Here is a 144,179-nt window from a genome sequence, read left to right on the forward strand (position 1 = left end):
TGTCTGTTGTTCTTTGTATGGTGTTTACGCATGCAATAATTTCCTTCTTCCCTGTGAATAAATTCATTGGTTTTTCCACTGTTCCTGTTCTTGTTATTGAGCAATTTCTAGCAGAGATGGTTTCATAGCAGACTTCCTGGTATTCTTCTGGTTATTACAATCATTCCACCTATTCTTATATGATGTTTGTTGAGTAACAGATACAGGGATTGTAATATAGATGAATCTGCTAAGAATGTGTCTCCCAAATCTCAGCATTCTGTCCAGTTTTGGTATTCTGTAATGGTCTCATTTGCTGTAAAAATGGGAGGGTGTTTTATAAGGAGTGGTAGCTACATTTATCTGTGGGTACAAGGATAAGATTTCAGCACAGAATAAGAAATTATGTTAGTTTACCAACATCATGGGAGTAGATTCATTGAAGTTTGGTGACCTCACAGTGAATTGGCTAAGTTCCCAGTCTCAGGCAGATTTCAGTCTCATTGAGTGGTCCTTAAACCACTCAGTTAGACAGCTGTTGCTTGAAACCAACTTATGAGTGGTTGCAATTTTTTTACTACACATGTATCAGAATCAATTTGATCTTGGACACTATATAACATTCGAAAAGACAAACTTCTTAGAAAGAATGGACATTTTATTCACTGAGTACAGCATGTTACTAGGCATATGTATGAAGTTAAGATGGATAATCCATACTATTTATCAGAGATTCAAAATGTGACTATCAGAGTATATAAAAAGATTAATAAACAGCTTCATATACTCTTTAATAAAAGTTATTAAATTTCCATTTTCCATGTTTTTAAACTTTAGCTGCAACATAATCTTGAACCTCATCTTATATGAACATTAGAAAACCCAAACATGAACTGCATGGATACTGCCTTTAATTTATCCATAAGGGTCTCTTAGAAACATTTTTTCATTTGTGGTATGAACCAATCCTCAAAACTAGTATTATTCTTGAACATATTAAAATTTAAAAGTATAAACTTATTGGCAAAATGTTTGTGTATTTAGAGAAATGTTTAAAATATTTTATGATCTTAAGATCATAGATAAATTGAGACCAAATGTATTTGTTTAAGTAATCCCCTAATTTCTGATATTATTAAAACTGAGAAAGCATTTCTAATTTATCTTCTTTGCTTTCAAATAAAGGGCTTTCAAATAGCTTGAATGAAGACTAAATGTGAAATTAGAATGAACCAAATTTCATAAGTATTAGCAAACATGGTAACAATTTCATTTCTTTTAATTGAAAATAGATTTTTATCTCACACAATATATCCTGATTAGTGTTTCCCTTCCCTCTACTACTCCAGGTTCCTCCTCAATTCCTTTCCATCTGGGTCCACCCCTACCTATCTTTCATTAGAAAGCTTAGAGGATTCTAAAGGATTGATATGATATATTATATGATATACTATATGATATGATATGAAAAGACAAAATCTAACAAGTTGAAATAGTTAAAACAAACAAACAGAAGGAAAGAGTGTGATGAAATCACAAAAACCAGAGACATATTACTTTGCACACTCAGGAATCCCACAAAACCATTTGTGTGTGTGTGTGTGTGTGTGTGTGTATGTGTGTAGGATCAAAACAGAGAAGAACAATATGAATGAAATAAAATAAATTATATTAAAAATTAAATGCAAAAAATCTCTATTATGATATTATAAGAGAAAAAAAAAAACCAAAGATACCATGAGTTCTTTTTCTCTTGGATATCAACTGCTAGACATGCAGCCTACCTTTCTGAGCAGTTTGTTTCCAAAGTAAGAGTACCTTGGAGGAAACTAAATTTTCATTTCCATTTCAGCATCTGAGTTAGGGATGAGCTATTAATCCAGTTCTCCTTTCAACTCTAGCACCCCATCTGATACAAACCATATAGATTCTGTGCACCCTGCCTTGGTCTCAGTAAATTCATGTGTGCATAGATCCTGCTGATTTACAGGAATTTATTTCCTTGTTGTCCTCAATCCTCTCTGGTTCTTAGAATCTCTCTGCATCCTTTCCTGATTTGTTCCTATTTTCTGCAGTTGGAAGCTTCTCTGTCCTTATTTTTAATAAGGACAATTGGAATATGGCCAGGAAGTAAATTACTTAACTGAATCCATAATCTTATGTAATTTTGATCCATTGTAAAAAGTTGCTACCATCATGGACAACATAGCCTCTAGTGTGAACAAAGGAGAGCTCTTCTTTAGTCACACCATTTTTCATGCTAAGTGATAGGTGCTTCAAACCGAGCAAACCTTTATTTTGACATGTCCAGCATTCTGCTGTTTAACTCATCTTCTATACTTCTCATTTTCTATATCATTTTTAAGTGCTCCCTGGATTTGGTATGTTTGAAAAGTTTCAATCTGAAGAAATGAAGAATGACAAGAATTGTAAATGAGTGAATTTGCAATAGATCAAGAAAGCTTAATATGTTCTTGGTGTTATATTTCCTAATCAAAGTGCTCAATATCTTTATCAGACTATATCTAGAGCCTGTCTACATGATGTACAGAATTAATCCAAAAATTTGTTCTATAATCCAAAATATATTTGCATTTTTAAATTCTTAGTGATGATTTGCCATTGTTGGTAACAAGTGAGAAGTCCTTTTTGAGACTTCTTACCAAGCCTTGCAACTGAGATGCAATTCCTCTTAGTCCTATAGAGAGACATGTTCTCTTACCTGGGTTCCACTTCATTCCTCTTTTATTTATATTCTTGATATACCTCAATATATATTAGAAAACATCTGGCTTGAAAACCTCTGTAATATTTTTTATCCAATTTACTCATTTCTTTCTTTGAATCCTGTATAATTTAACTGTCACAAATGACAATCTCTCAATGAATATGGTGTTTAAATGATTAATAATTTTGATCTTCCTGTGCTGATGGTTATGTGCACTCTCAAATAAAACATTTTTCCCTTTACCATCTGTTCTAGAATAGATTTTTTTCAGTTTTTTTTCTGTTATTTTGTTTTGTTTCTTTGTTTGTTTAAAACAAGTCTCGTTATGTAATTCTGGCTGACCTGAAACTGTCTACGTAGACTATACTGGCCTTAAATTTACAGAGATACACTGTGTCTGCCTCAGAAGTGCTAGGATTAAAGGTATATGACAGCATACTTCCCTAGACAGCATTCTCTTAAATCAGAAAGCTACATTCCTTATCAACCTTTCATCCAGTGTCCAATTTCTGTTAAAATTTCTTCAACTCAGAGTCAGTTTGCAAGGTGAAATGATTAGCTAACCTTGAAATAATGTACAAGCTAGTCAGCCACTGGCTTTTGTCTGTATCCCAGTTTTGTCAAGACTGACTCTTACAGATATTTTATTTACTACTGCAGCACATTCTTCTTTCTAGCTGTAATATTTAGATGTTCAAAGCAATATGGTTTAAATTCTGTATAAATAATTGTCACCAATAGAATAGAGCCTCAATCAAGACAAACCATTTTATTTCAGTGCTTTTCTGTTCTATACAATTACTTGTCGAAAAACACTTTCGAGTTTCAAGTTTACATACACATGAATTATAGAAAAAAAAATGCTTTCTTTGTAGTGAACTCTGGCCCAATCTTAGATTCACCTTTGTCTAAAAATCACCAGGAAAGGATTGGATAAGTAGCTAAGAAAGTCTTCTCTTTGTGCTATATTCATAGTAACATTTTCCACTCTATTTGGGAGAATGCTATTTTTACAAAATGGTTTTATTTGTAAAATTGAATGAATCTTATAGGACAGTTTTATTTGGAGCTTAGCTCTGAATAAATAAGAATTGAGTATTTCACTACCTCCCCTCAAACCTCAAATCAATTTTGTAATAAAACATACTTACTTCTTTTTTTAAACATTTTAGTAATATTGTTTTTATTATACTTTCAGATGAAGTATAGCTTTCCTGAAGATTAACCAACAAGAAAATGATACATTTTATGGGAATCAATAGAAAAAAAAACTTAAAATGAAAAAAAGAGGTCACCCATGTTAACTCATAATTATACTATGGATTTTCCTTTCAATAAATTACTCTATGATCACATCAAGCAAAAAAATATAAATTATCCATAAGGGATTTTACAGATGATCAGTGATGGCGATAATGTATTGCTCAACTGAAATGTATTATGCTAAAATGGTAGCTCAGCTCCCAAAGGTTAGAAATCTAATCAATAACTTGCTGAAAGAAAATTTATTAGAGCAGATCTGCAGTAACTTTATTGAGAAATAAACCAGGCAAATATTAAACAAGGCAGCTAAAATTAATGTTTGATTTCTGCTCTATGAAAACATTAAACTGGTCTTAGTGAAATTCTATACCAGTTTCTGAATGCTTGCTTTCTAGAGCCAACCCAGAGCATGAACAACTCATTGGGTAAGGGGTGACCTGGTTTTAAAAAACTGTGTGTAGGATAAACAGGATGATTTATTTCACAAAACAGACATTAAGCAGTTTCTGCTCTGCTCCCATAAAGGAGATTAATGGTGAAATTTGAGGACTAAATATGAAAGGTGACTGAGTATAGGATTTTTTGTTTGTTTGTTTGATTGATTGATTGATTTTCTTCTTTGATTGTCAGGAGATGATTCTCATTTGAATTTACATATACACACTTTTATAATTTGGTCCTTATCAACAAATAATGCAGAAATTCAATAAAGAAACCAAAGTGTCCTACTTTGGTCGTTTTTTTTCTGTAATGTTTCTTTTTTTCGCTGTAATGTTTCTGTATGTAACTTAAGCAAAACACACAAATTAAAAAAATTTAGGTAAAACTTCTGTATTTATTCTTACAGTAAATAGTTATTAATGATGGTTGCAGTGAGAATTACATTTATAGAAGAAAAGTCAAATTATTGTCATTAAATATTTAGTGTTTTCCAGCATAAAATAATCCACTGAAATGTGTGCTTTTTATATTGCAATGACAAGCTAGTTCTATTGCCCAGAATACCACATTTTTATAAGTTCCATTTCTTTGACTTTGGGCACAAGGATATGTTTGGTTTTACAACATTCTGCTTAATATAGCCACAGGAAGTGTTGGATCTCTGGTCTCACTTTTGTGTCTCACAGGTTTATGCTACACTTGCCTCATTGATGAGAAAAATAAAACAAATGAAATGTGGGGCCCATCACAGTTGGAGCTTGAGTCCTCACTTTCAGTTAAGAACTCATAATTAGGTTGTATCCTCTCAAGCACATAAAGGTATGGGTTCTGCCACAGACAAGCCTGTTCTAAAGCAATTTCATTTCTAATTATGGATTCTGATAGAAAATGGTTGTACCTAGTCTATGGTAGAATGAGTTCCTCTGGGAAATAAAAGAACCAAGATATTAAAGTCATATTTTATTAAATTAGAAGTTAGGGTTCACTCCTATTTGAAAACATGTTTATAAAAATGAAAAAAGTATCTTCAGAAAGACAAAAATAGACTTTCTAGGATCCTAGATAATAGAGAAACATAGTATGTAATGATAGTTATGTGCTTGTGGATAGTGCAGAGGTATACATTACATTGATGAAGAAAAGACAGAACTATAGACTATAATTGAGGTACAGAAAGCTATATTCAAAGATGCCTGTCAATATGAGCAACATCATACATCCCTTCCTAAACAAAGTCACTCAATTTTCAAACAACAAAAATATCTTTATGCCAGTTGAAAGTTGCTTTTTATTAGATGCGAGTGAAATCCCACAGACACCACTATAGACAATAGAGACGATTTCCATTGCAGTTAGTTACTCTGTAGATCTAGAAGGCAAGATTCTCTTAATAAAATAATAGATGCCTGAGTCAGAGGACATGGAGAAACCACGCTGTTAGTGACCTGGAAGCTTTATTCCAACCAAGTAGCTTTTAGGTGCTGGAGGTCCTATGCAAAAAAATGGGATCAATAGTACCAGGTTGTGATCTCTGTAAATTATGATACCAATTAGCCTACCCAGACATACCCATTATTATAATAATGAAAGGAATGTTTGGGGGTAACCAACTGTTTTTTTATTGTCCTTAAGTCCTGCTTCACAAGATGGAACTCATGGCTCATACTATAAGCTGTGGCAATAACCCACGGGTAGATCAGGCATAAGCCCTATAGGAGAACCTTTTATGATTATTCTGCTAAATGGACACAGTACTAAAATGATCCCTAAATGCTTACATTTGTGATCTCATCAGAAGCTTCTCTTCGCTGTAGATGATGATTAATACTGAGAGTTATGACTTGTCAAGTTGCATAGAATGAGTAACTATTGACTCCTCAGCCCTAAGTGGCATATCCGTATAATATTCCTTTTCTACAAGGATCAGAAATCATCAAGGGAGAAAATCTGCAAGAACCAAAGATGACTCCGGCAAAACAGCTTTACTAATAGCAGGGTCATTGCATGCATGGCTTCTCAAACCTTGTGACTGTACACAGATAATCACTACTAGTTAATTAAAACAATGTACAGATTTTATCCTCACACACAAGTCTACCAACCTGAGACATAAAGATTTAGTAAACTCTGGAATGTTGTATGTTACAATATGGGCACACACAGTTCTCAAAAGTTTGAAATAATTGTAGAGCCCAGGATAAAAGCCTTAAGAGTCCCATGTCTAATAGTGCTAAAAGAAATGTCAAATTGCAGAAAAATTTAAATATATGTTAGTATAGTGATTAGGAACGAAAATATTGAAGAAAATAGTCACAATTTTTTAATTTAAATGTTACAAACAGAAATCATTTGTAGCCAAGTATTGAACAAAACAGCAGCCAACACATCACTTTGTAGCTTCTGTAACAACATTGGCTTCTGTTTCAAACTAACCTTTATATTGTCATTGAGTTGCCACAGTTTCTTTGCTGTGGCTAATTCTCTTCCACTACATTACAGCAAATACTACACACACTTTACTACTAAATTTTTCAAAATGCCTTTCCCCAGTTGAGATTCAGAGACTGTAAGCTTTCTATAAGAAAAGGTACTTTTAAACTTTAGTAAGAAACATGATTATGTTCAGTGTTATTTTAGTTCTTAGAGAAATTAATAAAAATTACACTGTGCAGATACCTTAGTGGTCACTGTGCTCATTGCATAAGCCTGAAGAGCTGACTTTCGAGCGCCAGAATAAATAGAAGAGTCAGACTTAGCAATGAGATTTTGAAACCCATGTCATAGGCAGGGTAGAAAGGGATTGATCTCTGAGTCCTTCCGGCCAGCCTGGTTAGCTAACGTGATGACCATCAGGTTCCGTGAGCTATTCTGATGCAAAACAAAACAAAACAAAAACAACAACAACAAAAAGAAACCAAGGTGACATGATTAAGAAGTACACCTGACATCTACCCCTGACCTTCCACAGATATGCATGCCTGTACAAACACAATCCACTCCATACACACACAAACCAATTTGATAAAAATAAAAACACTTGAAAAATCTTGCCTAAAATATAAGGTAACACTATTTTAAAAAAATGCACCATGCATTCTGTCTTTAAAACTTCTACTGGAAGAATTAGCTGCTTCTTATATTCCAAATTGACTGCAACATTCATTACTTATTACTGTCTTCCTTTCTCTTGTTGAGACTGTGAAAGGAGAAAAACCACTCAATAGAGTCATAATGATTATTTGTCTTTTATATACTTATTTATTTATTTGTTTACACTCCAGATTTTATTCCACTCCTCCCACCCTCTGACTCTTCCATATCCCTTACCTCTTCCACACCTCTGGTGTCAAGAAGGATGTCTCCATCTCTCACCCACACCATCCAACTAGACCTCTAAACTCCATGGAGTCTCCAGTCTCATGAAGGTTAGGTGCATCATTTCTGATTGAACACAGACCCAGCAGTACTATGTTGTATATATGTTGGGGGCCTCATATCAGCTAGTGTATGCTGCCTGGTTGGTGGTCTAGTGTTTGAGAGATCTTGGGGTCCAGGTTAATTGAGACTGCTTGTCTTCCTTGTCTTGCCCCTCCTCCTCAGCTTCTTCCAGCCATTCCCAATTTTAACCACTGGGCTCAGCAGCTTCTGTCCATTGGTTGCTTCTTGGGTCTTCTGGAGTGAGGTCATGATGGGTCCCATTTTGCGAACACTCCATAGCCTCAGTAGTAGTGTCAGGTCTTGGGAATTCCTGTTGAGCCAGATCCCACTTTGGGCCTGTTACTGGACCTTCTTTTCCTCATACTCCTCTCCCTTTCCATCCCTGCAGTTCTTTCAGATAGGAACAATCATGGGTCAGAGTTTTGAGAGTGGGATGGTATGCTCCTCCCTCACTTGGTGTCCTGTCCTCTGGCTGGAGGTGGGCCCTATAAGGTCCCTCTCCCTACTGTTTGTCAGGTATGCAGTATTCTATTGTTTCTTATGAGAAAAAGGCAAGTTTCTTGTCAGTTCCAAATAGCATGATCAACAGATCTATTTAGTTATTTGTAACTCATTCTAAAATCCCCTGTTCATTTTCTCATAGTCCAAATCTTGTTGTACTATGAGAAGTAGTTAGTCTTTTTTGGTAAAAAATAAACTGCCACTCTTTTTGCAAATACAAAACCATATTTTTAGAATTTTATAAACTTAACAAATATGAAAGATGATTTAAAACCTTAACATAACTAAAAATTTTAGACTATGGCCTTAGTTACTAACAAAAATCTATCTTATCTAGTTCTCTAATAATGACCCTAGAATGTTACAATATATAAAGGATACAGAGTGATTTATTTCCTTATGTATAGTATCCCAAGAACCAGAAAATCTCTGTAAGATCTCTGTAAACCTAGTTTATTCACATGCAAGCACATGTATAAAGACATGTACTAGAGTTTGCATTTTATTTAATCCAATTTAAAAATATGAACACTAAAACCCCAAACAGTTCCTTTCTAACTTAAGTTACAAGTCATTAGTAATGGCCTATCAAATTGCAATTGATACTCAAAGTTTTATTACTGAAAAGTTAATTCACAGTAAATAAAACTCCAACTCTTTCCTGTTCTGTCGGTTACTTCTCAAATATTGTTAACATAAACAGCGTGCTGCATAAAGCACAGCATTGGTGCTCAACATACAGTCATTAGAAGACTATCTTAGAGTGGTGATCTTTATGACAGTTAAGGCATGTTGGACTTTAAGAGTAAGTGTGGCCAGTCTGTATTACATCAAACTGGAAAGATTCTAAACAGTAAAAATAAAGAAAACATCTCTATGAAGAGACAGCCTACATAAGAAGACATGATGCCTGCATCTTACACATTTACAAAGGTCAATAACAATATTAAATAATTCATCAAATCATAAGTAAGGGACTTAAGTTGACATTTCTCAAAAGAGGACATATAAGTAGACCAGAGTTATATAGAAATATGTACATCACTGACCATCAATGAAGTATAAACTACAACCAGAAAGTAGCAGCTCATTAAATGATGTCAGAAAACAGAGAAAAATAACACTGAGGATATGGTGGAAATTAAAACTTTAACCATTTGCTATGAATAAAAATCATACAGCTATTACAGAAAATGATGAACATTTCTGAAAAATTAAAAATTAGGAGATGAGAGAGATGCCTAAGCAGTAAAGAGCTGTTATTTTTCCAGGGAACCACAAGTAGATTTTCCATAACCATGTTAGGAGCTTCACAGTATCCTGCAGGTGGCACCTGTGGATCCAATGCCCTCTTCAGCCTCCACAGGCACCTGCACACAAGAATCCATATACACAAGTTTTTAAAAGATTTAAATTAAAATTTTTTTAGTATGTCCTTCAACACTTAACTATTGAATATATATTCAAATGAAAATAAATCTGTCATACAGACGTCTGCACATCCATGCTCTTTGAGCAACGTTCACAATAGCTAACAAACTGAAACAATTAACTAAAAGCAAAACAAAGGCTTGCAGAGAAATTTTTATCCAGCAGCATGGCTTCTCTGGCCAGAGATGACATTCAAAGACCTTCTAGGTCTATGTTATCTAGCTGGAATACAAACACATTCTTAACATAAACCTTTAATTCATAACAATGGAAGTAAGCATCAGACATGACAATGACTTTGGGCTAGGACAAGGAAGTAGGCTCAGATATTTTGGTCATCCTTATAAGCCCTTAGAAAGAGTGATCATGGGTGTGTTCTTGAATCTTTGCTTATTGCCTTGTTTGTTCTTTGATTATTTATGTTTATTGATTTTCTTGTTCCTTGACTATTTACCTCTATTGTATTGCTAGTTCCTCAACCTTAATTAATCCTCAAGTATTAATTGACCTTAATACTTGCATGTAATTAAAATGGTATAAAATTAAAAAGGAGGAGGACGGGTGGGATAGGGGGTCCTAGGGAGGGGAAATTGGGAAAGGGGATGGCATCTGAAATGTAAGTAAATAAAATAACCAATAATAAAAATGAAGAACTCCATTTCCGACCCCTTAAGAGCAAGGTTAAGACTTGAGGGCATAGAAACGTCTTTTGTAAAAGACATCACTGTACTTATTGCAGCTGTGAACATCAGAGTAAGCCCTTTCCTGCTTTCATTTGCAATATTTACATACTTCCTTTCAAAAATGATTGAAAAAAGTTGGGGGTTCAGGAATTATGACTCAAACCAAAACCAAATAAAAAAGCCCACCTATTTCAGTTAAACAAGAATAGTTTATTGAATACACACTTTAATACTGGGTGTTCAGGACCACATAAAGGATTCAGAAGCCTAATTGTGGTACTAGTCTGCTCTCAGTAGACTTTTTATAAAAAAAAAAAAAAAAAATCAACTTGAAAAGTTTAAAGGGCAAGGAGGGAGGCAGTTGGCTTACTAGTCAAAATATTTTTTTTATCTTATTAGATATTTTATGTATTTACATATCAAATGTTATCCCCTTTCTAGGTTTCCTTTCTGAAATCCCTCTAACCCATTCCCCTACCCCTGCTTCTATGAAGGTGCAACCCCGTCCACCCACCCACCCACTAGTCAAAGTATTATCAGGTAATCTTTACGCTGATTGGTCCTGAGTAAGGTAAGGAAGGTGGTGTACGGGTGGTGAACAGGAGAATTTTAGAACATTAAGATAACAGAGCATGAGTATTATAATCATAACTTTTGGATTTATTGGCTGCATTCTTCAGTGTCAGCCATGAAAACCATAGTGAGCTCATACATAGGTGCAGAAAGGGCTTCCCACTCATCAGCTCTGACTCAAACCATCTTAGACATAGAAGTTCATATTGACCTTTGATTTGATGAGCCCTACATAAAGCTTTGTCGGTATTTTTAAGATTAGCAAACCTCATACAGAACATACAGAACAAAACATAGTATTTGGTTAGTATGTCATTGAGCTGAGTCACTTCTCTGTGTCAGTCACTGGCAGGCATATTACAGCAATAATATGAAGTAGCTGTCAGTCATGGAACAAAATGACTAAAGCTACTTTGGGGGTGAATGTCAGACAATAACAAAAATAACTGTACAACAACTACAAAAATAGCTATGATAGTACAAAGTCTTGAGAGACAAAGGACAGAGGAAGTAAGAAAACAGAAAGTCCTTAATTGTGAACCTATTGTACCTAATTAAATAGAAGATCAATATAGACAGCCCCTTGAAGATCTAATTTTACTTTAATAAACAGATAAGAGGAATAAAATCTCCCAAAAATAAACTGAATAAGGTTTTATTAAGTTTAAATTTTTTGAGTGCCAACAAGGCAAAATCAACAGCTGCTAAAAGACTCTGAATTATAGAGAAAAAATAAAATTAGATCAACCTATATCCATTAAAGATACTTTAACATCAAAATGGAAGTCAGGGAATGCATTACATTGGAGAAGAGGTTTTGTCTATATTTCCAAAAGTGATAAAGGACTATAGGTTCCATCAAAATTGATGAAGATTAGATCTGAATAAGAGAAGCTTCCACATGAAAGGCATAACTCAAGGAGGGAAGGGATGCCAAAAGACAGACATGAGACAGAAATGCATAAAATGTAGAAAGCTAAACCCCTGCATAGAAGCAACTCAATAGGACTGGCGAAAAAATGATAGACCATTAACCAGGCTGGCAACCTGAAAAACCTTGCTGCTTAAATGAATATTTGCCAAAGCACAGATGATCAGTATTACAGGTATGAAGGACCATCATATCAATGGGTCTTCATCAGGACACTCAAACTGTAATGTTTGTGAGATTCATATTTGTATCAGTTGTAAAAATAAAACTGTATACAATGTTTAGCTCAAACACAAAGAGAGATGATATAGAAAAGTTTTAATCCAACAACATGGCTACATTCGCAAACGATCAGATCTAAAGACATTCTAGGTCTCCGATAAAGCTGGAATGAAGACATATTCTGGATTATAGTATGATTTTCAATATAAGGGCACAACCTTATATTGAATTATGGGTAAGCCAAGAGTTCTGCTAATATAACAGGTAGATATATGGACACAGACAGTATAATAGCTAGGATAAAATTGTGAAGACAGATTGATGATGGTGATGGTGATGATGATGAGGAAGATAGTAGATAGATAGATAGATAGATAGATAGATAGATAGATAGATAGATAGATAGATGTGATATGATATATAGTTAGAGATGGTAGATAGTTAGATTGGCCAGAAATAACCAAAACAATAGTCCCTTTGATAATAGAAATATCATCTCTAATATTTCCTTTAAACAGATTTGTCTCAGCAACTGTGCTATCCACATTCACTTAAGTGTTTGTTTGACCAATTCAGTCTCCCCTTGATATAGTCGCTATGTTAAACATTAAACATCTACCAGAGAGAAATTAAATTAGTATCCATTTAATATCAATTAAGATATATAAATCTTGGTGTGAAATAGAATTTCCTGCAGTTAAATATTATAGAGCCAATAAAACCAATGATCAGTTAGATATTCAGTAGAATAGTCTAAACATAATCCTACAAAAAGCTATTTTATAACTAACTTGCATATATGTAAAATTCTTTTTTACATTTTATTAAACACAGATTCTTTCCTCATACAATATAATCTGAATACACTTTCTCCTCCTTCTACTCTTTCCACATCCTCTCTATCTTCCCTCCCCATTGATCCACACTCTTTCTATTTGTAACTAGAAAAGATATAGCTTCTACAACACCCAAACTTAACAAAAAAACAATATAATATAAAACAAACAAACAAATTATACTGAAATTGGAGAGGACAAAACACAGAAAAATAAAAGAACCCCAAGGTAAGATACAAAAACCGGGGAACCACTTGTTCATATAATCAGGAGTCCCATAAAAGTACTAAGCTCAAAGCTGTAGTACATACTCAGAGGATCTGGTGCAGACCTGTGTAGGGCCAATGCTTGCTGCTTCAGTCTCTGTCCATTCATATGATTTTTTTCAGTTATTTTAAAGGATGTTGTTCTTCTTGGTGTCCTCAACCTTCTCAGTCTCCACCCCTCTTCTGCTTCCTCTTCTGCAGGGTTCCCTGAGGTCTGAATGGAGAGAGAGATAAGATGGATGTAGCCCACTTAGAGCTCTGCATCCCAAGTTCTCTTTGGTAGTGGGAACTCTGGTTTTTCCCTGGCCATGTAAAGCAGTGCACATTCTAAACACATCTTCCAGTCAGTCTTAAAGAAAATTAGCTAAGTCTGTAGTTCTCAGAGACTTATCCACTAAGAACAAATGAGCACAAAAAGACATGATATATAATAACTTACGTCATTTGCCATTAGAAGGTTATCTTCAGAATCAGAAAAAAACTGATTAAATCTAATCATAAAAATTAATAAGCAGAGTAAAATTCACAAGCAACTTGGGGATACTTGTTATAGAATACCCTTAAATGTAGGGTCATCTTATATCAGATGCGCATGTAGCTCCAATTACAAGCTGGTAGTGACAAGTTCAGATGGCATTACTCTTTGAATAAAGAGAAAGCCGGAAGGATGGAGATATGAAGACAGTGCACAGGATGAGCAGTTACAGAAGGCACAGCATAAGACACACAATTTCTTTTTTCATCTACTATTAATTGTATTTCATTACAACCACAAGCATAATTAATAGCCACAAATACTTTGAAATGTAATACTACTGCAATATAGAACCTAACACATTTTAGTTTGATGACAGTTATAAAACTTATCAGCAAAGTGACAATGCCACTTCTATTTAAAAATTTCTTCCATTACTAGCTATTAATGAGAACCAATTAGTACAAGTAATTTTCTCGATAAACAGGTCTCTAAATTTTCACTTCACCAGATGTAAAAATATCCTTGGTTTACCTTCATTGCTGATTCAAACACGCACATTTTAACTGATTTATTCAAATAAATCAGTTAAAACATGATTCTAAGCTTTGTAAGCGTCGATGTTTTTCAAACTCATAACTATATTGTTGTCTGAGTGGGGAATGGAGAAAGAGTAAAGGCATTAAGTATACTAGTTTAACAAAATACGCAGTCTGAATTACTCCCTGTGTTTTAATTTCTCCGAAAGGTAGGATATACTATGAGTAAAGAGATGGACCAATTTTAAGAATTCTAATATTGGTGGACAAATTTTTCTAGAGTTTTCCAGCTTTAGTCAATATTGTATATATTATGAATCAGGGGTGGGAGATGCAAACTCTTTGACTCCAACTTTCGTATGTTATCATCCAGTATTCAGCTTGATACCGTGTCAACCTGGTTACCTGTGTCTTGATTTTCTGGTAGGCTAGAACAAATCTGTGTTCCATCCTTGCAATTTTGGGGTTAGCTAAGGCTGGGATAGTATCTAACTCTTTTTCCTGGGCTTTCAATTTATTGTCTTTTAGTTAGATTTATTTAATAGATTTTTTAAAAGATTATTTTTAAAGAGGCATAGTGGTCACAGATAACAGTAAAATATTGTAAGCGCTCATGCATTTTAAGTTATTTTGAGAATACAATACTTTTCTATGAGATAATCTAGGACAATTTTAGAGTAGTAAATTCTATACTATTTTTATTAATCTGTAAATGGTCATTGAGTACTAAATGACTACAAGCTGACTCATTCGTCCCTCTAAGTTGGCTTCGCATGTACACAGAAATTTGAAATGTGTTTTATTTTGCAGAAAGGATCTCAGATTTTAAATGTATATGTCTACTTGTCATGTACCCAATTATGTCTTTCCTGTTAGAAAAAAAATAACATGTTTTATTTCTTGGTAAGCACCAAAGAGAGAAGAGAAGAAAAGAAGGGAACATATAATAGAGCACTGCAGTTTAAAATCAGCTCCATTTGTTAGTGAAATAAGTCCTGTGCTGTGTGGGATCTAAGATGACAAAGAAGAAAATTCAGCTGCTTGTAATGATGAGCAGCTCATTGTAATGGGATGATTCAATAGGAAAGTAATAGCAGAGGAGAGAACCCTGGGTCTGGGAACAGCCTTCCACTGAGGAATTGAGGCAACACAAATAAACAGCAATCACTACCATGGCACTTCTCTCATTTGGTGCTAGAGGCATAGGGTGGCTTGATAATGTTAAAGGAAGTCATAAAACCTACTGAAGCAGCTAAATTATCTGTTAAAGGACTGGACACTCTCTAAAGCAGCAGTGCTATAAGAAGGAAATGCAATTCCAATTTCCTTGAAGCAGTTGGAAATAAACATTATCCTACAGTTTGTCTATGTTGTCAATGTCATGATTTTCAGTAAACTCTTCCTGAGATCCTGAGGCTAAAATCTGGCACTCCTGTACTCTTGGTTTTTCACATAAATTTATTTTGAAAAATGATGGGGTCTGTTCCATTTACGATATTAAGGCAGATTCTGTGCAGTGGGTCATATTAAATTTAAAGTTAGTGCTTTGATAATATGGTGACCCTGTCTAGTTGTCTGAAAGTTGTAATTATGTTATTATGTAAGTGTACCTGTGCTACAAGTAATTTTTGTATTTATTAAAGAACAGGTAAGGTCCCTGATAAGTTGAATCCTGGCATATGAACTCTAAAGCACAGAGTTGAAGAGTGATCACATGGTAAATCCTTGGTGATAAGACAAAGAGAAAGATTTTTTTAAAAGACAGTGTGGCTAGCAGGAAATGCATCATTTTCTAAATATATGATTTATTTTAGAAATAAAGTTTTAATTTTGAACCAGTTTATATTTTCCTCAACCAATTAAGAGGAGGTAAAATTACATTTATTCAGTTATCTCTGTACCATGCTATGAGTTCACAATACTTTAACTAGTATTTTTAGAATCTAATGAAACATTTTAGGAACAAGTTAAATATCAGGTACTCTACCATGTCATCTTTCCTTTGAAAATGTTTCATTATTACCTAATTGGCAATACCCTAATGTTACTCAGCATTTTGAAGTTTAAATTACTTACAGCACCCTGTTGACAAACCTTTTCCACATTTGTATTTCTGCTGCTTTATCTAAATTTAGCATGTCACTCTTCACATCATTCCTCTTTTTTTTCTTTATTTTATTTTTGTTCCCCCCACCCCCAAGATATGTCTCAATGGTTCAGAGCACTTTCTACTCTTGCAGAGAACCAGGGTTCTGTTCCCACTACCTACAAGTCGGCCAAGAACGATTTGTAAATCCATGTCTAGGAATGCAGGTGGTCTAATCAGGTCTATGCAGACACCAGAAATGCAGTATTGTACATATACAAACCTACTGGCAAACACTCATACATATACCATAAATAAATCTTTAAAAAATTCAAAACCCACAGATATCATCTCTTGATGAGACTTAAAGTATCTCTGGTCTTCCTGGTCACTGTGGCTTATTCTTAGGAGACTTCTCCCACACTGAAAGGGAAGCCTGCTTAGTAACACTGCCCACATGTGTCCAAATATTGATGCCCACAGGAGCATCTGCTTTCAAATTGTTTGGAATCATTTTCTTAAATACCGTATTTACTCACATCCCAAGTGTTACAAATCTCTCCATTTTTAAATATTTAAGATTGTTACCATAATGGAAATAGAAATTAAAACTACTTTTAGATTTTCTCATACTCAAGTCTGAATTACAAACATCAATAAAACAAATGACAGCACATGATGATGCAGATGAGATGTGGGGAAAGAAGAAATGCTTATCTATTGCTGGTCAGAGTGCAAACTTGTACAGCCACTATGGAACTCAGTATGGAGATTCCTCAAAAAGGTGAAACTTGATCTACCCCAACTAGTTTCATTAACAGTATAAATTCCAGGGCCCCCACATATCTAAAGACATCTCACTTAACTATTCAGTAAGTCATATACGTAATTGACTTTAAAGACCTGATAGGCAAACTGCTCCCAAAATTTATTTGACAGCTTCTACAATTCTTTGGCATGAATTAGAAAGTCTTCATAGTGTGTGTGTGTGTGTGTGTGTGTGTGTGTGTGTGTGTTATCACAAGAAAAGGATAATCCTCTTTTTAACATCAGACCTCTCACAGCTACAGTGAAACACTGCACAGAAGAGCACACCTCACCTTACTCAGAGATTGTCTTCACTTGGTTTACCCACATTCTCTGAACCCTTTCCATATTCCTTATCTCTAATCTCCTATCTCTGCATTGGCCACTAAACCCAGGAAACATCCCTTCAGTGTCCAGTGATCTGCATTTCCTTTCTCAGGTCCCAAAAATGACAGTGGTGTGGCTACTTGACTGGGAGGCACAAGATGACACCGAGAAAGAAACATATTCATATGTGCTGGGAAATATGAGGAAGAGAACTCAGATAAAGGGTAAAAAAGACTGTTGCTCAAGCTTTGCCGACAGTCCTCTATTTAGTAGCTAGCTAAACACATATAAACAGCAGAGGAGAAATTAAAATTGCCTATTCATGGACTGAACACAGAGTTCTGTATCTCTGTCTACTGTTACTCTTCTTTCTAGTTCTCCATGTTGCCTGTGACATGCTGGTTGGTGACTCACAACCCAGGCTTTGGGTGTGGCATCTTCATATGTAATAAACAGGTTGTCTTTTTCATTTCTCCAAAGGCACTAACAGTTAACAAATCATCACTTTTATTCTATTTAATTGAGACCCAAGATATGAGAGCTTCATCTAAGGAATAGAGACAAGAACACTACCTCTTTCAGAAGGTGATTTTAGGGATTAAGATGACAGGTGTTTCTAAACGACTCAGAACATTGCTTAAGTACTAATACACATTATAGTGTTCTCAAATCTCAGTGCTCAAGTCTTTTATAATTCCCATGATACAAAATTATTTCCACAGTTGGTAAAACTAGCTCAAAATGAATTTTCAATTCTTGCTTACAAAATATTCAAGCTCATGTACATAGATAATCTGTGCCAATTTTTCTGCTATTCCATTTTACATAAACACATAAAACGTGTTGCTGAAAATTATAAGAAATATTTAATTATTTCCATAAATTCTATCATCTGAATCAATGATATTCTGATCAGTAAGACAATGTTTCAAAATAAAAAAATGGGTAAATTTATAAGAAATGCAGGAGTATGCTATAAAAGATTATAATATATAATAATAAAAATGTAAATATTTATTCATCTAGTGGCTCAGCAAGAGATGAGTGTTTAGTAATGGCCAATATATAATTTGTATACAAGACTTTACCAATGAATCTTTAATGCAATGCACCAATAAAAGGTGTTTATATTGTTAATTTATCACAGTTTATTTTTATGTCTAATATTTTAGAACTAGCTTGATCCTTCAAGATGGGCATTGTTCTCCCAAATTTATTAAAACACATTTTTCTGTATCTGATTCTTCTTTCCTGGAACTATATGGTTGAAAGATACTTTGGAGACAGACAAGGGAGGTGTTAAAAGTGAGACTTATGTTCCTGAAAGGAATAAACTAGGTAATTTCTTACATGTCTTAAAACTCATGCTTTCTTATCTCTCAAATGGTCTGAATTGAAATAGTCCTGAGGAATAGAAGCATAATTAAATAGTACATATGATTAGTTATTGCTCCATTGCACACACTGAAAAATTTATGAGTTATTTCATTAGATAATTTAGTTCTTGCAATAAAACTAAAAAGATCAGCTTAGCATAACTGTTCCCAATAAATAAGGAAGCCTATCTTTGCAAAGAAAGAGTACAGCGTGTAGTATAATTTTGAATAAACAAAGAATGCAAAATGCTAATGCCCATTAGACATGAAAATGTTATGTATATTAGAGCTCATTTAGAATTGTATTACTTTTGTATCCAAGGAAAATAAATTAAGAACGAAACAAATAGACAATGAAGAAACTAAGACAATTCTATTGTCTTAGGTGAAGGTGAAGACAGGTACATGCTGGCCCCGTTTCATTTCTGCACTGGGGTATACAAGCACCACCATGCACCTGCCGGACTGGAAAGAATAAAGCTTAGCTTCCAGGATCTTGGCCAGTGTTGAGTTAGCCTTCTCAGAGACGCTTTTCAGTGAAACTTCTGTCCTTTATTACGGGTAACAAGAGCTATATAAACGTTAAAAAGTGGGTAGAGATTTTCAGCGTGAGTGTACATCACTGGCTCAGACTGAGGTGCTTCATTTGCATGAAAAGGAATTTCAGCTGTTTTTTGGGCAGGTTCTTATAGGGAGAGAGGAAGTTAAACCTGTAATTTGGCCACCAAACTACATGACTCTATTAAGGGTTGTACAGGTGGTGGTTGTACAGACTGTGTCCCGAAAAATGCGAGCCCTGAGCAAGGAGAGAACAGTCGTTCTGCTTCTCTCAGGATGAGATTTTCGGGGTTTCGATGTTTCAACCTCACACTTGATCTGACCTGGCTTGCCAACTTGTAAGGCATTGTAGCCCGACAGGTGTGTGTTGGGCAAAACATCGACTAAAATAAATTATGCCAGAAAGCAATAGTGTAGAGCAAGAAAAAAAGACACACTTATATATTACCATACCGTTGGAAAGGAGGATGTTGTGGGACCTTAATTTGAGGTGATATAAACAAACATCCAGTCACTCTGAATAGAGAAACTACATACAATATGAACAAATACTCAGCCATGGTTATAGGAAATGTTTTTGTGTTTGTTTTTTTTATTTGTTTTGAAGCAGATCTCACAGATCCCAGTATGACTTTGAATTCACTATGAAGCCCAGATCTTCCACCATCTTCTCCCAAAAGGAGTTTTTTTGTTTTTTTTTTTTTTTTTGGAGGTGGGAGGAGAAATCCGTAAAAATACACCAGGACTAGGACTAGGTTTTTCAGTTACAATGCTTTGAGTAATTTGTGTTTGTTAACAAAAAGCAACTTAATAACTATGATCTTTTCTAAATAACTTAGCAATTTAATTTCTATCATTGTAAATTCAATAAGGTGATGCGTATTAATCATAAATTTTTACTTATATATTACCTTAATTGATAGTAAAGCAGCTAGTATTGGATCTAAACAGTGAATATGAATTAAATTTATATTCATATAAATGTAAATATATTTAAATATAAATGCAAATATATATTCATATAAATATATGGACCTGTCCAACAAACAGCTGGAATTTCTTTTCATGCAAATAAAGCTTATTTAATCACAGTTTATTACACAAACATTAACATAAGGCAACAAAATCATAATTCAACGAATAACAAGGGTACTGGCATTATTAAATTTTTAAGTATTTCTGTCTTTATTTACACTGTCATCACAATTCTCCTGAGATTACAGAAATACATTGCAGTAGACTGCCTAGTCACTTTGCTTTTGATAGTTACAATGGTATAGATAGAATTGTAAATTTAAATCATGTGCTTCGCAATTAATTATTCATCCACCTTTTTTCCACAACTCTTATTTATAGCTGTAAATTTCATTAACTTCCTCATTCTTTCATTCTCTTGTTTTTAGATTATAAGTTCATCATGTAAGGTTACACAATAGAAGACACACTACCCAGGGAAGTAGGAAAATAGGATTTCATTTCTAACGTGGCACTAATGAAAGTCTCAAGCTATGGAGTGTTGTTTCCATGTGTAACCTTCTACCATTCCTCATGTGAGGGTGTTAAAGTAAAATTAGTTCAGATTCTTTTAAAAGTTGCTTAAAAGAGCAATCTGTTTCTCTTAGAGGTTTAGTTATGTTTAACTGTATCCAAAGCAACTGAATCCCTGTTCATTTTCTTCACTTATAGACAAACCAAAGAACATTTGTCACTACTTCCTTTAAATACAGCCCTGTTACAAAATATAAGAAACATAAGAAAGAAAACTTTCCATCAGAAAGTGAAGCTTCTTAAGACACAGGATGATTACAGCAGTTGAAACAACAGGTTCTTCTAAGAGGAGGTGAAAACCCCATCCTACACAGAAACTCATTAAAATCAGAAACTAATAAACTCAATTAAAATCAGGAAATCTCTGAAGCAGATTCACTGGGGTTCTCCCTCTCTAAGAATATATAAACAGTAAAGTACACCTGAGAATCACTCCCAGTTAAAACAAGCTGTAAAAGGAACTCTTATTTGCCTGTTTTAATTGTCTCCTCCGAGGCTTACTGCCTCAGTCTCCTAACTACACCTAGTCCTGGAAGCTTCTAGCCTCAACACAATCTAATCTAGGCCTAGGATATTTTAGTCTCTGAGACTTAGTGCTGAATAAACTTACCCCTTCATAGTTCTTTCTAATTTCTGACTATCCGGTTCAACTCAACTCTTCTGGCTCAAATTCTCCAGGCTCCAGAGTCAATCAATTCAGTTTCTTACTGAATTGCTTTATTTAGCCTTATGCTAACTAATGCAATCTGTTCTAATAATCTGGTTCCTTCTCATTCTATCTTTCCCCTTGTCTGGGTTGTACTCTCTTCAACAAGTCTCTGTAAGGCTCTCCCAGTAAAACTGCCTTCTCCCCTTTCTGTGGCCTTTAGTAGCTACCCTCTCTGCTCTTTCTTTGCACTGCTTCCTCTTAAGCTTCCCTTCCCTCTCTCTTCTTGGGAGAGTTGGGCATAGCATATTCTGTCAGATCTTTCTCTGATTTGTCATTTTGCTATTCAATTAGACATCACTTTCAAGCATCGGTGCTTCATTCTACAAACTAACGTTACCTTCACTGCTTGGAATTTGTACTAAGGGCATGTCTGCCAGAAGGATCAAAGGTATCTGCTAGGTTGAGCCACACTACAACTAGAAATAATTTTTGTCAATAAAATAAAAAACTTAGTGTGTTCAGTGTGATCAAATATTCTTCAACAACAAGCTGCTACGAACTCTGAGACAAGTCAAATTATTTGTCAACTTAAAAATTCTTTATGAAACATAGTACATAAATATTATAACCAAAAAAAACCATAGTCCTGGTGTATATTTAGGATTTCTTCAAAAATATCTCTTTTTGGGAATGGATGACAGGAAGATCAAGAAATAAGGTCGTCTTCAGCTACATAGAAAATTCAGTCTTATGCTGGATTTCAAAAGGCTTGCCTCAAAACAAACAACAACAGCAAACCAAAAGCATTTCTTAAAACCATCGATGAATATCTGTTAATATTATATGTGAGAAAACATTTGTGTAAATTTATAAGGATACTCTGGCAAAAACCAGTCACTTATCTGGGCTGAGGAGCTGGCTCTGCAGTCAAGACTGTTACTGCCCTTGTAGAGGAACAGCATTCAGTTCCCAGAACCCACAGTGAGCAGCCAACGAGTGCCTGAAACTCCAACTATTGGAATTGTCAGTTCCTCCACCAGCACCTACATCCACATGTACATACTCCAAAAACATGCAGGCTGACACATTAAATTAAAAATAAAACAGTAAAATAAAAATAGATTGCCTATTAAGCACCTGTAGTTCTCAATGGCTCCACAATGAGGCAGCACCCTCCAAGAAATTAAAATTCAAACTCTGAACAGAATTCCTAATACTCTTCAAGTAATTACACTTTCACAATAATTTTCATGGGGTGGTGATGACGATATGAATTTTAAAAAAATAAGTAGAAATAACTGATTTGTAGTAGAATGGTTAAATTAGATAGCTAACAAGATGAGACAGCTGGAAGGGGTGCTAGACATCAAGTCTGAATTAGATCACCACCAAATTTCCATATAGTAGAAACAGAGAGCCAATCACCATGAGTTGCTCTCTGACTTAAACACATTCATCCTAACAACAACAACAACAACAACACACATGTTACCTTTTGTTTCCTCTGCCACCATTTCGAGTTTAACAATACATCTCACCATGTACCTTGACATTGATATGCATTAAGGTATGCTAGAAGGCTGGAGACATAGCTCAGTAGTTATGAATACTTCCAGAGGACCCAGATTTGGTTATCAATGTCAACCCTGGGAGATTCATAACTCTTTGCAACACTATATTTACTATCATATTTTATAGGAGTTAGGGACAAGCCCAAATAAACCTACTAAAAATATTAAAACACAATAAAGAATTTTTAAATATTTAAACCTACAATATAATTAAATTTATTGTGAATATTTTTCTTATTTTCTTTCATTTGAGACAGGGTGTTTCCCCATAGCCCCGTTTATCCTGGAACTTCTTATATAGACCAGGATGACCTAGAACTCAGAGGCCTGCCTGCCTCTGCCTCCTGAATGCTAGGATTAAAGGCCTGTACCACTACAAGCAGCTAATATGTTTCATATATATATATACTTTAAGTTATAAATTAGCACTATATTGTTTAAAAAATGACACGAAATTTGCAGACAAATGAATGGAGCTAGAAAAGATCATCCTGAATGAGGCAGACAAACATAGTATGTACTTACTTGTAAGTGGATTTTCGCAGTTAAGAATAACCATGTTACAATTACCTCATCCAATCTTGAGATGAGGGCTTGTGCCTAGTCTCATTGTAGCTTGTGATGCCATGTTATGTGGATATCCCTGTAGAACTGCTCTGTTTTATGCAAGGAAAAGGAAGAATGTTTCTCTTGGAGATGGAAGGTTCCAAGAGGGATTGGGAGGAATGAATGGAGAGGAAACTGTGGTAGGAATGAAATGTATGAAAAAAAAAAGTAAGAATAGTAATAATAATAAAAACCTCAGCATGGATGGAAGAGAGTGACAATTAGGCCTCACTTTTATTAGAGAAGCTAGAATAGTCTATAGCTGCTAAGGGAGCTAGAGTCAGTCTCCTTTGAGGAAGTGAACATATACACAACACTAACTGGATTCAGGGCATCAGTCGTGATCTAAAATAGAGGACATGAATTTGGGAGGGGAAAGGGACACTAAGGAGAGTTGGATGGACTGTGTGAATACATATGATTAATACACTTATATAAAGCTAAGAACCTTTCAAAGAACAAACATTTCTAAAATTATAATGAACAGTTTAAAACATGAAAAATAAATTTAAATTTTGACAATATTTATCAATAATAGTTTTAAATGATGGCAGCTGTGCTTCAAAATAATTTTGAGAAAATAATTTCTTAGATGTGTCTACCTGAGAAATTACACATTTTTGAATGTATTCATGTGATCCTTCTTCAAATAAAGGGTTGGCTTTCCTGCATCTTTTGCATCATGACTTTTAACTAATTCATGATAATCTCTATCACTGAGCAAACAATAGGTTTATTTTATTTATTTATTTATTTCTACAAAAATCAATCCATTACTGCTCTACTCTCCTCTGTAGTTTTTTTTTTTTTTTATTTTTTTTTTTTTTTATGGTGCATCTATTGTTTTCATATGAGTCCTTTTTTTTTTTTTGGTGTTTTGTTTTTATTTTTTTAATTTTCTTTGTTTTTTTATGTGTCTTCTTCTTATGGATAGTTTATTAAAATGGCAAGTAAAGAAAAGTGATTTCACAAATCATTGCAGTAAAGAGAGATATTAAGCAATACTGAAAGTTTTATAAAGGAAAAAATCAACAAATATTAAATTAGATGCCATTAAATATGTTTTACATATAGAAATGTAAAGTAAGTGATTGTCACAGAGTCATAAGTTATGAACAATAAATTAATGAAAATTTAGCAGTATTATTCACCACCAATTTATTGTATTACATCTTTTATATAATTTATTGAAAGGCTGAAAATGAATTCATCATTTCCACTTTCAATTCATTCTCATTTTGTCTCTATATAAACAAAATATCATCACACCCCAAATGATTACAAATTGTACATGTAGATTATGTTAATAAAAAAGCAATCTTTTAGTCACCATCCTGTAGACAAGCAAATGTTGCTTCTTTTATGTTAGTGTGTGTGTGAACAAGTGTGTGTCATAGTACTTGAGTGAGGTTCAAGGGCAAACCTCCTGTACCTTGTTTGAAATAGATTTCTCATTAGTCACTGAGTTTATCAGGCTAGCTGGCCTGGAAGATTCTATAGATTTTTCTGTCTCTACTTCCAATGTTTGCATTGAAACACTGGTATTATAGACTCGCACAACTCTATCTAGCTTTGTTCAGGAGATGTGAACTCATGTCTGTACACTTGCACAGCAAGACCTTCATCCATTGTGCAATGCCCCTAGCCCCTTTCTGAACTTTCATTCCTCTTTCTGAACTTCCCTTAAGATCTCTTGTCACCTCTTTTTATCGCCTTTCTAGTTGCATGATCTATATCATCTGCATGTCCATGGCATTTAGGTGAACCCCATTGCATGTCTGTTTCAAATAGTATAGCAATAAACATGTATGTTCAAGTGTCTCTCTGGTAGGACTGAGATTTATGGGAAGGAGTGGTATAAGTAGGTCACAGATTTATGTTTATGTTTATTTGTTTATTTGGTTGTTTGTTCATGACATGTAGCTTTCTGTGGTGGTTGAGTAAATTTTTAATCCCATCAGGTGTGATACAGGCTCTTCAGTCCCTGCATCCATGGCAACACTTGTTATTTGTTTTCCTAATGATAGCCATCTGACTGGGAAGAAAAGAATCTTAAAGCAACTTGCATTTGCAATTTCATTTGCATTCTCATTTTCCCAATGACTAATAATGCTGAAGACATTTTAATGAATTTATTCTACATAGTTAAACTCAAGGTTCCAGTATAGCCCCATTCTCTGGACCTTCAGCTTTGTCTCTGCCAGATCGTATGATTAGGGTTCTCCACATTTTCTTTATTGGCTGAAATTATCCATATATGCAATAGCTGTGTCCAATTTTATATTTATTATGAACTCATAGTAAATATTGGTATCCAATAAGCACCTCCATCTCTCTCATGTAAGTAATCTTTTTCAGAAAAAGAATACTGATATTTCTTGGCAATTGACCTTAAGTTTAAATAGGAAATTAATGTGGCACTGTCCAATAAAACTACGCTGCCATGTTGGTGAAAATACAGTAAATCTGGGACTAAATTGGGATATTTTGGATTTTGACTCACTTTATCCAATGAAGATGTCATTGTTTTGGGTATTTTAAAACTTCCTTTTTTATAGTTTTTCAATATATATTCTTATGTCATTCAACTTACGTTTTTTTTTTTTTAACTTGGATGTTTAGATTATACTGTTACTGTAATTGTAAAAAGAGCAAACATGTTGCTGTCATGGTAATAAAGTAATGTGATTGGTAACTAGGTACTGGCACTTTGTCCTCCAGTTTTGCTAGATATTCATATTAGTTCCAATAACTCAGTGTTCATCAATAATAATAATTTTTAAATCCCATCTTTCATTTTTAATAATTGTTTAATTTTTCTGATTTAATTGCATTCTTAAAGACTAAATGAAATATGAATTAAAAGAAAATAATGAACATTTTCTCTTTTGTTATAGTTCATGTTTTTAATATTTTATAAATGCCATAGTATGATCACCATTACTGTCATTATTAATACTGTTTCATGTAGAGATTTACACACAAAAAAGCTGCCTTCAATGTCTATATTCATGAGAGGATTATATTTTAAATATGACAAACATTCCAAGTCAGTATTTTTAACTGTATATTTTTATTCATATTACAGTTTAAAACTGGCAGCATAAATCACTCTTTCCAGTGTGTGTAACTTCAATGACACAGGACCTTTATACTTGATTCTACCACTCTATTTGATTTATATTTAGCTAGCAAACATCAAACTAAGCTAGAGAGAATATTATCCGTCACATAGAAACAATCAGGTTCAATCATAGAAGTCTTATCCTTAGCTTCCATGGATTAGGGTGTCACACACTTAGTGGTTTCTTTTACATGTAAGGTGTTTGCTCTTTAAGGAATCATCCATCATTCTGGTACAAATGTGTACTTTTTAAAACTACCACGCTATTAGTTCGAGACAAGTATGTATGCTGTAAGCACAATGTCAAGATGTGATTCAAAGAGTTCTGATTTAGAAACCTGAACTCTGCAATCTTATTCTCTTTCCTAGGACTCATCAGAAAACACAAGTTGAGATAAGTTCTATGTAAATACTGCCCAGTTTCTTGAGTTACTTATTTAGTGAATAGAATGAAGTTGTGTTGCATGGATGCCATTTGTTCTGCTCAGTCTGATGCAGGAGTTTTTTCTCCATGCATGAATACAGGGAGAACACTCACCTAAGTTAAGCGAAGAATAGCTTCACTCAACAGAGAGCAAAGCAAGTTGAACTGAAGGACGAATAGCATGCTGATTACTCCAGTCTCTGAACAGACTACTTTCCTTAGGAAAGTAGAATTTAGGTTGCATATGCTCGAGAATTTTTCTATTTTAACAAGTTCTCCATCACAGATTTTTATTAGGGTCTCTCAGAATTTAAGGTAAAGGCAAATACTCACTAAAATAAATAACTGATCATAATGTCATTTGTGATAATTTAGAAAAACTGCACAATTCCTTTATAGAAAGCATCTAGCATGACTTAAAAATCTTTCTAGAAACTAAGTTATGAAATGTCATGGTGATTTATTTCATGTCTTTTGAAAAACTTTCTCTTTAAAAGATCCATCCTATTTTATTAAATACCACAATTATAAGAACTCTAAATATAGTCATATATTATTCTAAGATATTAATTAAATTAAAAGTCCCAAGTTTCTGTAGTTAATGAGGACTTAATTAACTCTCTGTGCTCAACACTGCTGTGCTCATTATACACTAGAAAAACAAAACAAAAAATGTAGTCATGTTATGATGCGATATGTTTCAAAAGGAACGAACCAGGGTTTTATTGCAGAAGTTATTCAGTGTGATTCTGATAAGAAAGAATGAGAACCCACATAGAAAAACATGTGACAAGCACTTAATGAAGAGACTATTTAGAAATACTTTAGAGGTTTCTAGTAAACCACAAAAACAAACAAACAGACGATAATACTGAATGGCAGGGCTAGGGATATTGAGGATATAACCTACATCTAACCAGAAGGAACAAGAGAAGAGATGATTATTGGATTTTACATGAATAGTAGAATGAAGTTTTCATCTAAAATTGCTTTGTGTTTTGTTTGTTTGTTTGTTTGTTTGTTTAGGCCACATAGTCAACTCAATGTGGCAGAGAAGTAATCATTTTAATTATTGATCTTTTCTAGAAATTTTGCATTCTAAAATATGACTGTCTGCAGTGAAACTTTGTGTCAAAACTTTGGGATGAGTAAAATCAACATAAGTTTCAATACAAGTCAGGAATGGTGCATATTCTTGTTAGCCAAGATCTTGTGAGACTGAGGCAAGAAGAAGAGTTCAAGGTTACTGATGTCCACACCAAGAGGTCCTTTGATCAACAGCTTCAGTCTAAAGACATTGTTAGTGAGACTTCATAAAATGGAAGCCTTGGCTTTGATTTGTACTTCAAACTTATTCTATTCTTACTCTCTCATTTCTTGCTAGAACCTCACTTTGACCAAACCTTCCTGGTGCTTGGTGACAGTAACCCTGTAGGGTCTATCTTTTTCAACCTCTGGCAGTAACAGGATAGAGAATGTTGATAAGTTTGAACTGAAAGGCCAAAGCAAAGTTATCCACCAAAACCAGTGCAGTGCACAGTGGTTATCCACAACACTAAAACAGAGGCTTCAGTCTGATTTTTCTAGATATTGCTTATTCTACCTAAGGGCAACTGTTTAATTTCATAATATCTAGTTATTTCTGTTCAGCAGGTGTTGTTAACTATTATTGTTAACTATTAACTATCTTGTGAATTATATAAAAAAACCAGTGAGAGAGCACGTGCACGCACACACACATACACACACACACACACACACACACACAATTTGTACATGTATATCCCAGTTGTATATATAATGAGTGTCCTTGGTTTCACAATAGTGTGACCTGACTAATAGAGCTCCCAGAAATGGATATATCCAATGTACTACCCATCCTATTTACACCCTCCATAAGCCAATCTAAGAAATAGCCTTTGTTCTGTCTTGTACAGTACATATTACTTGCTTAGTCATAATACAGTTAAATTCCCTAACTAAATTATATTTTCCATATTCAAATTTCATCCTATTTTTATGAATGGTTAAAGAAGATCCATGCATAGCATTTATTGACATCATTACTATATGCATTTAAATATACATTTTTTAAATTTAAACCAAAGAAAAAGCATACCAGTTAGGAAATACCATTTGGAAACATAAGGAATAAGAAATGTTTAAGTATTTTATTTTTACTTATTAATAAATATATATTTACATATGTATATGCACATATTTACATGCATATTGTGTATGGGTACATACCATATATGTATGTGCTTCCAGTGTGGTCAGAATAGAGTATTGGATTCCCTGAAGCTGGAGTTACAGTTTGTTATTATCCATAGATGAATAATAAAACCCAAAGAGTGTCATCTGTAAAAGTAGCATGTCCTCCTAAGCTCTGAGCCATGCTCGCAGACACAAAGAACATGTTTATTGCATATTACTTATATACACCAACACATGAAGCTTATACTATTTAAGACTCCCTATACATACACTAATATATCCATTTATCATTCTATATAAATATCTTGAGTTCCTACCATTAAAAGAAGTATTGGTAGTTTCAATGTAAAATGATGAAATATAATGTCTATAATTAGGGAAAGACATGTTTATAAAAAATGTGAAGATAGATAGATAGATAGATAGATAGATAGATAGATAGATAGATGTAAAAAACTTAGATAAATGTGAATGCAAAGTGATATATCTTGTTCCTTGTTTGGATTAAGGATTTTGAATGCAGGACAACTGTCTCTAGAAGTTCAGCAATTTACACTATATCCTGTCCTTCTCATAACACAAAGTTAAACATAATTATAAAATATAAGCCAAAGATGAGACAAATGTAATGGGCCAATGAAGGTTACTACACAGTGAAATATGAAGCTTAAAATGTCAACATCAGATTTCAAGATGAAAACCTGCATCTAATTATCAACAACTTATTATTGTACTTTGGGCAAGTTTGTGTCATGACTAAAGACAAAAACACACAGGAAACATCCAAATAAATATCTTTGACTGTAGCACTTAAGTATGTTTTCTCACCCAGTCCTGTTTTTATTCTTGAATTTCTTTTAAGTTCTCTTTACATACCCAGTTGAAATCCTCCACAATGTGGAACAATGGAAACACTCTTTTGTTTACGATGGCTCTGAGCATTATTGTGTGGAAGACTTGAGCCAGGTTGCTCTTTCCTACTTGTAATTACAGGGGACGTTTATTTTCCTAGAAGTTTGTTGACTTATTTTCAGTCTTGAAATTTATTGATTTAGCAACAATACTACTAAAGTTTGAGTGTTGTCAAACAAGTACTTTCCTGAAGCATAATATTATTTTTCTTAATAGAAATTAAAGTCTCTCTTTTTATAATGGATGTTTTGAATGACATCCATTAGCCTGAAATCCCCTGCTTATAATTTCAAAGTCACTTTTACTCATCTATTACTATGTCCACTCACAAGTATCTCTCTTACCTTAAAATAATTAGGTTTTATTCTCAGTACTCCATTCTCTGGATTCCATCACCTAATGATCTCTTTTCCTTTCTATTTAAGTGACACTTGCTCAAGTACATAATAATGCCCAAATCTCAATAGGTTAAATTTCACTACTAATTCTTCTCACAGAATCCTTTCTTTGGCACTCTTATCACATATCATAGTCATAATGATTTAGTATTACATGCTTGATTTATTCCTCTGTGGACTGTATGATTAAAGAAAACAGACACTGTGTCCGTGTTATATATGCAGAATGCATAGCATTTACTACCATATAAATTTTTATTAAACACATGGATGGATTTATGAATAAACACACCTAATATGCTTGAATATTTATAAAACATTTCCAATTTTAAATGGCTGAAATCCTCTTTAATATCTCTGCTGCCTGTTTTAGTTTTTATTTCGTTACTTGTAAATTGTTATTTCTAACTTACAAGCATGACTACATAATTACTTTGATACTTAAAAAAAAAGTCAGTATATCGAGTCCCTGTCTGCTGGATCAAATGTGCAATGAAGCCAATCCTTCTATGCACTTCTGACCAGGTCCTCATTCTATGCCTTATTGCAGGTAAAGCAAATTCAGTTCTATTTATTCCAGACCTCACACTGTTCTAGCCTGTTCAGTTGTCTTACTAACTAGGAACAAAGAAGATGCACAACGCCATAACCTTAAGGAATTACTGAAAACACAGATAAAACTGATACCTTCATATCCAGGGATTCTTTTCATTTAGAAAAATCTATAAGCTCTATTTGCTTTTGTTGTGGAGTATGAATTTCTTTCCTTTTTATAGTTACTTTTCTTTATGAAACAATAATTTATTTTCTTAATGAAAATATAACACATAGTCATTTAGAAAACCCTGGGTGATTTTCTCTCATACAGTTTTAGACATTTCTATTAGATATATATATAAGATATGAGATCAAGGCAAATGCACAACTGTCATGTCAAGAAAGAAATGAAAACTTGTTTATATTTACATTCCAATTTAAAATAATTTTAAAAAGTTATGAGAATATTTCTGTAAAACCATCAGTTTATAATGATATTTTGATAACAAAAAATAGATACAGAATTATACATATTACATAAATTATATATTACAAATATATACTTTCTGGAAGAGTGCATACAATTATAAAATTTTCTTTAGTAGCTGCTTTCATTATAAGCCACAGGATGCCAACTGCATAACAATTTCATCTCATGTGTGAAATGTCCAATTTTAAAATATTTAATTACATTTACATTTAAGCCTGAACAACATATGATTATTATCTCCCTCATTACTTTTGAAAATGATTCTCCCTCACACTTCAAGGTTTTGATGTTTCCATCTCCTTAGCCTGTTGATTTTTGGCTACTTTACAAATAGAAGACCAAAGCTTCTGACTGGTGTAAACTTGTTACACAAACTTGTAAATGGCTTCAAAAACATGACAGTTATAATTTCATAAACTATAGCAATCAAGATCATGTATCCTGTTGAACACAATCTATGACCATGTATAATATAGTTTAAGGTAATCATTATGCATACCATAATTTCAAGAGAAGGCTCTGTAGTTAAACATACCTGAATCTACCTCTGACTGCACCTTGGCAGTTCTTTGCTCATAGGAAAGTAACAGTTAGTGTATATAGATTACTGGATTATGGTAATGGCAGTACAAACCCATGGTTTTTAGGAAAGATTAAGAATGGAATTAATTATGGACTACTTAATGAAAGATGCCTACTTTCTTGGTTTGGTATGTATGTAGGGTTGTCTTGATGTGGCCAAATTCACCACAAGAAAAATCAAAATATATAAACTATATCCATTATAGCTCTTTTTGTAGTTGCTTTTTAGGACAACAATAACTCAGAATAAAAAGAAAGACAGACAGACAGATGAACAAAAAAGTATAAAAATCAACATATCTGACACATTTTCTAATTCTACTCCTCTTAAAGAACATACAAGGGTCACAGGGAAATATGAAAATTTCTATCACATCCCCATAGTTTATTTAAGAACACAAAAAGATTAAAAATATATAAAGAAGTTAGTGGGCCATTGATATTTATTCTGGATGCAATTCATTTTCATGTCATATGACATTTTAATATTCAGTGTATAAAATATTCAGTGTAGAAAATGTAAAATTTGTAGGGAACTTTAACGTATAAAATTTTATAAGTACATAAAATAATATAAACCAATTTAGGCAATGCCAAGTCTCCATTGTAAAATAGGAATTGCATCACATCTAAGATGATATTGAAATGTTAAACCTTAAGCAAGAAATCAAATTAAGCCAGTAAATTTTAAATGTGAGCATTAATATCTTGAACAAAAGAATATTGATAGCTGGTACAGTTCTATGCAACTGTACTTCTAGTAAATGAGAGACAGATGCAAGAGGGTTGCTACAAGCTCAAGGCCTGCCTGGATTACATAGTAAGTGCCATGCCAGTCAAAGCTATAAAGTGAGATATAATCATTTTTTTATTAATTAAGTTACCTTCTAATTACAGCCTATATAAAATATATGAAAGAAAGAAGTCCTTGCTCGTTGCATGCCTGCATTTGCTGTCACTGGCAAATTAATTTTTTTTTCACTAGGATTAGAGCCTACTTCTTCAGGATTCTGGTATACACTGAGGACCAGCGGAGACATGCAGTTTTGTGCAGTGAACAACTTCTGAATATTTGGACTTTCTATTGAAAGACAGCCATTGTTGAATTCTCTGAACCACAGCCTGTCTGTAGGAGGAACAGAAAGGCCACTGCCAAGATGGTGGCCACTTCCACATAAATATCAGTAAACAGTGAGTGGGGCCGTGCAGCAGGGGAGGCAATTTCTAAATGACGGCCAAACTGAAGCCTCCTTAAGAGCTTAGATATTGGGGATGACAGCTGCTTGGAGGACAAACTTGCTAGGGACCAGTGACACGTGAGTGGAGGGTGTAAAGGGCACTCCCTGAGACTTAATAAATAAGTTTGCTGCTGCATTGTCACCACCAAAAAAATGAGATATTTTCTCAGAACAATAGCAAAACAATCAAACTTCTAGTAGTTTGTAAAATTTGACTAAGAATAATTGCTTTTCAAAACTCTTGTACCTATAAAAGATAAAGAAGGAGAGAGAGAGAGACAGAGAGACAGAGAGACAGAGAGACAGAGAGACAGAGAGACAGAGAGACAGAGAGACAGAGAGACAGAGAGACAGAGAGACAGACAGAGACAGAGACAGAGAGACAGAAACAGACAGACAGACAGACAAACAGACAGAGACAGAGAAAGAAGGGAGAGAGAACCTCTGTTATATAATGTAATTGGGAAAGACCACACTGAAAGCTAATGCTAGAAGCCAGAAACTGGTAGTTCAAGAAAGAAGGCAAGAATCATCCAGTGTTTTATCCTATAGAGCTGCCAGTTGTGACAGCCACACAACAGCTGCTGGGAAGAAGGTATGATCCCACGAAGTCCATCACAGGGTTATTGGCAGAGCCATTTCTCCAGCTGTGCTAGATGAGTAAAAAGGAGCAAGTCAGAAATACAATAGAAAACTGTAAAAATCAATAGTAATATTTCTGTTGTGCTTTGTCACCCCTTTGGCAAGTCCTGATAATGGTCTTCTGGCAGCTCAATACCATAGAAAGTATTCTAGTATCTAACACTGGTGTGTTTAGCATTTAGTAAAATACAATACAACCAGCCCAGAATTTAGAATTAGTTGTAATATGGGATTAACTCTGTTGTAATTTCAGTGCCGCTAAAATGTCTGTGAATGCATATTTGAGAAAGCTTTGTAATCTTTATAAGACTTGCTCCTTAATTGTAAAATGAAATGAGTTGCATGCAGCTTATGGGGACTTTAATTGGGACTTCTTTCAAAGGAAATGTACTGTTTCAAATTATAAAGTATTTTTCTGCGTAACACAGTCTAAGATAGTCCATATACAAGCAAACACATGAGCAAGGGTTACTATTCAGTACCTTACAACAATTCCTCAGCTTTAAACTATAGCTTTCAGGAGCCTAACTTACAGAAAGAGAGCAATTACAAAATCAAAATGTCCTCTCGAGATTGGTTTAGATTACCCAAAGATAAAGATCAATGAAATGACAAACCAAACCAGTTAGTTATGTTATGTTTCATGATTATAATTGTCACCTTGCCTAATTTGTATTAATGGAAAGCTAGAAAATAATGTTTGATCACTATAAACATTCAGAGAAAAATATAGCTGTATGCTTTCTTCCCATAGAATGAGACAGATTACATAGGAAGATACAGGTGGTGGGGAAAGAAAGCAACTAGATATTATTGCTGATGGTACCAAAGAGAAGTACAGATGTCTTTTAATACATTGTTATACATAATATGTATTACTGTACATATGCACATATATGTGAATTATACTAAATTATACTCCTTAGAATTATAGCAATAATAATAATCCCCCAATAGCCATGGACCATGTAACAGACAGCCACAAACTAGGCTTGAGATACCTCCTTTCAAGTTGTTGGTCAGGAGTGACTAAGAGAAACCAAAAATAACAAAGGTTATTGTTTTCCTTTGGTTGCTTTACAGAAGTTAAAGTTGAAGGTAAGTCCTTATTGCTGATAATGCCACCTGCTTTGGACATAGGATTTGGAGAATTTGAGTTGGAACTGACCTAAAATCAGCTTTTACAGTACCAGAATGTGATATGCAAGCTGCCAATGGAGATAATTAACCTTCAGTCATAACCCAGCTGTGAAACCTATGAACCACAAAAATAACCGTCAAGAGAAAATATCTCTAACGATGCAATAATGGTAGCATAAAGTCTGCAGGATAGTAGGTATGTATGGAAACAAATGAAACTACTGTATTGTCATTCCAAATTTCACATAGTTTTTACAAGTTACTTCTGAGTAACCTATCTTATTATTGGAAACTTAATTTTTTTATTCTAACAAATTTTCCTTGCCCTCTCCCATCAAGGTCCTTCCCTCTGTCTCCTGTGATTATTTTGTTCCCCTTCTAATAGGGACTGAAGCATCCACACTTGGGCCTTCCTTCTTGTTAAGTAAGGTTCACGTGGTCTGTGAGTTGTATCATGAGTATTCTGAACTTTTTGGCTAATACCTACTTATCAGTGAGTACATACCATGTATGTCCTTTTACAAACAATATAGTTAGCTTTTATTTATCAGTATTATATTCCTTAAAAGATTCTATCTTCTTTATCACATAGTTAACTGTAATAATATACCCTCTTTATTACTTGCATAGATATTTTAGTGAAATATAACCATATGTGTATGTGTATATGTGTGTGTGTGTATCTGATGTATTAGGAAGAATTTTTGATATGTTAAAAAAAATTAAGGAGAGAATTTGTAGCTTTTTTCCATTAAGTCTGTGCTATGGAGGGAGAAACACAGAACAGATGGAAAAATGGGATTTATCCAACAACTTAAGGAGATTAAGGTCTCTTCACAGTTTACAGACTGCTTTGCTTTTGATTTGCTCAGTCATCAATGAACTTGAACTTTCCCAACTGCTTTTCAACAGTGATTTACTGTTTTACGTAAGTTTTTCATTGAGGTAAGTGAACAAATGGGAGGCATACTTGCTTGAAACACATTGTGTGCATGTAAACAATTTTCAAATAACAGTAAAAATGTTTAAAGAAAGATTTGTGATGGCGACAAATAAATTTTTGTTTTCAAGTAAATACAATCTTTTAAATTTTTCTGAGACATCCATCCCTGAATTCCATTGTGAAATAAGTTTACAATTTTTTTTCATCCAGATTAGTATTAACTTAAAATATTCCTTTTAGTGTCTGTTCTTCTACCAGTGTTAAAGTACATTTAGTAAGGAAATTTCTGAATCTTCTACTTTACTACCTTGAGAGCTTACAATAAGCTACGGCTGTTAACTTTTTTTTTTACATAAGCTTGCCTATGAAGACAAAGTTTTAAAATTTTTGGAGAGGGATACTTTAAACACCTCAAGAATAGCTTTGGCCACTTTAATATTTTTAATTTAGCTTATAACTAATATAATATAATAATATAACTAATATTTTTAGGTTTAACTTCTATTTCTTCCAATTTATGCAAATTATATTAAAAAAATAAATCAGTATTTTTTTCCTTTTATTGAAATTATTTTTTCCTCAAATGACACCTCTTAATTATGATTTCCCTTTCATCTTCTCTTCTGAGTTACTCCTCTCCTTCTCCCACACTTTTTTATCTGAACCCACTACCTTTCTGTTTCTCATTAGAAAATAAACAGGCTTCTATGCAATAACAACATAGTAAAAACAAATAAATTAATAAACTAAGCAAAAGAAGGAAAAGACCCTAAGAGAAGGCACTAGAAACAGAGTCACCCATTTTCATGCTCAAGAATCACATAAAAACACTAAACTGAAGGATGTAATATATATTCAAAAGATCTGTTGTATAAAAAGAGAGATGAAAATAAATAAAATTCAACAAAAATTGGGAGTAGAACTGTCCCTGACTCTTCTGCCTACTTGTTAGATTCCTTTTCCCCTCCAGGGTTGCCTTGTTCAGCCTTCATTGATGGTATTCCCTGTATTGTAGCTTGTTATGCCATGTTTTTTTTTATGTCCCTGGGAGACCTATTCTTTTCTGAAAAAAGACAGAGTGGCAAAGATATGGACCTGGGATCTGGGAAGATGGAGGCGAGAAGCTAGGAGGAGGCATATTGCACCAAGGTATATGTAGTATATGAGAGAAGAGTAATAAAATTAAAATTAAAAATAGTAAGTTGAAAAACAAAAACAACAAAACAAACAAACAAACAAAAACAACAAAGTAAGAGCCCTGACAATTGACCTTCAAAGATTCAGTTGAGTTCATTTACTTTTGAGATTTATTGCTAGGCATGAAGCCTACCCTTGAAGAGTAGTGGTTTCTTCACTGAAACTCCTTTGGAGTAAACTAAATTTTCATTTGCAAGTGGTTACTATTAAAGATAGCTTCTTGTTTAGGCATGGAGGGATTGGTGCACTTCTTTCATCCCAGGAACACCAACTACTGCAACCTACTCACTCTGCTGTGACTTTATATGTGCTCTGATCGCGTTGATTTAGAGGCTCCTATTCTTGCTGTGCTCCATCTTCACTAGCTCTTAAACTCTTTCTGGCTTTTCTTCTATGAGGTTTTCTGAAATCTGAGGGGAATGATAAAGATACCCCTTTTAGGACTGAATGATCCAAGGTTTCCCACCATCTTTATGCTGTCTGTCTGCCTCTGGGTCTTCTGTTTGTTCCTATCTGCTTCAGAAGGAAGATTCTCAGTGCTTGAGCAAGGCACTTAGCTACACGATATAGCTTATAATTTTAAGAATTAATTATTTTATGTATGCATTCAGACTTTTAGACACATTTCGTATTTTAATGTTCCCATATATTTTTGGTTTATTTTGTAGTTCATATCCTTCTTATTCAGTGTTGTTTTCCAATGACTTTTCTTTAGTCTTAGTATTTAATTCAACAAGTTTATTCTACTGGTTCTTTAAAGAACTAAATTTTGTATTTGGTGATTTTGCACGATTGATGTTGTTTTGATTATTTTGTTACACTTATTTTTATTATCATTGTTTTTTTTCCCTGTGGGTACTTTTTTTCAAAGATCATTCTAAAATTATTCAATTTTATTTTCATTGGTTTTAGTTATGTGTATGCATATCTGTTTGTGTGTGGGTACATACACATGAGTAAAGAAGCTGTAAGGCCACAAAAACCAGGTCCTCATGAATCTGGAATGAAAGGAACTTGTTCACTACTCACTATGAGAGCTGGGAACTAAGTGTGAGTCCTCTGTAAGAGCAGTACTTGTTCTTGGAACTACTGATCCATTTCTCCAGCTTCAGTTTAGCACTTTTATAAAAGAAAAACAAGTTAGTTTGGCTAGGGGTTCATCTATCTTAGGAACTCAACGAGGTTAATAAACAGAAGGACCCAGTTGAGGATGCTTCAATTCCACTTGGCAGGAAGAAGAAAGCAATTACAATCACATCACATCACAGGAGGCAGATTACCTGCGCGGGAGACAGGAAGGGGATGGGAAAAGGAGAATATGATCTGAAAAGAAGGCCTGAGGGCCTGCAGAATGAATGGAAACATGAAATCCCTGTGGTGGAATTAAGGAAAGGCTGGAAGAAACTGAGGAGGAGGGAAACCCCATAGGAAGACCTGAGTTGCAACTATCCATAATCCTTTAGATCTCTCAGACACTGAGCCACCAACCAGACAGCAGACAGGAACAGATCCAAGGCCCCTCAACATGTATACAGTGGAAGACTGCCTAGTCTGGCCTCAGTAGAAGAAGAGGTTCCTAAACCTCCAGAGACTGGAGGCCCCAGAAAATGGGGAGAAGTCTGCCCAAGGGAGTTGGGCATCCCCTTAGAGACACAGGGAGGAGATGGGATGAGGAACTGTGGGAGGGGGACAACAGCTGGAATGTAAAAAAAAATAAAAAATAAAAGGAATTTTAAAAAAGAAAAGAAGAGGAAAAAGAAAAACAAAACGCGAAGAAGAAAAAAAGCACCACCTATCTTCATTATTAAAGGAGCAACATCTTGGTTAGAAAAGGCACTGCAAAGCATTTTTCCTGAAGCTGCCAGTGCACAGAAACTCATTTGGAGGTTTCAGCTCTGGAGGTTAAATGTACTGTGCATTTTCTCATTTGGAGTTTTGTGACGTGTGAGATTAAATGCACAAGGCAGTCTGTTAACCAAATTTTCATCATATTTTAGAAACTTAATATATATGTTTCTAACATTTTTTAGTGTTTCCATTAATGCGGAAAATATAACTGCACATCCACATAGCTTTGGTCTTCATTACCTAATTTTTCTGAAATTAATTTTTAAAATGGCACATGGCATAAATATGTAGCGACTTTATTGATGAAACTTTATTTGAGTAAAATGCATGATGCCAAATTTCTATTATAGTTTTATGTAATCTTTTAACCTTCAAGTACAAAAAATACTCTATGAAACACTAAAAAAATAATTTATGAAAAAAACAAAAAATATAGTTAATTTATTTTAGGATTTTTCTATGAAACATAATACATGCTAGAATATCAAAGTTCTGAGAAATCATGATTGTTAAAACAGAAAAATTCATATACTTGCCTTTTTTCTGAAAAAAATATGTTTTTCTTGAATGATAATAATAATAATAAACCAAATAGAATAACCTTTAGGAAACAATGGTTTTGTCAATGATCCAGGCTTTGTCTTGACTTCAGTGTTTCTGCAATGGACAAAACGACCAAATATGCAAATTCTGATCTTTCTACTCAGTGTTTGAATATTAAAGAAATAAAACAAATAGATAAATTAAGTGAGCCCTGGACTAAGTTAACAATATTTATGAATTAAAGGAAGTTGGCTTAGGGTTGATACCTGACCTGAAATAACTGACTTTTGGGAGTGGGTCCAAGTGACTCCATGGATTGGTTACATTCATTGCCTTTTTTGAATGGCTTTGTTAAAATTGATCTATCTACCGTTAGTCTGAAGTATTTATTTTGATTAATTCATAGTTTTTATGAAATAATTCAGTTAAGAAAGGTATTTGGCCCCAAACTGGTTTCTAATCAATGATCTATTTCAAAGGAAGATCAATGTGTATATTTACTTAAATTGTAAAATTGAACAAAATTTTCTGAATTTATATTTTGCATAAAATTGATCAACTGTCATATTACAAGCATAAGTACTTTAATCTTATACATATTTGAGCAGGTGCTAAGAGTCTCCCAGGATACAGAATTTGTAAGAGATTTAAAAATAACTCTCACATCCATAAACCATACTTTTTTAAAGGTACTTTTCTTAAAAGAGTACTATAAATGATGGCTAGGAGAAGATACATCCTGAAAATATACAAAATGCCTTCTTTATTGAAACATGAACTAGTGCTCTAGTAATTAAAACCTTTCATTTTCATTTTATAATTATAAAGACAGAAAAGTCACAACCTTGATATGTTGCTAGATCTTACGATTCTAAATTTATGTTCAGACAAATTTCAGCTCAGGAGATTTAAGCTGAGTGTGACTTTAAAGCCTCCTACTTAAGTTCTATCTTTCAAATTATTTGAAAGTGCTATGCATGCTAACAAGGTAAGAAGGCATTCGGTAATTTTACACAACCATGCTATGAATAGCAACAATGACCACTAAGGCATCTCCTTTTTGTATTATTGGTTATTTTTAATTTACATTTTAAATATTATCCCTCTTTTCAGGTAAACCTTTGCAACCCCATAGGAAGAATAACAATATCAACCAGAGACCCACCAGAGCTCCCAAGGACTAAATCGCCAACCAAAGATACACATGGAGAGACTCGTGGCTCCTGCTGCATATGTAGCAGAGGACTGCCTTATCTGGCATCAAGGGGAGGGAAGCTCCTTGGTCTGTTGGGTTGTAGTGTGTGCATGGAACCTGTTGGGTTGATGTGTGGGTTCCACCTCAGTCTCGCGGAGTGGCTTGGGCCTCTCGTGGGAACAGAGGTGTGGAAATTTGACTGTGTTCACTCCACGCTAATGCCGGGCAGCAGACATCAGGCTATGTGAAGCTGTGGGACTTCATTCTGGGGTGAGGGAGCAGTCTGAGGTCCAGAGCTCTTGGCTAGATTTGCCCGCAGCAGAAGGAGGGAGGGGGAGAAGCTGTGGCTGTGTCCTGCAGGGAAGAGTGTTCTTGGTCACAATGACTCCCTTGGCTGGGTCATGCATGGCTCAGCTTGCTTGTTTGGGTTGGTGGTCTTTGTGACTGAGAATGTAGAGAGGTCATCAGCAGAAGATTAGGCGGCTGCTTGGTAGTTGAAAACGTTCTCTATTGTTCCACATGGCAGAGCCCAAAGAAGAGAAATACCTTAAGATATTTATTTTCATGGAAGAAAATAAATGAAAACTATACCCTGGTATTTTTCAGGGTGGGCCTGAGGTTAAACACTTTTTGCAAGGAGGAGGGTCTAGGAAGGAATGTTTAATTGGCTATGCCCCTCTGGCCTTTAGATACCTCATTAATATGGAGATCTGTCTTGAGGCTCTGTGGCCTGTAGTCACACCCTCTTCCTGTGGAGGGGCTAGTGGGTGTTGTCCTATGTGACTGAAGGACTCCAGGTCTTCAGCCCCCTGTCAGGGGCCTGGAGTCTAGGAGCATGGCGAAATGTATGCTGTCCCTTAGCATCACCTGTGGTCTCCTGTGATTTCTAGCCAGTGCTGGAGCAGAAACCATGCTGCCCTTTCACAGTCCTCCATTGGTCCTGTGGAAGCTTGATGCCCCAGTGTAGGGGAGTGCTAGTGTAGTGAGGTGTGAGTGGGTGGGTGAAGGGGAGCACGCTCACAGAAGCAGAGGTGAGGGGAGATGGGATTGGAAGTTTGCAAAGGGGAAACCAAAACAGTGACACTCAGATCATGCTAATTATCAACGATACAGTTGAATTTAAGGCCAACTAAATAACAGTCAAAACATTTCTTTTTCTGTACACCTAACCAAGTAGTTGGGACTAGTCCTATAATGTACTTAAGAGGAGAGCCTACTGCCACAATTTTAATAAACCAGCACAATTGCTAACTATATTGTCTTCATTCCCATCATAAGTTTAGCTCTAACCTGTCATCAAAAAGGTTTCTCATCATAAAAGATGGATGCCATGGCAGAAAACCATTAACTCTATAAATGGACAGATCTAGCTCCATTGATTTTAGGTGCTGAGATCCATTTAATCTATCCTCAACACAAATCTAATGCCTGATTCAGAGAGCATCACATAAAAGAGTTAAAAATATTCTAAGCACCAGAAAAGCAAAAAGAGAATGCATCTCCTAGAAATAACAAACAAGCTTCAGCTACAACACCTCACCAACATATCTGACTAATGAAGACTTGAAGAATAACAACAATATTAGACACACTACCATGAAAGATGAAAATCTGAGAGGGATCCACTCTTAGACAGAGAACTATGGGGAACTAGTGGCTGTTGTGAAAATAATCACTCTTTCCCAGGGATCAGCAACTTACTTGGTTATCAAACATTCAGTCCTTGCCTGTGAAATGCTATATATACAAGTAATACTAAATATATTCAGCAGGATAGATGGATATGTGGATAAAAGGTAGATCTTAGATAGCGAGATAAATAGATCATAGATAGAAATATGACAGATAATAGATAGATGATAGATCATAGATGATAAATATCTATATATAAAAAGATAGAGATATATCTTCCCCCTATTCTACAGGCCCCTTCCATGCCATATGCAATCTCTCCAAAAAGTCAGATCATTCATATTCTTTTCTATGGTTTCATTCTTTGAATCTAGATGATCTTCCAGTCCATGTACCCACCTCAACCACAGGATCTTTCCTGGGACCCACATCCAGTTCTTCATCTTATTCTGATAATACTTGCCCAGACTGCAACCAATCTGTAGTCATCTGTGAGAATTCATCTTGCTTCCACTTCAACATACAGCCTTCAATATACCATATACTTTCTTTTCACACAGCCATATCTACCTCCACACTCCATGTTTGCACCAGGACCCACATCCAGTATACCAGCTCAGTTCCCTCCATCTACCTGAATTCATTTCAACTAAGTCATTTTCAAACTTTAGGCTCAATGCAATCACACAACACATCTGCCCTTCTGCCCTATAAACACAGGCTTTTCTACCTGTGCCCCAGTTCCCAGTTCTCGGAGGCTTATCATTTATTAACTAAATGCCTAGGCCATAAGCTAGGTCTATTCCCACCAGCTCACAACTTGTATTAACCTGTTTATACTATTCTATGTCTGTCACATAGCTAGTAAACATCTCTTCAGTTTTATATATCTAACTTCCTCTGAGTCTAGGCAGGAAATCTCCCACATTTAACTCTCTCTCTCTCTCTCTCTCTCTCTCTCTCTCTCTCTCTCTCTCTCTCTCTCTCTCTCTCCTCTACCTTCTAATCCTACCTCAACTTATTGGCCATCAGATTTTTATTGACATGTGATGCTTCCAAAGATTATCCCTATATCTCGCTCTTTTAAAAGGCTCTTTACCTGGATTTCTGATGGGGTTGAAAACATATAGCTATTGACCTTAAGAGAAAAGATTTGAGTGGATGGTCATCAGCTGGCATTCATCCTAAAACCAGGTTCAGAACTAAATGTTTTAGTTAGAATAGATGACAGAGGAGCTGGTTAGTCAACAAAAGAATGGACTGGGTATTAGGACTATCCTGTACCTCACTGGTACAAATTGGCATAATTATGCTCTAATTGTATTTTGAGAGAAAAGTTTCATTTTAACAGGAAGGGTGATGTGTAAGAGGAGCTAAGGTAGGAGGAGTACTGAGAGGAAGAAAAGGAGTAAGAAGAGGAGAAGAAGAAAGAGAGGAGAAGCTAGGTGATGAAAGAGAGAAAGAGGGGGGGAGACAGGGAGCCAGATGTTCAAGTATCTCCACCAGTTAAAGATAGTTGTTATATCTAGGTTGGTCAGTGGGTTACACCTCTGATTGAACAATTCCAAACTTATAAAGCCTATGATTAACATTATTTTTAAAAAATGTATAAATGCAAAAAGGAAAAAGGGGCATAGGATAGGGGTTTCCTAAGGGGGGTCAGGGGGGGAATGGGAAAAGGGGATGCCATCTGAAGTGTAAATAAAATATCTAATAAAAAAAGGCTCTTTACCTAATATCAATAAGCTATACATAATAAGAAAGATTATGAAAACAATCCAGTAAGAATTGCATAACTGCCATCACAATGTCTGATACACATGTATTTGGCAAACTTGGAGAAAGAACTTTACTATTTATTTTATTTTGAAGAGTCCAAAGTTCTATACCTAAATCATTTTGTATCATAACTTGAATTTATCAACCTAATAGTCTCTTCTTAGACCTCAAATTATTATCTTAAATACTAAATAACTAAAGCTTAATTGTGAGACAATAACTATCTAGTCTTCAACCCCATCAGAAACCTGAGAAGGAACAAATATTACATCAGAAAATAAATAGAAAGTGCAAAGCAAGCAGCTTCCAAAACAGCAGAGAGTTGCTGGCTACCTGGACACTTATCCAAGGTTCCTGTGCAATGTTGGAGCATCATCTTTGGCACCCTGGCCCAGAATATTTGAAAAAAAAATAACTTTTGTGATGGAGGAATTATCAACGACTATTTACCTTGTCTTGATACAGCTCAGCAATCAACTACCCTGCAGCTAGTTTATCTAGTTTGTATAACATTTTGTCTTCAGTTGAAACAAGAAAAGTTTTTTGCCCAGTGGTTATCTTGACACATAGAAGCAATCTCCATATGGAGGTTCTTTAATACTCATTATCTTTGAATTGGTGTGGGGGTGCTACCAGGAGCAGTTGTATCTCACTGTCATGAAAAGCTTTACATTAATACAAACCTCAATAAATGCCATATTCTGTAGATCTCTGGGGTTTTAAAAAATCACACATCAACCCAAAGTTTATCTATATTAGCAAATATTGATTGTTTCTCACTATTTACTATCTGTTCAACATAGGAATAATCTTTCAATAATTAACTAAACTAATACCTAACATGACTATCAGTTTGGTTGATTAACTATTAACTTGCATTTCTTAATTATCCTAAAGTGTTTGTGATAGCAGCTTTTAAAATGACTAGAATTCCACATGTTTCTTTAAATGAGTTCTGTTAGCACAATACCTTAAATAAGAGTTGAAGCATTTATACATAGTATGTTGTAGCAAAATGTAACCATACATCTCTACCAATATACAAAGTTCATATCAATTGTAAAATATTTGGTTTGTTAATATCCTGGCTGAATTATTTGATGTCCAGGTTCTGTGTGATGGTAAAGTGCAGGGCTTAAGTCCTGACTGGAACAGTCACTAAGGCTAGATGATCTAGCTACATATATAGATCTTCAGGAAGCTTTCCCCAATCAAAGACAGGCTTGCTACATGGATCAAGTAGCATGATCACCAAGGGGATACAAACTGGAAAGGAAGAAGTCAAAGTGTCACCAATTTTGGATGATATGATAGCATATATAAGCAATCACAATAATTCTACAAGAGAATTACTCAGATGATAACCACCTTCAGCAAAGTGGCCACATACAAAATTAACTCAAAGAAACAAGTATCCCTCCTTTATTTAAATAAAAAATGGGTCAAGAAAGAAATTAGGAAAATACCCTTTACAATAACGACAAATAATATAAAAGATCTTGGGGTAACTCTAACCAAGCAAATGAAAGATTTGTATGACAAGAACTTCAAGTCTCTGAAGAAATTGATGAAGATATCAGAAGATGGAGTGATCTCCCATGCTCATGGATATGTAGGATTAACATAGTGAAAATAGCTATCTTACCAAAATCTACAGATTCAATGCAATTCCCATCAGAATTAAAGAACAATGTTTTATAGACCTTTACAAAGCAATTCTCAACTTCATATGGAGAAAAAATACCCAAGATAGCCAAATCAATCCTGAGCAATAAAAGAACTTCTAGAAGAATCACCATCTCTGACATCAAGTTGTAATACAGAGCAATAGTGATAAAAAGCTGTCTGGTATTGGTTCAGAAACAGACAGGTGGATCAATGGAATTGAATCAACATTCCATAAATAAATCTGCACCCTTATGGACACTTGATTTTTGATGAAGAAGCCAAAACCATACAATGGAAAAGTGAAAGCATCTTCAACAAATAGTGATGTTCTAACTGGGTGTCTATATGTAAAAGAATAAAAATAGATCCATATCACTCTACACAAAACTCCAGTTCAAGTGGATTTGTGACCTCAAAATAAACTAGATACACTAAATATCATAGAAGAAAAAGTGGGAAATACCTTTGAATGCATTGGTAGAGGAGACAACTTCCCGAACAGAACACTAATGGCCCAGACACTAAGATCAACAATTGATAAATTAGACCTCACAAAACTGCAAAGCTTTTGTAATGCAAAGGACACTGTCAAAGAAAAAATCTGCAGCCCATTGTTTTGAAAATGTTTTTCACCAGCCCTACATCTTACAGAGGAATAATATCCAAAATTTACAAATAACTCAAGAAGTTAGATACCAACATCCCAAATAATCCAATTAAAAATGGGGTACAGAACTAAGCAGAGAATACTCAAGTGAGGAATCTTGAATGGCTAAAAAGCATTTAAAGTATTGTTCAAAGTACTTTTTTAGTCATCAACAAAATACCAATCAAAATAACTCTGTGGTTCCGTCTTACACCCATCAGAATGGATAAAATCAAAACTTGAAATATAGCATATACAGGCAAGGATGTAGAGAAAGGGGAACACTCCTCCATTGCTATTGGGAGTGCAAACTTGTACAACTATTTTGGAAATCAATTTGGTATTTTTCTCAAAAAAAAAAAACTAGCAATAGTTTTACCTCAGGACCCAGCTTTACCACTATTGGGCATATATCCAAAATATGCCCAAACATCTCAGAAAAGCATTTGCTCAACTGTGTACACAGAAGTTTTATTCATAATAGCCAGAAACTAGAAACAACTTGAATGTTCAACTAAGGATCAATATTGAAGTGTCACATCTACACAATCAAATACTATTCAGCTATTAAAAACCAGACATCATGAATTTTGCAGACAAATAGATGGAACTTGAGAATATCATCCTGAGTGAGGTAACCCTGTTCCAAAAGAACATTAATGGTATGTACTCACTTATAAGTATATATTAGCCATATAATACAGTTGCCAATTTACACTCCATAGACTCAAAGCTAAACAAGAGGGAAGGCACAAGCTAGAAAGCTGGAATCTCATTTACAAGGGGGAAAAAGTAGTCATAAGAGGCAGATGGATGAAGGGTACTGGAAGGGAGAAAGATGGGGAAAGAAAGGGAAGTTTCAGTACCAGGTGTGAGAAAGGACAGGAGAGATGGATAGATGCCCATAAAAATGAATGAAAATTTGCAATGAACAGGAAGTGGGGGCAGCTCCAGAATGAGACAGACAGACACCTGGGAAAAGGGATTTACTTGTTCAAGAATCAATGCGGGTGACCTTAGTTGTGACTCAGTACATTGAGGATACGGAACCTGAACAGGTCACTTCCTATAGCCAGTCAGGAACCCCAGTGGAGTGATAGAGACACCAAGCCACCCACAAAAATTTTAACCTAAAATTTATCCTGTCTACAAGTAATGCAGAGACAGGGGAAAGAGCAGAGACTGAGGGAATGGCCAACCAATCGCTGGCCAAACTTGAGACCCATCCCATGGGAAAGCACCAATTCCTAACACTACAAATGTTACTCTTGTTATGCTAGCAGACTGGAGCATATTGTCCTCTGAGAGGTTCCACACAGAAGCTGACTCAAACAGATACAGACACCCTCAGCCAAACAATGAGTAAAGCTTGGGAACTCTTATGGAAGAGTAGGGAAAAGGATTGAAGGGCATGAAGAGGATAAGAACTGCACAGGAGGAGCAACAGAGTCAACTAACCTGGACCTTTGGGGCTCTCAGAGTCTGAACCACAAACCAAGAACACACAAGGCTGGACTAGGCCTCCCCTCTCATATGTAACATATATGCAGCTTGGTCTTCATGTGGATTCTGAACAACTATAATGGGGGCTATCCCAAAAGCTGTTGCCTGTATGTGGGATATGCTCTATTAACTAGACTGTCTTGTCTGGCCTCAGTAAGAAAGTTAAGCACCTAGCCTCACAGAGAGTTAATGTTACAGGGTGAGGGGAATACCAAAGAGACACCCCTCTCAGAGGAAAAGGGGAAGGGTGAAGTATTGGGGGAGGAGATGACCAAAAGAGGACAGTGAATAGGATGTAAAATAATAAGAAAAAAAGGAGCATGACTATAGCAAGCCTCTAACCCATATACCACACTCTCTATTGATAGACCTGCCTCTATCAGATCCACATAGTTTTTAGACATCCTTTAATTAAAATATACCTAGTACTTGTGTTGAAAAATCAACAAACACACATGTATTCTATATTTTTTTCTCCAAGAAATAGTTAGCTTTTAGACTGATGGACAGATAGATATAAGAGTGACCTATGACACCATTCTTCCTTGGTGTTCTGGTTTAAGTAGATGTTACTACAACCCAGAAAATGGAGATGGAAGCTCAACATTGACTTCAAATTTACTAAGTCTCTTAAATTTCTAAGCCTTTGAAGGTCCCTAAATTCACATCTCCACATTTTAAAAGCAAGAGCAGGCGTTGTACTCCCATTTTCCTATTTCCATTTATTACTTTATTCAACTCATTTATTAATTATAACCTAGAGATTTATGAAGTAAATAAATGTCTAAAGTAGGTATATAAATATAGTTTATATTTCACTGTAGGGAGATAGAAAATAAGTTAAAAATAATATTTCAAAAATTTAATATAAGTGGCTGGATGTGGAAGGGTCTGACTGTGTATGCCTATAATTTCACAATTTTGAAAGCTGAGGTAAAAGGATTGAGAATGTGAAACGACACTGAGCCACATAGCATGATACAATATAGAAGGGCATGGGGAGAAGCTGAGTAAAGGGACTAGGAAGTAAGAAACTTCTAAATGTAAAGCAGTACCTACATTCTTCTTTCTCCCTTCAAGTTCCATGATTCACGAAACACTAGTCTCTCGGTAAAACTAAGGAGAAATTCACTTGTCTTGATCAATCATGAAAATCCCAATGGCAAAAGATCCCATGTGAAAACCAGGATGCGGATTCCATGCTACTACAGTGATGATGCATTGAGATTTGGCCAAGCTCATTGTCTACCTGGGATAAATCAATCTGATAAGTTTAAAACTTAATATCTGAGGCATTTTCAATCTAATACCATGTGAGAAATTTTCTTCCTTTTATTGTTAGATTTTTATCAGAGTATTGAGCTTCTGTAAGCAATCACCTTGTTTGTGCAGAAAAGAAATCGATTTAAAGCTATGATAAAAGTGAAAGAGAAAAGCAGCACACATTTATATCCCGGCCAGAGGTCACTTGATATTTACAATCTTTGTTAACTGACAGAACATGATCTTGTTGCTGAAGAGACTTGAATTTTGGATTTCTGTTACTAGTTACATTAGTGGAATAGGCTCTTAAATGTCAGTGAATATTCTGGTATATTTTCTATCAATTCTAGTACATTTATTTAATTTCAGTCTGTCATGACTGGAAAGCCAATATTAAAGAATGATTTTACTTTTTTTTTTCTTTTTTTATTGGATATTATATTTACATTTCAAATTTTATCCCCTTACCCCATCCCCCCACCACCACCCAGGAACCCCTTATACCACCCCCCTCCTCCTGCTTCTATGAGGGTGTGCCCCCACCTACCCCCCACTCCCACATCCCCACCCTCAAATTCCCCTCCCCCCCCACTCAGTGTTCAGCCTTCATGGGACCAAAGATATCTTCCCCCACCTATGCCCAACAAGGCCATCTTCCCCTACATATACAGCTGGAGTCATGGGTCCCTCCCTATGTGCTTCTAGGCAGGTGGTTTAGACCCTGGAGAACTCTGGTTGGTTGGTATTGTTGCTCTCCTCATGGGGCCACCAACCCTTTCAGCTCCTTCAGTGGTGTTATCTCTAACTTCTCCATTGGGAACCTTTGATCAGATTAATGGTTAGCTGCCTCTGGGTATGTCAGACTCTGGGGGACCTCTAAGGAGACAGCCTTATCAGGCTCCTGTCAGCATGCACTTCCTGACATCCATATCAACGTCTATCTTTGGTGACTGCACATGGGATGAATACCCAGGTGTAATGGTCTCCAGACAACTCCTCCTTCAGTTTCTGTCCCACACTTTGTCGCCATATTTGCTCCCTTGGTTATTTTATTACTCCTTCTAAGTAAGACCTAGGCATCCACACTTGTTCTTCCTTCTTCATGAGCTTCATGTGGTCTGTTAGTTGAATCTTTGTTGTTTCAAACTTTTGGGCTAATGTCTGCTTATCAGTGAGTAAATACCATGTGTGTTCATTTGTGATTGGGTTACCTCACTCAGGATGATATTTTCTAGTTCCATCCATTTACCTAATAATTTCTTGAATTCATTATTTTTAATAGCTGAGTAGTACTCCATTGTGTAAATGTACCACATTTTTGTATCTATTCTTCTGTTGAAGGACATCTGGGCTCTTTCCAGCTTCTGGCTATTATAAAGAAGGCTGCTATGAACATAGTGGAGCATATGTACTTGTTATATGTTGGAGCATTTTCTGGGTATATACCCAGGAGTGGTATAGCTGGGTCCTCAGGTAGTGCTACGTCCAATTTTCTGAGGAACCACCAGACTGACTTCCAGAGTGGTTGTGCCAGCTTGCAACCCCACCAACAACGAAGGAGTGTTCCTCTTTCTTCACATCCTCGCCAGCATCTACTATCACCTGAATTTTTGATCTTAGCCATTCTGACTGGTGTGAGGTGGTATCTCAGGGTTGTTTTGATTTGCATTTCCCTGTTGACTAAGGATGTTGAGCATTTCTTAAGGTGTTTCTAGGCCATTCGAGTTTTCTCAGTTGAGAATTCTTTGTTTAGCTCTGTACCCCATTTTTAATGGGGTTATTTGGTTGTCTGGAGTCTAATTTCTTGAGTTCTATGTATATATTGGATATTAGCCCTCTATCAGATGTAGGATTGGTAATGATCTTTTCCCAATCTGTTGGTTGCCATTTTGTCTTATTGACAGTGTCCTTTGCCTTACAGAAGCTTTGCAATTTTATCAGGTCATATTTGTCAATTCTTGATCTTAGAACATAAGCCATTGGTGTTCTGTTCAGGAACTTTTCCCCTGTGCCTAGGTATTCGAGGGTCTTCCACACCTTCTCTTCTATTAGTTTCAGTGTATCTGGTTTTATGTGGAGGTCCTTGATCCATTGCAGATGACATGATAGTATACTTAAGTGACCCTAAAACTTCCACCAGAGAACTCCTAAACCTGATAAACAACTTTAGCAAAGTGGCTGGATATAAAATCAACTCAAACCAGTAGCCTTCCTCTACTCAAAGGATAAACAAGCTGAGAAATAAAGTGGGGAAATGACACCCTTCACAATAGCCACAAATAATATAAAATATCTTGGAGTGAATCTAACCAAGCAAGTGAAAGAACTTCAAGTTTCTGAAGAAAGAAATCAAAGAAGATCTTAGGAGATGGAAAGATCTCCCATGCTCCTGGATTGGCAGGATTAACTTAGTAAAAATGGCCATCCTACCAAAAACAATCTACAGATTCAATGCAATTACCTTCAAAATTCCAAATCAATTCTTCATAGAGGTAGAAAGAGAAATTTGCAAATTCATTTGGAAAAACAAAAAAAAAACAGGATAGTGAGAACCATTCTCAACAATAAAAGAACTTCTGGGGGAATTACCGTCCCTGACCTCAAACTGTACTACAGAGCAGTAGTGATAAAAACTGCATGGTACAGAGATAGGCAGGAAGATCAGTGGGATAGAATTGAAGATCCAGAAATGAACCCACACACCTATGGTCACTTGATCTTTGACAAAGGAGCTAAAACCATCCAGTGGAAAAAGGTCAGCATTTTCAACAAATGGTGTGCTGGCTCAACTGGAGGTCAGCATGTAGAAGAATGCAAACTAATCCATTCTTATCCCCTTGTATAAAACTCAAGTCCAAGTGGATAAAAAGAATGATTTTTCTAAATAGTTGTTTCCATTAGCTGCTTCTCACCTTTGCATCTGTGGCACCACAATTTAAATGTGTCATTAATATTATATGTTTTTGTCAATTTTGTCAATGTTGTTATACCTAACTTGGAGATGCATGAATCATACTTAAAAGCTTCTGATTTTTAATGATTTGCTTAATTTATGCAATCACTATTTTTTTACAGTCCAGTCATTATCCACCTCCCAGTCTGCCATCCCATATTTCCTCATCCCATGTCTTCTCCCACTTGCCTCCAAGAGGATGTCTCCCCCAACACCTCACTCCCTGCCAGGCCTCCCCACTCCCTGGAACCTCAAGTCTCTCCAAGGTTAGGCACTCACTGAGGCCAGGCCACACACTCCTCTGCTGTATATGTGTAGGGGGCCTCAAATGTGCTAGTTTACACTGCCTGGTTGGTGGCTCAGAGTCTGAGAGATCCCAGGGGTCCTGGTTAGTTGAGACTGCTGGTCTTCCTATGGGATTTCTCTCCTCTTCAACTTCTTCCAGCCATTCACTAATTCAATGACAAGGGTCCCTGACTTCAGTCCATTGGTTGGGTGTAAATATATATAATAAATATAATATATAATAAACATAATATATATGAATATATCATATATATCAATATGAGAGAGGGACAGACAAATGCAGATATAGATGTAAATTAGCTATACATATATATTTCTTCCACTGTTACCAAGTGTGAGGCTCTACACATTTTTTCAGAGGAAACAGATCTGGAGATGTCTCTTCATCAAACTGTGTCATATGTTTAGTGATGCTTTCTTGTGCACCTATATTTTAAAATATTCATTGTACAATGAAGTCATCAGCCAAAGAAATAAACTAAAACTAAACTCCTGTCCTTTTTATAACAAAAAGTATTTTTTGTATAAACCTAAACCAATTTATTTATGTCTTTACTGTGTCCTCTCTTGTGCTGCAGTCATAGTGGAATAACACTGTAATACATCACACACACACACACACACACACCAATAAGAGTCCTTTTCATGCAAAATAAGAATTTTCTGATTCTTCATGAACTCCATTCTGGAATAGTTGCATGATTATTTTTATGATTACAAAATTAGTGCTATTTTATGTTTAGACATCTTACTGTAATAAAATTTTTTAACAGTGACAAGTATTGATTTTTCTGTGCACTTACCATTAGAATTTTTAGATTTCTAAGCATGTTACCTCCCCTAACTGCTAGAAATGAGCCTAACTAGGTAAAATTATTAGAACAAAACCTTCCTACAGATGAGTCAGAGTCCACCAGACTATGGGGTCCTCCAATTGCAATGATTTAATCATGGAAGAAAAGTCAGCTTTTTTGGAGAAGTGCTCTGGGGTTTTATGTTTTAGAATAAATGCATAGCTTCCTTTTCTCTCAATATAACTAGAGTATGCTGAGTAAATCAGGTTGCAAAACTGCAAAAGCTGTTCATTTAATCATGTCTGCTTTTAATTCCAGCTTACTGAAAATGCAATTCTGAGTTCAGTATCCTCTATAGCCCTCTCTCTGCTGCTCACCAACTTCCTTTCATCACCTATCATGCACTGCCATCAGCGTTTTACAGAAAAGTATAATCTATTTAATAGTCTACCAGTAGTCTACCCACTGGCCTCTATCCCATTGGATCTGCTCCAATTCAATGTGCCATCACATACTTGAGGGTGAAGACTGGCCTTTATCTTATTGTCTGATAACAAATGCCAATTTATTATTAAATTTGGTTACTAACAGCCTTATAATATTTAATGTGCAGTTTAGTATGCATATGCACAGTAAACAAAGACTAATAATTATGACAACCAAGGTAATCAACATACCAGGGTCTTCACATAGCCATCATTTTTTATTTTGGTTTACATACATAATAACTACCAAAATTTTATGTAAAAATTCAACATGGTTTATGGTAGCCATTACTTACGTTCTCTGAATACTTGTAACCTGTCTGAACTGTAAGATTGAAGCAGTAATCTATAAAGAGTACTTACGTATTTACAAATTAAGAACAGTATGTCCACCTAATGATTGTCTTGTCAATGGTATATGGAAGTTGAAAACAAAAGAAAAAAATCATCAGTGTTGGTCAGAAATTGGTTATAATATCTAATATGATGTTTGCATTCATGTTCATGGCTTACCAGTGTCATTGAAATATGTTGTATCATTATGAGACTACTTTCAGATCTCTATAATTTTGTGCTCAGTGTATATATGAGTCACCAACATGACATCTCCACCTTCTTTACATCATCAAAGCTCTTATAATATGACAGCCCCATTCAGGAAGATTCATCTATGGCCATCTGTCTAGTAAATATAGAATAGAAATGTCTGTTACTATCATTTTTAATGCTAGATAATATAAGACATTTATACATTTGCTCTTGAAGATTACTCACTTTCTTAAGAGTTATGTGTTAAAATGCAGTAATACTTTGTAGGGAGATACGATGCATCAGACCATTAAGAATTCTGTTGTTCTAAAATACTGTAATAAAACAAAAGAGTGTGGACAGGACTGAGATCCTAATCTTTAATATAGAACAGAAGAAAATTTATCAACCAGCCAAGAAACATTATTGTAATAGGTACAGTGCTTAGATCCAGTAATCAGCATAGGATCAATGATTGGCTCTGAACACATCAATCAGAAATTTGTAAAGAATAAGATTGGAACATAATAAAGTGAAGTGTCTGCCTTACACTGAATTAATTTCCTGCCCTAGTTATTTACAAAGGTTTGAAGCATTATCCTAAACTGAAACCTATCTCAGTAATTGTACAATTCTCTAACAAGTGTACCACTTATAAGTATTTCTCTATTTTAACCACTTAAGTTTTAAATGTGATTTTCTGAACATTAAGTTAGAATACTGATGCATTAATAAAATCAATACCAATCATCATAATTACTGAATAAAAGGAACACCAGGATGATAGACATATTTGCTTTTGATAAATGTTGGTGAGATGGAAGGAGCACATTTACTAATGGAACCACACAATCATAAAGCATTACATGCATAAATATCGAAAATAAAATTATCATTTTCCAGGAATGAAAACACTTCAAAATTATAGTGTACTCAGCTCTAAATTGATTCTATAAATGGATTCCAGAAAATCATTTACCAGATGGTTATATTTAAGGTGCCACTCAAGCCTCCTGAGTATTTTAAAGGTGGAATCAGCTATTCCCAAAACTATCAAAAAAAAAACCCACATAATTTTACAGAAGAAAAGATATTTAGTAAAATGATAAGTAAGGATTTTAAAAAGTATAAAGGCAGTTTCCAAGCCACTGAAACTAGTATGCAGAAAAAGGGAAATTAATATTTTAATCAGGCTTAATTTCTTAGAAGCAACTTTCAGTCATCATCATCTAAAAATTCTTTATGTGCTTCATGATTGCATTTGATTGTCATCTGAAATGTTTGCTCTACCTTCTTTTCTTTCTGAGAGGCAATCCAGAACAGGGTGCAAAGTATAGATACCTGAATAAAATTGCCTGTATTACAGCCTTTTGTTTGTAATTTTAGGTGACCTCTCTTAACTGTTAAATTTCAGGTTCTTTCTGAAACTATTGTGAACATTGGTAGTGTTTCTGAATTGAGTAAGATGATGTAGTGCTGGTGTTACAAGTTTAAAAACAAGAGAAATATGCTAAACAAAGCGAATTTGGTTTTAGAATAGCATTAGTGTGTATGTTGGTATATCTTTCCAGCTGTTACTGTGCAAATATGTCTATGCAAACTGGGTCTCAGATTATCTACCTACTTGTATATATAGAGAACAGTAGTGCATGCCTTCTAAATACACACTACTTCCAGAAGTGGTATTTCTGAAATATACAATGTATTTCTGAGTGTATACAAATATTTTACACTCTATGTAGGTTAGTATTCCAGTTAGAAGAAGAAGTATATACTAAAAATATCAAACTTAGAATAATTTAAACACAATGACATCATCTATCCAACCACCCCTAGTAGCAGAAAATGAGATCAACAGTTAGTTCAGAACTATTTTAAAAAGATAAGATTTTTATAAAATACAAAAAAAAAAAAAATAAAAAAACAAAAAAAACCATCAGTCAACTAATGAGAAACCGGTACTTGAAATTTGTAACAGCACACACTGTTGATCAGTGGCTCTCAGCTTGTGGGTCACAACCCCTTCGGCAATACTTTAGCTCCAAAAATATTTACATTATGATTTATAACATTATCAGAATTGCGGCTATGAATTAGTAACAAAAATAAAATTTATAGTTGTGGGCTGGTCATAGCAACATGAGTAACTGTATTAAAGAGTCACAGGATTGGGAAGGTTGAGAAACATTGCTTTATGTCCAAAAAAAAATGATTTTAAAATGTCACCATGTATTTCAAGAAATGCAGCACAGGACAAGCACTAAATGAGAAGTGCTATGATGCTGAAGTCCTATCTTCAACATCATACAATGAATGTACAACATGGAAACATCCCTTTGACTGGCTCATTTTCTCTCTCCTTGCATTCTCTATCTTTACACAGTGATCCCACCCCAGGATCTATTTATTAGTCCTCCTTTCTGCAGGATTTTTTCTTATATATAACTACTTTTCCAGGAAGCCAAAGGAAAGCTCAGAACTAACAGTACCTTGGTCTAAGCACCACAACCCTCTGCCTGACTCCATGTGGTCCAAGCTTGCATGTTTTATCATGCTATGAATTCATCACCTCTAATTTTTCACAAAGAATAATTTTTACTGGATAGTTTTTTTGTTTGTTTGTTTGAGACAGGGTTTCTCTGGTCAACAGGTTTGGCTTTTCTGGAACTCACTTTGTAGGCCGAGCTAGCCTGTACGTCACATAAACCAGCCTACCTCTGCTTCCTGAGTGCTGGGATTAAAGGGTATGCCACCACACCCTGCTGTCATAGATAATTTTATGTTAAGTATCTAGAAGTTAGAAATTAATGTCATCTAGGAAAAGGCAACCTCAATTTAAAAAAAAATCTTCCATAAAATGTGGCTGGAAGCTTGTCTGTAGGGCATTTTCTTATTAACTATTGATATGGGATGACTCAGTCCATTGTAGGTAGTGTCATCCCTGGGCTGCTATAAGAAAGCAGGCTGAGCAATCCACAGAGAGCAAGTAAGTAAGCTCAATGACCTCTTTATTAACTCCTGCCTCCAGGTTCCTGCCCATGTTTAAGTTGCTGTCCTAATGTACTCTGATGATGCACCGTGGTATTGAATTGTAAGATAAATTGCTTTAGTCATGGTGTTTCAGAACAGTAATTAAGAGTAACCCTTACTAAAATAAACTTCGAGTCAAAAACAACTGTATCTTTTCAACATTATACTAGAAGAATTTCTAGTTCAGTAAGCATCTGTCAGTGAAGAGAAGAACACCTGGATACAGTGGGTCATGCACTTAACACCAGAAGTCAACCTTGTTGTTTGTAGGATCATGAAAGGACAGCATGGTTTCTGATTGAGCACTGGATAGAGATGTCCAGAGACCCAGCATGTTGGAGACCTCACAGATTTCCCTGCAAGGGATGGCATGCATTTCACCATGTGCCCAGACTTCTGACATGAGTTCGAAGACCTCCATCAATCCACACCTGTCAGGCACATAGGACAACACCCCTACTACCCTCTCCACTGGTGGTAGATGGTGTGACTACAGGCCACAGAGCCTCAAGACATCTCCATATTCATGAGAAACCTAAAAGCCAGAGTTTATAGCCAATTAAGCATTCCTTCCCAGATCCTCCTTCATGCAAAAGGTATTTAACCTCAGGCCCTCCCTGAGAATACGGGGAGGGCTTTGTCTAATTTCCACCATAACAATAAAGATCTTAAGGCCATATTTTAATATCATGGACTGCCTCTAGTCTTTGGGGACCATCTTGAGGAATCATGAAGAAGCTCTTCAACTACTGAACTAATCTACTGCTGATGACCTTTCTACATTCAGCCACCAAAGCCGCCAACTCAACTGAGCTAGCCATTACCCAACCAAGTCGCCGTGGCCAAGAGTCTCTCTTCCCCGTGGGATGCCGCCAGAGATCATCACCCTTGCCCCTTTGACTGTGAGTCGATCCAGCCCATACACCCCATCTCGGCCCTTTCATGGCCTCTCAGCAGTGCCTGAGAGCACAAGGGCTGAGACCAGCTGGTCACCTGGCACAGGAATCCCCAACTCAAGAGCTCCTGCCCCTGTGCGGGTCTCAGACTGTGTTTTCCCCACACCCAGAGCAGAGCCCTATGGCTTCTCACAGCCTGGTGTCCACTCGGCATGATGTGGAGGACAAAGTCCAATTTCTGTGCTTCTTCCCCCCTGAACTGTGGCCCCAACCTCCTGGGGTGGTAGACACACAGGGCCCACAATTCAGCTCAATAGGACCTACGCTCACGTGCACCCTACAGCCCAACAGTTGCTTACATAGGAGAGTCATCATTAAGCACAAGGCCCAACCTGGGTCCAATTTTGGATAGTGAGTGAAATCCTGATTCAAAGTACAAGCTACCACCAAAACAATAAAAGTAAATAATTAATAAAAGCCAAGAGAAAAAGGGAGAGATCAAGATTAGAAACACATTTAAACAAAGAAGGCAGAGCCTCATGCATTTCAAAGATGCCTAAATTGCTAAGAAGTTCAATACACTAGCATGAGACTCCAGATTTAAGTGTGGCACAGAGCTGAAGGAATTTACCTATGCAGCTGCTCGAGAGAAGATCAAGTATCTCGCTGGAATTGCACTTTTGCATTTTTTTTTTTTAAAAAAGGAAAAACCAAGGGAAAGAAATTTCTCGGGCTAGTTAACTAAGTCAGTCACAATATTGGTAACCTTGGAGATGATAATATATTAAAAACAAATCCATCTAAAATCATGTGAAAATAACTGCCACGAGGAAGCAATTCAATAATAAATATTAAAGAAGCTTTCTATGCTATTTTGTGTCATATGAAACCATATTATTCCTGTAATTTCTCATGAAGAAATTAGTCCATGTTGAGTATGAGTGTGTGTGTGTGTGTGTGTGTGTGTGTGTGTGTGTGTGTGTTGGGGGCTGAGAGAGAGAGATGAGGGTTTTAGTAGACCTCATTTATCATGAACAACTCATTAATAATTGAATACACTGAACTAAAAGGTCCATAGAAATGACTCCATCAGAGAGAATTTGGAGCTCACTTGAGGATTGTAATTCAACTTTCACTTAAGAAGAATCAAAGAAATGCATTCAAATTTTCTTTGAAAACTTTATATTTTATAGAATAAATGGAATTATTTCATTATATTTAGACAGTAAGTATATAAATATACATTATAATATACTTTCATTATCTCCAGGACATGAACAATTATAAGTGGTAGCCAATTTTTTTTATACTTTCTATTATTTTATTAGTGAAATGAAAGGTTTTGAATTCTTGAAAATAATTATGAGATTTAAGATGTGGATGGAGAAATCTTTTCAGAAATAATAAGAGAAATCTGAGTAAAATATATAACAATTATATAACATAATTATATTATATGCTATATTACAATTTTATTTTTAGTTAATTTAATATGTAATTAATATAATTGATATATAAATATATAACATTGTATACTATATAGTATATAGTATATAAATATATAATTATATAGTATAATACTTTAGAGAAAAATTTTGTACCATATAGTACAAGATATGTATTCTGACACTAAATGACCAGCTTATTGTTTCTACTTCAAATTGCTGTGTTTCCTGACACTAAGTGCTCACTGTGGTCACTCACTCATTAGTGACACTTTCTCCTTCATATCTCTTTTCTATCCTGTGGTAACCCATAAAGGATGACCTGTGGGAACCATACTTATACTTTCTTATTCATTTGCTCTGCTCGATTGTTTTATTTAAAATATATTTTATGCAATATATTTTCATCATATTTTTTCCCACCACCACTCTTCCCACAATTTCAGCACTGTCTTACTAACCCAACTTCATTTTCATTCTTGTTCTCTAACAAAAATATAAAAGTATAACAAATTGAAGTCAAAACAATAAAAACAAAACAATGCCATAAACAAAACTCAAGAAAACATGAAGAATAAAATAATAATAATAATAATGCCCATGTGTAATGGCCAATTTCTCCTGAATATGAGGCCTGCACTGGAATGTTGGAAATATTCTCATTGTCACTCTATTGGAGAAAATTAATTTTCTCTTTTCCAGAAAATATCAATTATAACTAGCCTTGGTTGTGATGAGACTGCCTGCATCTTGTAACCTGTGCAGGCCCTGTGAATGCTGTCATAGCCTCTGTAAGTAAGTTCAGGTGTGCATCTGTATTCTTGTTAGTCATCTACCATCTATGACTCGTAAAGTCTTTTCCTCCTGTTCTTCCATGATGATCTCTGTGCTTTGAGAGGACAGTTTGATAATCACAACTCACTAAAGGCTGAATTGTAGCTACCTGAGGCCACAGACTAACTGTGTTCACCTGAAAGGAGGGCTGGAAATGACAAAAGGATGGAGAAGAAAGAGAATCATGAAGCCAAGACAAAGTTTTCTGTTGGGGGCCGACGTTTAGCAGAAAGCGGCTATCAGCTTTGCAGCCATCTTGAGCCATATACCCTGACATGTGACTTGGATTACAATAGCCTACAACAGCTGAGCACACTCTGATAATCTTGGTTTAGATACCTTGAGATTAAAGGTGTGTGAGATTAAAGGTGTGTAATTTAGAAGTGTAGAGATCAGAATTAAAGACAAGACCTAAGGGCATGATTATAGGTGTGACTTAGAGGCGTGGCTTAGAAGTGAGACATATAAAAGGCAGAGACAGAACAGATCAGAATTAGACACATCGGACATTAGGGAGACACAGAAGAGAGAAGGAGACACTTCAGAGAGTACAGCTTGGAGTACAACTTGGAGTAGGAATTAGGAATTAGGTAGCAGGCACTTGGAAGAAGTAACTTGGAACTTGGAGGCACTAGGGACTAGGAACTAGGGACTAGGAACTTAGGATTTAAGACACTTAGAGAAAGAGAGACTGAAGAATAAACAGGATTGAATTACACTCTGTCTGGTCTGCATTCTTTCAGTCCGTCTTCACTCTCGCTCTTGCTGAACCAAACGTGGGTAGGCCCAGGCCTCAACATTTTGCTTGGGCCGGCGACATTTTTTGGCCGCCCCAACGTGGGGCTAGTGTGGACCCCAACAGTTTTCTAATCAAGGCTCAAAATTTAATATTCAGCTCTTGTGTATAAAGGGAAAGCCCCACCAAACCCATCTTTTGTTTCAGCTGGATCATGTCACAAGGCAAGCTCAGAAGGAAGTTTATTCTTCTAAATAAACTGAAGGAAGTTGTACCTACAGGCCAAGGTAGATAACTCCACCTAGGTCCTATTACTAGGTCTATTGTGGTAAACAAGGTCTTTTAGGCATTTGAAGGTTGGGGGAGGGCACACTGAATGCTATAATTTCTCTCACTCTTACTGTGTTAAAGCAGCGAAGAACCCAGTGAGAGTTAAGAGAAAACAAAAAGATCAAAGTCTGAAAAGTTTGTGGTTTCTTCAACACTTTCAAAGTGATATCATATTGTGCTTCCTAATACTTGAATTACAAACTACCCCTAAAAAAGATCTTAAAGGAACATGGTAATTATTTTCAAGCTTCAGGTGCTACTGACACATGAAAATTGCTGCAAAACCAATATTTCTCTATCCCAAGATGTTTACCTACACTAAACATATCAAGAAATAGTTTATCGTCAATAATACACAGCTTTTCTGCCCTGACAAAACCCAATATAGGAAACAGATATGCTTCAACTACTTGTGTAAGTTTTTGTTGCATTTGCTTATTTATTCACATGTATATGTGAAATCACACATGTACACATAGCATGCATATACACAGGGACATAGGTAGCATGATTGTGGAGGTCAGAGGATGACTTTATTTTAAATATTTATCTTTAATCTTTTTTTACACTTCAGTCATTATCCCCCTCCTGCCCAACCCTCTGACAGTTTCTCATTCCATTCCTCCTGCCCCATCTCCAAGAGGATGTCCCCACACCACCACACCTCCACACCCCACCAGGCCACGCTATTCCCTGGGGCTTCAAGTCTCTCAAGGGTTAGGTGCATTGTCTCTCATTGAGGCCAGACAGGCAGTCCTCTGCTGTATATGTGTAGGGGGCCTTGGACGAGCTAGTGTATGCTGCCTGGTTGGTGGTTCAGTGTCTGAGAGATCCTGAAGGTCCAGGTTAGTTGAGACTACTGGTCTTCCTATGGGGTCACCCTCCTCCTCAGCTTCTTCCAGCCTTTTCCTAATTCAGCCACAGGGGTCCTCAACTTCAGTCCATTGGTTGGGTGTCAGTATCTGCATCTGACTACTGCATCGGCTTCTTGGGCCTCTCAGAGTACAGCCATTCTAGACTCCTGTCTGTAAGCATACCATAGCATCAGTAATAATGTCAGGCATTGGAGCCTTCCCTTAAGATGGATTCCAAGTTGGGGATGACTTTTGAGAGTTGACTTTTTCCTTCTGCCTTATGGTTCCTGGGCATCAAACCCAGGTCTGCATTCTTGGCAGCAAGCATCATTATCAGCTGAGCCACTCTAATGCTCCATATCTCAACTGTATTTTTAATGAGTATCATTTTAAAAAATAAAATGCTTAGATGATTTATTTCATAGTAATTTATTTATTTTCAGAAATTAAATCCAAAGTTAAATTACATAGTTCTTATTGGTGATATTTTAATATAGTCAGGCTGTGCACAGACTCTGGCTCACTGCATTCAAAAGTCAGTCTTCTCTTCATTACTAAAACTTTCCTAAAGCATCAATGCCACTGTTAGTTTTGTTTACATTTCTCTTAATTTAAAAGTTGTTTTACAGACCCTCCAATGTGTATTTTTTTCTCTTTGATTAAATAATTCAAACCCTGTTCCATAATCTGTCTTAAATTTGGCTACAACATAAAATGTTAAATGGTCTTGTGAAGACAAATAATTTTCATCAGGCAGAGCAAGGCTTTTGATTCTGCAAACATATAAAAGTAGGAACTGACTTTAGGTAAACTTTTATGAGGCATGTGTACATAAAATAAAATACTTACATATCCTTGCTAGACACAAGGTAGAAATATTTGAGAAGAGGAACTTTCTCTCAACTGAGAAAGTGACTCAATAAGACTTGCCTGAGGACAAGGTTGTAGTACTTTTCTTTAAGTAGTGATTGATGTGGGGAGGCCTAGTTCATTGAGGATGTGCCATCTCTGGGCAGGTGGAACTGAAGTACATAAGAAAATCAGCTTAGCAAGCCACCAGGAGCAAGCTATAGGCAACATTTCTCCATAGCCTGAGTATCAGCTCATGTCTCTAGGTTTCCACCCTGACTTCTTTCAGGGATGGAGTATATCCTAGGAATTTTAAGATGAAATAATCCTTTTCACTTCCAATTTGCTTTTGGTCTTGGCATTTTATTACAGCAGTGAAAACCACAACTAAGACATGAAAAAAAATAAAAGCAATAGTTAGAAAACAAAACTTCATAAAGCTGCTTAAATTGTTATGAATATAAAAATTCCTAAAGAATTTTAATTTATAACTTTAATTTATAAAAGTAACCGTATCAATGGTACATTTTTCAACCCTTATAAAATAAATATCTTTTGAAGAGTATTATTATAATTTTTAAGTATTATGTCTTATTATAAAAGTAGACAAGTAAACTGAGAAATTTTGTTCTATGTAATTATCTGCTGCAAAGGAACAAGCAAATGACATATATATATATATATATATATATATATATATATATATATATATATATCTGCAATTCTGCAATTTGGAATGTACCTGAATAAGAAACATTTTTGGAAGTTATGCATGACAATTGCATCCCTGGCTAACAATTTCACCACTCATATACAGAATGATGTAATAAAACCCCTCCTAAGGACACTGGCATAGTGGTTAAGCATTATTGAATAATCCTCAATAAAGGAAACTGCAAAATTTTTGTTAGATTGCATCCTTAATTTTTAAAAATTCTTTTAAGTGAATAAATATTCTTAGATGTAGCAAGTCATTTGCTTGACTGTCAGACAATTTCCAGAGAATATCAGTAATCATCTCATGTTTCCCTGAAAATTAAGTCCAGGACCCAAGTCTACACGATGTCCTCAGATGAACCTTTCTGGAAATATTATCCTAGACATACCCAGAAGCATGTTTCTGTCTCTTCTTAGAATCCAGTCAAGGTGGCAATAGAGATTAAACATCACAGTTGTTCAGAGAGTTTTTGATCTACCAAGTGACACTAAGAGGAAACATTATGCCAGAAACAAATAGTGAGAAGAGTCTTCATTCCAATCTCAAGAACCATTGCAAATAGCAACAGCTGCTGAAGCTACTGGTGCTGCTTTGGGAGAGATTTTTCAGTCAAAATTCTGACACCTTACAGTGGATCCAAGGAAACTTCAACTTTGTCATGAGAACAGAAGATGATCTTCAGGTCACCCAAACCTCCTAAACTCTGTGTAATAGTGCTTCCTAATGCCTGTATAGTTGTCCTAAAAGAAATTAAGGAGGATATTAAAAGGTCTAGTCTTCCTGAGAAGACTGAATAGTCAAACACAAAGGTTTTGGTCATCAACACTGAGCAGTGCATGTATGCCGCTGACTACATCAGTAGCCCTTAGTCTGAAATGACCAGTGCTGCTGTTGAGACCCCAGTATAGGATTATCCCAATACTTCATTGCATGCCATGGCTTTTACCACTTGAAGAGAGATAAAATAGTAGTATGCACTCCCTAGTTTGTCAGCATCATCTTACACAACATCATCCGCTCTAAAGCAACTCAAGAGTCAGAAAGAGAATCTAGGAACAGAGACGATGGAGAATTCATACTAGAGGACGTGTAGAAGTGCTCACCAGACAAGATGTAGTAGAGAGCTGGGAATATGGGAGACAAAGAGCTAAAAATAAAATGTGCTGAGAATGAAAAAAAGAGGGAGGAGGAGGACTGCAGAGGGCGGAGACTGAAGAAGAACTCCAGGCTCAAGCTAGAGAATGACTTCAGAGAATGGCCACCAGTTACTTATTCTCTGCAGAAAAACTCCCAGAATTTTACAAGTGTGGGTGGGAACATGCCCAGAGTAGAGCTTAGGAACACTGGCAAGTTCTACCCTCCAGAAAGCTGTAACAACTAGATCTGCCCAACACCCAAAGTGCAAAGCTACAACAATAGCAGCAGATTGACATCCAAACACAGAGATGGGCCAGAAAAACTAAGTTCTAAGTTACTAAAACAAAAGACAGATGTATTTTGCCTGTTTGACTTCTATTCAAATAGGAAAAAAAAAAAAAAAACTGATATTAGCCGAACTGATATTCTGCACAACTAGTTTCTTTTTCTATTTTTGCATTTTAAGTCTTTTTTTATAGCCACCATCATACTTTTCTAGTGCCAAACATGACACAATATGTTTCATATAATGATTCATCTTAACTAAGGTGGGCTGGATGCCAAATGGTTAACCAGGAAATAATTGTGCTAATGCTGAGGATAACGGCGGTAACTGTGGTTACATAAAAATCTCTATTTAACCCAGAAATCAACTCCAACTCAAAATCCCTAATCAAGGTCACACAAAAATATTCAAAAGCCCTTGTTCATCATCTGAAATGAGCACAGTAAAACAAGTGTAAGACAAATTCTGAGACCACTGGAGTCCTAACCAGATGCCAGTATGACAAATTGTTATTCAAATTTTATCAGAAAAAGAAAGAAATGATATAAAGAGACTGTTAGAACACTTAAAAAAAAAAAACCAGACTAATCCAGAACATAACTTCAACTCCTATGGCTCAGTGGGGAAGACAGAAAGATTGCAAGAATCAAAGAACCAGTGATGTTTGTGGGAAAATAGGATCTTCTGTATATGATAGAGAACCTTGAAATCAGAACAATATGGCTACCTAATGAGACCAGAACAATGACAACACCAATTGACATGCTAAAATGATGGGAAGTTTTTATATTGCAGGGTAGACACACAATGACCACCCGGCAGGGCCAATGTTTGATTTGAGAGACTGTATTAAGCCTATCGGTGACAGAGACACTTCTCTCAGAGCATCTTCAAATGCATTTTACCAGGAGTTTTTAAAGGTAAACAAACAAACAAACAAAAACTACATCCAAATTGGCAGTTTTAAGAAGTAAGACAAGCATTTTGATCCCCAAGTACAGGTTGGATGTTCTCTCATGGGACATTACACTGTGGGGATAGAAAATGGAAGGTCAGTTTCAAATTAAGATGACAACAGCTGAGACAAGATGGAAGAACTTTTGTCCTGTCATAATAAGGCCCCACAATGAAGCTTATGTAGATAATGACTGCAGAGAGAGAGAGAAAGACAGAGAGAGAGAGAGAGAGAGAGAGAGAGAGAGTTAATAGCAAGCTGAGTAACTGTGGATATGTCTGCTAATAAGTTAGCCAATCCCAAATGGCCAGCCCTAAACATATGTCATGTGAATGAAATTAAGTGAACTTAGCAGGTGTGTGTGTGTGTGTGTGTGTGTGTGAGAGAGAGAGAGAGAGAGAGAGAGAGAGAGAGAGAGAGAGAGAGAGAGAGAGAGATTTAAAAAGAGTAAATCATGAATTTGTGAAATAGGAGGTCACAGAAGGTATTGGACATGGAGAGAGAGAGTGGACATAGAAATAGTGGAAGTATATCACTCATAGATGAACTTTTCAAAAATATTATATGGAAAAGAACTAAGCTGTGTGACGGCCTGAAGCCTTATTATCTTTATAGGAAATCCAACTTCACCTTTGTAATGGTGCACTACTAGGCTTGAGAGATTTATCATTCATCTAAGTTAAAATCTGCAAAGGTAAAGTATGCTCACTACTATCCTTGATTTTGTGATCCATTGTGCAATGATTTTATAAAATGCATTTATTTCAGAAATGTTAAAAAAAAACTATATTTATTTTTGTTATTTATTTTATAGATTTTTGTTTCTAAGTAACATTTTTATTTTAGAATTGTATAGAAATTAATTTAATTATAATATCACTATCTCCTTCCATATCAACACTCACATTCCTCTCTGTCCAACTTTTAACTTTCTTTTTCATTCCTATAAAGTCCAGCATGTAATGCCCAAAACTCCACAAGACAGGACATGCTCTACAGTGTAGACATGTAAACATTAATGTAGACATTAAAGAAAACTGACTTTGTGACTCAGTAACTATGAAATGCTAATATTTCCTTATGTAAGATTTTATGCCCACCAATACCTTTCCATGTAATGATTTTTTTTTCTTGCTTAGATATATTTAGGTCTCATGTGTAGCCCGCGCAATCGTCTCACCAGCATGAACGCACGAGGGCACCAGGATCCTTCTGCAGCAAGCATTTATTGCGATGGCAAGAGGAAGACCGCGAGCCCTGAAAAGGCGCTGCCTATATACACCCTAGAGCGGCGTGGTCACTTCTAATTGGCTGCTTTCTCATTACCTCATATTACGCCCTGGGTTGGGCAGTGACTTGGCGCGCTTTCACCACTTGCACATATGCAGTCCACTTATTACTTGCGGGAGCACTGGATGCCAGTGCCATCTTGAAATGGCGAACGTTGTCACCGCTCACCGTGGCTCTTTACACTCATGTATGTTATATTAATCACTTATGAATTTTTAGGTATGAATTTTTAAGTGATCTGTTGTGTCCAGAAATCACTGTTTCATTAAAGTTATAGATTCTTCTTGGTCTTAGAGTCCTTCTGCTTTCTCTGACTCAAAGAATTTGAGTCTTATAGAGACAAGTTATGATATAAATGTTGTATTTATCCCTGAGAATTTTACTATGTTGAGCAGTTGAGGATCTCCTTGTTTTCATCTACATTAAGGGGAAGTTATTTTGATGACAGATGAGAAATGTGCTAATTAGCTATTAGTCATTAGGATACATTTTAATACTGTGTCAATTTTGCAAAATAAAATAAAGTTCTTCCCTAAGCCCTATGGCCTGTTGAGCCATATCTTTTTTGGGCCATTAATTCTTCCAGGTAAGAGTTCTATTTCATGAGCTCCATCACAAATAGGGATAGGCTCCAGTCAGAGACAGCAAAGCTAGTTAACAACAGAGATAACCAGAGGTAAGTGCAAGAACATAAGCAACAGGAACCAATGCCAATTGGCACCATCAGAACTTAGGTCTACCACTGCAGCAAGCCCTGGATATACTAACATATGAAAAGCAAGATTATGACCTAAAATCTTATCTCATGAAGATGATAGAGGACATAAATAACTCCCTTAAAGAAATATATAGGAGAACACAGGTAAACAGGTGAAGGAATTGAACCAAACCATCCAGGATGTAAAAATGGAAGTCGAAACAATAAAGAAATCATAAATGGAGGCAACCCTGGAGATAGAAAACTGAGGAAAGAATAAGGAGTTACAGATTCAAGCATCACCAACAGAATACAAGAGATAGAAGAGAGAATTCAGGCATAGAACATGTCAAAGAAGATATAGAAACAACATTCAAAGAAAATACAAAGTGCAAAAACCTCCTAAACCAAAACATCCCAGAAATTCATGACACAATAAAAAGACCAAACCTAGGAATAATATGTATAGAAGAGGGTGAAGAATTCTAATTCAAAGGAACAGAAAACATCTTCAACAGAATCATAGAAGAAAACTTTTCTAACCTAAAGAAAGCAATGGCCATAAATGTACAAGAAGCCTACAGAACATTAAATACATTGAACCAGAAAAGAATATCCTACCACCACATAATAATCAAAACACTAAATACAAAGAAAGAAAATTAAAATAGATAAGAAAAAACAGCCAAGTAACATATAAAGTCAGACATATCAGCATATTACCAGACTTATCAACAAAGATGCTAAAAGCCAGAAGATCTTGGATAGATGTCCTGCAGACCATAAAAGAGCAAAGATGCCAGCCCAGCCTACTATACCCAGCAAAACTCTCAATCACCATAGATGGAGAAACCAAGATATTCCATGACAAAACCAAATTTAAACAATATCTTTCCATTAATCTAGCCATATAGAGAATACTAGAAGAAAAAGTCCAATACAAGAAGGAAAACTCCACCCAAGAGAAATTAAGATATTACTAATCTCACAACATAACTCAAAAGAAGAGAACCACACAAACATAATATCACCTCTAAAAACAAACATAACAGAAACCAACAATTACTGGTCTTTAATTTTGCTGAGAACAAAATTAGGGAAACAATGCCCTTCACAATAGTCAGAAATAATATAAAATATCTTGGTGTAACTGTAACCAAGCAAATGAAAGATCTGTATTACAAGAACTTCATGTCTCTAAAGAAAGAAATCAAGGAAAACAATGGAAGACGAAAAGATCACCCATACTCATGGATCAGTAGAATCAACATAGTAAAAATGGCCATCTTATCAAAAGCAATCCACAGATTTAATGCAATCCCCACTAAAATTCCAACTCAATTCTTCACAAAGATAGAAAGAGCAATTCTCAACTTCATATGGAATAACAAAAACCCAGAATAATGAAAATCATTCTCAAAATTAAAAGAACCATCCCTTGGGGAACTGAGAGTAGCCACTATAAAGTCCCAGATGCCAAAGAAGCAAGAGCTTTTCAGGACCCAAGTGGGATGACATTAGCTCAAATACCCAACTAAGGAGAAATAGAACCCGCAGAGACCATTTCCAGCAGATAGGCATGGTCTCCAGTTGAGGAATGAGGTCACTCACCTATCTCAAAAATTTTAACTCAAAATTGTTCCTATCTAAAGGAAATGCAGGGACAAAAATGGAGCAGAGACTGAAGGAAAGGCCATTCAGAGACCGCCCCTCATATAGATCCATCCCACCTGAAGTCGCCAAACCCCAACACTATTGCTGATGCCAAAAAAGTGATTGCTGGTAGGAGCCTGGTATAGCTGTCCTCTGAGAGGCTCTGCCAGCACCTAACTGAGTCCAGGGACCCCAGTGGAAGAGTGAAGAAAAGGGCTGAAGTTGCTGAAGGGGATTGCAACCCATAGGAAGAAAAACATTAGCAACTAATTGGACCACCCAGACCTCCCAGGGACTAAACCACCAACCAAAGAGTACACATGGTGGGACCCATAGCTCCAGCTACATATGTGTGGGGCAGTGGGCTGTGAGAGGCAGCTGGGCACCTGATTGAGCACAGGCCTCGAACCCCGGATCCTAATGGGACTGTAGGTGTTTGGCTTTGCTCCTGGGACCCTGGTTTCTTTCACTTAGCTTCAGCCCTCCAAAGTCCCTCCCACAGAGAGGTCTATGGCCATCAGTCACATAAGAACAGTTCCTCAGGTTCTCCCACATGTAGATGAGGTATCTCTAAGCTCTCAGAACAAGCCAATGGGGTTATCTGCTACCATACCCTAACCAACCCCAAAACCATATATAAGAGCCCTATTTGGGAGAAGTAAAGGTGTGTGAGAATCATCCCATTGTCCGAGAGTTTCTGTTGCTAGAGCTGTAACACCTGGAAAGAGATCTGCTCTCTCTCGGTCCTGTGTAGGATTGTTACTCCAGGGTAAGTGAATGCTAGAGCAGTAAAGCAGGAATGGGTGGGTTGGTGGGGGAGCACCCTCATAGAGGCAGATGGGATAGGGGTGTGGCACAGGGGAAAACAGGAAGGAGGACAACAAATGAAATGTAAATAAATAAAATAACCAATAATAATAAGAAGAAATCATCCCTGACATCATGCTGAATATCAGACCAATAGTGATAAAAAAAACTGCATGGTGTTTGTGTAGAGATAGACAGGTAATTCAATGGAATAGAATTCAAGACCCAGAAATGAACTCATACACCTATGGTCACTTGGTCTTTGACAAAGAAGACAAAATCATACAATGGAAAAAAAAAAAAAGAAAGCATCTTCAACAAATGGTTCTGGTTCAAGTGGCAGTATCCATGTAAAAGCATGAAAATTGATCCGTATTTACCTCTTTGTACAAAGCTCAAGTCCAAGTGGATCAAGGACCTTCACATAAAACCAGATATGCTGAATCTAATAGAAGAGAAAGTGGGATATAGCCGTGAACACATTGAAATGAAGGAAAATTTTCTGAACAGAACATCAATGGCTCAGGCTCTGAAATTACCAATTGACAAATGGCACCTCACGAACCTGAAAAGTGTCTGTAAGGCAAAAGGTATTGTCAAAAGACAAAATGGCAATGTACAGATTGCCAACCTAAAAGATCTTTACCAACCCTAAATCAGATAGGGGGCTCATATCTAAAATATGTAAAGAACTCAAGAAATTAGACTCCAAAAATCAAATAACCCAATTAAAAAATGGGGTACTGTAGGGCACTGAGCTGAGAGACAACCAGGTGTCTGGTTGAACGAGCTTTGAACCCCAGAGACCCTTCAGGGACGGTAGGCCGTTCAGCTCTGTTCCCGGCCCCCTGGCTCTCTCAGCTTCTGCCCTTAGCAACCCCTCCCACAGAGAGGTTGAGAGGTCTACGACCATCGGGAATGGTGCCCCAGGCTCTCCTCACATGCATATGAGGCATCCCCAAAAACCTCAGACAAAGCCAATGAGGTTACCTGCTGCTAAAACCTTCACCCACCCCAAACTGTATATATTGAGCTTAATTGAGAAGTAAAGTGCACACAAGAACCATCCAGGTGTCCGAGAACTTCTGTCGTTGACCCGCTGCCCTTCCCTGTTACCTGGCCGGCACTTCCCCAGCTTAACAAAGAGCTGTAATGCCTCAGAGCCCACTGGGCTCCGCAAAGAGCTGTAACGCTTGGCAACCCGCCGGCTCTCCCCGAAGCCTGCCTGGAACGCCGGGCTGCAACGCCGGGCTGCCTCCTTGTCAGCTAGTCGGCTCCTTATTGGCCTAGCTCGAGCCTGGACCACTTAAGCGCAGAGAAGCAGTTGACAACAAATGTTGGCAAGGATGTGGGGGAAAAGGAACCCTTCTCCATTGCTGATGGGATTGCAAGCTGGTACAACCCCTTTGGAAATTAATCTAGAAATTCCTCAGAAAATTGTTCATAGTTCTACCTGTAAATCCAGCTATACCACTCCTGCACATATACCCAAAAGATGCTCTACCATATCACAAGGACATGTGCTCCACTATGTTCATAGCAGCCTTATTTAAAATATCCAGAAATGGGAAACAACCCAGAAGTCCCTCAATGGAAGAATGGATACAGAAAATGTATTATATCTACAGAATGAAATACTATTCAGCTATAAAAAAATGAGGAATTCATGAATATTGCAGGCAAATGAATGGAACTAGAAAATATCATTCTGAGTGAGGTAACACAAATGCAAAAGTACATACAAGGTATGGACTCACTGATATGTGGATAGTAGCCCAAAGGTTCAGAAAACCTGTGATACAACTAATAGGCCATATGAAGCTTTACAAGAAAGAAGGCCAAAGTGTGTATGCTTCAATCCCACTCAGAAGAGGAAGAAAATAATCATTGGAGGCAGAGGAAGGAAGGGGACTGGATGGGTAAGGGAAGGGGGGGAGTAGAGTGTAGGATCAGGTGTGGGAGAAGACAAAAGAGAAGTCCAGAGAGCCAGGAGTATGAATAAAAATATGTAGCAGTGGGAGGTTGAGAATGTCGAAGATGCCAGAGATGGGAGAGGCTCCCAAAACCTGATACGGATAGCATTAGAAGAAATGCCCAATAGAGGGAAGATAGACTCTGGAGAGACCACCTCCAGTAGATAGACATGGTCTCCAGTTGAAGGATGGGACCATTCACTCATCTCAAATTTTTCAATCCAGAATTGTTCCTGCCTACAGGAAATGCAGGGACAAAATAATGGAGCAGAGCCCGAAGGAAAAGCCATCCAGATACTGCCCTACCTTAGGATCCATCCCATCCGCATTCACCAAAGCATCGACACTACTGCTGGTGCCAAGATGTGCTTGCAGACAGCAGCCTGGACTGCCTATTCTCTGAGAGGCTCTGCCAGCACCTGACTAATATAGATGCAAATACTCACAGCCAAACATTGGACTGAGCCCTGGGACCCCAGTGGAAGAGTTAGGGGAAGAACTGAAGGAGCTAAAAGGGATTATAACCCCATAGTAATAACAACAGTATCAACAAACCAGACCTCTCAGAGCTCCTAGAGATTAAACGACCAACCAAAGAGTATAGATGGTCCTGTTCATGGCTCCAGCTACCTAGGTAGCAGAGGACTTATCTGGCAGTAGTGAGATGGGAGGTGCTTGGTCCTCTGAAGTCTTGATACCCCAGGGAAGGGCGATGCTGTAGAAGTGAGAAGGAATCTGTGTGTGGGGGGGGGGGGGGTTGGGGGGAGCATCCTCTTAGAGGCAAAGGGAATGGGGATAGGGTTGGGGTTCATGGAGAGAAGACATTGAAGTGTAAATAATTAAAATAATAATTAAAAATAAAGAAATGTTATTGGAATGAGTTTTTGTTTTTATCCCAGGTGTAAAATACTGGGCTGCCTTAGATTGTCCACAGCAGGTGACTATAATTTTCTATTTCAGGGGGTTGATTTTGCTAGACCAAGATAGTTTCTTCAAGTGTATGACATTTACAATTGTAGGAACTCTTGAAAGGGTATGTAAATGCTAGAGCCACTAGAGAGGCACCGTTGCTGATACTCCTTCTGCTGCTTGCCGGTGGTGGTATTGGTTGCTGGTTGCTGGTTGCTGGTGCTGTGGTTTCTTGTGGTGTGTCAAGTGGTCATGTGTAAAGAAATGTGAAGTTGGGTATCCTGCCTACAAAGATCAAACTTGCCCCAAGGAACTTGATGTCCCTAATCAGGAGAAAGTAATCTGGTAATATTGATGCCCCTTTCCCCTCAAGCCTTCTTTCTCTCCTATGGAGTGATAGGCGGTTGGAAGTGTAGAGAAGAGTACTAGAAAAAGAAATCCAACCTGTAGCCAAAAGTTCAGTTACATTGGTAAGTTAACTGCTGGGTGAAACTGATCATCGTGTTTTCTTCCAAAAGTGTGCCTAACCTGCCAGAAGCCAGCCCCAGCAGTGAACACTTCCAGAGAGGATATAAGGGTGAGTCAAGGGGAACGTTTGAGGGAAACAAGAGGACAGGAATGGATGCTTTGCAACACTGACTAGCAATCAAAAGATTTCTTTTTATAGATTTCAAAAAACATTCACGATTTCAAGAGATACAGATCATATTATTTTGTCATGGGCAAAATAGGAAAGTATGCTCAAGGTTACCCAGTTAAGTACAGATAGCTTAGATATTATTATCATCAACCCATTATCCCTATTTCTAAAGTTCTACAAATCATTTCAGCTTAAGTTAGCGTAATATAATAGCATGCTCTTAGGCTGGCAGCATTTTGCAGTTTCAAGATGTCTGGTTAGAAAATAGATAAAATAAGTGTCATACAAGGTGAATCACCCTGATCTTTTTTCAAGATTATTTATTTGTTACTCTTAAAGACTTATTTTTGACTGGACTCAGGGTCAAAAGTAGAAGCTCTTAGCCTCAGCAAGGACAGCCTATGTCTCGTGGCAATCTGTTTCTGGCGCTTTTCTTTGGCTTTCTTCATTCTTTTGGCCAAAAGTTTAGCATATTCTGCACCCTTCTCCTTGTTTTTCTTACTGTGTTGTTCAGAGCAACATGCTGGCATTTGTGTTTCAGGACATGTGGAGTAACAAGACATTAAATCTTGGGTGCATTGGTCCTGGAATTCTTATCTTCTTTGTTTAAGGGCTTTCTAAGAATATATTGGCTGACATTTTCTTTAGAGAATTATAGTTTTCAGTAATATCAGTGAGTTCAAGAATATCCTTCTCTCCATTTTTAATAACAACCAAGTTTAGAACACTCAGATTCTCTTCCACAAGCATCCACAAACAGATTTGAACTTCCTCTGTTCATTTCTCCTTGGTCTACAACAAGGATGCCCCTTACTCAACAGCAGGCCCACTCTGCCATGAGTCAAAACCCATTGCTTCATGGAAAAACCTTGTTTGTCATTCCCACCACTGGTCTGGACCACATAACCTTTCCACTCTTCTCCCAGAGCATCAGCTGTAGCCATGCACTTTTCAGTAAATCTATAGTGCTTGCATTTATTGTTCACGTCAATGAGTTTCTGACAGCCAGTGGCAGGGAAGGAGATATTTAGCTTCATCCTGAAACTTAATCACCCTGAGTTAAGCAGTATATTATTAACTTTTAATGGTCTATCATATTATTTGGAAATTAGCCTAGGCCTGGGAACTTTCTTAAGCTAAAGAAACATTGTAACCACTATTCAATATAACATTTTGAATTTGTTTAATAAAAGAATTCTTTGTTCCTAAATTAAATAATATTACAGCAACCTGGTGTAAACCAACCTCTACAAGAATGACAAATCCTAATACCTTATTCTTTTTACATTCTTTTATATTGTTATTGCACCACTTATACATGCAATTATATTATCATAATCAGTCTAGCTTTTGTTGCTGAGTTCTTATTAGGGGCTTAATATGTATGGCATTTTATCTTGTAGGTGATAATTCTAAGAAATTTGAAATAGACTGTAAAAGGAATTCTGTGCTCTGATCTGCTATTATTTCTCCTATCCTGCTGAATTTTTCCAGCCTTCTCTGAGTTCATACTATTCTAATTATTTTGTTTCATGAATTTGTTTAGGGACAGAGATGACTCCTAAGTAGGGTCAACTAAGGTAACTTTTTTTGAGAGCAGAAGAGGTTGGTACATTTAGGACTTTCTCAGGGGAATACAGAAACAGTTTTCTCAGAAAAGACATGGGTGAATCATTATGCTAATAGCCCCCCCAAGAGTATAACACACAGAAACGAACTGAAACTAAAGGGAATTGGGTCAATGATTGCAACATGTGGCTCAGCTTTGATGGTACTTTGTCAAACTATGCTGGCTTTCTGACTTACACTGTTCCCCTGGGAAACAGCTGTGCCATTTAGCACCTTCCAGCACTATGAAAGCTACCTGGTAAAAATGAAGCTTCCAGGTGGATACCAGGTTAATTTCTCCATGTTTTATAACTTATGTGTGTTTTATCTTCAACAATTGGCCTTACTATTATGTTTTAGATGGTAACCAAGAATATTGGCAACAGCTTGTAATGTTTGTGGGAGGATTCTGTGGAAACTTATTGGTCAGCAACTCAAAAGGAAATAAATCATTCCTACATGTTTTGTTGTTGTTGTTATTGTTATTGTTGTTGTTGTTGCTTTAGCTTATGGTGTATCTTATGGTATGGTTGGAATATCATAGTGCCCCTTCTTGTAGGGTAACTCCTTAAAACTCATTTTATATGTGTTTATATATTTTTTTAAAGGCTGGATGACATTTCATTGTGTAAATGTACTGTATTTGTATTATCTACTATCTTAGTTACTTTTCTATTACTATGAAAAAGCACCACTTTCAAGGCAACATATTTAATAAGAAAAGATAAGACATTTATTGGACTTAAGAGTTCCAGAGAGTTAAAGTCTATAAAGATCAAATATTGTGATAAGAACAACTGATAGTTCTCATTTTAATTAACAAGTATGAAACACAGCATAAGTATATAGGGAAAAGCAGGAGACTTTTGAAACCCAAAGTTTGAACTTTAACAAGGCTACACCTTGTCATCTTTCTCAAACAGCTCTAACAGTTGAGGGGCAACTATGCAGATATGTGAATCTTTGTTCTTATTTAAACTACCACATCCATTTATCAAACAATAGACATCTAGGCTATTTCCTTTTCCTGGCTGAGAGAATTGTTTTTGTAGTAGGATATAAATTCTTTTGGGTATGAGTTCAATGGTGATGTAGCTCAATCATATAGTAAGTAGATCTATTTATAGATTTCTGAGAAAACATTTATTATTGATTTCCAGAGTGACTGTCTAAGTTTATAGTCTTCAAAGCAGTGAATAAGGGTTTCCTTATCCCTACATCTACAAAAATATCTGTCATTTGTTTGTCAGTTGTTGTTTGATGTGTGTGTGTGTCTGTGTGTGTGTGTTTGTGTGTGCATGTGGTATGTTCTAGTTGTTCTCAGTGAGTCAAATTTCGAAGTAGAGTCAATTTGTGGGTTGTTGTTGTTATTGTTGTTGTTGTTTCAATACAAAGTTTTTCTGTGTAGTCCTGTTTGTCCTGGTTGCTCTCTACACCAGGCTGACCTCAAACTGAGGGATCCTCCTACCTCTGCCTCATGAGTGCTAAGATTAAAAGTGTGCACACCCACACCTAACAAATTTGTATTGTCTTAGTGGCTAAAGTTTTTGAATATTTGAAAGATTCTCAGCTATTTGTTTTTTTATAGTTTGAGAACTCTTTAGTTTTACACCCATTTCTCAATTTGTTTTTTGGTTTTCTTGAAGTTTAGGGTTTTTCTTTTTTGTTTAATATTCTAGGAATTACCATTTTGTCAGATGTATTACTGGTAAATATTTTTTTCCAGTTGTGTAAGCTGTTTCTTCACTTAAATGATGCTGTCTGTCTTTTACTATGTAGAAGATTTACCAGTGCCATTGATTGAGTGAGATTCACACATCTTTCCTTGGGCCTTCCTTGTTACTTAGTTTCATTGGGTCTGTGAATTGTAGCATGGTTATTCTGTATTTTATGGCTAATGTCCACTTATAAATAAGGACATACCATGTGTATCTTTCAGAGTTCCAGTTACCTCATTCAGGATGATATTTTATAGTTCCATCTGTTTGCTTGCAATTTTCATGATTCCTTTGCTTTTAATAGCTGTGTAGTATTCCATTGTATACATGCACCAGATTTTTTTTATCTATTCTTCACCTGAGGGACTTCTAGGTTGTTTCCTGTTTCTGCCTTTATGAAGAAAGCTGCTATGAACATAGTTGAGAAAGTGTCCTTTGCCAAGTTGATTATCAACTTTGTTGTACCAGTTTGTCCTCACACCAGCAATGGAGTTCCTCCTGATCCACACCCTCACCAGCATATGCTGTCATGTGACATTTTGATCTTAAACATTCCCATAGGTGTAAGATGGCATCTCAGAGTCGTTTTGATTTGCATTTCTCTGATAACTAAGGAGGTAGAACATTTCTTTAAGTGCTTCTCAGCCATTTGAAATTTCTATGTTGAGACTTTTTTGTTTAGCTCTGTACCCCATTTTTAAATTGTGTTATTTGGCTTGTTGGTATCTAATTTCTTGTGTTCTTTATATATTTTTGAGATTAATCATCTGGCAGATATAGGGTTGATAAAGATCTTTTCCCATTCTGTAGATAGTCATTTTGTCCTATTAATGGTGCACTTAGCCTTGCAAAAGCTTTTAAGTTTCATCAGGTCCCATTTGATCTTAGTACCTGAGCTATTGGTTGTTGTTTTTTTTTTTTTTTTTTTTTTTTTTTTTTTTTTTTCCGGAATTTGTATTACCCGTAACCAGGTGGGACTTCCAGTGGAAGGAAAAAAAAATCAACCCACCCACAAAACCTTCAAACCAAAATTTGTCCTGCCTAGAATATGTGTAGAGAAAAGGAGGAAACAGAGATTGAGGGCACAGTTAACCAATGACTGGCTCCATATAAGACAGTCCTTCCTTGATACTATTAATGATACTTTGTTACATTTGCAGAAATGAGCTTAGTGTAACTGTCTCTTGAGAGGCTTCATCCAGCAGTGTACAAAAACAGATGCAGACTTCCACAGTCAAACAACAAGTGGTGCTCTGGGCATCTTTTGAAGAGTAGGGGATAGAATTGAGTAAGCTAGAGGAGTCAAAAGGTCTAAAAGAAGATATAATCAATCAACAAACCTGAGCTTGTTGGGGCTCACAGAGACTGAACCACCAATCAAAGAACATGCAAAAGGTGAACTTATCCCCCTCCCAAACACATATATTTGTATATGTGATGTACAATTGGAACTGAGACTGTATGTGACTCAGTTGCCTGACTTTGGATACCCTTCCCCTATTTCAGCTAACTAGTTGGGCCTCAGTGGGAGAGGATGTACTAAGGCTTACTACAACTGGATGTCTCAGGGTGGGGTTGTATTCAAGGAGGAGATTCCCCTCCACCTGAGAGAAGGGAAACATGTAATGGGGGAAAGGGGTGGAAGATGAGGGGGGATTGGGGACCACAATAAGGATATAAAGTAAAAAAATGAATAAATTTAATTAAAAGAAAAGAAAACATTGAAAAATAAAATAAAATTAAAAACAGTTACTGTCTTTCCTCCAGTGTGTACTGTTGGCCTCTTTGTCAAATTTGGGTGACTGTGGAAATGGTTTATATGTAGATTCTAAATGCTATTCCACCAATCAATTTGTCTGTTTTTACTCCAGAACTATTTTTTTATTAGTACAGCTCTACAGAAAGAATGCTAGAATGCAAAGGGAACAGCTGGAAGATGAAATTCTAAGGGTTAGCTTTGTAACACACACAAACTTATTAATTCATTTATTCTTTTATTCATTTTGTTTTTTAATTTAATATAATATAAAAGTTTAAAGTGTAGATTATGATTACTTAAAATCCCTCAGTACCTATTGCAATGTTTTCCTTCTCATATCTGATTTTATTAATTTTGGTCTTATCTCTCTTGCTTTGTCAATTTTTTTACTCATTTTTTTTTCAAAATACCAGCTCTTGTTTCATTCATTCTTTGCATTTTCTCATTTCTGTTTGATTAATTTCAGCTGTGACTCTTACTGTCTCCTCTCATGTCCCATTTCTTGGTGTCGATTGTCGTTTCCTCCTGTTTTGCCAAAACCTCCAGTGCAACATTGGGTTATTAATATGTGTCTCCCTCTGGCTTATAGTGTAAGCTCTTCTACCTCTAGACATTTCTTTTGGGACTGCGGGACAGTCTTCATGTGTCCCAGAAATGGTGGTATGTTGGTTTTTTCAATTTCATTCTATTTTAAGAATATTGATATATTTTATTTTTGATGTGTCTCTAAACTCAATTCTTATTCAGTAGGGTGTTGCTTAGATTCTGTGTGCTCATGTGCTTTCTGGCATTTCAAGTGGTATTCAGAATTTTAATTCAGTTTTGCTAAATATTTTTAAACTTTTTTATAGTCCAGTCATTATCCCTCCCCCCAGGTCTTCATCCTATTTCTCTTCCCCCACTGTCCCCAAGAGTATGTTCCCACACCCTATCCCCAGCCCACCTTAACAGACCTCCCTACTGCCTGGGGCCTCAAGTCTCTGGAGGATTAGGTGCATCTTCTCTCACTGAAGCCAGACCAGGCAGTCCTCTGCTGTGTATGTGGGGGGACCTCATACCAGATACTGTATGCTGCCTGGTTGGTGGCTCAGTGTCTGAGAGATCTTGGGGGTCCAAGTTAATTGAGACTGCTGGTTTTTCTATGGAGTTGCCCTCCTCTTCAACTTCTTTCAGCCTTTCCCTAATTCAACCACAGGGGTCCCAGACTTTCAGTCCATTGGTTGGGTGTAACTATCTGCATCTGTCTCAGTCAGCTGCTTGTTGGGCCTAGACTTGCTTCTTATCCTAATATGTAGTTGATTTGGGAGATAGTTTCATATGCTATAAAGAAGAAAGTGTATATTTTAGCATTTAAGTGGAATGATCTGTAAATGTCTGTTAGATATATTTGATTTATGTTGTTGTTTAGCTTCAGAGTCTTTCTATTTAGTTTATTTCAGGATAATCTATTCAGGATAATCTATTAGTGAGAGTAGAGTGTTTAAGTCACCTGTCCTGTGGATAATCTATGGGTTTAGAACTGAATGTGTGTTTTGCTTTTTATGAAATTGTGTGCTCATGTGTTTTTTACATAAATGTTTATAACTGAAACATTCTAAAGCCAGGGGATATTGAGATGTATTAGGTCAGTAAGTGGCAATGTAGATGCTTTGAGGCACTGGAAAATGTCAGTTTCTCATTAATTACAAAATCCCATTACACTTTACACGTCATGGTTTATGAACAATTCTGTTTATGTGTCATTTTATAAAATTTAGATAACAAAAAATAAAATTAATGTGATAGAGCAAATCATAAATTTACAAATAAAATTATATTAACATTGACATATAATCACATATGTTCTTATAGACATAATTTTATATAAGTTTATAGATGTATATGCATATTGTATGAGTTACTTTTGTATACCTAAGAGAATATTTAAAGGGGAAGAAGCATTTATTTTGGCTTATGAGTTCAGAAATTTTAGCTTATCATGGTGGGGGGGGTCCTAGTAAAGTTGAGGTGCACTTCTTACAGTAGTCAAGAGCAGGTAAGGAATATGGGAAAGACTAGCACACGTTATAACCCCAAGGACATGGCTTGGTGATCTACTGCTTCCAATTAAGCTACCTACAATCATTCCCAGGCTCCCAATAATTCTGTGATCATATATCCAATGAAGGATTGATGCACTGACTAGGTCAGAGACTTTAAGATCTATTTCCTTCTCCAAAGCCCATCAGGTGATAAGCAAGCCCCCATGTGCATGAATCTGTGAGAGGTATTTCAGATTTAAGTGCTAATTAAAATTTAAAACTTTCATGAGTGAAGGGCTATCATCAAGCTGACCTATCAGAACTGCTTCTAAAGGCCCTAGATTCTTGTACGACTTTTCCTAGAAAATATCATCTCATATACTTAAGGAATAGTTTGCCTTCCTTATTTGTTCTGTGGAGCACAACATCTGCTTAGTGTGAGGGACTGTGATCAGGATTAGAGATAATGTTTACATGTGTTATTTTTACCATAAAATATTTATGGAGCAGGGGCTATGGTTCCCATGTGTTGATATAACCTACACATCTGTTCTCTTATCTGTCGTGACCATAAATAAACAAACAGGTGTGGATGCCAAAAAAAAAAAAAAAAAAAAAAAAAAGTCTCCTCATTTACACATAGCTGTGTATACTTAGGCAACTGCTATGCTAATGTAACAGTGAAATAAGAATCCTCTGCTTGCTACATTAATTCTCTTATTTCTTCCTTCCATCCTCAGAAAACATAATCCAGTTCTCTTTGTTTGTCCACTGGGAATGTGCTCCCAAGTTTTCATCTTCCACTAATACACAAGCACAGATGCATGCTGGTATAGTATTTGCATATAACTGGCACATTTTCTTACAAACCTTAAATATCTATAGATTAATTATATACCTAATGCTCATGTTATGTATTGGTAGCCAATATGGCTATATTGTTAGAAAATATTTACCAAATACAAAAAAGAATGCTCATGTTCAGTGCAGAGGCGGTAGTTTAATAATAATTATTATTCACCAGAGTGTATTATAGATACCAGAGGTTTGGAGGTTTAAGAATTTTATGCCAAAGCCTGTCTGAATTTGATTTCTAGTGCAATCATACTCTTAATCAAAGCAATGAATGGTGCTAGATAAAGGTTTCGATAGTAGGCTTGGCTTTCAAACCCTGGAGTCAAATCCTGTGCTACAGGAAATTGAGCAGGATAAGGTTGGGGAAAGATTCTGATGAGAAATGGATGCCTGAGTGACTGTGGTACATGGATGAAGACCCTAGGAAATTGACAAAATGCAGAATTTGAATTAGATCTGAGGATAATAACTAAAAATATATTTTTGAAAAAGTGAACTAGGTAGACTAGGCAAGTATTAAGGCAGGGTCTGAAAAGAAAAAAATTACTGTATTTTCTCACAAGCTTTGCTGGCTCATTCTCACCAATTGGGAAGTAGATAATTTCTCTGTCTCTGGTGGCTTTGCTCTTAATAAATCTCATGAGAGACACTTCTTTTTACCCACCCTGAATGAGTTTAAACCGTGATATTGCTAAGGAATTTTTATGAGTGCTGCTTCAGTATTCTAAATGTATTCATTATAAAGGTTGAACAAGAAACAAATTATTGTTGAGTTCAAAGCAAAGATATTTTGCCTTTTCTTCAATGAAAGTTCTATAGTCAGGTTGTTTGTTTAAAGACTATCCTAGGAATGCTGAAAGGAAGTTTTTTTATGATAAATAGATAGTGACATATAATGCATGGAAAAAGTCAACAATAGCAATAACAATAGGCTGTAATTAAAGATAAGGTGGGAAAAGATGACAGGGATCAAAGTCTGAATCAAGCTTCAAGTAGTAATATAATGAGAAGGGAACACAACGGTCCTCCAGTCTTTAATAAATGCATAAGTAGAAAGAATAGGAAACAAGAATCTAAGGCTCTGTTTTTATTGAATTGTGGCTGAATGTTGGAGACATTTGCCCCTTGGAGAGTTTTAATGGAATATGCTAAATGGGAGTCTCTGTGTATGCTCTTTTCCAAGTGACAGGAGAAAATGTTTTGACTAAGGCGGTCCCAGAAGCAGGTGTGCTCATTCTCACTAGTTCTCTCTGTTTTCAGTCCTCTTCGACCCACGAGAGAGTCGAACACAGGGCACGACATATCCTCTGACACCCAACAGAGGAAATGTATCAGATATGGGAAAGCACCACTAACACTTTTTGCAGACTTTAAGGATGCTTGGACCCCCTGAAACAAAGCTTTTTTTTTTGTATTCACACCCAGGCACATAAGAAACTGACTACTGACTTCTTTAAAAACTCAGTTACTGCCCTCTGTGACAATCCATTTTTTTTTACAATGTTTTATTGGTGTGTTTCAAGAAATATGTCTCAGAAGTTTAAGAATTCAACTCAGAAAGATACATCCACTAAAATACCAAAAGCCTCCTAAATGATGACAAAGACTCCTGAAGCATGTAGCTGATAGCTTCCATCCTTGTGACATGTAAGCAGTAATTAAGGGGCATGACCGTGACTTGTGATGCAGTTAGTGGCTACTGAGCAATAAAGAACATGTGCCCTGCCCCAAGGTAAAGGCTTGCATTTTTTATTAATGTATGCAAACCAGTGTCAATCAAAACCAATTCTACTATAGCTATGGTACAATTATTCACACAGGTGAGCAAGAATACACAATTTACTGGGATCTTTAGTAACCACTGTTGCCATTAAAATGTATGGGTAAACAATGACTTAGTTTAGAATTAAGAAATTGTATTATAATAAACATCAATAATTTTGCACAAAGACCTACCTTTACCTTAATAAATTAAGTACTCCTTATAATACTAACAGGTAGTTCATGTTACAAGCCTTCCCACTGGTATCTCATGTACTAAAAGATATAACAATGTATACGGCAATAATGATGATTGTCAAAATAGAATAGTTTTTTTTTCAATCCCAAATTGATTATAACTTCAGGGAGAAGGGGAGGTTTCTAAAAATTAAACACATCTACATAGCTCTAGTAACTTTAAAACTATGTAAGTGATAATTCCTCGTGGGGAAAACGTGCTACTGATAAGAAAACATAAAAGGCTTGTGAAGTAGGATGTGTAAAATTAAATTATTAGAGGAAAATACTGCCGATGCTTCATTGAATAGGGCCTATCTATACTGTATCAATAATACAGTTATGTCGCTACCCACGTCAACCCACTGAATAAGGCAACGGCAACCATGTTCTTCTTCAAGCGGTTTATTCAGCTATCCCTGTACAGCGAGCCTCTTCTTTCTCTTCTTCCCCTTCTCTTCCCCAGCTCCTGCAGCCCCTTATAAGCATTGCCTTAATCCTATCAGCAACTGCCACGAAGTCACTGGTGATTGGCCATTCTCAATGATGCAAGGTTTTGTGATCGGGTAACCACACCTCTCAGCACATACAACTCCATATATGAAGTTGTCTTTTCTCCCAAGCAATGCCTATGCCAAGCGCCACCTTGTAATGGCAAGAGCGGAGCCACTTCCCACAGAGTTATGATTCTCTGTTTATAAAATATTAGCTATGTACCTGGGGTGGATTGAATCACTGAATATTTTAGGAGTACTCCTTTTGAAAATAGTTACTTTAGATCATGGGATTGAAATTACAAGAAATAATTTAGCATTAACTTTATCTGACATGGGCTTCTTAGAAAAATGCCCAGTTACCAAAACTACTCTTCCCTGGAAAGTAACAAAAACTAAATAAAATGAGGTGTTTCTATAATGTTTATTCAGCACTGAGTTAGGAAAGCTATAAATTGGCAATGAGATCATATCCCAGTGGACATAAGGAGTAATAGAACTGCAAAACTGTATAACCTGTACTGTGTGTCAAGGTGATCCACATACGTGAAAATCTCACTGATGCAAATCAAATGTGCATGTGCAAAGCCAAATAAAGAGCCTGTGTACTTTACAGTTGCTGAGTGAAATGAGCTGAAGATGTTCATGGTGCTGTGTTCACTATCCGTGCATATCTTAGTGCTACATAGATTTTGTAACTCATTAAAACATATCCGTGTCTTATGAGTCACCTTACCAGTTTCAATCTGAAATCCTACTCTAACCAGAACATATTTCTTTTTTTTTTTAATTCTTTTTTTTTAATTTTATTACATTTTATTGTTTATTTATTTATTTATTTAGGGGGGAAAAGTGAGTACTGAGGATTGAAATCAGGTTGTCAGGCTTGGTGGCTGGCACCTTCTTCTGCTAAGCTGTCAGACTGGCCCTCACGGTACTTTTTTTTTTTTTTTTAATTTTTTTATTTATTTATTTTTTTAATGTATTTTTTTATTAGATATTTTATTTACACTTCAGATGCCATCCCCTTTCCCCATTCCCCCTCACCCCCTTAGAAAACCCCTATCACATGCCCCCTTTTCCTTTTTGCATTTATACATTTTTTTTAAATAATGTTAATCATAAGCATTATAAGTTTGGAATTGTTCAATCAGAGGTGTAACCCACTGACCAACCTAGATATAACAACTATCTTTGACTGGTGGAGATACATGAATATCTGCCTCCCTGTCTCCCCCCTCTTTCTCTCTTTCATCACCTAGCTTCTCCTATCCTTCTTCTCCTCCTCTTCATACTCCTTTTCTTGCTCTCAGTACTCCTCCTACCTTAGCTCCTCCTACACATCACCCTTCCTGTTAAAATGAAACTTTTCTCTCAAAATACAATTAGAGCATAATTATGCCAATTTGTACCAGTGAGGTACAAGATAGTCCTAATACCCAGTCCATCATTTTGTTGACTACCCAGCACCTCTGTCATCTATCCTAACTGAAACATTTAGTTCTGAACCTGGCTTTAGGATGAATGTCAGCTGACTACCATCCACTCAAATCTTTTCTCTTATGGTAAATAGCTATAAGTTTTCAACCCCGTCAGAAATCCAGAATGACTGAGTTAACTATAATTGTGGGAAGCACAAAGCATAGCTTCTAAAACTTAGCCAATTTATAGAGACCTCTGAACACCTGAAAAGCCCCTATACTACCGAACGTTGGAGCATCAAATCTTCAGCCTTCTGGCCCAGAATCATCTGACAGACCTTGGTGATGCAGGATTATTAAGGACTGATTACTCTGTCTAGGCAGATATAATCAGTCGACTATTCTGCATGTGTGTCCTTTTCTGGACAGTAATTTGTCTGTAGATGGAGAGAGGCAATTCTTGCCTAGTGGCTGTTACCACACAACTGGAGTAACTCCAAGGATGCTCAATTTCTTAGAATCCACGACAGGAAGCTGTCAGGAGCAGACAGGTCTCTAATCAATATGAACATTAATATATAAATATTTGTAGCATCAGTTCTATGGACTTCTGATGTTTTGAAAACCAACTATCCATGTAAGGTAACCTGGACTGTTTTCTGTTAACTCCTCTTGGCTATTTCTAAGTAAAATATGGAAAGCACCCTAACAATAAACTCAAAAATATGAATTTGCTATAGTTCCTTAACTCATAGGTTAACCATCCCAAATCAGTTAAAAAAGTTAAAAAAGGGCTGGGTCTAGGCATTGTATTCCTAAATGTGTTATACAGGCACAATGCCCATGAGTATATCAATATTCATCTCATTTTTATATTAATAAGAGGCTCGTACCAATGAAAACCTTAAATTTGAGATCAAAGTAAATTTTGTACCATTTAAGAATTTATAACTTCATCTTGATAATAAGTATATAGATTTCTACCAGTAGGTTATGGCTATGCAGTAAGTCCTAGCTAATCCCCCCTGTTCCAACAAAAACCACTACTTGTCCCTAGAAAGACAGACCATTATTAACCACATTAGTCCCCAAGCTCAGGGAATAGGGGCGCTGACTCTTCTTTAACTTCTTCAAGCTGATTAAGGGCATTGAGATTTTAGAAGATCGGTGGGGGGGAGAGTAAGTTGATAAGCCTAAGTAAGTTGATAAGAGTAAGTTGATGCTGTGTCTTCACTGAATCCAGATGGAATTCCAGGACATCAGAGGTTTGGGCAGGTCTGCTCAGTTTGCTTGATGAGTAGATACACCAAGGCTGTGTATTCTGCAATATACAATTCTCAGAACAAGTTTTAGTATCAAGAAAAAAGAAAAAAAAAAATTTCCACCCCCAGGGGGCTGACATTTTTTTTTAAAGATGTTGGTTCTGAAGACTTTTTTTCCCCGCTTCTTAAAATTGGTTGTAGTATTTACGTTTCAGATTTTATCCCCTTAGCCTACTTCCTCCCACCACCCAGAAACCTATCCCATCCCATCCCCCTCCTCATGCTTCTATGAGGCAGTGACCACACCTACCCCCCCCCCCGCACTATCCCCTCCCCGCCCTCACATCCCACCTCCACTGTGTGTTCATTCATTCATTTTTCATTCATTTTTTTTTATGGGACCAAGAAACTCCTCTCCCACCTATGTCTGACAGGGCCATCCTCCCCTACATATACCTCTGGAGTCTTGGGTCCCTCCCTATGTGTTCCCAGGCTGGTGGTTTAGACCCTGGGGGGCTCTGGTTGTTTGGTATTGTTGCTTTCCACCTGGGGTCAATAACCCTTTCTGCTCCTTAAGTCCTCTCACTAAGTTCTCCATTGGGAAACCCCTGATCATATCAGTGGTTAATTGTGAACATTGTCCTCTGAGTGTTTTAGTCTTTGGCTGACCTCTAAGGAGACAGCTATATCATGTTCCTCACATTATGCACTTCCAGCCATCCAGAACAGTGTTTAGATTAGGTGGCTGTACATGAGGTGAATACCCAGGTGGAAAGGTCTCCTGATGGCCCCTCCTTCAGTTTCTGTTCCATGTTTTGTTTCCCTATTTGCTCCCTTGAGCATTTTTATTTCTCGTTCTAAGTAGAACTGAGGCATCCCCTCTTGGTCTTCCTTCTTCGTGAGCTTCATGTGGTCTGTGGGTTGAGTCTTCGATAATCCAAGCTTTTGGGCTAACATCTGTGGAGATAAGTTTGTGTAACTCTCTTCTTTTGGGGTTATTGGAAGATTACTTTCTTGCTTTTTCTAGGTTGTAGTTTCCCTCCTTGTGTTGGAGTTTTCCACCAATTATTCTTTGAAGTGCTGGATTTGTGTTGAGATACTGTGTAAATTTGGATTTGTCATGGAATATTTTGGTTTCTCCATCAATAATGATTGACAGTTTTGCTGGGTATAGTAGTCTGGGCTGGCATTTGTGTTCTCTTAGGGTCTGTATGATATCGGTCCAGGATCTTCTGGCTTTTATGGTCTCTGGTGAGAAGTCTGGTGTAATTCTTATAGGTCTGCCTTTATACGTTACTTTGCCTTTTTCCCTTACTGCTTTTAGTATTTTTTCTTTGTTTTGTACATTTGATGTTTTGACTATTATATGGCGGGAAGTATTTCTTTTCTGGTCTAAACTATTTGGAGTTCTGTAAGCTTCTTGTATATTTATGGACATCTCTTTCTTTAGGTTAGGGAAGTTTTCCTCTATAATTTTGTTGAGGATATTTACTGGTCCTTTTAGTTGGGAGTCTTCCCCCTCATCTATACCTATTATCCTTAGGTTTGGCCTTCTCATTGTGTCTTGGATTTCTTGTATATTTTGGGTTAGTAGCTTTTTGTATTTTGCATTTTCTTTGACAGTTGTGTCAATGTTTTCCATGGTATCTTCTGCACATGAGATTCTCTCTTCCATCTCTTGTATTCTGTTGGTGATACTTGTGTCTATGACTCCTGATCTTTTTTTTAGGTTTTCTATCTCCAGGGTATTGTCCCTTTGTGATTTCTTTATTGTTTCTACTTCCATTTTCAGATCCTGCATGGTTCTGTTTAATTCCTTCTCCCATTTGGTTGCATTTTCTTGCAATTCCTTAAGGGATTTTTGTGTTTCCTCTTTAAGGGTTTCTATCTGTCTACCAGTGCTCTCCTTAAGTTCTTTGAGAGTGTTATTTACGTCTTTCTTAAAGCCCTCTATCATCATCATGAGAAGTGATTTTAATTCTGATTCCTGCTTTTCTGGTGTGATGGGGTGTTCAGGGCTTGCTCTGATGGGGGAGCTGGGTTCTGATGATGCCATGTAACTTTGGTTTCTGTTGCTTACATTCTTGCTCTTGCCTTTTGCCATCTGGTTAACTCTAGTGCTGCCTGTACTTGCTGTCTCTGACTGAAGCCTGTCTTTCTAGTTATCTAGCTTGTGTCTGATCTCCTAGGGGTCCAGATGTCTCTGTGATCCTTTCCAGCTGCACTGATTATAGTGGTACCTCTAGGATGCCTCAGGATATGGTGCCTCCAAGGTAGTAGTCCAGCTAGGTGTCTGCTGTTCTGGGTGCAGTGTCTCCTCTAGAATATCTCAGGATACGTTGTCTGAAGCTCTGAGTTCATTTGTTCCTCTGTGGATCTGGATTGAGTGGAACTTCCAGTATGTCTCAGGTGGAATCCGGGGTCCACACAAGCAGACCTGGCAGAGGTCTGATCTAGGCCTCAGATCTGAGAACTAGTTTCTAAGACACTGTCCAAGTTAGAGCGCCTGGGATCCCTGCTTCCTCTGGGTTCTTGGATGTTGGGGGCAGAGCTGCCACCCAAGATCCGCTCAGTGTAATGGCCCAGACCGGAAGGAACCAGTGTTCCGAGCCGGGAGTGACTTCCTGGGTCCTTTTGGTTCCCAGTTACTCCCTGTTTAGGGCGGGCCCTGCTGTCTGCTTGCCTAAGATACTGCCTGAGTTCGAGCGCCTAGGATCCCTGCTTCCTCTGGGTTCTTGGATATTGGAGGCAGAGCTGCCACCCAAGATCTGCTCAGTGCTCTGGCCCAGACCGGAAGGACCAGAACATATTTCTTACACATTAAGAAGCACACTCTTTAGTCATTTATAGCTTTTTACCTTAAAAGTTTTCTTAATGCTATGCTAAAAAATTTTTCTAAAAAATAGATATGTTAGAGCTGACAAATGAGCTTGTTGATACATATTATTCTGGTGTCAGAGGCAGGCAGAACTTTATGAATTCCAGACCAGTCTACTTAGTGGGGCACTATCTCAAATATAAAATAAATAAATTACCCAGAAGGCTAGCCCTAGAGTATTGGTTAGCCTTAAATGGTCAGGATCTGTGCATTCAAAGTTTAAAAATGTTTTATGTCTTCACTACTATGAAACTGTGTTAAGGACCGAGTAAATAGACCCTAACACTCCCTCTGACGTTATGTCTACATAATTTTAAATGTTTGTCTCCTTTTGAATTCCCATTTTGTGGTTAAACATGCTTTAATTTTTATAAAAGTTTTAGTTTTATTGCATTGTTTCCCACTTTACATAAAGCACCTCACAAACTGAAGAATTTTTTCCATTGTTTTGCAAATTCTGACTCCTCTCCTTGCCCTGCATTTCCCAGCTTCTCTCCGTCATAGTATCCACATAATTATCAATTCTCTTCAAAGATAACTTTCTTGAGTAGCCCTGTATTGATTCTAAGTGAGAGTTGGGTGCACATTTTAATGCATGTAGTTGCTCAGAGCTTCTTCAAAGCACCTTATGCACTTAATGTCATCACTTTTCCAAGAGCAGGGGGAGTTTCTGGCAAGAGGAAAAACTCAGGTCTAGAAAAATATGCTACACACATAAATAAACTTATCTGTGCAGTCCCAACACAAAATCACCTGGAAGGACATAAAGGGAATGGATAACAATTTGAGTCCAGGTCCCAATTTCCAATTAAAAACTTAAAAGTTTTCCATATCAATATCTATAGCATATAGATTTTCATATATATATATATATATATATATATATATATTAGAAACCTGACATTCTAATCAAAATTTGGGTTTTTTAGGTAACAGTTTTCTCTTTTCTCAGGCATAAAATTTGAAATTTATAATGAAAATTTTGTAATCCTTAGAGTTTGTTCAATAGTCAATTGATACTTGCACAGATTTCAAAACTTACTAATCACAAAGCTAGTACAAGTAAAGTGTGCATATGACAATTAGTTAATATGTGTTCAGTGTGTGTGTGTGTGTGTGTGTGTGTGTGTGTGTGTGAGAGAGAGAGAGAGAGAGAGAGAGAGAGAGAGAGAGAGAGAGAGAGAGAGAGAGAGAATTTTGCACATATGTATATTAGAAATAGAACCAAGGGACTTCAAGCACTCTAGGCAATCATCCCAACAGAGCAACAGAGCTGTGTCCTAAGATTAATTTCTAAATGTGGATAAAGATCCTGATTTCAAATGCTAGACTAGGGCATCTTATGCTTGACCAGGCTCTTGTTTTATATATCTTGGGTATATTCCAATAAAGTATTATCTAATATTTAATTTTGAGGATATATTAAACTTTTCCTGTTATAGACATCCTGCTGAGATATAACAGCATCTTCCTTTTTCATAAAAGCATTGACTTTTCTCAATGACTTCTCTTTTTTGTTTTTAATATAGCAAGTAATTCAATTGCCTTTATAGAGTTTCCCTGGCCAAATCTCCCAAGAGAGTCTTTAGTCTCCTCATCTCCGGACTCTCACCATATGACAGAATGAGATTTACCAACAAGTCATCAGATAGTCAATAACAGCAATACTTTCACTGCCTGTGCTTTAAATAGATTTTTTTTTAGTTACACTAAAATCACCCTTGAGAATGTAGTTTTTTTTTCATTATGATATCTATTTGAGAAATGGGTAGCTCTGTCTGAGATATTCAATTCAGACTACTGATACTCTTAGGAATGGAATTTCCCAACTGAAAACTAAAGATTGTTGCTCTAAACTTTGTCTTATGGAACAATTTTTTTACATTTAATAATAGTGAGCTTTTTTCTATCAGAAAAGTTCTTTATTTTTTAACCTAACCCTTATTACTGAGCTTTGTGATAGAAGGAGAGAGCTGGCATTTGATGCTATTCCCTATGTGCTGGCTGGCCTCTCTTACTTTTACAGCAATAGCAATATCTTGTTCTGTCTAACAGATCCTACAAGGAAAGTGTTATTTTCTTCACTTTACAAGAAAAGTCATTTACTGAAGGCCACACATCTGTTAAATGTCACAACTAGGTCTCCATCAAGCAGGTCTGAAGCTCATGCTTCCTCTGACAGAAATTCCTTGTTCTATATATTACTATGCATAAATACATCCTTCTACATACTACTATGTATAGAAAGGAGAATATATAGAAATACTTGATGTATCATTTTTTAAAAATTACCATGCCAAACTCTAGCTCTACATAGTTAATCAAATTGCTTGATTGGGTGACACTGAAATTGATGAAAACCCAGAACTGTTGAGGTGACCTTACACACATTTTATTAAGGTGTGTGACTGTATTTTCAATTGCTAATTCTGCAGAGACCTAAGTGCAGTATTATGGTATTGTCATTTCTATTGCCTATTACAGGATTGTCTATTTTGTAAATATTTTACTTCTTCAACTTCCTAAAAGCAATTTAAGAGATATATCAGGTGTCCTCTTGCTGCTGATTGTTTGTAAAAACAAAACAAAACAAAACAAAAACAAAAAAAAACAAAAACTGACAACCAATAGCTGGGGCAGGAAGTACAAGAACAGAATGTCCAGGCAGAGAGGAAAATGAGGCAAGGGAGGCAAGTTGAATAAGAGACTTGAAGCTGACACTGAAGGGAACAGACATGGACCATAATATAGTAGGAGATAAAGAACTAGCCGAGTGGTAGGTCACGGTCTAAGAAAGTACAGTTAAATTTAAATGTTATCTGGGAAACTGCGCCCTAAGCTTTAAACTAAATTAGAAGTCTCCGTGTCATTATTCAAACTACTGACAATTCTGAGAAAGTCCCACAATACAGAAGAGCCTTTGGGGAAAAAAAAAATATTTTAGCTCCTTTTTTTTCAGCACAATGGAGAGACTTTAGGACCTTGTGGATGTCAAGGCAGCTCTCGATCAGTATTTTTAGACCCGAAGCATTTCTTTAAAATACATATATAAAGAGAAACTGCAAGATGCTGTGGATTCCAGGACAACAGTATTTCTAGACCTGTAAGCATTTTTTTAAAATGCATGTAATATATGTGTGTATATATGTATATATATATGTATATATATGTATATATGTATATATATGTGTATATATATGTATATATGTGTATATATGTATATATATGTGTATATATGTATATACACATATATATGTGTGTATATATATATATATACATATATATATGTGTGTGTGTATACACACACACACACACACACACACATATATATATATTGGGATTTCATTATTTTCTCCGTTCCCCTTCCTGTCCCCAGTCCCTTCTAGATATTCTCTCTTCAACTCCCTTGTGCCTCTAACTCTGAAATTTATAGACTATTTTTATTATAACTATTATATACTAAACATATACATGTTTACACAGATATCCAATGCTCTGAATTCACTTTTGATATTTATGTTTATATAGTTTCATGGCTGACAACCTTGCATGGAGAAGCAACAAGGAGACTCATCCCTGGGAAAGGCTGATTTCTCTTATCCCAGCACACTTTAGTTGCTTGTAGTTCTTTGTCTAGGTGTGAGATGCCATGAAGTTTTCTCCTTTTCACATTACCATGTCTGTTAATATCACTATTAACCTAGTCTTGTACACATATTCCTAGAAGAGGCTGTTTAGTAGCAAAATTCCAAGTATTTTGGCTCATAACAGTCTTTGTATTCCTCAAACATTCTTGATGTCTCTCCAACCTTGATAAACTTTAGGTAGGTTTTTAATTAACTAACCCCCCCTTTTTTTCTTACAGCATTGACTGTAATAAACTTACAGTAGTTAAAATGCTCTCTTCCTCTAAAAATCTATATAAATGCTGCTATCGCATCCTAAGAATAAGTTTTAGGATCTGGGAGTCACCCCTTTGAAATGTAACCTTCTGTCTTAGTCCCTGTGGAAATTATGAACCTATATTCTGTGGGCAACAATCAACAGACACAGGAAACCATACAGCTGGAAATTGTTTTTTAACTGGTAAGGCAAAAGTGTTTTTGAGTGATATTTGACTCAGTCAAATATCATTTTATACCATATTAGCAATCTAAATTTTAAAATGCATGCATATAAATGGGTGTGCATGATTTTGTGTGTGTGTGTGTGTGTGTGTGTGTGTGAGAGAGAGAGAGAGAGAGAGAGAGAGAGAGAGAGAGAGAGAGAGAGAGACTAGAAATGGTATCTTGAGAGGTAAAGAACAGATTTTTTAAGTTGTCTTTTTTAAATTAAATTAATTTATTTATATACATTCCAAAAGTTGTCCCCCTTTCCTGTCCCCCCTCCCTGAGCTGGAGCTGCTCACTATTTCCCCCTGAGGCCATAGAAGGCAGCCCTTTGCTACACAATTACCCAGGGCCATGAACAAGCCCATGTATGCTTGTTTTTGGCTTAGTCCCTAGGAGCTCTGTCTATTGAGTCCCTGACCTCAGTCTAATGTTTGGCTCTAAATATTTGCATTTGTCACAGTCAGTTGCTTGTAGAGCCTCTCAGAGGACAGCCATGCCAGATTCCTGCCTGCACACACAATATGGCTTCTGTAACAGTGTCAGGATTTGGTGTGCTCACATGGGATGGATCCAAAGTTGGGCCAATCACTGGGTAGCCTTTCTTTCAGTCTCTGCTCCATTTTTGCTTCTGCATTTCATTTAGATGGGAACAATTCCGGGTTAAAATTTTAAAGATGGGTGGGTGGTCCCCTGCTTCAAATCGGAGCCATGTCTATCTACTGGAGGTGGTCTCTTTAGGTTCCATCTCCCAAGTGTTGAACATTTAGGCTAAGGTCATCCCCAGTGAGTCCTATTAGCCTCCACATCACAGATCTCTGGGATTTTCGAGAAATTTCTTCTACCCCAAACACACACTGCTGCATTTTTTGATTCATACTTTAGGTCCTCTGGGCATCTAACCCCATACCTGATCCTGCCCCTTCTTTTTCCTTCCCACCTCTCCTCTCCCACCTAGTTTCCTCCCACCCTCTGTCTCTCATGATTATTTTGTTTCACTTTTAATTGGATTTCAGGTATCCATACTTGGGCCTTCTTTCTTAAGCTTCCTACAGTCTGTGAATTGTATCATGGGTATTCTAAAATTTTTGGCTAATATGTACTTATCAGTGAGTACATACCATGCATGTCCTTAGGGTCTAGGTTACCTCACTCAGAATGATGTTTTCTAGTTCCATTCATGTACCTGTAAAATTCATGAAGTCCTCATTCTTAATAGCTGAATAGTTTTCCATCGTGTAAGTGAACAATATTTTCTGTATCCATTCTTAGGTTGAGGGACATCTGGATTGCTTCCAGCTTCTGGCTATGACAGATAAATCTGCTAAGAACATAGTGGAGCATGTGTCCTTGTGGTATAGTGAAGCATCTTTTGGGTATATTCCAGGAGTGGTATAGCTAGGTCTTCAGGTCAAGCTATTTCCAGTTTTCTGAGGAACAGCCAGATTGATTATGCAATTCCACCAACAATGGAGGAATATTCATCTTTCTCCACATGTCCTTGAGTTTTTTTATCTTAGCCATTCTGGTTGGTATAAGGTAGAATCTTAGGGTCATTTTCATTAGTATTTCCCTGTTGATTAAGGATGTTGAACATTTCATTAGGTGCTTCTCAGCCATTCAAGATTCCTCTGTTGAGAATTCTTTGTTTAGCTCTATACACCACTTTTAATTGGGTAATTTGGTTTCTTAGAGTCTAATTCCTTGAGTTTGTCTTATATTTTAAATATTAGCCCTCTATTGAATGTAAGGCTAGTGAAAATCTTTTTCCAATCTGTAGGGTGCCTTTTTGTCCTACAGACAGTGTCCTTTGCCTTACAGAAACTTTCAGTTTATTAGGTCCCATTTGTCAAATTTTGATCTTAGAGATTGAGCCATTGGTGTTCAGTTCAGGAAATTTTCCCCTGTGCCAATGTGTTCAAGGCTATTTCCCACTTTCTCCTTTACTAGATTCAGTTTATCTGGTTTTATGTGGAGGTTCATGATCCACTTGGACAAGAGCTTTGTACAAGGAGATAAATATGGATCAATTTTCATTCTTCTACCTGCTGACCTCCAGTTAGATCATAACCATTTGTTGAAGATGCTTTCTTTTTCCCATTGGATGGTTTTGGTTTCCTTGTCAAATATCAAGTGTCCATATACGTGTGAATTTATTTCTGGGTCTTGGATTCTATTCCATCGAGTGACTTGTCTGTCTTTGTACCAATACTGTGTGGTTTTTATCACCATTGGTCTGTAGTATAGCTTGGGGTCAGGAATGGTGAGTCCCCCAGAAATTCTTTTAGTTTGTTGTGAATTGCTTTGCTATTTTGGGTTTTTTGTTTTTCTATATAAAATTGAGAATTGCTCTTTCTAAATCTGTAAAAAAAAATTGTTTTGGAATTTTGATGGAGATTGCATTGAATCTGTGAATTGCTTTTGGTATGTTATCTATCTTTACTATGTTAATCTTACCTATCCATGAGCATAGGAGATTTTTCAGCTTCTGAGATGTTCTTCAATTTCTTTCTACAGAGACTTGAAGTTTTTGTCGTATGTATCTTTTCTTGTTTGGTTAGAGTTATACCCAGATATTTTATATTGTTTGTGAGTATTGTGAAGAGTGTTGTTTTCTTATTTTTTTCAGTCTGTTTATCATTTGCATAAAAGAAGGCTACTGATTTGTTTAATATATACAGAAGATTTCACCCTAAAACAAAAGAATATACCTTCTCAGCACCTCATGGTATCTTCTCTAAATTTAACCATATAATCAGTCACAAAACAAGCCTCAACTGAAACAACAATATTGAAACAACCCCATGTATATCAGATCACCATTGACTTTGGCTAGGCTTCAATAACAACAAAAACAACAGAAAGCCCACATATTCATGGAAACTAAACAACTCTCTACTCAATGATAATTTGGTCAGGGAAGAAATAAATTTTAAAAATTAGAGACTATATTTTAATGAAAATGAAGACATAGCATTCCCAAACGTATGGGATACACAGAAAACAGTGCTAAGAGGAAAATTTATAGCACTAAGTACCCTCATAGAGAACTTGGAGAGATCATACACTAGCAGCTTAATAGTACATTTGAAAGCTCTAGAGCACAAAGAAGCAAACACACCCAAGAGGAGTATGTGGAAGGAAATAATCAAACTCAGGGTAAAACACAGTTAGAAACAAACAGAGTGACATAAAGAATCAAGAAAACCAAGAGCTGGTTCATTGAGAAAAACAAGATAGATAAACCCTGTCACAGCCCGAGCTGCCCCACATTGGGTGCCAAAAATGTTGAGAATTGCTCTGCCCCATGTTTGGGGGCCAAAATGTCGTGGGCCACTCTGTCTGTGTTAGGACCTGCACTGCCAAAAGCCTTGGGGGCTAAGTTGTTAGAGCCTGCACTGCTCCAAGCTGCTCTGGTCTGTGGATCGGGGTTCAGCAAGAGAGAGAGTGAGGACAGACTCGAGGAATGGAGACCAGATAGAATGTGATTCAATCCCATTTATTCTTCAGTCTCTTTTCTTCTCTTCAAATCCCAAGTCTTGAGTGCCTAGTCCCTAGTTCCTAGTCCCTAGTGCCTCCAAGTTCCAAGTTTCCAGTTCCAAGTTCTTTCTCCAAATGCTAAGTGCCTAATACCTAATAATAATTTCTTCTGTCTGCCTCTCGCCTTTTATATGTCTCACTTCTAAGCCACATCTTTAAGTCATCCTCTTAGGTCTTGTCTCTAAATCTGATCTCTAAATCACGCCCTTATGTCCCACACCTTTAAGTCTCACACACCCAAGGGAAAATCCTGGGTATCTAAAACAAGATGTTATCAGAGTGTGCTCACCTGTTGTAGGCTATTGTAAACAAGCCTCTTGTTAGGGTATATGGCTCAAGATGGCTGCAAGGATGATAGCTGCCTTCTGTCGGCTCCCCACAAAACCCTTAGCCAAACTAACTAAAGGACATAAAGACATATCCAAATTAACAATATCATAAATGAAAAAAGAGACACACCAAGAGAAACTGAGGAAACTAAAAAAAAATCATCAGATTTTATTACAAAAGCCCATACTCAACAAAACTGGAAAGATCTAGATGAAGTTGATGATTTTCTAGGCATAGACCTTATACAAAAGTTAAACCAAGATCAGATAACTAAACCATAGCATAACCACTAATAAAATAGAAGCATTCATTAAAAAACTTTCCAACCATAAAAAGCCCAGGAACAGATGGTTTAGTACAGAATTCTATCAGACCTTCGAAGAAGACCTAATACCAATACTCCTCAAACTACTTCACATAATAGAAACAGAAAGAACACTCCATAATTCATTATATGAATCCATAGTTACTCTGATACCTAAACCATGCAAGCCTCAATAAAAAGAGAACTTAAGACCAATTTTGCTTATGAATATTGATGAAAATACCCAATTAAATTCTCACAAAATGAATCCAACAACACATCAAAACCATCATTCACCATAATCAAGTAGGCTTCAACCCCAGGCTGCAGTGATGGTTCAATATACAAACAACCATTAATGTAATGCACTACATAAATAAACTCAAAGAAAAAGAATCACATGATCCCCTCATTAGATGAGGAAAAACCTGTGACAAAATCCAACAGCTCTTCATATTAACCATCTTGGGGAGATCAAGGCTCATGCATAAACATAATAAAAGCAATATACAGCAAACCAACAGCCAATATCAAACTAAATGGAGAGGAACTTGAAGTAATCCCTCTAAAATCAAGGATAAAATAAGTCTACACATTCTCTCCCTAACTGTTTAGTATCTTAATTGATGTTCTAGCTAGAACAATTAGCCAACAAAAGGAAATCAAGTGGATACAAATTGGAAAAGAAGAAGTCAAGGTATCACTATTCGCAGATGATATGATCTACACATAAAGTGACCCCAAAAATCTACCAGAGAAGTTCTACAGCTGAAAAACCACTCTACAAAGTGGCTGGATTTAAAATTAACTCAAACAAATGACAAACAAATCTTGTGGAAGGGATAAACGTGAGAATCATGCAATATCTATGACATACAAATCACAAGGTAGGCCAGAGAGAAACAGAGAAGAGGGAGACAGAGAATATCAGAGTGCAGTCCATGAGAGGGATGTATCAGCATGATGTAAACTGACATATGAATGAGAGTACCACAGTGAAGCCTTCTATCCTAACATGATGTTCTCCCTTATAAGTCTATAGAAAACACAGATCTAATTGCAGGAAAAAAAAATGAAACCCAAGAGTAACTCAGTTTGCTGATCACATTCCACTGATTAGTCCCCATTGTCCCTCACAACTTTTTGCTAACTCACTTCAGTGCTGAAAAGCCTCTGTCCCCCTTTCCCCTTTGGAGCTGGATATCCAGACATGTTTTTTCACCGTGTCACTATTGGTGCTATACATATATTCTCACTTTTCTCCCCATTGATTTGTTTATTTACTCACTGTCTGATCACCATTCCCCTCCCTACTTTACTCCCAGTCTAGCCCTTACACCCTATCTCCCCATTCCCTCCTCCTCTTCTCTTCAGTGCAAAGGAGTCCCCACTGGGGTTTCTATCCACCCTGGTCCATCAAGTCACAGCAGAACTGAACTCATCCTCTCCCAGTGAAGCCAGATGAAGCAGCCCTGCAATGGTAAGAAGATACAAAGACCCACAACAGAATCAGTGACAGCCCTGCTGTCAGCAAATAAATATTCAATTAAAAATATTCTTCCATTCTTTCTGTGCATCTTGAAAATAGTTACTCAGGTTTATTTAATACACTGTCTCCAGTTTCATTTGCACTTTGATATATTTACTGATTGGTGAAACGGCACATTTAAAAATCATATTTCATTTATCTTTGTGCCTATTAGATATATTTGTGAACAAATTGTACCTATTTCCATTTCATTATAATAGTATTTAATATGTTTCAAACAAATGCTATTTAGAAAGATTGTATTTCTGTTAAAGTAATATAAAATGCTTGTTTTTTGTTGAAAAAAAATGGTTACCCAGTTTATAGTTGTACAAAATTAAATCAACGTGTCTACAAATGTATATAAAAATAGATTTGAAGAAAACTTTTCTTTCCTTTTGTTCTACTGACACTTTAAAGCCTTGACTTTTGCATCACAGAAACACTTCCTTATCAGTTTCAGAATTTAATGATGCTTGAATAAAACCAATATATAAAAGTATCTGTGGTCATCATTTTACATTGATGCAAATGGCTTGAAGTTAATTGAGTTTAATTACTGAACTTGATATAAAGCAAAATTTAAGATATTGAACGTAAACTTCTTTTTGGTATGATTGCGTATTAGAACAGTGGAAATGGAGTCATGTAGAAGGAATTTTGAGTGAGAAAGCTTCTAGAAAATAACACAAGAATCTTATAACCTCAGTTTCCACAAAAATATAAAACTGTACTTGGAATTGGCTTTCATTCTTCTCCTAGGTATGATTCATAGAATTTTACTTCAGATTATTTATTACAACTGGCTATTTTAATTTGTTTATATGCCTCTAAGAAAAACATGTTTTTGTCACATGCAATGTCTCTCTGTGGTTATATAGAGCTTGAACTCATGAGAACTTTTCTCATGTGACCTTTCTTAATCCTCAGGGTATAAATTGTCTGATTCTCTGAATAAAGTTGGCTATTTCAAGGGACTTTAGTCCACCTTTATTTTAGGCTCCATTCTCCCAGGTCCAACTGCTTCAAGACCAGTAAACATTAGTAAGATTTAGCTTCAAATAAAAAATAATAATTGTAGACAATATTTTTATTTATTATCATAGACTACAGAAACCATAATACTAACAGTTTAGTTCAAACTAAATACACTTATATTTAATAGCAAAATTAATTTTTAAAATATTCATACTAAAATCTAAGATATGACTTCCCATAAAAATTTAATAGCAATATTATCAAGCTGTTTTAGGAAATTAAACAACTAGTATTCATTATTCTAGAACTCTGAAATGACATATTTTGTTCATAATTTCAAAATTTAGATAATTTTTGTAAATTTAGAAATTTAAGAATGTTTTCTTTCCCTTATTCCTCTTCCAACCCTTGCCACAAATTGCTAGTCTCTTGTGATCTATTAAATACCTTGACTCAAGTGAATTCAGAGACTGATCTTCAAGATAGAGGAAATGCTCCCATTAGATATGGTCCAAAGGCTGTTATGAGAGTATACCATCCCCTCCCATTAAATACACTCTGCACCTATTGCAATGCCTTTGAAAGGTTTTCCATCATTTCATTTTCCTTCTCATTACTTTTTGATTATTTCCCATCTATCCTTAAATAAAGTCAAACTCTTCCCCCAAAGAATTTGGCAAGGCTAACTCATACCCGAGGCAGGTGTATGTTACTGGCAGGGTTACTATAGTCTTCTCCTTTCACTGGGGATAAGAAGTGGCCCTAGAGAAACAGCATTATAAGTATGATGTTTTTCTACAAAGCTTGGCGATATCTAGAGCTGATTCTCCTACTGGATAGAACCTCCTGTCATTCTCCTAAAGATTTTGCAGGTAGCATGGAGAGTACTAAAAGTCCATGCTGTGAACTACTTAAAGAACTTATCAAGTATTCAACTTAGAATCATTTACTGCCTCTAGGTCACATTTTGTGAGGTATAGGGAATTTGATGAGTCTTTATAAAGCTTTTGAACATTTGTTCAAAGAAAATAACAATGTTAATTGGTTTCCTTTAAGCATCTTTGAACAAAGTTGCATCTCTGAAGACATGACAGGAAACAGTGCCACCATTAAGGATTTGAATACTTTCAAGGTGGTGGTGGTCTTCACTATAGGTGCCTTTAACTCTCTAATTTGGCCTTTGCAGAAGACAAAGGGATCTGCTTTTACTTGATTTGCCTGATGTGGTATCATTAATTTGTCAGATTAACATATCACTTGGAACATTGATGATATACAGCTATTTATCTAACAAATGCTCTTTTCTCCATAGTTTTCCATAAGGAAGAACAAGAAACAGTTTTCTTCTAATTGGAAAGGTCATCAGTACACCTTTACAGTTTTACCTCAAGGGTGTATTACTATACAGTCCTGTGTCATAACTTAGATCAAAAGGGATCTTTATTGCTTTCCTCTTCCACAAGGTATTACACTGCTCCACCATATTGATAACATTATGTTGATTTACCAAGTGGTATGTTAGTTACCCAGACTTATATATCCTGTGAGTCAGAAAGCTGTTAGTTTTGAGTGAGGTCTTGAACAGGACAAGACTCTTGAACAGATCCATGTTTCTGTCCAGGCTTCTGTACCACTTAGACTACATAATCCATTAGACCCTATGGTACTTGAGGTATTAGTGGTAGACAAGTATGCTTTTTGGTGCATTTTCTATGACCCCATTAATGAACTATAGTGAAAACTCTTGGTATTATGGGGCAAGTCTTACTATCATCTCCAGAGAACTATTCTCCTTTTGAGAGATAGCTCTTGGCCATTTATATGTTTTTAGTGCAAACTGAACAATTGAGAATGTACCACCAATCTATCATTTGAACAGAGTGGCTCATTATAATCTAAATCTTTATTTTCTAATCTATCCAGCCATAAAATTGGATGTAGAGAATAGAAAACAATCTATTATCTAGTGAAAGTCGTATATATACAATTGGCCTGAGCAGGTCCTGAGGGCACAAACAAATTACATTAAGAAGTTGCACAGATTCCTTTCATTGCTACACACGTTAAAATCTCTTCTGTCCCCAAGCATCTGCATCTATTGCCTGATGGCATGCTTCCTCTGATGGATTGAGTGAGGAAGAGAAAACAAAGGTCAGGTTTATAGCTGCTTTTTTGTGCTGTGCAGACACCACAGAGAACTGGACAGCTGCAGTATTTTTACTCATTTCTGACACAACTGTGAAGGTTAGTGGGGAAAGAAAGTTACAATAGGGAGGATTTCAGACAGTGCTTAGAGTCATAAATTTTGCTTAGAAAGAAAATTAGCCAAATTTATAGTTGTTTACTGGCTCATAATCTATAGCCAGTGGTTTAGATGGATGATTAGGCATTCAGAAGTAGTGTGATTATAAAATTGGTAAGAAATACATCTGGGGAAGGGGTGTGTGTGTCTAGATCTCTCTGAATGGGTACAGTTCTTGAAGATAACTCTATTTAATGTAATTTCACATCAAAAAGCAACTTTGGATGAGGAAGTTTAATAATCAAGAAGATAGGATGACCCATTATCTAAACAGTCATCTTTCTGCAGCTATCCCTGTCATTGTCCAATGCCCCATACAGATGGAGGTTATGCACATTTGTCTATAGCAGACTTGGGTTTGGGTGCATCAAAAAGCCAATATGCCAGAAGCAGAGACTGATACTGAACTACTGTTCATATTGTTCTCTGCCTCATGGTAACCAGCCATGACCTGGTGATTGGTTGATTTCATTGAACTCATTCAATTGTGGAGGGGACAGGAGTTTGTTCTTATTGTAATATATACTTAATTTGGTTGTATAGTTAAATGTTTTTAATATATTTTTCTGACAAAATTACCATTATAGAATGTCTTATCCACTGTTGTGGTATTCCACTCAGCATTACTTCTGACCAGTAAAAGCACATAAGCAAAATCAAGAGTGGCTCATGTTTATGGAATCCACTGGTTATATCATGTACTGTAGTATCTTGGAATAGCTAGCTTGATAGAATGGTGGAATGGCCAAAAACAAACAAACAAACAAACCAGATAAAACACCTGATTGACTGAAGCATGGCTGTCTAGAAAGGTATATATGCTTTTAATCAGATTCTAAAATATGTTATTGTTTCTCCAATAGGCAGGATTCTCCAGTCCAAAAACCAAAGAATGGGAATCCTCCCCAGCTCTGACAGGTGCTCCGGCCAGTCCGATGCCCAAGCGCCAGCATCCACGAGATGCCAGCACCAGACGCCAAAGCCCTGGCACCTACAAGATGCCAGCGTGGTGGCCGGCCCTGCCAATCCACCACACTGTCCACAATAGTTGGCTGAGACCAAACCACCCCCGCCATGGCCGCAGCACCCACCCGGTAGAATAAAGACTCCTAATGCTCAAAGATTATCCAATAGACCCACACATTTGGAAATGCTCAACCAACCAGATGACCCCATAACCAGAATTGCTGCCCAACCAACCAACCCAGACACCACAACTACCCTAGACTGCCAGAGACACGAGCACATCCGCAGCCACCCTCTCTCCTTCTCTATCTCTCTGTCTCCCCTCCCGTTCCTCCCTTACCCCCTCCCCCTTCACAATGTCCAGTGACTGAGCTTCACTACAAATGCAGCGGAAAATATCCCGCTAAAGGATAGCACAACTCACTATGCCTAAGATCCTAAATAACTAGAAAATTTTAATCTTCCTTTTCCTAAAATTTTCTGTGCTCTTCACACCTTGAAGTTTTGATTCCAGAGGGAAAAATAATGTTGACAGGAGGCACAACAAACATTCTGTTGAGGTGGAAGTCCAGACATCTTTCTGGTCTTTTGGAGTCCTCATACTCTTGAGTCAACTGACATAAAAGGAGCAACAATGATGGTGTTATATAAATAATATACTATCCCAGTAAGAAATTGCTGGGTACACTAATAAAAAACTCTTTTCTGAAAAAACAAAACAAACAAACAAACAAGACAAAAGCAAAAAACAAAACATCAACAACAGCAACCACAAAACAACCACATGGTCAACTCTGGCTAATCCCCAAAAATAATAGAAATCAAACAGAAGATTTTAGTAACTAGTATACACATTAATCTCATGCATTTTACATATTTTGTCATCCTTAAAGCTCATTTAACAATTTAACCAGTAAAGACCAAAGACTATGAGTATGGTCAGTTGGGCAAATAAGAGGCTTACACAGCAAAGACTACCAGAAATATTTCCTAAGTACACCAGGCCTTTGAAGTTTTTAACCAGATTTGTGCAGTCCACCTACATGATATAGTTTTCTTCATAAAGTAAAGGAAACTTAATAATAGACAGTACTTAATACTGATTATAACTGCATAATTATTTAGTATTTAGAGTAATGTTTCTGTGTGTCCAGTTGAAAAGTGATGGATTGTTATGTTAAGTTTTAATGTCACTTTCATAGAAATTAGAGTCAACTGAGTAGAGAATCTCTCCTGAACATCTGTCTTTATTGCCTTGGATTAATGCTACTACAGGAAGTTTCACCTTGGTTGCTGGCAACACCTTTTGGTAGCAGCCCAGATACATAGCAGAAGGAACAGCATCTCCCTTGATTATACTGTAATAATTCTAGAGTTCCCATGCAATTACTACCAAGGAGTGATAAAGGAGGAGTTTTTCAGGTTTAATCTGTGCTCTAATCCAATGACTCTTCTCCAAAGTGAAACAAAGTAGGTTGGTAACTAAAACAATAATATAAATTAAGATTACAGCATCTGACTATTACTGATACATAAAGCACATAGATTCATAAGCAATTTGAAAATCAGCCTATTCATACACTTTGTGGACACATGATTGTCAGCATGGACTTAAATGTGTGCAGTGTCATAGGCATTTAAGTAGGGGGATTAAATTTTTAATTTCATGCATCTCAGCATTAAGAAAACACTAAGTCAACGAACTTGAGAAATTTAATTACTTTCAGCCTTAAGATGGAGTCAGAAGAGCTATTGTGTGAGATTCTATCAGGATAATGCAGGCACACATATGTCTCACAGAGTGTTTTGCTAGATCTAGACAACACTCATAGGTAGCAATCACTAAAAATCCTGGCCTCTGTAGCTTTTGTTTCTCTCACTTGTTGGACAGCAGTGAGCAGCAGAGGCACAAGAGTAAAACAAATACCATACTCTATTGCTATACCCCTACACAAGCCAGCCTCGGGTATTGCATTCCCTGTGTAGACCTTGAATAGCTAGCAGCAACAGGTGCAATGACACTCAGTCTAGAGTCTGAAACTCGTGAATTAGAAGTCTTAACCTAATCTTCCTCATTATCTCACTATTCTTTCTGTCCTATTGACCCTCACACTGCTCTTTCCCTTGACAGTGGGTACCGCCAGGATAACTCCTGATACTTCCTTCCATGAGGACAGAGCCTGGGCATAACAGAGGGTCATGTAAGAACTGATCTCTGATCATGACTGGTATCACAGAGGACAAATTGGATTCTTGATAATATCTGAAGTATTACATGGTAGTGACATTACAGTGGCATTGGGAAAAGGCACATCTGTAGATCTTTGCTAATGGTCATATCTGATACCTTTATGACAGTTGTGTCTTCAGATGTCAAGCAGTGCTTGCCAGAGGTTTGCACTGTAATGTGGGGTCTCAAACCATGCATATCCTGAGACTCCAGGTGATAAGTAGAGCTGCCTAGGTGCCCATTACCAATTTTCCTCAGAAGATCTCTAAGACCACATGAACCTCTGCAGATTTCAAGCAGAAAACACATAAATTCTCTGACCAACAATATCCAATGTTGAGAGTTCAGAAGTATGATGCTTAAGTGTATCCCAAAAGGGTAATAGATTTACTTTAAACTTGTGGTTCTGTTGTAAACTTGTTAGGCAATGTTCAAGACATTCTGAGGATTAGATCCTCATAGGAACTAAGGTATCTTCAAAACTCTGGGCAACCCCCTACTTCCTGCTAGATCAAGCATCTGCTGCACAAAGAGGCACTGAATAAGCTGTGTAGCCTCTCATCTGTTGTGTCTATTGCTGCCTCATGTTTCTAGCTCAGAAAACACTACTGAAGGTAGGTAAGAAAAGATCACTCCAGAGATATCTCTATCAGTCTAGATGTTACAATAGCAGGGAAGGTAGCGGAAAGGGGTGTCTCCCAACCAGTTCATTTGTAAAAGCTGAACAGCCTACTGTAATAATCCAAAAGGAGGTATTTGAACCTTCACAGGTACTTATTTGGTCAAATATTTTTTATACCACTCTTAGTCCTTAAGCTTATGCCCCATCAGTTATAGTAGTTTCTCCACCAGAGCAGTGCTTCTCTTGTGTGGGTAGAAATGGTTCATCAACACATGTGATTGCAAAGGTCTAACACAAAATGGTATAATCAGCTCTAAATGAGGCCGTGCCTTTCGAAGCAAGGTCAATCAACTGCAATCTTCTCCTACTTGTTTCATGTTCTCAGTAGAGTGCTCGGGGTGGGTGGGTATACCCTAAGAATAGTTTTATTACTGTTGGACTGGTAGTCCTAAATCTTGAAGCAGTTTGAGTAGCAGGAGAGAATATAAGAATTTCTAATTAGACAAGTAAAACATCCCAATGCTGAAAGCTCTGCTTATTTGCATGAAAATGAGCATGAGAATTGCTTACAATATAAGCTTTCAGACCATGCTGTAACTCTGACAGGGATTTTAACTTTTTAACAACACTTTAATAACTCTTAAAATTTGCCACTGACCAAGGAGGGGTTACGCTTACCTTCATTTCCCAAGTAGGGAGTCCAGGACAGACAAAGTATAGTTACCACCAAAGTCTTGTCTGGTGAATTAATGAATTTTAGTGGAATTACTTAAAGGAATATGAGTGAGAGGTTATTTGCAGGAGCAAAAAGACTCAAGAACATCTGTCACCATGGCCCCCTCAGGCATTGGTGACAGCTCACAAAGCTTGGAACCTGGAGCACAATGCATAACATACAGGCAGCTTACTATGTTGGGGCCTGTCCTCTCTAAGTGGTTCAGTTGGTCTAAACCTTTTCCAGGCACTTCAGCTGGTTTTGTTTCCTCAAGGCAGCTTGGCTGGTTTCTGCTTCCTCCAGGTAGCTGGAATTATCTGAAAACCTGTGTAGTTTGGCTTATCTGCTTATCTATGAGAGATTTTCTCTAGCCTTTCCTATTTACATACTCTTAAGGAGGCAAGAGTCTAGTGAATCTGGTCAGTTTCAGGAACTTTCCAAAACTATTTTGAGTTATTTTGAGTTATTTTATTTTCTGTCTTAATGATCTACCCAACAGGATGCTACACAGCCTTCTGTCTCACCCTTACTACTCACTACTCAAGCTTGCTCTCTCTCTCTCTCTCTCTCTCTCTCTCTCTCTCTCTCTCTCTCTTCCCCTCACTTACTCTCTCTCCTCTCTCTAGATATTTTTTCTTTTTCCTTTTGTCTTACTATCATCTATTTCCCAAAATGATGTTAGATGCAAGCGTTGCTTTCTTATTTACTTAACTTTGTATTAAAAATATTGTGGGTCAAACCCAGGACTTTATAAAACAAGACAGGCAAATGTTATACCACTAAACCACAAACCTCCTGTCTTGTTGGGGTTTGATAGTGATAACATTATATGTCAATATAATTTTAATATTCACCTTTAGAAAACATAGCAAATGTTGGGAAAACACAGAGCTTTACCTGAAACCTGGAATTTCTGTTTTTCTTTAAAAAAAAAATAAAAATACATACTTCACGACTAGAAAGATGGCTCATCAGATAAAAGTGCTTATTCCTCTTTAAGAGGACTCAAGCTTCCGTTCTACCACCCACATTGGGTGGCTCAAAATACCCTGTAATTCCAGCTTTGGAAGATCTTACATCCTCTTCTGACCTCTGTGGGTGGGTACTCACACACCGGACATAAATTTACACAGACACCTACAATTACACATAAATAAATATAAGGTAACTATATCTTTCAAAACACACAGTTCTACTATCTGCCCTGAGTTTGTTGTCCTTTTATTTATAGCACATATTTTCAGGGCCAGACATGTGCTGTCTGTTTTGTCCTAGGTCACCCTATAAGGCCCACTCATTTATATCACAGAACCAAGTCTATACTATCAAGTTATCCCAGGGAAAGCTTGAGTTTTTTGAATGCCATAGAATGGTGAGGATAAGAGTGACAGCCTATGAAAAGAAGCTGAACAATATGAGTAAAATTATTATATGCCAGTTGTTAAGGCCATTTTACATTTTTTAAACAGTAAGGTTTAGGACAGGAGTTGTTTCAAAATGTGTCCTAAATTCAAATTATCTCCTGGAGTGTTGCTATTCTGGGTGCTTTTAAAATCTAATTAAATTAAAGAAACATTTGGAAATTGCCTAAAGTACTTGCACAAGCAGTTTTTGTAAAAACAAGAAAAACTAAATAGCTATTTTAATGGGAAAAACATCCAGGCATGAAGTCAATTTTTCTTGTTTTTGACTGTAGCAACGAAGGCTTGGCTGGAGTCTATTCACAACATGTCAGACAGCAGAGCCATGTCTGTTTGAATTCATTGAAACATTTTCATTTTAATGGGAAAAAAAAGGGTAAGATAATGATGTCTGGGATATGTTGTATTCTGTTTCTTGACTGATGTGCCTTTCCACACTAACTCAAAGAGTTAAAAACAGAAATGTGTGGAGTCCTTTGGGGCCAAATTAGAACTGTATTAGAAACAAACAAACAGTGTCTAAAACTTCGAACTGTGGTGGATTGTGTTGCTGTTGTTGGTGTTTGTTTTGCTTCAAGATGGAATGTGGAAATATAGTTGGAGGGTTAAAAACTTTGACAATGCAGAGGGATAATAAACTTGAAATTAATTATTGGTTTCATAATGTGTTAAAAATGTTGAGGTTAGTGAGTTTAGTGAGAAGAGACTGAGTGAGAAGTTAGAAGAGAAGAATAAAGAAAAATGCTATCTAGTGACTATGAATGACGTATGGATACACCACATCTGAAACTTCCAGGTAGCTGGAATTATCCTCTTCGCAGTTTGGCTTATCTGTGAGTGATTTTTCAGTAGCCTTTACTGTTTACATCCTCATAAGGATGCAGGAATCTAGTGAATCTGGTCAGTTTCAGGGACTTCCTGAAGCTGATGGATATGTCAAGTGGGGAAAGCTGAATGGTTCTCTGAACAATAGGTTCTCATTGATCCTTGTCATCAAGATTTTGAAAAGAAGAATCACAAATTTTTGCAGAATTATTTTTTCAGCATGACTTAAAATATCCTTTTTTGACTTGACAGAAAATATAATCCATAACTCTAAACAATTTTTAAAAAGTGACCAAAGTAGTCAACTGTGTAGTATTTGACCAGAGGAAGTTAAGTTCTCACTTCTGAAGTCTTCTTGGCCCTTCACTTTCCCTAAGTAGTTAGGTGAAGGCTGAGGGAACTCACAGTCATTGGAGAGAGAAGATAGTAGGATGTTTCCAGAGCTCTTGACAGACCTCCATTTGCATAGACTTGGCAGGACTAAGTAAAATGATAGAACATGAGAACCCTCTCCAAGCACTGCCATTCTGAGGTTTTCTTTTGTAGACATTTGTTAGGGTTTAATCTCAATCCCCAACAGGCATGACTCTGTGGGGCTGAAGCTGGCCTCCTGTTCCGCGCCCCTTCCGAATCCCCTCGCCCGCAAGAGAGACACAGGAGACAGTGTTCGGGTAGTTACTACAGCGAGGCTTTTATTCTTGTATCAACTGAAGCGGAAGACCCCAAGCCCGGAAAAGGCACTGCTTATACGCACCCTAGAGTGGCGTGTTCACTTCTGATTGGCTGTTCACTCATCACCCCATATTACGCCGCGGGATGGGCAGTGACTTGGCGCGCTTTCACCTCTTGCACCTGTGCAGTTTAGTTGTTTACTTGTGGGAGCACCGGATGCCAGCGCCATCTTGTAATGGCGAATGTTGTCACCGCTCCCTACATTCTCCAACTCTCCCAATCCTCTAGTCCCAGCCCTCAAGTGCTGCACTACTTAGGACTAGGTTTGTACATTTGTTCCTCAGAATAAATCTCTGGGTTGAGAAATAAAGAGCACCTTTTCCTAAATAACATACTAGGGATTAAGTTTGAGCAGGAAAGGAATTAAAATATAGAAGAAGATTCATAAGGCTGGTAATTAGCTTTGGGAGCACCCGACCAATAACCTTGCAGGGGGCATGAACATATTTTGTTCTCTGCTTCCTGTGTTTCAGGGATTTTGATTACTGTACCTAGAGCCAGCTCCATCTCTTTTAGGGATTTTACGGTGGGAGAATCATGCCTGAAGCACGATTATTTTCATCTAGAAAACATTCCAATTTTATGGGTTCTTATTCTTAGACCTTTTATACATTCTTGCATGTTTTACATTTATACAGAACACAGTGAATTCTGGGTAAAGGTGGTTCTAAGGAAAGCATGGCCATTTTCTACAAGTATCCACCCTAGGAGAGGGCAAAAAGAAGAAGATACACAGAAAGATGGAGGCCACTGTGCCTAGCAGGATTCAGGGTCCTTGTGGGGCTATTGTTCTATGCTACCAGGCAGAAGAACTGGTTAGATGATCTCAAACCCCACAAATCTCAGAATTGAGAATGGTAGGGAGGAGTGGGGCCACTCTCTGCCTACCTTTACCTGCTCTGGAACAAGCATATAGAACACCCTACTGAGAGGACCTTGAAAGTCATGTAGCTTAAATTCTGGAGTACTCTATACTAATGAGACATCTAGACAAGTCCTGAGTGTTCAGCCAATGAACTTCTCTTCCTGGGCATTCCTTCTCACAAAAGGCATTTAATTCCTGGCTCACCCTGAATAAGGTGAATGTATTCTCATCCACCATCAAATAAAGCAGTTTAGATAAGCAAGGACCATCTCTTCATCAAGGATTGCCAAGAGGGGAGGCTTTCACAGGGAATAACTGTGCCCAAATCTCCCTGAGAAGGCCTTCTCTCTTCCAGCCCCCCCTCCCCGCCCCCGTGCACTCAGAACCAAACCAGGTCTCGCCCCTGTCCTGGGCTCTGACTTTCCCTTCCACCTGGTGCTTGGTTGCTTTTAGAGGAAGCATGGGCCTGGTAACCCATCCCCAACTCTCACCAGTAAGCCAGTGGCACCTGGGTACACAGGAGACTGGGATCCACAGCAATCGTCCCAGTCTCTGCACCTGCAAAAACACAAGCTGAGGACCCCCATTACTGACCGCTTTCTGCTTTCCCTGAGCACCGTGATGGTGGTGCTCCGGCATCGAGGCAGATACTCATCCCGGTAGTTCCTTTTGCTTTTCTTGACTGCTATAAGTCACTAGATGCCTGCCTAGTGAACTGCATTTAGTCTGAAATCTGCCCTCAGTACCACAAGAACCTAGACTGCTATTTCTGTTGAGGCTAGAGAATACTTGTAAGTGCCCCAAAACTGCATGAAATAAAAGTTAGGTTGACAATCAGTGACGCTCAACTTTGCAATATCTCAATTTCTTTAACCTATTTTTGCTTTACTTGTTAGGCAGAAACACCTGCTCATCCACTCCACAAGCTGGAAAACTCCATCTGCCCTCTGTCCCCCATGCCCACCTGCAGAGTAAAAACTCTGTGTTAACCTGCCTTCCCTCCTCATCCCCTTGTTTCTGGCAACCCACCAAAGAGTACCCGCCCAGAGGCTCAGTTATTTTACTATATATTGATAACCATTACAGCTCCTAACTGACATGTCATCATTGCTCGACTAAATTCTATAAAATCTCTGTAGTTTAGCCTGAATGAATGACTTCATTGACCTCCTCTGTGAGATCAGTGAACCCACCCAAAGGCTGCCTTCTAATAAATCTATCTTTGTTTATCTGGTCCAATCTAGCCTATATATGTGTCACCAAGGGAGAGAAAATCCCTATCACTACTTTTATCTTTATTATTTGGGGGAGTTGGTATTTTTCTAGTTCTATTTATTGATATTTCTCTATTAAAAATGATCATAAGAATAGAGCTATCAAATTATAAAGGTGGTAATCTATAGTGAAGAGAGAGCAAAAGAAATTTGGTGATTTTGAAGGAATGGAGTGATAATTTATACTATATGCTTGTCAAATGTTTGCCTTGATTGGATTAAGTTGTGAAATAATTATTATTTCAATCTTTATTTTTTAAATCAAATGTTTTCACATGAATAGCAGTAATAACAGATTATCACTTCTCTTTGTGAAACAACAAACGTTTAATTTAAAATAGATTCATATTAATTGATAGTCTCATTTAGTAAGGGCATTGATTTCCTGAGATTTATCTTTAATATTGACATCTGCACTAGTATTTATGTTAAATTTATGTGTTTAATTAGTTAAAGAATGTCTAAGCTCATTGCAAAGGAATCACAAAATAGAATAACTGTACCCTGGTGTGACATACTTGTTTTTTACACTTGTGCTAAAAGAATTGAGAACATAGGTAATCTGGGGCTTTCTTTTCCATACTACACCACAACTTGTTGTAGCATGTAATTGGGATATGCACAAAGAGACACAGCTTGCATAACAAATACTCGCAGAGGAAATACCCTGTGACAGAATCTGTCAGACCAGATTTCCTGCCAAAGGCAAGATGAAAAGACGGTCTGGAAAGGTAGAAGATGCTGTATAAAGACCAAGGCAGGAAAAATTGATCTTGCTGTTAGGAGGCATGCAAGAAAATATATCAGCAGCATCGTATGAAGTTGGTTCTTAAAAGAAGCATGGAACTTCAAGGGTGTAAAGTGAAGCTTCAGAAGCTCATTGATGGATCAGATCCTACTCACAGTTCATTCGCTAGGAGTAGTTGTTTGAGAGAGACATCCAGTATATCTCTTCTGGAAACCTCCAACCTGCTCTGTGAACGCTTCAGAAAGTAACAAACATCTGTGCTAACTACTGGTGTCTGAATAGAAGAGACATGGTTCTAACCAACCTACTAGACAATCTTGGGTTTTGTGGATAACTTATTAATTTCAAGAATATTACATTATACATCATTATAGTACTTAGACAGAAGTATTGTATATATGGTTTAAACTATACCATTTGGCTTTTCAATTAATTATGTCTTATTGTTTTCTCTTTTGAAATCAAGGAAAATATCTTTATATAAATACATATATGTTTTCCTAAGAGTTCAAGAAAATTTCTAGATGACATCATAAATCCCTTAAACTATTGATCAAGTAAATATTCACTGTAACTTGTAGCCTGCAGGTTTTCTGACAGCTGCACTTTAAAAGGTCACGAAAATACACAACTGCAGTTTTCTCAAAAGATATAAAATGTCTATTATTTAATTCTTTCCACGTTTTATCTTTTGTTATTCCTAATTCTTCTCTAAGTACGGTAAAAAAAAAAACCACACTTATAATTTTTCCTCCTTTATTTCTATGTTTGAAATATTTGAATTTAAATTCAAAACCAGGGCCTTGAGAGATGTCTCAGCAACTAAGAGCTCACACTATAATTGCAAAGGGCCTGATTTTATTTCCCAGCACTCATGTGAAATAGTCCACAGTCTGCTATAAAGTCGGTTTTTCTGCTCTCTGAAGGTACCTACATTCATTCAGCATATACTCACATCGCCCTATACATGTATAAAAAAAGTCTTAAATGATAAATAGTTTGAATACCAAATTGAAAAGATCTTATCAGAAATACCTATAGAACTTGTATCTCACTTAAAAATTCTTGATTAACCCAGTGAGTGCATATATATATATATATATATATATATATATATATATAATACTAAGGAATTTCACACTAGAAATAGTTCATAAACTCCTATTGTGAATGCTGGCATTACTTTGGAAAATGTACTACAGACATTTATATCAATTTGCAGTTCTCTGCTTGTAATATGGGTAATAAATCTAATGCACATAAGACTCTTTTATCTTCAGAGTAAAACCTCCTAGGCTCAGTGAAGGGGAGATAAAACCTGTAGAGACAACCTCCAGTAGATAGGCATGACCCCTAGTCGAGAGATCGGTCTACCCACCCATCTCAGTTTTTAACCCAGAAACTGTACCTGTCAAACGGAAAGACAGGAACAAAAAATGGAACAGAGACTGACCAAAAGGCCATTCGGGGACTGCCTCACGTGGGGATCCATCCTATCTGCAGACACCAAACCCGACACTGTTGCTGTTGCTAAGAGGCACTTGCTGACAGAAACTTGGTATGGCTGTTCCTTGCCAGATGTGGATGCTTAGAGCCACCCATCAGACTAAGCTCAGGGACCCCAGTGGGGATGCTGGCGTAAGGATTGGGGGAGCTGAGGGGGATTGCAACCCCACAGGAGGAACAATGGCACCTGACTGGACCACCCAGTGCTCCCAGGGACTAGACCACCAACCAAGAAGTGTACAGGGAGGGATCCATGGCTCCAGATAAATATGTAACAGAGGATAGCCTTGTCTGACATCAAAATGGGAGGGGAGGCCCTGGGTCTTGTGGAGGTTTGATGCCCCATCATAGGGTTAATGCTGGAGTTGTAGGGCAGGTGAGGGTGGGTGGGAAGGGGAGCACCCTCATAGAGGCAAAGGGAAGGAGAGGGTAGATGTGGAATAGGAGATTTGTAGAGGGGTAACTAAGAAGTGGGCTATCAGTTGAGATCAAAACGAATGGAATGCTTACTTAATATATACACACACATATATATATATATATATATATGATATGTTTATGGTATGGTATATATATAATATATATATATGATATGTATATGGTATGGTATATATATAATGTATATATATGATATGTATATGGTATGGTATATATAATATATATATATATATATATATATATATATATATATATATATGAAACATTTTGCTGTTGCACAACACTATTGGTACACTTCAGTAACCATGGTGCTTTTCATCTCATTCCAACAGTAGTGCCAAGTATTCTCCACTCACCGAATCCTCGTTGTTCTTGGGAACTTGAAGTAACTGAAAGTCGTGAGGAGGTTATAGTTAGATGAACCTGGGCTATAAGAGGCCTTGTAATTTCAGAATTGACACTTTTAGAACATCCTTCTTAAGATCCCATGCAAGAAATCTATTGTAAGCTAAAAAGATACTTAAGAGAAGTTGATATATCTAAGCAGAGAGCCATCAGTTTGACATGTGTTGGTTACTGTGTTCGATTCTCACTTTTGTGAGTTTAGATAAAGTAGCTGCTTTGTAGAACACATAGCAAATAAATGGCTTATAAAATCCCTCATGTTTTGAAGATAAAAATAGATGGTAGAAGCAAACACACACACACACACACACACACACACACACACACACACACACACACTTGATGTTCGGTGCATTAATCATCTCAATCACCTCCACAATAAAAAATTGCTCAGAATCCCTCTGTCCTACTCCCAGTATCTGTACATTTAGAACTCAACAATGACCTTCTTTTCATATGTAAGATGTTTCTACGTACATATGATTTTATTGTATTCATTCAGACTTCTTTATGAAGAAAAATGCCACTGTTATGTGCCATGCCAACTTGGTGAAGAATGGTATTAAGGTATTTATAAACAGGGCAATAGACAGAAGGAAGGTTGCTCTCCAGCACTCAGAGGTGACCTCAATAATTTATCACAGCATATTTTTTATGAAACATTACCAAACTAAGAACATTTAAATACATAGCTTTCTAGGTTTGAGTTAATAACTGGTCTATACTAACATATAGGGTTCCAGCCTTTTCTGTTTTCTAGTTCTTTTTGGTACGACGATGCTACCTTAATGGAAATATTCAAAATATTTTGTAGTCAACATGCCTGTAGGCTGGAATGCACCTAGCTTGAGAAAGGCAACAACAACAAGAAAATGGTATTGTTTACATAAAAACAAAATGTTATTGTCTACCTAAAAACAACACTATTCCAATTTAGATTTCAAAATTTCTCTTCTACAGCATGCGTTTAATAAATATGTTGCATTCTGACATGCCTTCAGAATCCAGTTTATCTGCAAACTGAAGAAATGTTTTTCTCTCATTAGCCTATGAATTCTTGAGTTTAGTATATCAAGATTCCTCAGTAAAATACTTATGTGACAAATGAAGTATTGAAGTAAAATGAGCAATAGCAGAGACCTCATAAGCCACCAAGTGCTAAAAATAACTCAAGTAACTGAAAATAGTGACTAGAGGGGAAAAGTTTATTCTGCTAAGAGACTCTTAAGAACACAGAATTTTCTGTATATATTTGTACAATATTTATCTTGAAAACCAGAGCTTGCTATTTAAGATTGCAAAAACTTGGGAATGTAGTGATTTCTTAGTGGTTAAAAGCACTGGTTGTTCTTCTAGAGGACCTGAGGTGGGTTTATAGCACCTGCAGGTAACACACCCACCTGTAAGTCCAGCTCTAGCAGATTCAACACCTTTTTTTTTTGGTTCCCGTAGTGCATAAACCTATAAGTGGGAAAAACACACATATGCATTAAACGAAAAAACAGGAAAAGTTATGTTAATGTGAAGATTATTTTAGAATGAAAAGAAGGAAGAGTTTTAGATATGTAATTTTAGCGAGCGTGCGGTGGCACACGGCTTTGGCGCCCGCCGCCGCCAGAGGGCAGACTGCGCCCGACTCTGAGTTCAAATCCTGTGTTCCCATGTGACTTTTGCTGAGTCTCATGGGGGGGAAAAAGATATGTAATTTTGATAGAAATAAAAGGATCTGAGATATTTGGTTCACATTAGTATTAAGCACATTTGTTAAATAGTTCATCTTAATAACATATTTCCAGGTCCCAGGTTTACACCTTTGAATACAAGTGTAATCTATGTAAAGATAGCTCAAGGTTATTAAAAGCAAAAATAAAACTTCATAGTGGTAGAAAGCAAAATGAGAGAACATTTGGAGGAATTAGAAATAAAAAAAAATGTGGAGAATATTTTTCCTTCTTAGAAATGCAGCAGAATTAGCACCTTACTCCAAGCTATGACATACATGGATTGTAAAACAAAAGTGGAGCCTAAATATAAATGAAAACAATGTACTCAAAAATCATGTGTGTGGTAATACGGTTCTTCATGAGAAATCATATTTATTTAGGAAAAGTTTATTTAGTAAGAAATAAACAGAGGCACAGGAGAATTTAATGACTTTGTTCCTGATCAGGGAAAGCAATCATCCCTTAGAATGGATTCTTGCATTTCTTTAAAAAATGAAATTCTGATGTTTTCCAAATCAGGAAAAAAAATTGCATTGAGCTATTTTATGACTCAGAAGAGTATGAAATGAGATCCCAATACAGAAAAAATTGAATTTATAAACTATCTCATTTTACGGCAACATTTAATCAGTAAAGCATTGACCTAGTAAAATAATGCAGTATTGTTGTTTAAAAAGAAAGAAGATCTGCAGTTATAGAAAGGAATATGTTTTCAGCCAAATATGTGTGCTAGGTGATATAATTTCACAGAAGGCAGTTGCTAGCATTTTGAAAAGCCCAAACACAACGATGCAAATTTTTACAGTTAAATTTTCTACATTTTCACAAAAAAACTATACATCATCCAAACATAGGCAACAATTTTAAAAGGCAACAAATTTTAAAGTCACTGAGAAAAAAAATCACACACACATTTTTACCACCCAAGCATGTAAAGCATGTACTGTTTGGTGGCAACATCTTAAGTGTTTGGTTTCGCCAGGGTGCTGCTTTATGGTATTTCCAGTCTCACACTTGTGTTTTGGAGCAATGGGTGTTAAGAGTTTTGCCTTTGTATGTTCTAAGACTACCTTTGAAGGATAAAAGATTTGCTCAGTGGTCTAGGGTTAAGATGTGCTATTTAGTTGCCTAGCACAAGAATGAACCACTCACCTTTTGCATTCATTAGCTAATATGTTAGAGTTCTATGTAGTTATCTCTTGTGCACCTGCATCAGAAAACCAAGGACCACAAGGTTGTTATGCAGATATCACCCTTCTGTTGCATATTCATCACCCAGGCTCTCTTAAAAGTGTCTTTTTTATAAACATACCTAGAGATCCTTGTATTGACTCTAGGCAGTACTGATGAACCTGGTGCTGTTTTCTTTGGTACAGCCTCCACAGTGCACCTTCATTTTATCAAATTTTGGTATTGGTAATTTACTATATTGTATGGTGGCAAATGGCTCTATTTGGGGACTTTTTATAGAAGAATATATTCAAAAGCATAGGCATATATTCTTGTGATTATCAGGATCTCTCAATACTTGTTTCAATTCTTTTGTAAGCTTATAGAAATTATTTAATTATTTTAAAGCATATCTGAAGTGTCAACAGTTACTTTGAATACCATAATATATGCTGAATTTTTTCTATGTATATAATGTATCTCGTTTCAGAAGAGGAATGTGCCTCTTAATGTTTACTGTTACACAGTTATCCTTGTATGTCCAGTTGGTTGAACACTGTAATGACTTGAGAATAAACTGCTCAGAAGAAGGAGGAGAAGGAAGGAGAAGGAGAAGGAGGAGGAGGAGCAGGAGGAGGAGGAGGAGCAGGAGGAGGAGGAGGAGCAGGAGGAGGAGGAGGAGAAGGAGAAGGAGAAGGAAAAGGAGAAGGAGAAGGAGAAGGAGAAGGAGAAGGAGAAGGAGAAGGAGAAGGAGAAGGAGAAGGAGAAGGAGAAGGAGAAGGAGAAGGAGAACCAGCTAAAGCAAGTTTGTTTTCTGCTGCTGATCTTGACAGTGAGCATGGTGGGCATTCTCTTGCCCTTGTCTAATTTCTTCCTGATCAACTATTAATTACTCCTTTGTTGATGAGATTCTTCTATCATCTTTTCTCTTTCAGTGATAAATGGTTAATGAGGAATACTTGAGCACAGGAGGAAAGTTCCTGAACAGAACACCAATAGCTTATGCTCTAAGATTAAGAATTGACAAATTGACCTCATAAAATCGCACAGTTTCTGTAAGGCAAAGAACACTGTCAATAGGACAAAACGGCAACCAATAGATTGGGAAAAGATCTTTACCAATACCACATCCGATAGAGGGCTAATATCCAATATATACAAAGAAATCAAGAAACTCCAGACAACCAAATAACCCTATTAAAAAAATGGGGTACAGACCTAAACAAAAAATTGTCAACTGAGGAAACTTGAATGGCTGAAAAGCACCTAAAGAAATGTTCAGCGTCCTTAGTCATCAGGAAAATGCAAATCAAAACAACCCTGAGATTCCACCTCACACTAGTAAGAAGAGCTAAGATCAGAAACTCAGGTGATAGTAGATTCTGGCAAGGATGTGGAGAAATGTAATGCGCACACCTCCCGTGTCCTCCCTCACCCGTGGGAGAGAAACACGAGAGATGCAATTCGGGTAGTTACTGCAAAACGAGGCTTTACTCTGAATCAGCAAACGTGGAAAACACGGAAGGATGCGGAAGGAAGCAGAAGGGGTGAGACGCGGAAGGGGCCTAGCTTAAAATACACCCTAGAGTGACGTATTCACTTCTGATTGGCTGTTCGCTCACCACCCAATATTACGCCTCGGGATTGGCAGTGACTTTGGCGGGCTCTCTGCCTTTGCATCTGCGCAGATAATTGTTTACTTCTGGAGAAGACACGAGGCCAGCGCCATCTTGGGATGGCAGATTATACCACCGTTAACAGCGGCTTCCTACAGAGAAAGAGGAACACTTCTCCATTGTTGGTGGGATTGCAAGATGGTGCAACCACTCTGGAAATCATTCTGGCGGTTCCTCAGAAAATTGGACAAAGCATTACCTGAGAACCCAGCTATGCCACTCCTGGGCATATTCCCAGAAGATGTGCCAACATATAACAAGGACACATGTTCCACTATGTTCATAGCAGCCTTATTTATAATAGCCAGAAGCTGGAAAGAACCCAGATGTCCTTCAACAGAGGAATAGATACAGAAAATGTGGTGCATTTACACAATGGAATATTACTCAGCTATTAAAAACAATGAATTTGAGAAATTCTTAAGTAAATGGATGGAACTAGAAAATATCATCTTGAGTGAAATAACCCAATCACAAAAGAACACACATGGTATTCACTCACTGATAATTGGATATTACCCAGAAGCTCGAAATACCCAAGATTCAACTCACAGACCACATGAAGCTCATGAAGAAGTAAGACCAAGTGTGGATGCCTCGGTTCTTCTTAGAAGTAACAAAACACTCAAGGGAACAAATATGGAGACAAAGTGTGGGAGAGAAACTGAAGAAACGGCTGTCTGGAGACCATTCCACCTAGGTATACCATGTGCAGTCACCAAAGGTAGATGCTGATGTGGATGTCAGGAAGTGCATGCTGACAGGAGCCTGATGTGGCTGTCTCTTTAGAGGGCTGCCAGAGTCTGACATATTCAGAGTCAGATGCTCACAGCTAACCATTGAACTGATCAGGGCATTCCCAATGGAGAAGTTAGAGAGAAGACTGAAGGAGCTGAAAGGGTTTTCAGCCCCATTAGGAGAGCAACAATACCAACCAACCAGAGCTCCCAGGGTCTAAACCACCATCCTGAGAGCACATAGGGAGGGACCCATGGCTCCAGCTGTATATGTAGGGTAGGATGGCCTTGTTGGGCATAGGTGAAAGAGGAGATCCTTGATCCCATGAAGGCTGGACGCTGAGTGTGGGGGAATTCGAGGGTGGGGAGGTGAGAGTGAGGGGTAGGTGGGGGCACATCCTCATAGAGGCAGGAGGAGGGGGGATGGGATATAAGGTTCCTGGTCAGGGGGGAAATTGGTTGAGGAGATGGCATCTGAAGTGTTGATAGTATATCCAATAAAAATAGATAGATAGATAGATAGATAGATGGATAGATAGATAGATAGATATAAAAAATGAAAAAGAAAAAAATAGTTGATGATCTATGTTATGTGCCCCCTTCCCTGTACCTGTTATAGAGATTTTTGTTTGTTTGTATTATTTTTGTTCTTTATTCTAAGCATATTTTCTCTTCTGACTGACGTTATATTTCCTCATTCCTTCATAAGCATTAAATATTTTGCTCCATTTGAGAGAAGATTTGATAAATGACTCATTTTTTTTCATGATGTTTTGCCTCATTTTGTGAACTATGTTCAGTCTGTGTGTGTGTGTGTGTGTGTGTGTGTGTGTGTGTGCATGCCCACACATACACACACATATGATTGCACATGTGTCTTCTTATTTTTTCTCTGTTGCTGTAGGAAACACCATGATTAAAAGAAGTGCTGGAAGGAAAGAGTCTATTGTCCCAGCCAGAATCACAGGGACTACCTCCACTGGGCTTGCTGTACTACACCAGTCATTAATTGAGAAAATGTTCAGACAAACATCACCAGAGGTGACTCTAATAGAGACAATTCTTCAGTTGAAGTTACCTTTTCCCAGGACAGTACAGTTTTTGCAAGTTTGCAAAATGTAGCCAGCATAATCAGTCCCTTGTCAATTGGGCACACACACACACACACACACACACACACCAGTATTAAAGCATACCCTATCCTTTTTGGTTTATTTCCAAGAGCTCATGTTATTATCATAATACACAGGATAGTATAACTTTTTAAAGTTCCACAATGTTTAAAATTATCAATCGTTTTAAATTTAATGTTTCTTCCAAATAATCCAAGTCTCTTAGCTATGAAATCATGTAAAGTTTGAAGCAGGTTATGTACCTTCTTTTTTCCAAGAAGGAAGAACCAGGACATAAAATCAATGGGAGAGGTTTAAGGAGAAGCGGGAGGGACATTATCAAAATTTACTGCATGAATAATATTTTCTTTCAATGAAAAAGTCATACTTAATTCAAATTCTATCAGTGTAGTTTCAAATCATTTAACTCAATATCTGAAACCTAAGACTCATTGACAATATCCTGGTTTCAAAAGATTATGGTGCTCACCAAACAGTTCTGGCATGCTCTCTAGCATGCTGGGGTCTTCACAGATACTGCGGTTATACACCAATGGCTTCCTGGACTTTCTTTAGAGACTCCAACCATGCCATATTGTAGCAAGCCTCAGCTTCTCACTGAGAACTCTTCAGTCCTTCAGATTTCATGCTGCTAAATCACATGGGAGACTCTCTTACACTTTATACATTATCCGATCCAGCAGCTAACCTGCGATGTAATTTTGGTTCCTTCTGGACCACAGCATCTGTGCTGATCAGCAGAAAATACTTCCCAGAATATTTCACTGCAATAATGTTGCTCTCTTAATTATCACACTTGGTTCTTTAGCACCAGATAACCATCTACAGGTACTTAATCTAAAATAGTACATGAATATCCCTGATAGAGTCTTTCCTTCCTTCTGAAATGACAGAAGCCAGGCCTCCAATGTCTTCACTTCTCTCAATATTCTTATGTTCCAAGGTCTCATAGCAGCTCAATATATACTGAACATTCATTGTCTCTTTTATAGCCCAAAGCTCCAATATTCTTTCACAATGATCAAAAAACAGTTTGGTTGAATTAATCACAAGAATTCTACAGTCACTTATCAACTTTTCTCCTGTTATATTACAGTTGTAGTGATAAACATCATGAGAAAACAAAGCTTAAAAAAGAGTCCAGTTTAGCGTACAGATTGCAGTCTATCATCATTGAAAGCCAAGCCAAGAACCTAAGGTGAGAAACTGGAGGCAGACACAGGTGCAGAGAGGTCACAATGGTGTTCTATTGGTTTGTTTTTTTGTGTCTTATTCTGCTTGCTTTCCTATACTGCTCTGGAATCTTCTAATAAGAGGCCAGGAAGCCATTGGTAAAGATACATCCTCAATTGCAGTGGAGACTTAGAATTTTGGAGATACCAGGACTGTGCATCAGCCATATATCAATGCCCATAGTAGGCTGCGCCCTCTTGTGTCAATCATTAATTATTAATTAAAAAAAAAAGAACCAAAAGGTTCCACAGACATGCTTACAATACAGACTAATAAAGGCAGGTCCTCAACTAATATTCCCTTTTCCTTGATGATTCTAGTCTGTATCAAATGACAAAAAATAACCTGTAGGTAGGTCAATGTTGCAAAGTTCATTGATAAATCTTTTTTTTTTTTTTTCAAATCAATTGTGGTCATAGTTCATAGGTTAAAGTACAAACAAATAAGTTTTTTTGATAAAGGTTTTACCCATGATCCTTAGGCAATAGAATAGGACTGGACTAGATGTGTTTATTTGAAATAGGCCTGCATCCTTGAAAATAAATTTATCCCAGTGCATGTGTGGTAGTGCTCCTTAGCTAAAGGTTTCTGCATTTACCCAGGGATACTGGTAACATTGTGAGACATTTGGGGAGTGCAGGCATATTGCCAGGACTGAAAGTGGTTTTAAGGGTTTTTGGGTTTTTTTTGGGGGGGTGGGGGATGGGGGGGTGTTGCTAGGACTGAGTATGGGTAAGAAGAGCAGGTTGGAGCTGAGGCCAAGAATGCTATAAAGCACCTTGCAGAAACAAGTTTTCCTGTCCAAAGTGTTAGTAACACAAAGGCTACAAAATGTTGCTGTATGGAGGTCAGTCATTAACCAGAGGCACCCACATGAAGCGAGAGGAACTCAGAAGAGGAGCCTCTTCACCTTTGTCAGCTGACAGCACTTGAAGCAGCTTGGTTAATATGTTGTTTTTCTTACCTAGGAATAGAACAATGTGCAAGAGCATCTGCTGTGCTTCTGAAAAGACTTGGGAAGAACAGCAAGTGTTCCTGACACTAGAGGAACCCTAATTATAGCCACCTACTAGGATTACCTCTGCGTTAGTTAATCACTAGTCTTCATTATCTGTAGCTAAAATGGTTTACAATATAGTGCCTTTGCTGACCCGGGAGGTACAATTCCTCCTAAGGCTAGGTGTTTGCCAACAATAGAAAATAACCATCTCAGGAGTGTGCTTGTCATATGTACAAAAACAATTCAGAGCTCTCATATTGTCTCACCGTCAATAAGTGTCATACTCTGGCGTCAAGACATCTGGGGATGGTTCCTTTACCCCAGAGTTTCCTTCTTTCTGAAATTACTAAAACTGGCCAACCCTAAGCCTGCTTACCCTAACTAAACAAAGAACGATAAAGCTATGTCTGTTTTTCATAAGCTGCTGTCTGCCTTCTGACTCACCCGAGCTCTTCTCTTAAATGGCTCTGCGTGAATGACCCGCATGCCAAATGCTTTAAAGAAAGAACTGTCTTTTCACTTGTGATTTTCTTCTGTCTTCAAAATATCTTCAAAATGATTAGACCTACAGCTGACAAGTGGTTAAGGAACTGACTTCTCTGCTTATATCTTGGGATACAGAGTGTTACATATTCTTACTCCATAAATACACATTTGAGTGTTCTTTATGTTCATTTATTTTCCATGATTAGTCTATTCTTGGTAGTGTTTTCTCATAAACATTTACCTTAGTGTTTATCCCTCTCCACCTATTGAAAATGCATCCCAAGTTCTGATTTAAAGTCAGAAGGTTTACGAACACAAAGATTCTATCAAATATTTACTGAAGCATTGTCATTTATACTTGTCTGTAAATACTCAGTAATCTCTTGATCCATGTTAATGAGGCATACATTGTTTACTTTTAAATAATTAATGTTCTACTTGTGTTATAACAACACATCATGTTCAGGTTCGGTGTTTATTAATTTATTTGACTTTTGCGGCATTTGGATGGCCACATTTTTCAAGTGATCCATTTGTTTTTTAAAGGTAGTCTATGATATTTGTTTAGAATACATGAAACTTCTTTATTAAGCATATGATAAATTAAGAGTATTATGTAGCCTTTATTTTTACTTCCTTCACATGCAATTTTATAAAGTGTGGGAAGTGTATAATTTCAAAGTTCTAGTTTTTAAAAAGATTTTAAAGTGTACCTGTGTGTGTGTGTGTGTGTGTGTGTGTGTGTGCCACATGAGTGTAGTGTCCAAGGAGAACAGATGTATCATATTCCCAGAAACTGGAGTTAGCGACAGTTGTGAACCACCTAACTTGGATACTGGGAAGTGAACCTGGGTCCTCCGAAGGAGCAAGCAAGTACTCTTAACCTCAGAGTTATGAGCTTTCATCTGCACTCTACTGCCCCTTCCCCTTTTCTAGTTTTCATAATGAAATTTTGGGACATGAATTTTTAACTTAAATATTTTGTGTTCTTTCTTATATAAAGGTTTATGCTTCCAGTATCTTTATGTGGATGTATTTTACAGTGATATTTTCAAAATATCTGTATGAATTTTTCTGATTTTATACTAGCATTTGCTTTATTTTCTCAATAAGTTCTCAAATAACTGATTTCAATGTACACCTCTTTTGATCAAATTTCCATGTTGTATTTCTACTAGACTTCTTTTTTTCTTTTTCTTTTTTTTTTCTTTTTCCCAGTGTTCTTCAAGGTCATATGTTCTTGGGTGTCAATTTGTTCTTTTTATTTCAAATTATTTTTAAATCTTCTTGGCATTCTCTGTTATTCGTGTCTGGAACTTTTAATGAACTATAGTTTTATCAGCACCTTTTGCTTGTGAATCGAATTTTGACATGTGAAGGATTGATGGAAGATGACTTGGTGGTTGAGAGCAGTAGGGAGTCTTCAAGAGAATGTAGACTCAACTCTCAACAATTACATGGCAGCTCGTAACTATCTTTACCTCGAGTCCTGTATGATCTGACAACCTTATCTGGCCTCCATGGGCACCAGGCACTCATGTCGTGCACAGGCATATATACAGGCAAAAGACCTATATACTTAAAATAAATAAATAAATAAATAAATAAATAAATAAATAAATAAAAATTTAAAAAGCAGTAAAGAACCATACAACTTAAAAGTGAATTACAATGATCAGTGTCACAAAGTTTAAACAATGTTGTGGTAATACCTTATGCATACAGGATATCAATGTCAAATATGCTTGCACCTTTCATCTTTGCTTCTCTGTTGAACATTAAGAAGTTATGATTGGAATCTGAGACACAGAATATTATGTTCATCTTTTGTGTCATTGCTAATTCAAATACTGCGTATGTATTCTTGTGCAAACACCTGTGCACATGTGGAGATTAGAGGACACCTTTAGAGAGACAGTTCTCATCTTCCACAATGGGAGATCTCTGACAAACTCAGGTCTTCGGGCTCCTTTTGCTGAGTTTTTATGCTGAGACTATGTGTTGGCTTGCATGCAAGTATGCTTCATGTTGGCTTGCATACATGTATGCTTTGCATACATTGTATTCTATTTTAAAAATTAATTTTGGATTTAGTTTCAAAGCCTGTCTATAATATCTAGCTCAGCTTCTATTACACTACTTTAATAGCTCTCAATATACATTCATTAGTCTTTTGCTTAATTCCTGATGTTGCTTAATTTATTAAAGCTTTTGAGTAATATTATTTTGCAGTGTTGCTGCTGTAGTTTTTAATTTCTAACATTTATTTAACAAATTTCCTTTACTGGATAATTCATTGATGTTTTACCTCATGATTTTTTTTCTTTTGCAATAGTGTGCTTATTTTCTTAAATTCATAACAGATGCTGTGAAAGGCTTGGTTCACATATCTAATAGTGAACTTTTCCCAAAAGTCTGTCCTTTCAGCTTAAATATTGTTGTTTTACTTAACATCTATTAATATATCCATTCATCATTTACCTACCCTAACAAAGAAAAATACACATCAAGCTGCTTGTATTTACACTAATTGCAGGGTATGCATGAACTACCTGAACCTGCTTGAACCTCATTTCAGATGAATTTTGAGTTTCAAGGTTAATAGCTGTGCAGTAGTTCAATGAACCTTTCTCATGAATAAAAGACATTAATTATTTTGTCTATTCAGCCTTTTAATACAATTACTTTTTATCTTTATTTTTGGGAATATTCTTTTGCTCTCTCTTCATAGACAGAATGAAAAAAAAAATAAAAGCACCTTGAATACACTGATCTGTGACCCTTGCAATCACAGTTGTCTCTTGGTTTGACTCTCCCCATCCTTGAAGAGAGCAGCCAGTAGTAATTTTATATCCTAGGTGAATTTAAAAGTGCAAATGGAAGATTGGGAAAGGGGAAGATCCTGTGTGTAGAAGGAGTAGGCCCTTCTTCTAGAGTAGAGGAAGCCAATGTGATTGGTTCATGGGGCTAAGTGGGTGGCTGTGGCAAAACAAAAGATTAATGGCCTTCAGGTGTAATGATCCTTTATCCTTCAGCAAACAAAGATAATAGTCAGTAGCATCCACTGATTTTGGTTCCTTGTTAGACCAAAGAAACTTCTGTTTAACATAGCTAGCTTTAATCATGTTGATTTGGAGTTGCAAATATTTCATTTTGAACACTAGCTGAGGTGTCATAGGTGGAACTTGGGAAAGACTTGGCCAACCACTGCTAATATAGGAGAATTGGGAGACTGTAGTCTGCAACTTATATACATGGCACTTCCATATATCTTTCAGGGTTATATAGTTAAATTATACTATTACATATTGTCATCTTTCAAAGGCTTTATATATCATGAATTTTTTTCAACTTTGCCTTTCCTCCCATGAGTGATATTTCTCATAAATTCACAAATAGAGTAGCAGATCCTGAAAAAAATCATTGCTTAACCTCTTTTAACCAGAACTCTACCACTAAGCTTATTGCCATACTCCTCTTGTTATGGCTTTGAAAAAAAAAAAAAGAAGTGCCTTAGTTTTTTTTTCTCCCTTGTGATTTTTGAAGACCAAGTCTCTATTGTTGCTCTGTGAATTGAAATCCCTCTCTTGGTTACCTGCCTGGCATCTTAGATTCTCTGGGGTGAGCTATCTCCTGTAACAAAGACTATATGGCAATCCTATCCTGAAAGTCAATGACTTTGAAGGTCATTAATCTTTTGTTTTGCCACACTCATCCACTTACCCCCATGAACCGTTCACATTGGCTTCCTCTATTCTAGAAAAAGGGTATACTCCTTCTACACCCAGTATCTTCCCCTTCCCCAATCTTCAATTCACACTTTTTATATTTACCTAGTCAATATTTTCCTGAGAAGCATATTCAGAGTGCCCTGCCTATCTCTATCTCATCTTGCAGAGAAGTCAAATGTGTCCCTCTCAGTAGGTACCCCTTGACAGTCTTCTACTACCTTGCAATTGTGTGTTCTGTGTTTTCAAATGCAATTCTTCTAACTCTTAGGAGCAAGTTCTATTCCAACATTACAGCTAAACCTAGCTCATTGTCAAGCTTCAATCATTGTTAGTTAAACCCCAATTTTCCTATCTTATCTAATATGTGAAAATGAGAAAAATCCCCAATAGTCTTAGTCAGGTTTACTATTGCTGTGATGAAACACCATGACAAAAATGCAAGTTGGGGAGGAGATATTTATTCAGAGTATTATTACATATCACAGTTCATCATCAAAAGGAATCAGAATAGGAACTCAAGCCAAGCAAGAGCCTGCAGGCAGGCACTAATGCAGAGGCTATGGAAGAGTGCTGTTTACTGGCTTGGTCCTCATTACCAGTATGCTTTCTTGTAAAATCCAGGACCTCAAGCACAGATAGAGCACCATCCATAATGAGCAATGCTCTCCTACATCAAATCACTAATTTTTAAAAAAATGTCCTATGTGCTTGCCTACAGCCCAGTATTATAGAGACATTTTTTTCAATTGATTATTGTCTCTAATGACTCTAGCTTGTGTCATGTAGACACAACACTACATAATACAGCTATGTTATTTTATTTACGGAATGTACTTGTTAAAGCCTAGGTAAATTGTTAAGGCATGGGTAAATGTTAAGATTTAAGTAACAGTTATCTGGCTAGCCTACCATTATAAGAAAACTTTCTCAAATGTTTCCGTTGTTACTAAGAAACTTTCTAGGGCCAAGTTGATTACATATTCTGCTATGTTTTGTGTCCTTGGAAACCAATCACAATACAAGTCAGTAATACTGCTTTGTATAGTTACTCACTTAGACCCCGAACCAACCACCCAGTAGCACTTCCTGCACCTGTGTATGACCTTTTTAGTATAAGCTGCCTCTAGGATGGACCTTAAAATAAGATAAGCACCAATATAAGAAACTATTTGAAAAGAGACTTCCTGGGCGGTGGTGGGGCACGCCTTTAATCCCAGCACTTGGGAGGCAGAGACAGGCAGATATCTGAGTTCGAGGCCAGCCTGGTCTACAGAGTGAGTTCCAGGACAGCCAGGACTACACAGAGAAACCCTGTCTCGAAAAAAAAAGTAAAACGAAAAAATAATAATAATAAAATAAAATGAAAAAAGACTTCTATTTTGAGTAGTCTTGCAGTAAAGCTTAAGTTCCTAAGACCTCCCTGGGAACTGATATCCTACTTGGCAGAGAGAGGCATGTAACTTGGTAACTGATACCCTGATTGGCAAGTTAAGACATGAATGAGTAGACAAGTCCCAACCTGGTAGACAAGTTAGTACATGAATATTAGACAAGGCAAGGCGCCTGCCACAGTTGAATACTCCAACCAATAGGACCAGGATAAATGTAGAACAAAGATGTGGTCAACAAGTCCTGGGGCATACATTGAATAAACTGTCCCTGTTTGACTGATACTGTGTCGGTAATAATGGCTGGGGAACCGCAGAGTTCGCCATTCCACGCTGTGGGTAATTGTGGCTGGAGAACGCAGGGTTCCTCCAGCTGGAAGTTAGGCCCAGCTGCTCACTAAAGGCCTCTCCACGGCTCCTCACAGCACGCCCCAACACAAGAGAAAGTCCTTGGGTTTCCAAAACGGGTTTATTGGCATGGCAGTTGGTGGATCTGGATACACCTGCTCCCCCAAAACCCAGGGCAGTCCTGAGTTCAATAGGGAGGGGAAGAGGTGGGAGGGGTTGGGGAGAAATGCTTAATTGACTCCATATTCTGGCCTTCAGGTACCTCATTAGTATGTAAATCTCTCTAGGGCCTGGGGCCTGTTCACACCCTCTACCTGAGTCTTACATGACTGAAGAGTGAAGGTTGAATGGAGATTAAACCTCCTGTCTGGAGCCTGGGTTCTGGGGGTGTGGCCAAACCCACAATCCAAGAACCAGGATACCCTTCTACAGCCTGACAACACTGGTGTTTGTGAGGCAATTCCTGGACCACAATAACAAGGGGTTTGGAATTTCTCACTCTAGCTATTCCTACAACCAATCTGTCAATAATTGAAATTGGTTTATGTTATCAGTACACTTTAAAGTTGATTTGTTCTGGTGAATTTCACTAGAATATCCCAAAGCATGTCATTATCATTTATATAGTATAAATTTATGTCTTACTTCTCCCCCTCGTTGACTCTGGCTTTTCTGTAGGACAGCCAGGAGGACGATGTTATTCTTTTATATGTCTTCCTCTCTTCTACCACTCTGTCCTTCACTCTCCTTCCTATCCTTTCTTCCTTCTTCCTCTACCTTCCCTTCCTTTTTTTCTTTTCCCTTTTTGTCTTTTCCCTTCCCCTCTTCTATTTTACAGTTCTGGGTACGTAACTCAGGGCTCTGGACATGGAAGCACATTCTTTACCAACTTCCATCTCCACCACAGCCTCATATTTAAGCTTAGACTCAGGCCTCTGCCTTCAGCTTCACTGCCAGCTGCCATTCTCTCATTTCTCTCATTTATCATGACCCATTCTGACTGACCTGCATTCAGGATTCTTAAGGCATAATACACTTGATTTTCTTTTAATCTGGAACTCTTTTTTTTCTTCACTTTGTAGATAAAATGCAAAGATCTAGGCAAGTGCGAACTTATGAGTTATGTGAATTTAGTTAATGAGAAATTACTAAATTTTTTCTTAGATACAGACAAGCAGCTGGGGTAGATTGAAGTTCAGTGAGCAAAAGTTTCAGTGTCTTGTAGGAGACTCACTGAACAATGTCTCAGTTGTGAAGATATACAGAAGTTATTGAAGACGTTTTTGTTATGAAAAATTGATGGGACCAGCGAGATGACTCAGTGGTTAAGAGTATTTGCTGATCTTGTAGAAAAATTTGGTTCAGTTCCCACCACACACTTGGAGATTCACAACTATCTGTAACTACACATCCAGAAGATGTGGTGTCCTCTTCTGTCCTCCATGGACACAAAGCATGAATATGCTACACATACCTACATGATAGCAAATCTCATGTATGTAAAATAAAAATAAATCTTTAAGAAAAAGGTCTTAGGACTTATAAAATGATTAAATGATAATATATAAAAATAGTATAAATTATGTCCAACATAAAATAATTAAATTAAATGGTTACCATTTCTCTTAGTGATTTTATTTATTGTATGCAAATTGTATACAATATATTTTGATCATATATTCCCTACTCCCAACCTACCCAGATCATCTCTAATCTCAACTTCAGGCTTTTTCTCTCTCTATTAAACACATAAACACACACACACCATGGACTCTCATTTGTTTCGGCCCAACTACTCTAGAGCATGAAGCATGAACTGGACCATGATTGATTTATGCAGCATCACGTCATTGAAGAACACTGATTTTTCCTGTTGTAGCAACTTTTATTTGCAACTCGTTTCTTGGCAAAGAGTGAGATTTGTGTCTAGGTTCCCTCCATTCATCCTGGGCATTTGGTTTGCCATGAGCTTGTACAGGTCTTATGCATTCTGTCACAGTGTCTGTGAATTCATATATGCATGGTTGTGTTCTTGAAATGTTTAAGTCATGCACCACCATTGTCTCTTCCAATCTTATATCCTCTTCTTCATTGACCATTGAGCCTTGCTGGGAGGGGTGTAATAGAGACATCTCAATTAGAGATGAGCACTACAAAGTTTCTCATATTCTTTCCCTTGTCCTGCTGTGGGTTTCTGTACTAATTACCATCTACTACAAGAAGAAGCTTTTCTAATGGGTTTTGAGGATGTGAACAAACATATGGAAATCAAACAGGTCCTTTGGAAGGGAACCCTGTGGTCTACTACTAGTGAATCTAGCAATATATCATTAGCAGTAGTGTTAATATGTTCATTTAGTGTCAAACATATAGACAGAGTTTGCATTGCTGTACCTTTTCATATAACTGTCACATCTTCCTGGACTATCTCCAAGAAGCCATTTCCAATCAGAGATGTTGACAGAAATGTGATGCATTACATCAGGTACTTGACTAAAATGTCTCTAATCATCAGCCTGAGAGAGTCAAGCTGCAGGTGGTTTTGCACCTACTTCAGATGGCTCTTATTTTTCTCCATTTAGAATCTCTTTCAAGTAAAACAACTTAAGGGGATATCAGGAAGCAATTTATTGGAGATTATGTATTTATTTTAATCAACATGGAGAATTGCCTCAATGACTGTAATCCATCATCTGGATTCTGCTATGTTCTGTGTGTTCTTATTTTAGGTGAAAGACTAAAATCTTTTACAGTTCATTAACTGTGCTACAGTTTCCTCTCCTTTTAATTAAGTTTGAACTGAAATAACTTCTGTGTCACAGTGTTATCCTTCACTCTGGCTGCAGACATAGTACTTAACTTTTCTATGCTATGGCAGCATACAGCCTGATATAATTTTTGATGTTTCTCAAAATCTTTATATAGTCTACTTCCTTTATAATTTTCAAAAACAAAATGTAATCCACTTTTCTAAATGTCTGTGGTAGAATTAGTTTCATTTTGTGCAGCACTGGAGTTAGAGCCCTGTGACTCTTAGAATAGCCATTTATATCAAGCTACACTCTTTCTTATAGAGTTTTGTTAAGAAAGGTATTTATTTTCACTTTATCTATTAAAATGTTTGCCTGCTTGTATGCTTGTACACCACATACATGAATTCTTATGGAAACCAAAAGAGGGTTCTTCTAAGAGTAGAGTTCTGATGGCCACCAGCCACCATATAGGTGCTGAAAACCATGCTTAGGTCCTCTGGAAGACAGCAAAGTGGTCTTAACAGCTGATCCATTTTGATAGCCCTTTTTTAAATATTGTGAAGTAGTGTTTTGGGTCAAAAAGATGGATCAGCTACTAAAAAGACATGATTCTCTTCCAGAGGACCCAAGTTTGGTTCCTATCACCTATGTCAGGAGGCTTATAATCAATTCCATGAACACCTATACACACATAGCATATTCTAACACAGCTCGCTCTCTCTCTCTCTCTCTCTCTCTCTCTCTCACACACACACACACACACACACACACACACACACACTTACACATATACTACACAAGAAAGAAAGAAAGAAAGAAAGAAAGAAAGAAAGAAAGAAAGAAAGAAAGAAAGAAAGAAATATAACAGGTCTTCGTAAGTTATCAAGGCTGGCTTTGAACTTATGATCCTTCTGCCCTACCCTTCTAAGTAGCTAAAATTGCCACTATTCTCAGTTTATTTGTGAAGTCAGTGTGTCTTCTCTTCCCATTTTCTCATCTTGATTTAAATAGATTGTATATATTTAGTAACATGACATTTTAGAATTGTTTATAAAACTTTTGTAGAAAAATTGCATTTGTTTCATATATTAAAATTATATTTCACAATTATTTACCTCTTTATGATTGTAATAAAAGTAAAAGTTCATGGTTAACAACTGTGAAAGTATAACAACAAAATTGAAAACTTCCTCTAGTTTCAGAGAAAATATGTCTTTGTGCTTTCTGTTAAGGCCAAGGTAAAATTTTAAGGCCTAGATGGAGTGTTAAGGCCAAGGTAAAATTTTAAGGCCTAGATGGAGTGTTAAGACCTAGGTAAAATATTAAGGCCTAGATAATAGTTACCTGGATAGCCTGCCATTATAAAAAAAAAATTCATATGTTTCTGTTGTTACTAGGAAGCTTTCTTATGTCAAGATTGATTGCATATTTTGTTATGTTTGTACCCTTGGAAATCAATCACCATAAAAATCAACAGAACTGTTTTGTGTAGTTTCTCACAATAAGGTTGGACCTGAAACAACCATCCAACAGCACTCCATGCACCTGTGTATAAGCTTTTCTGGTATAAGCTGCCGCTGGGATAGACCCCAATATGAGAGACAAGTTAGGACATGAATATTAGACAAGGAAAGTTCCCTTCCATAGTTGAGTATCCCAACTAATAGGAGCAGGGAAAATGTAAAACAATGTATGACATATTCCTAAGAAAATCTCCTATTCTTAAATCCTGATTTATGAAATAACTTTGTGCAGATTTGGGGTTTAAAATCCTGGTAGGATCTTAATTCTAATGGTTCAGTTCCCAAGTCTGGACCATAGCTTGGTCAATCAGTCCTGGAGAATATGCTCAATAAACTATCCTTGTCTGATTGAGATCAGTGTTGTGTAGTTTGTGAGGTGATCCCTAGACCTTACCTTTATACACACACACACACACACACACACATATATATACACATATATGTATGTACAAGATATATATATACACATATATACATATATACACACATATATACATATATGTATATTCTCATATGCTTCTGTTGTTACTAGGAAGCTTTCTAATGTCAAGATTGTGTGTGTATGTCTACAAGGTTTTCTACAAGGCCTTAAACATTTCATTGACTTGGTTTTAGCCCACTTTTCACTAAAGTATCCATTGTAGATGTCTTTTCATATAAGTTATGTTGTATTTTATGTAATGTATGTCCGGATAGAAGAAACTTATGTAATATTTCATATTTAAGGATAATATACAGATATGTAAATGTACCCTCCAATTCATAATCAATTTTTATTGCCCATGATTGTTCTTTTACCATTATGAGCAAAGTTAGCATTAGCATCCTTAATTTTACATATGAGTTCAATAACTATCTACACATGTATCCTTCAAAAGTTCTAGATGTAAGTACCTAGTTAAATTTTAATAACTGGTGCCAATGTGTTTGAAACTAGTTGAATCATACTATAACATCAGCATTTTGATATTTTGAGTCAGGTTTTAATTTTGTATTGTATAGTATATATGAAAGACTGACACTGATTCTGTCACTTGCAAATTTAAGTGCAAATAAAAACCAAAGTGAGCTTGGTTCAAAAAAAATCTTTCACTGGTCAAACATTGGGCCTTCATTGACTCAGAGTCCTGAGTGATTTCATTGACTATATACTCATGAAGCTGATTAGAAATTTAGCATTTTTAGTGCCTATGAGCCACTGTGTTTAATTTTTATGTCTTTAAGGAGTTTTGAAACTTAAAATCATATGTTAGCTGCATTTTTTCAAACTCAATATTCAATTTCACTAACATGATTTATTTTGTAATCTACGTTTTCCCCAGTGAAATAAAATACCATATTTTATTAATGCTTAGAAATCAATATCTGTGTTCCCTATTCTATGACATTAATCTACTTGATTGGTCAGTCTTACAAAACCAACTATTTGTATCTTTGTTGAGGCATGGTATCTCTATGTAATACTGAATATCCTAAAGCCTGACCTGGAGGTCACAGATATCTACCTGCCTCTGCCACTGAAGTGCTAGGATGAAAGGCATATATTACCATGGACAATCTCAAGCCAGATGTCAAAAAATTTTGCATCATTTTTCCATTTTATAACATTTGGAATAGAGTGTGAGTGTGTGTGTGTGTGTGTGTGTGTGTGTGTGTGTGTGTGTCTGTGTGTGTGTGTAAAGTTCAGAGGACAATATTATATTTGTGAATTGGTTCTCTCTACAGTTTGGTCTTTTAAGAATCCAGCTCAGGTTGTCTGGCTTGATGGCAAGCATCTTTACTGTGTGAAATCCCGCCTTCAGCCAGTTTGCCTTCCCAGTTTTTTTCTTTTTTCTTTATTGTTTATTTTATTTATTTATATCTTGATAAGACAATTAAACAAAACAGGTAACATTAGTTGAAAACAAAAGAAGAAAAATGAATGTAATAATAGAGCACAAAACACAAAGCATGGTTTGGAAGGAGGAAAATAGGTCTCAAGATGTGGTTAGCTTCTTAAATTGTGAAGCCAATACAGATGCAGATGCACACAGCTAACAATCAGACTGAGCCCATGGACCCCAATGGAGAAGTTAGGGAAAGGATTGAAGGAGCTGAAGTGGTTTGCAACCCCATAGGAAAAAAACAATATCAACTAAGATGTTGATTTAGTCACTGGGAGCACTGGAGGGATGGGGGGGTCTTGTTGGTTGATATTGTTGTTCTTCCTATTGGTTGCAATCCTCTTCGGCTCCTTCAGTCTTTTCCCTAGCTCTTCCATTGGGGTCCCTGGGCTCAGTCCCATGGTCATCCACATGGAATGCAAGCTGAAGACCTTGAAAGTGTCAGGTTTGCTACCAGTTCAATTGATGGGGCTTGAAAAGAGGAAAGAGAAACCTATTATCTCATAAGATGGAAGCAAAGATACTTTATTATGAAAATTACATAATAGGGTGACAAGGGATAGGCTAAAACAATTGTTCTCCCATTTACATTCAATCTTTATCTTATATAATATAGTTGTTTAGGGAAAAATCTTACCATACTTACAATTTAAGGGCCAGCCTACAAACTCCTTATTTGAGTAAATTTCCCTTTCATACTCATGCACTCATTTTTTTCTTAAAGCTTGTAAGACTTCAAAACAATAAGAATATGCATAAATGTACCCATTATTGCTGACTCTATATATCTCTGATATCTCTTTCTAAACTTTTCATTCTGCTGAAATATGAAGTATTTGCATGTTATCCAGAACACAGACTATGTTTAATTTGTACATAATTTAGAGCTATTGGACCTAAATATTTCTCTGTTTAAAGCTATAGCAATGTTTTATTTTTCTGCTTACTTGGTATTTAAGGTCTTTGAGGGATTTAAAAAGTAATATACCTAAAAATTATTCAAAAATAATAAAACATAAATCACCCAAATGTAAAATAACGTTACTTATACTTTTATTATAGTTAAAGAACTTTCTTTATTAGTGAATACATTTTTGATTAATCTTTACATTAGCACAAGAAGGGTGGGGAAGGAACATAGGTGGTATAGTGCTTTCTTGGTAAGCATGAGGACTGGAGTCTGATGCTCAGAACATGCAAAAGGCCAGATGGGATGATACATACTTGTAATGTTAGTACTGTGAAGAGAGAGACAGGATTCTCCCACAGGCTCATTGGCCAGCTAGCTTAATCTGTTCATCAAGTTCCAACCCAATGAGAGACCCTTCTTCAAAGCCTCATGAGGAATGACACTGAAAGTTGCCCCGTGATTTCTGCACACATTTAATACATATGCAAGTGCATCTAAACAGACAACCCTCAATACACACAACACATACAAATACACACAAAAGTTAGTATACGACATAATGTATCTCATTAATGTGATTTTTTACATAGATGCCACTATATTTTGTTCTATTTATCTCCCTCACCAAGCGCCCTTTTTGCCCCACCCATACATAATTTTAAATATAGTTTCATCATGTGACATAATAAAGATAATTAAGTTCTATTAATCAACACCTGCTGATGCCCATACTTTTAACATCTCTAACATCATGGCATCTCCACTGAATCTAAGGCTATACCTTCATTAATGTCCTTTTTCAATCTCTTCCCAGAGACTCAGATCTTGCAATAGTGGCCCAAGCCCCAGCTGCTGTCTATGGCCCTTATGTGTCATCAAAACCAGTACTATTTGACCAATTTTTGTGTACGCATTACAAAATTTGGGCAAGATTTAAATGCAACCTTCCCTCTCCCTACTGAATTAACTCTGTTCACTGATTTTGAGAAAAGACGGCTGCCTCACGGAAGGATGGGAAGATTTCATTTAATGAGGTTTTCATTGAAGAAGTTCAAAGCAGCTACTACTGTCTGCTCTTTTGGTCCAATCATCATAATATTGTTAATATAGTGGACACCTTCTGGAAGAAGCAAGCAAGCCCAAGCCCTTTATCTATGCTTTAATGGTTTTGGTTTGCTATTCTCTCTGGCAAAGGCAACCCTAATGGCTTCCATTTGGCTGTTCCAAGAATAACAGCCCTAGTTCAACTTGCCAGTGAACCAATGTGGGAATTTTCAAACTGCTAAGCATATCTATTCCAACTACACATTCAAGGAGGAATAAGCATAAGATGAGTTCAGACACCCACCGGCCCCACTGGAAGTCATACTTTAGTAAAAACATCATCAATCACCTGGACTTTAATTGGAATGTTTAATTGGCCTTTTGTGGCCCCTCAGAGTCAGTGCCAATTTGGAGTCAATGTCCAGTCCTCTAAATTAATCAGGCTTTATTCTTTGGCTTTAGCTGATAAGCACAGATTATTAATCCAAAATAACAAAAAATGGCCACAATCTTAAATGTCATTCTTAAATGTCAGGTACTTATAACAGCATTCCACTTCTGTATCCAATTGTTGTTAAAGGTCTATCTCTATTGCTGTGATAACAGACTATGTCCTGTTAAATGCTTTTGTGATGGAAAGGATTTATTTGGCTTTCATAATCAGATTCCAAGTCATCATTGAAGGCTGAGGTAGGAACTCCAACAGGAACTTGAAGCAGAAACATGGGAGAACACTTTGATGATTCACTTATAGACCCATCCTTAGCTATATGTCTTATATAGCCAAGACCACCTGCCCAGGAAATCGTATAACTCACAGTAGCCTGGACTTTCCCACAACAATTAACACTCAAGACACTTACTACGGGCACTCCTACAGATCATTTTCATCTGAGACATCTCTCAATTGTGACTCCATTCTCTGGTGAATCTAGGCTGTGTCAACTTGACAGTTAATAGTAACAAAGGGACGTATACATGTACACATTCACACATAATGATTTGTTCCTTACTTAGGCAGTAAGAACTCAATTTCTTGCTACTAAATGATATTCAGTTAATCAAAAATTTTGAAAGAATTCCTATGTGCAACAAATTATTCTACATATCATAAAATATACATATAAATGAAGAAATACTTTTCCTACAGTAACTCTTTTAATACAGAGACATGTACAAATATAATTAAATGAATAAATCATTGCTGTATAGATAATTAATAATAATATTTAATCTTTATAAGTTGGGGGAGAATGGCAAGCTCTTAGAATACAGAAATTTATTCTAATCTTATAAAGTCTAACAGTAGGATGTCTCAAAACTAAAATATATAATCAAAAGAAACCAATAATCATGAAGTCATCTTAATTTATCTTAAGATAGGATAGAAAGATAAGGAATTTGGATGATATGGGCAAACAGCATGCTGAAAGAGAAATGACTCTACTCTCAAGGTGTATCCTGCTTTTTCTACTAAGAAAGGCAAAAGATTTTAATAGTGCTAATAAATCCTAAATTGCCCATCGACACAATTTATGTTTTTCCAAAACAAATTTTATGCTTACTCAGGACCAAAATGATGTATACACTTGAGTTTCTAGCACTTCTTTCTCATTCCCATATTTAAGCAATCCCTCCCATAAATATAATGTAACCACACACTCAGAAGAAAGTTCCTCTATATAATTTTGTTAAAACCTACATCTTTTCTATGTTAGAAAAGACATCAGAGATATAACTGGAAAGTCACAAAAACCCATTATATATTACTAATGATTACTTTTACTTGAAACACCCTTGAAAATTTCATATCTACCTGTGGGTATATATTATTCTTTCATTGGATTGCACTCTATTTGTCTCTTTGCTAAAGTCTATATTTAAAATGCCTTTAAAATTCCAACTCTATATTCATTCTCCTTGAAATTATTTTCTCTCCAGAGGCATTGAATCTTAGTTTTGCCTGAAGAGAGTTCCTAAGGGAAAAGACAAGTCTTCTGCTTCCTTTAGGGAGTGAAATCGAGCTATGCCTGTGTTGCTCAGGGTGACAATGTTTACCAACAAAAAGCAAATGAAACAACCAAAATAAATACCAAGAAATCCCTGCTTATATCAATGCAATCCTTATTAACATGTTGAGATATATATTTTTTTTTCTCACCAAAAGCAGCTTTTAAGGAGTTAGGAATATGGTTCTGTGATTATCAACACTCACTGCTTACAAAGGACATAGGTTCACTGTCCAGAATCCACATAGTTACTAGTCTGTAATTCCAGTGACAGGGGAATCAGATGTTCGCCTCTGACCTCTGAGGACCTAAAGTGCACATATTATCATCATATATACTTGTGGAAAAAACATGCATGCACATAAAATGAATAGATAAATTTTAAAGTTCCTTTTAAATGGTTTAGTGGAGCAAATATGCAGTAAAATGGTCTTCCTTCTCACATACTTTTAGGTGAACCTCAGCATATTATAGCGAATAAAGTATTTAGTGGGTTATTACTGCTTGCTTTTTAAATTATTATTTCAAGATATATTTATTAAACCTTATTTTCATGATACAAGAGAATCTCATATATTATATTTTAATCATACTCACTACACCTCTCAATTTCTTTCATGTCTGCCTGTCATTCCTCTCCCATTCGTGTCCTCACTTAAAATATTTTTTAGTATTTGTTTGAGATGTTCATATATATTCTGATCATATTCACCTTCCTGCCCCAACTCTTTCCAAATTCACAACATTCCCTACCTACCCACCTTTGAACTTGTTTTTAAACCCATACTATCAAATTTGTGCTGACAAAATACTTTTGTGTGTATGCATTCATTAGGGCTCATTCCAATTCTACCTACAAGGGTCCACACCCTTAATTAAAACCCCCTCCCTCTCCTGGCAACTATTCATTACCAATATCTCCTTAGCTAGGGATGAGACTTCACAAACACTTCCCCAGTCTGTGCTGAGATGTTGTCTTGTTTGTGCTTGCATGGGATTTTTTCATGCCATTACAAACACTAAGTTCATTTGAGCAACTTCCCCTCTTGTTTCTGAGAAAACACTGTTCTGTTATAGTCTATCTATGCTTAATATCTTTCTATTTGGTCTTCAGCCATGATCCCTGAGCCTTTGGAGGAGAAACAGATGTGGGTCTCTGTGTTAACTACCTCCCATTTATTTAAAAAAAAGAAGCTTCTCTGATGAGAATTAAGAGAGACACTAGTTTATGGTATGACAATATGTCATGAGGTTTTGGCATTAGTTTAGTACTCTGTCCCCTTAGCATAGTAGTAACAGTAGTTTGTCTCCTAGAATCTATGAGCTATCTAGCCACAAGTTCTTGACCTTGTCCTTGATGCCAGGTATGGGCTCTGTTTTGTGGAGCAGACCTTGAATTCCATCGGAAAGTGGTTGGTTCCTCTCACAAAAGTCATGCCACAAGTACACCAGTGGAATTGTCAGGTTGGCCATTATTGTAGTTCATAGGATTCACTAGGTACACTTAAGAGAAGCAAACTTAACGCATGCCTCAGCTGTGTGCATAACTCTATCGCTGCTTATTAAGTGTTACTTAACGAGGACCATTTATCCTCGGTGGCGTGCATAGCTCTATCACTCTGAAAGGTAATACGTAAGGATAAAGCTTCCAGGTTAGTACCAGCTTGGTTGTTTCCAGTGTTTTATGAGGAAAGTGTGTGATATCTCCAGAAACAAGCTCTTACTTGTCAAGTTCTGAGGTGTCCTGAAAAGCAAGTGTAAAAATCTACAACACTTGTGACTCTGTGGAACCTCACTAATCAACAACTGAAAAAGAGGAAACCATTTAATAGTTTTATTAGTATCTTGCGGTGTTATTGCTGCTCTTTTATGGGGTAGGTCCAGTAAAATCCTATTATTGTTTGTATGTATATGTATTTAAGACGTTTCTTCAGTAGTAGTTTTTAGCATTCCCTCTAAACTCCCACTCTATTCAAATCAGCTATCCCATCATTCTATTCCCTTCTTATTATGTCTGCGCTCTTCTTCCTTGCTTGCAAATTTCCAGTTCCCTCATTAGTTCATTACTATTTTCCTGACCTACAAGGGTATTTTAAGTGAATGTGTGTGTGTGTGAACCTTGACATATATATGATATATATTCATTTGACATATAATATATAGTTACGTTTAATATCTGCAAATTATAGAAAACATGCGAATGTCTGAATTACCTCACTCAGAATGGTGTTTCCAGTTCTATTCATTTACCCGAAATTTTGTAATTTAATTTTTATTTCATAGCTGAAAACATACATTTTGTAAATGTACTACATTTTATCATCAGTTTATCAACTGATGGGCATTGAGGCTGTTTCCATAGCCTACCACTGTGAAATAGACAGCCACAAACATCAATGAGCAAGTAAGATAGAGAATCTTGCAGGGTGCTCAAGAGATCTAGACCTGGATTACGTGATAAGTCCGTTTCTAGCTTTTTGAGGAACTTTCAAAGTGATTAGCACAATGCTTGTGTCCCTTTTCCCTTTCATCAGCAATGAAGAAATCGTCTACTTTCCCCAAAGCCACATCAGCACTTGCCACATCTCGCATGGCTCCAGGGACAGACCTGACTAGGTAATGAGTAGAAAGATAAATGTACAAATAATCTGGGATTGAGTGAAGTGGGCCCTCTGAAGGACAAACTGCAGCAACTCCTTGCTTTTGGCATGCAGTTGCT

The 144,179-nt window shown here is 36.7% G+C and overlaps 1 long non-coding RNA gene and 1 pseudogene across 2 annotated transcripts; both read right to left on the reverse strand.

Moving 5' to 3' along the window:
* Window positions 1-4,785: 4,785 nt before the first annotated feature.
* Window positions 4,786-43,590, reverse strand: LOC143438466 (uncharacterized). 2 transcript variants are annotated; one of them, XR_013107282.1, is made up of 3 exons: window positions 43,296-43,590; window positions 13,358-13,506; window positions 4,786-9,720 (listed from the first exon to the last, which is right to left on the reverse strand). It is a non-coding gene; the product is annotated as an uncharacterized LOC143438466 (long non-coding RNA). The 2 variants fall into 2 exon arrangements; XR_013107281.1 differs by having other exon boundaries at window positions 13,338-13,506.
* Window positions 43,591-75,180: 31,590 nt separating this feature from the next.
* On the reverse strand, window positions 75,181-75,897 carry LOC143438372 (small ribosomal subunit protein eS6 pseudogene; annotated as a pseudogene).
* Window positions 75,898-144,179: the final 68,282 nt, after the last annotated feature.

The sequence above is a fragment of the Arvicanthis niloticus genome, chromosome 25, assembly GCF_011762505.2.
Source record: "Arvicanthis niloticus isolate mArvNil1 chromosome 25, mArvNil1.pat.X, whole genome shotgun sequence".
Taxonomy (NCBI): domain Eukaryota; kingdom Metazoa; phylum Chordata; class Mammalia; order Rodentia; family Muridae; genus Arvicanthis; species Arvicanthis niloticus.